Source organism: Gorilla gorilla, chromosome 5 (genome assembly GCF_029281585.2).
Source record: "Gorilla gorilla gorilla isolate KB3781 chromosome 5, NHGRI_mGorGor1-v2.1_pri, whole genome shotgun sequence".
In the NCBI taxonomy this organism is placed as follows: Eukaryota; Metazoa; Chordata; class Mammalia; order Primates; family Hominidae; genus Gorilla; species Gorilla gorilla.
The window spans coordinates 47,035,060-47,179,238 of NC_073229.2; the positions used below are offsets into that span (position 1 = coordinate 47,035,060).

A 144,179-nucleotide genomic window follows, 5' to 3' on the forward strand; every position below is an offset into this window, starting at 1 on the left:
AGAGGAGAAAAAAACAGCAAAATTAGCATCATTAGTCACAAGACTGTGTCATAGCAATGAGGCAGTGGATGTAGTTGGGAAAAACTTGAAATAGTTAGAGGTCCCATTAGTAGAAGAACTTCGAAAACACCCCCAGTTTTTCAGTCCAAAAGGGGAGTACCTCCCAGGGAGTGAGAATTTCTGTGGGGCAGGGGATAGAAAAAGGCACAGTCTAAGCACTGAAGGTGATGGAGAGAAGAGGTATAGTAAATACATGAAGAACAAAGGAAGCTTGTCATTTGTAAGTAATTAATAATAATAATAACAATAATAATAATCACCACCTTATCGACAGAAGAGGGAGCCCTTGCACTGAGGAATTGGAAAGGCTAACTAGGATACTCCTCCCACCCACGCCTACTAAGATTCTTCTGCTAATAATTGGTCCACAATATCATAAGTTCTCCAGTGTAAGTTCTCCATAAAATAACTCTAAAAATTGACAGAAATAAAGACATAGTTAAAACCACAATCACAATGAGAAGATTTAACAAGTTTCTCTCTATACTTGACAGAAGAATCAGCCAAAAAGTCAGTAAGGATATAAACATCTGAACAACATAATTTACAAATTTGATTAACATATAAAGAACACTGAACCCAACCGAAAAATAATTCACATTATTTTCAAGTATATCTTGTACATATTTACAAAATCAAGCATGAGTTGAGTATTACCAAAAGGCTTCAAAAGGTTTCAAAAGGTTGAGCTATTCAAAGAATGTCCCTTGACCACACTGGAATTAAAAAGACAATAAGAAAAATGCATCTAGAAACTCACCAATTGCTTCATATTATGTAATACACACAAATAATTCATACATTAAAAATTCAAATAAAATTAGAAAAAAATTGAAATGAACAATGATGAAGATGAGATATATCAAAACTTTTGGCATATAGCTAAAGAAATAAATAGAGGGAAATTGTCAGCCTTAAATGCATATGTTAGAAAAAAAGAAATATTGAAAAACCAATAACCTAAACTTTCATTTCAAACAGCTAAATGAATGAATGCATGAATGAATGAACAAATAATCCAACAACTCAAACCTAAACAAAGTAGAGGGAAATAGCTAAAATAATAACAAGAATAATTGAAATAGAAAACAAAAGTTCAATAAAGAAAAGTCAACAAAGTCAAAATTTAGTCATTTGAAAAGATTAATGAAAGTTATCAACTCAGTAAAATTGTTAAAAGAGAGAGAGAATACAAATTTTAAGGTAGTATCACTACAGGTACTATCAACGTCAAACATTGTAAAAGGTCGTTATGAACGACTTCATGCCCAAGAATTTGACAATTTAGATAAAATTTTAAAATTACTTAAACCAAAAGTAACTTACCAAAACTGACAGTAGAAGAAAGACAATTTGAATAGTTTGATATTTATATAGGAAAGTGTAGTTCTTATTCAAAATTTTTCCAGAAAGGAAACACCAAGTCCAGATTTTACTGGTGAATTCTACCAAATAATTAAGGAAGAAATAATAACTTACACAAATACTTTCAAAACAATGAAAAAGGAGCACTTCTATATTTCTTTTATAAGGTTAGCACAACTTTGATACCAACACTTTAAAAAGAACTCAACAGAGGCCGGGCGCGGTGGCTCACGCCTGTAATCCCAGCACTTTGGGAGGCCAAGGAGGGCGGATCACGAGGTCAGGAGATCTAGACCACCCTGGCTAACATGGTGAAACACCGTCTCTACTAAAAATACAAAAAATTAGCCTGGTGTGGTGGCAGGAGCCTGTAGTCCCAGCTACCCGGGAGGCTGAGGCAGGAGAATGGCGTGAACCCGGGAGGCGGAGCTTGCAGTGAGCTGAGGTCGCGCCACTGCACTCCAGCCTGGGCGACAGAGCGAGACTCCATCTCAAAAAAAAAAAAAAAAAAAAAAAACTTAACAGGAAGGAACTGCAGACTAACCTGTCTTGTGAATATAGATGCAAAAATCTTGAAAAAATGAATAAAAACAAGCAATATCTACATCGCAACCAAATAAAATTTATTTCAAGATGTAAGGGTAATTTAACATTAAAAAATAAATTAATACAATAGCCATATTAGAGAAAGAAAACAAGAAACACCACAGATGCAGTAAAACCATTTGATTATATTTAGCACCCACTCATGATTTAATAAAATAATCCTTAGCAAACTAGGGATACAAGGGAAATTAGTTTATTTGATAAAATTAATAAAAAATACCATAAGAAAAGATCATACCTAATGAAGAAACATGAAAAGTTTCAGATCAGGAATGAGACAAGGATTTCTCCTATCATCACTTTTTTGAACATTGTCCTAGAGGTTCTAGCCAGTGTCATAAAGCAAGAAAAAAATAAATAAAATACTTTAGAATTAGAAAGGAAAAAATAAAACTCATTTTCATAGATGATATGCCTGTATGGTTAGAAGATTTCTGAGATATGAGGACATTAAACAAGAATTAAATATATTTTATACGCTAACCACAATCAAATGAAAATAAAATGTCCAATGATATTTTCAATAGCATCAGAAACAATAAATGTATAGAAATAAAACTAAATAAAAATATATAAGATCTCTATCCTAAAAACTACAAAACATTATTCTGAGGAAATAAAGAATATCTAAATAAATAGAGGAATATGGTATATTCATGGGCTGAAAGATAAACTATAATGAAGATGTCTACTCTCCTAAAAGTAATCTAAAAAGTCAATGCAATCCCAACACAAGTCCCTGATTTTTAAAATATAAAATTGTCAAGCTGATTTTAAAAGTTACATAGAAATGCAAAGGAATGGGGAACCTGAAAATCCCCGGGGGCTGGGTTCTCACCGGCATCTGGAGACCTTCCTGAGCCCCCAGCAACAAAACCACAATGCAGTGCCACTGCACAATAACTAGAACAGTTAAAATAAAAAATGATGGAAAGCGCCAAGTGTCAACAAGGATGTAGAGCACCCTGAGCACTCATATACTCCTCCAGGGAGTTTAATCAGCATAGCGATTTTGGAAAACAATCTGGCAGTATCCTCAAGCTAAACATACGCATATATGAATAAGCCAGAAATTCCATTCCTAGGTATATAGCCAATAGAAGGTGCACATACCAAAATATATAAAAATGTTCATAGCAGCAATATTTTTTATCAAAAACTGACAAGTATATAAATGTCCATCAACAAAATGAAACATTGTGAAGGAGTCAAAATGAACTACAGCTATATTAAGTAATATGGATGAAGCTGTTTCTTCATGTGGGTGTGTTGGTTATACAGATATGTCATTTTATGAAAATTTATTGAGACTCAGGATTTGTCCACTTTTCTGTATGTGTGTTGTACTTTATATGTCATATAAACTTTTACAGAAAAAAAGAGAATAAGGGAGGAAACAATAATCTTGGATTTGGAAATGATTTTCTAAATATCATAGAAAAACCTGAAGCAATAAAAGAAAAGATTACCAAATTTGACTACATAGGCATCGAAAATGTCTGCATGACAAAAATCCTACAAATAAAAGATCAAAACGCATCCAGGAATAAAATCACAAAGCAAATTGTGGACCATGTGCTAACATTCTTAATATATAAATTATTTAATAAATCTAAAAGACGCAGACCAATTTTTTTTTAAAGAGAGAAACATACAGACAATTCATAGAAAAGGAAATATGAATAGATCTTAAAGATAGGAAAAGATGCTCAACCTCATTAAAAATAAGAAAAATGAACATTGAAATATGACATGCAGGCAAGCGCTACAGCAGGCTGCCGTGAGCACTGTAAAGAGCACCAACGCGCTGCACCTCGACTCCCACCCCACTTAGTCACAAGCACATGCCCATCTGCTCAAGGCATGTTCTGCCGCTGCCCAGCTCAGGTCTAAGCACCCAGCAAGTTTGAGATTTTTCGAAATAAAATAACTTAAAAACAGTGATTTTGACTTCCGGATAAGATGGTATATACAGGTTTCTCCCATCTCCCTTCCCATTAAGTACAACTACAAACCGTAGAAACAATACAAGAGGTAACCAAAAAAGAATTCTCAAATGTGGGAAGGTGAACTGCTTTGGGATTCCAGAACTGTAGGAACCACACAGCAGCAGGGCTGTCCCTTCACCCAACTAAAGAAGGCAATTAGTTTATTTGACAAAAAATGTTTGCCTCTTCCAACACGCCATCCCACAACAAAAGGCAGCCTAGGTAGGTTTTTTCCTGCCTCCTATCAAAAGGTAGTTCCTCCAACAACACAGCACTTGAGTAAGGGGGGCCCATCAGGAATTCTACTAACCCAGAGAAGTACTCTACTCAGCTCCTCTCTCCCTGCTGTCTGGCATTCTCTTCCCCTAAAGAGAGACAACAGGGCAGTCAGGTGGCATCTGCAGAAGGACCCCACCATAACAAGCATCCTGGCCCTCTGGCCCTGCAGGCCTGAGACTTCCTTCTGCCACCCACAGACACCAGAGTGAGAAAGGGGGAAAGAGGGCACCAGCAAGAAATATTCCAATTTGACAATCATCCAGCAAGTAGCGGTCTCTGTCCGGCACAAGGCAGGCAATCCCGCCACAAGCACCCCGACAGGGAAGCCTCTTTGCCCTCATAGTCTTGATATTCTCTCCACCGCGCAAGGACACCAGAAGGCTTAGCCTAAGGAAACCCCTTCTTCTGCCTTCTCAGGCAGTACCAGCAGAGAACAATGGAAACCCCAGTAGTACCAAATAAAACTAGAACACAAAAATAACAGCTAAAAGTCTCTTTAAAAATTGCCATTGGATGCACAGCCTACAAAATTAAGTCAGGACCTTTGTGCTAGGTCTAAACAGAGTGACTGTCTGCTAAAATTAAAGATTTAAACAGGACCTAAATTCCAGTTTATAGTTCTGTAATAGCCAAAATGTCCAGGATACAATATTTTAAAACTCTACCTGTTATAAATTATAGAACTGGAAAGTTCAGTAACAGAAATAAAATCTCACTGAATGGGCTCATTAGTTAAGTGGAGATGACCAAGGATGAAATCAATGAACATGAGGACAGATCAACAAAATGTAGCCTATCTAAACAATGGGAGAAAACAGACTGAGAAACAATGCAAAGAACCTCAGGGACCTATGGGACAATAACAACGGATTCAGCTTTCATATCATCAGAGCTCCAGAAGAAGAGGAGAAAGAAAATAATGGCAAAGGGTATTTAAATAAATAATAGTTTAAAACTTCCCAAATCTGTTGAAAACGTAAGCATATACAGGTTGAAGAAGCTGAATAAACCCCTTGCAGGATTAATCCAAAGAAATCCAAGCCAAGAAACATCATAATTTGATTAACATTACATATACTATTACACTATATAGCATGTGTATATATAAACACACAAACATAAATATATAGAGTAATATGCAGTTCAACTCCAAGGACAGTATGAAACAAAAAAAAAAATTCCAATATCTCTCATGAATATAGACAAAATATCCTCAATCAATTACTAGAAAATAGAATGCAACATGTAGAAAGAATTTACATAGGCCAAGTGGATTTATTTCAGGTGTACAAGACTACATAGACATTTGAAAATCAATAAATGTAATCTATCATATAAACAGAATAGAGAAGAAAAATTATATGATCGTATTAATTGAGGCAAAAAACAAATTTGATAAAATCCAACACCCATTTATGATAAAAACTCTCAGCAAGCTAGGAATAGAGAGAAATTGTGTCAACTCAATAAAGATCATCCATAAAAATCTTCCAGGTAAATGCTTTCCTTCTAAGATTAGGAATAAAGCGTGGCTGTCTGCTCTCACCACTTGTAGTAGGCAAGAAAAAGAAATAAATGGCACATATATTGAAAAGTAATAAATAAAAATGTACTTATTTTCAGATGTCATTATCTACGTAGAAAACTCCCTGGATTCCACATAAAAATTCCTATAGCTAATACATGAGTTCAGCAAGGTGACAGGATACAAGATTAACACAAAAAATTAAATATTTTTAATAAACTATGAATATGTGAAAACCAAAATTAAAACACAATTTAATTTATAATCTCTCAAAATATGGAAATATCTGGTTGTAAATCTTAAAAAAATGTGTTTAGGAGTTGTATGCTAAAAACTTCAAGCACAGATGAAAGAAATAACAAAAGATTTACATAAAGTTAGAGACATATTATATTCATGGATTGTAAGATTTAACATAGTAAAGATGTCAATCCTCTCCAAATTGATATACAGGTTTAACACAATTCTTATCAAAATCCCAGAAATATTTCTTAGTAGACATAGATAGGATTATTCTAAAATGTGTATGTAAAGGCAAAGGAAATTGAATAGCTAACACAATTTGGAAAAAGAAGAATAAAAGTGGAAAAATCAATTTACTCAATGTTAAAGCTTATTATTTAACTATAGTTATCAGGTTTTGTATGGTATTAACACAAGTGATAGTGAAACAGATCAATGGAACAGAATAGAGAACCCATAAATCAGCCCACACAAATATGTCCAACTGATTTTTTGTGAATGTGCAGAGTAACTCAATGGAAGCAAGACTGTCTTTTCAACAACTAGTTCTGAAATAATTGGACATCCATAATAGAAAAGAAAAAACAAACTAAATTCAAATTTCACCTCATATACAAAAATTAACACAAAATAGATCATGGACTTATATGTAAAATGTAAAGCTACATATCTTCTAGAAAAAATAGAAAACAGTATTCAGGGTCTAGAGCTAGGCAAGGAGTCCTTAGATTTTCCACCAAAAGCATGACACATTAAAGGAAAAATTTTAGTTTGACCTAACCAGAAAAAAAAAAAAAGCTCTGCCAAAAGACTCTATTAAGAAAATGGAAAGACAAGCTGAAGACTGAAAAAAAGAAATACTGTTTCAAATCACATATCTGACAGAACTCTCAAAACTTAATAGTATTCTTATAAGTCCAAAAACATGGGCAAAAACTAGGAAAAGACATACAAACATAAACAGAAAATGATACATAAATGGCAAATTAACACAGGAAAATGTGTTCAAAATCATTTTCATCAGCACAATGCAAATTAAAACCAGTAAAATGCTACAACACATCTATCAAAATAGATAAAATAAAAATAGTTACAACACCAAATGCTAGGGAGGATACAGAAAGACTGGATCATGAATATAAAACTGGTCAGCATATAAAATGGTACAACTTCTCTGGAGAGAGTATAGTCGTTTCTTACAAAATTAAACATACACTTACTATATGACCCAACAATTGCACTCTTTGGAATTCATGTCAGTACAATAAAAACATGTTCACACAAAAACTTGTATGTGAATGTTCATAGACTCTTTATTTATAATAGCCAAAAACTGGAAATACCCCAAATGTCCTGCAATGGAGAAATGCTTACACAAACTGTGGTATATCCATACCATGGAATGCTACTTAGCAATAAAAAGAAAACAGCAATTTGGTAAACTCTCCAGGAAATTATGCTTAATTTTTTAAAAAGTGAATTCCAAAAAATTATATACTGTATGATTCCATTTATATAACATTTTTGAAATAATATTTTAGAAATGGGGAAAAGATTGGTAGTTACAGCTGGAGAATGAAGTTGGAGAAGGAGCAGAAGAGAGGTGGGTGTGGTTATGAAAGGATACCAAGAAAGATCCTTGTGGTGGAGGAACTATTCTGTATTTTGACTATAATGGCAGATACAGGAACATGAGATAAAACTGTGTAGAATTAAACTCAGATACACAAAACAAATGAATACAAATAAAACTGGGGCTATCATTCAGATTCATGGGTTGTATCAGCATCAATATCCTGATTGTGAAACTGTGCTGCAATTTGTTACCATGGGGAGGAACCATGTAAAGGGAAAACAGCATCTTTGTGTATTTTTTCTTACAACTGCATATTGTAATCATACATAAGATTTTAATTAAATGGCAAATCATATTTGTACAAAGATCAAAATACTTAATAAATTATATGTGTTTGAGAATGGCTAAATAGGAATTTCTGATGATAATTTGTACTAGTTATATGCTGGGTAGTTTTTTCAATAGCTCTCAAAGTTGAAAATTGTGAATCACATACTTTGTATTATAATTTACCTGTAGATATTATTCAATGTGCGGAAATCATTACTATATACCATATTATTTATTTGAGTATTTTAAAAGCAAAAATTAGACAGAACCCTAACAGCCAAAGTAGGGGACGAGGTGAATTATTAACACCTATGAGAGAGAATAATATGCAGCTTTAAAATATATATATGTACATATATATACACACACAAAGAAAATAGCCAGGTGGATAGATACAGAAAGGTGCACAAATCATATATATGCAAATTTTTACATATGTACCTATATACATATAAATTATATATGTTATGAATGCCAAGGTGACTTGTTAAATGATATAATCAAGATGCAGTACAATGTGAGTAGTATGCTAAAATTTCTGTTTAACAATTTTTTCTATATGCACATGTACTTCTGAATGGACATAAAAGAAACTGATAACTGTTGTAGTCTCTAGGAAGAGAAACTGGCTGTCAAGGAAACAAAGGCAGAAGAAATACTCTTTTTAGTATATTTTGAATTTTGTACCATGTTCACATATTATGTACTCAAAAAACGAAATTATTTTATTTAAAAATAAGCATGGCAATACTATGCCCAAATATATAGTTGTGAAAAAGAGCAGTGAACTGAGCATCTAAACTATTTAGGCCCAGTAATATTATGTATAAATGGCAGTGTATATGACAAGTACAGTCTGTTTTATAGATGGCAAAGTGGAGACTGTGACTTACTTTGGACTAGAAAGTCGTTACTTCGGCATCTGTAAAACAGATTATACTTGTCATACGCACTTCTCTGTTTTATCAAATCAAAGGCACTATTCCATTTATTCTTTTTTTTTTTTTTTCAAGACTGTCTTGCTCTGTCACCCAGGCTGGAGTACAGTCGTGCAATCTTGGCTCACTGCAACCTCCGTCTCCTGGGTTCAAGCAATTCTCAGGCTTCAACCTCCCAGATAGCTGGGATTACAGGTACGCATCACCACATTTTTGTATTTTAGTAGAGACAAGGTTTTACCACGTTGACCAGCCTGGTTTCCAGCGCCTGATCTCAAGTGATCTGCCCACCTCGGCCTCCCAAAGTGTTAGGATCACAGGTGTAAGCCACCATGCCTGGCCACCATTTATTCTTATAGGTAGAATTTTGCATGTCTGTCTACTCATTGGAATATCAGATTATTAGAGGCGAAAAAAACTGAAAGTATCTTATTCTTCATATTCTTACAGTTCCTATACCATGTAGAAAAACAGAACAATGGTGTGGAAAAATAATCTATAGAATAAAATTCGTCACTTATTCTGGCTATCCATGTACTCTTACAAATGACTGTTATTCTAATATAATAATTAGTAAATATGAAATAAATTCCAAGAAAAAATGAACATAATATTGAAAGAAAGACAAATAGTAATATCTTTAAGTGACTTTGAACTAGTGACTTTGATATCATAACTACATGTCTTCCAAGTATAAAATTGATTCTGGCTATATAGCTTCTAAGAGGGAGATCTCTAGTCTAACCCCCACTCTGAGTTCTAGACTTATCTAATTTCATATTTGACTCTCCACTTGAATTCACACAAAAGCTTGTATTCATATATTCATAGAATCTTTATTCATAACAGCCCAAAACTGGAAGTAGCCCAAATGTCCTTCAATGGAGGGACGGTTGAATTCTTTACTGAATTACAAAAATCAACATGTCAAACAGAACGCATCCTCTTTCCAAGCATGCTCCTCTCACAGTGTTTCAACGTAGTGAACAGAATAAAAACCATCTAGTTGTTCAAACCAGAAATGTGAGAACCACACTGATTTCTCCTTCACTTCAATCCACTCTCTTTAAGTCAGTCATCAAGTCTCTGAAACATCCCTCAAATTCATGTCTCTTTATCCACACTGCCGCAATCCTGGCCCAAGTCATGATTGCCTTTAAACTTAACTACTTCAAAGCAACCCTACAGTTCTTTTCTTCCCCTACTCTCAAGCCATCTTCATAGTGTAACCAGAATGATTGTTTAAAGGCCTGTGTTATAGTATAAATTTCTATGTGAAACATTTCAGTACCTTCCAACTGGACAAGCTTACAACCCCTCCATGAATGTCTGTGGCTTATCTCTTCAGTCTCACCTTTTATATTGGATGTGATCCTACTGGATATCTTCCAATTCCTCAAATATATCAAGGTGTCCCTCGACAGGGACTTCATTCATGCTTGTCCTCCCTGGATCACTCTTTACTTCCCCTGTCCTTTTTTTTTTTTTTTTTTTTTTGAGACAGAGTCTCGCTCTATCGCCCAGGCTGGAGTGCAGTGGTGCGATCTCGGCTCACTGCAAGCTCCGCCTTCCCGGTTCACGCCATTCTCCTGCCTCAGCCTCCTGAGTAGCTGGGACTACAGGCGCCCACCACCACGCCCGGCTAATTTTTTGTGTTTTTAGTAGAGACGGGGTTTCACCATGTTAGCCAGGATGGTCTCGATCTCCTGACATTGTGATCTGCCCTCCTCGGCCTCCCAAAGTTCCGGGATTACAGGCGTGAGCCACCGTGACTGGCCTCCCGTCCTTTAATGTAAGAAAATATCTATTTATCCTTTGGGTTTCAGCCTATCTCAAATTAAGTTAGACCCTATTATGATACCCTTCTATAGGTTTCTGTACTTCCATTTGTCTGATAATCATTATTATCCTTCTTCAGCTACTTTCTCCTATCATTAAACTCTAGATTTATTACTCATTACTCACTAGTCATTAATAACTTCAACCCTTCATGATCTCAGTAATAAGCATCCTAGACTCCAACTACCACCAGGTAAATTCATAATTTACTCTCTCCAATACCACAAATCCTATCATCTTTATCCCCTAAATTACAGTTATTCTATTTCATGTTCTTTACTACTCTCATGTACTCACACTCCTCCTTACTCATCTTAAGTTCCATATGCATATTTATAGTCACTTTATAGTAGCATATATCCTTACATCCCTTGACCAATTGTGCTTCATGTCTTTACCTGGAAAAAGTCAAACCACTCTCCACTTACTCCGCATCTAAACATTTGCAGCTGAACACGATTGGAGGAAAATGCACCTATGCTCACTTGCCTAGATCTAAATTCATTAATACTCAACTGCACTGAAATCTTGGGAATGCCATTGACTCAGCCACCAGGCCCACCCACCTGATGACCCAAAGCACTAAGCCATCCTGCCCAGGACTCCAGGAACAAACCTACTTCCAGACCATGCCATATGACCTGCCCAGAATCTCTGGATAGGCTGATGCATGAAGGGCGTTCCCTGCCGAAACAGTCTGTAAAGACTGGAATATATGCCTATTTCTTCAGATGCACAGACACCAACGCATGACCACAAGGATCATGAGCAATAAAAAAAAACCCTGAAATCTTAGAGATGCCAATCAATTACATATTTCCCTTTCTCTTTACAGCCCATACCTCTAACTCTTCTCTCTCATCCTCTCTCTCGGAGAGTGACATTGTTTCTTTTATTTTGGAAAAGTAAAGGCAGTCAGAAGAGAGTATCTCCAAGTTTCATCCTAGTATCTACCCACAGTTTTGTAACTGTGTTCACATACTGTGCATCCACTGTGTTTCTAATGGTTTCATAATTGATACTCCTGAGGAAGACCACCTCTTCCACCTGTGTCCAAGAGCCCATTCTCTCTCATCTTCTAAGAACACTGCTCCAGTTATTTTCTCATCTCTGTCTTAAATCATGAAAATTTTCCTCTCCTCTACTACCTTTCTACCTCCATTCCATTTCTGTGTTCCCCTTTACAATTAAATTCTGTAAGCATTTGCCTATACCAGCTGTTTGCAATCCTCTTTCCATTCCCTCCTACACCTATACCAATTAAAATTTTACCCTCACTCTTCTACCAAAATTTCTTTTATAAACAACACCAATAAAAATTACATTAACAAATCAAAAAATGAAGTCTCATTTTACTTGATCTTTGAACACCATGTGGCAGGGTTAATCACTGTCTCCACCTTGAAATGGACATCACATGCTTATGTTTTTCTTCCTGTCTCACTAGCTTCTCCCTGTCTTATCTTTCTGTATTTTTTGGCTCATTTTCCCTCATCCCCCCACCCCATGTCTTAATGCTGAAGTACCTAGGACTCAGTCTTACATCTCTTTTTTTTCCTCTTCTCTACTTTATTTGGTAATCTCACCAGGTTAATGGCTTTTTATATAATCTATTCTCTGATAACTCTCAAATTTATATCAATGGTTAGAACCTCTTCCTTGAATTCATGAATTTCCAATTGTCTAATCAATATTTCACTGGAAGGTACACTAAGCATACAAAACTTAACCCTGGATGTTTTGCACAAATCTTATGCATTCTTCTCCACCTGGTAAATAATAACTCCATCCTCTCAGGTGTTCAAGCCCAAAACCATGATTCAAGCCTGACTCTACTCATTCTCTCACATTCCATTCCATTGACAAATTCTATTGGCTGTAGTTTCAAAATAAATGCAGAATCTAGTCTTTTTTTTTTTACTATCCCCCATGCTACTCTGTTAGTGTAAGCCACAGCAATATTAGTGCATCACCCATTTGGAATATTGGAATAATCTTATTTCTACTCCTGTCCAACTAACACTACTCTTGGAACAACATCCAAGATTATTCTCTTAACTGTAATTCTAATGCTGTAAGCTCCCTAGTGGTTCCCATAGTAATCAGATTAAAATTAAGTCAATATAGTGACCTACAAGATCCTGCATGATCTAACCCCTTTTTACTTTCTACATTTGCTTCTACTCTATCCCTTGATTACTCAGCCCCATTGATCTCTATGCTGTTCCTAGCACTCACTAATCACACTCTCATTTCAAGCTTTGTGCAGTAGGTCTCCACTTGATTAAAACACTGTTACATGTGGTAAATGGACATGGTTAATTTCCATATGCCTTTCATGTCTTTCCCTGAAGTGTGGCTTTATCTGATTGCCCTACATTAAATTCGTCCCCCAACACATACATATGTGAGCACACTTCCATCCTTTCCTGCTTTGTTGTTATCAATGGCACCTCTTTTAATCTGGTGGAATAGATCTTATTACATATCTTAAATTTAAACATAATCTCTAGAAAGGAACAAATATTACACATTTTAATCAATACTGCACTCTCAGCAGCTAAAACAGTGCCCAATACATTTTAGGTACTCTCTTTCTAGTTACTGGATTAACTAATGGATTGTTATTAACTCTTCAATGCTTGTCAACTATGAAAGCTACCCTCATGAGGTCAGATCTGTCTTTTTGTAAGCACTCTAATATAGAATCTATCCACAATATTTCTCTGAATGTGATACTAAGCTCAGAACAGATTCCTCCATTTTTATCAAAGGACATGGCAACACAGAACGTAAACATGTATATTTGTAGAAAAAGTAATGGTTTTTAGCCAATAGGTATAGGTTTTTCCACAATTCATTTTTGGCTTGACCTGCTCTCAATGGCATTAATAATTCTTATTGATTAATTAGCATCAGTAAGTAGTATTGAAAATTTAGTTATAAGATTGGTGAATTGACACAAAAACCTAGGAGCTGTATTCCATGGGTATAGATACAGAATAAGTGTTCAAAGTGAAATTATTGATAGTGGAGAGAAGAGAATTAATTTCAGGAATCATAAACATAGCTGAAGAACATTGTAACGGATGCATATAATTAAGGGTTTGGGATGTACACTTGTGAAACTACATGAGTAAATACTTTATACAACAGTTTCGAAATTATTTTTTCCTAAATAATTAACACCATCCCTCTTCTACTAAAAATAATAGCACTGCAAAGTTATATAATTATCTAACATTAAATACAATCTAATATATTATCTAACACTAATTGGAATCTGCTACTTTTATGAAAACTGATTGTGATCGATACTAAAAGATTACTCACCTATTTTTTTTTACTTCTCCCTCACTTCCTTTTCCCTTTATTTCCTCTCTTTGTAACACAAATATACACACACTACCACTATCTCCATTAAACAGTCATACACACTCAGACACTTAACTATAACATACACCTATACTTGATCATAAAGTCTGCTGCCCTGAAACCAAAAAAGTCCAAAAAAAGCATAAGTAAATAGATCAGGAAATTTGAAGCTTCCCTCATAAATGTTTTGTGTAATGAGCCCACCTGTTGCATCCTGTAATCTTCATAGCCTATATTCAAAGAGGTTCCTCCGTCACTCTAACCCACTCATTCCAGTGATCTCAACCTCTTTTCATCAAGAATTTTTTTCTACTATCATAATATCATTTTTCTATTTAGTCTAAGCCAATTTGCCCTGCACATTCCTTTGCACGTAGCTTAGTATAAATATAATTTTTGGGTCAAAAGAGTTATCCAAATATCATAGATCAGATGTATTTATTGTGTCCTTGAATAAAGTTATGAGAGAAAGTTCTGACTGCTCAAAACCTATTATAAACACCCTTACTGAAAACAACTTATATGGAATCTAAGCAAATCTCATCTCTTATTATGGACAGAGAATGAACAGGCTAAATCCTCTCAGTAAACCTTCCCAGTAGCATCTTGAGCATTAACACTTTGGGATTTTCTCTCCAAGGATTTATTCTCTTTATATTTCTCTTCCCCTGTGTATCAGTTTATTCCTTCTTTGATGTGCTTATGAGATCACTACATTGATTTAAGTAATAATAATAAATTTTTGGCAGAGCCCTTCATTAGTCATAAGAAAAAAAGAGTGATGATAATATAAAAGAAAGAGAAGACACAGCTCCTATCCTTGAGTAATCTAACATCTAATGAATCTGAAAAGTAATATCACTTAGAACAATATAATGAAAACTAAAAATGATTAATTATAAACTGAGATCTACAGATATTGAAATGGAAAGATTTAAGCAAATTATGATCAAACAGGGAAGACTAAACAGTGGAGATAAATTTGGTTAACATACTTTTAGGGATTAGTGTTTATATAGATTCTTGGCAGAGACAACTTTATGTATGGAGCCCATTGAAATAATTAAAAACATCTAACTAAAGTCATTATTTGTACTATTATGATCAATGTTCTTTCTTACTGTGAATAAAGAAATGGTAAATTTCCTGAGCCCTATGTTAATTCGTGAACAACCAACAAAATCAATTTTATGATTTACTAGAAATATCTCCAAAGTTTTCATTTCAACTATCACTGTTACTTTAGGGTAAGTGTCAAAGACAAGTCATGTTAACACACAGATTAGTTGTAGGATGAGACTCACTGAAATAGCTCTTAGGAAACTGGGTCTTAGACAATTTAGTTTTCAACAATTGGCCTATTCCCCTTCAAAGTCCCATACAATGGAGAGTTATGCTGCCAATATGGCCATGAAAGCTCCTTAGAGGAATAAAATGCAAAATAAATAAAACAAAAACTTAACATCCTAGAGAATGATTAAAAGCAAGCATATTTGTGAGTGGAATCAAAGATAGAAAAAAGGGATAGAGAACTAGGTGGGTTTTTTTTCCTGATATCTGTATCTTTGGTACAGTTCTTACTCATAACATAAATTGTTTTCCTGATTTCTTTGTATAATTTTCAAACACTGTCTTGTATCTCACTGAGCTGTTTTAGTATCACAATTCTGAATACTTTGTTTGGGATTGTTTACATTTCTTTTTTATTGGGATCTGTTGCTGGAGAATTATTGTGTCCTTATGTTGATATCTGCATATCTAGTGTAACAGTTACTTTTTTAAATTTTTTGAATTTGCTCTCATGGGGAGGACTTTTTCCAGAAGATATATCTAAGGTGTAGTTTGGGTAGGGTTCTCTGGTTTTGATTCTGGGTGTGTACAATAGTGCAGTCTCTGTATGATTTCTTCATCTGTAAACAGTGTCAGTGGTGTCTGTTATTTCTTTGGTGGCTTAGGATATGGTTGTTAGTGGAGGCTGTGCTGAAGTCTTGCTAAGAACTGAGATGCCAGTTGGGCCAGTCTTCGGCTTCCATTGGTAGAATCAGTGGGATGAGCATGTGTGTCCTTGGGCCCCAGGGCAGCATACACTGGCACCAATGTTAGCGGGTTTAGGCAAGCCAGTTCTTGTGCTTCCAAGTGGCTTGCTTGGCTTCTGGGAATGGCATCAGTAGTTCAGGTATGAAGTTGAATTCTTGAGCCCTTTGGCAGTGGATGTGGTGTGGGTGATGGCAGTAGCAGTGGTGGGACAGCCCTCTGGGACCCGTGTAGTCCATGCTGATATTGGCAATGGCTGTGACTGGTTGGGCAGGTCAGTTCCCAGATCCACAGGAGGCATGTGAGTGTGGATGTCAGCTGTGGTGCCAGGGGAAGGTTGAGTGGGGCTGACCTCAGATCCCAGGAGGGGTGCTGAGGCGCTACCAGTGATGGACTGGGCTAAGTGACCCTCGGGCCCCTGTACGGTGTGCTCAGGTTCTGTGGGTGGGTGAAGCCAGGCTGAGTAGACCTTCCCATGGGCTCCTTGGTGGTGTATGAGGCACTGGCTATGGTAGGCAGGGGCAGGGGGATCCCCAGGCCACAGATGGAATGCTCAGATAGGAGTGGTAGTGGCTGTTTTGTGGTCATGGACTGGGGAGGACTGGGTTGCTTTTCCTGGGAACAACCATAGGCAACAAACTGGGGAGGCATGGGCTTTGCTCATGCCTCTGCCCCACAGTAGTTCATCATGGTAGCAGTTGCAGGCAGTGAAATTTGTCCTCAGGGCAAGTAAAAATGTGTAGTTGTCCCTCTGGTCGGGGTAACGGGAGGTGGGATTACTGCCTAGGGCTCTTGCCTCGGTCTCAGAAGCAGAGTAAGATGCAGTGCGTTGGGATCTGTGCTGTCAAAATGGTGCCGTGCTGCAGTTAGTTAGGACTTACGGTTCGTGGGAGCCAGTGTGAGGTTCTTTCTTGGGTAGCGCCTTCACGTGGTCTCCAGGCAGCTCCTTATGTTAGTCTCAGGGGTTACGATGGTTGAGGGGATCTCCTGTGGCTAGAATTGTAGGTATCTGTGGTGAAATGTGGGCTGCTGGGAGTCTCTCCCTTTCCCTTTTCCCACATTGGAGAGCCGCTCGAGACTCATATACGATCTTGGTTGAACAGGCGGTCTCATTTCCTTCTCCTTTGCTTTTGGTGCTTCCTGGTCACTTCTCTGCTGACTTTCGGTGTTCTCTCTTAGATGATCTATTCAACGTGTGATTATTGACTGGTTATTTTGGTTACTTTACATGGAAGAGCCAAGTACCAGATGTATCAAGTCAGCCATGTTGGAGCCTCTCCAGCTCCATTCAAGGGGCCTGTTTTGAGTTGGCCCTAGGCCTTTCCCCTTAAGCAAAATTTCTATAACATTGAAATTACTTGGGGAAAAAAGCTGTCAAAAGACTTTGAGGGTGTTTTGTTTTGTTTTGTTTTGTTTTATGGCGTCTCACGCTGTCACCCAGGCTGGAATACAGTGGCACAATCTCTGCCTGCCAGGTTCAAGCGATTCTCCTGCCTCAGCCTCCTGAGTAGCTGGGATTACAGGCGTATACCCCCATGCCCAGCTAATTTATGTATTTTTAGTAGAGATGGAGTTTCACCATGCTGGCCAGGCTGGTCTGGAACTCCTGACCTCAAGTGATCCACCTGCCTCGGCCTCCCAAAGTGCCGGGATTACAGGTGTGAGCCACTGCACTCAGCCAACTTGGAGGTATTTTGGGGAAAAAAAAGAAGTAATGATTTTTCCTAACTTATGAGATATTAAGACCTACAATAACATCATATTACTTAAATTACAGCTTATTCAATGGAAAAAATAGTAAGTGGAGAAACAAACCATGTATTGAGGGGAACTTGGAATAGTATAAAGATGGCCTCACAAATCGATGAAGAAGGAATGGTTAGTCTGTCTACATAGAGACAACCAGAACCAAGACTAGCTGATTATCTCACAGGATATGTAAATATAACCTCTAGAAGACTAGAGTTCTAAATGACAAATATAAAACTCTAAATCTAATTAACAGAACCAGTTACATAATCTTTAAGTTTCAATGCAAGATAAAAAATGATAAAATTGAAGTGGGGGACATTTTGAAAAAATGGAAATTGCATTGCAGTGATCCCTAAAACTAAAGAGCCTTATTTTGAATCCTAGTTTCACAATCCATTGCAAGGAAAAGGAAAATTTGCTTAAATCCTTTGAGCCTCGGTTTTCTTGTAGTAAAAGAATAATTTTAATACTTTTACACTGGGTTTTTGTGAGAATTAAATGAGCTAATATATGTGAAGAACTCAGAACAATAACTTATACATAATGAGCATGCAATAAATGTTATTTATTTATAATATATTAGCAGTATATAAAATAAGGAATTATTTGTATGTGGAATGGCTCATACCTATAAACCCAACATTTTGGGGGGATGATATGGGTGGATTGCTTGAGACCAGTAATTAGAGGCTGCAGTGAGTTATGATTGCATCACTGCACTCCAGCCTGGATGACAGAGCAAGACTCTGACTCAAAACAAGAAAAAAAATTAAAGATTTTAAAAAAAAATTTAAAAATTAAAATAAGATATTATTGTGATAAATATATATAATAAGCTTTTGCCAAGCAACAAAAATGGAAACTCAATAGAAAGATGGAAAAAATACATCATAGTTACAACTGTTAGTAGAATCCTTGGATTGATGGAAGGTCACGCATAGATACCCTGGTGTAATTCAGACAGAATTTTCTTACCTAAAAAATAGCAAAAAGTAATGCTACACATTGGTAAGACCAAAATCCTTATCCCAAACAGAGAAAAATGCGAGCTTTTGGACCCCAAAATTAATTATTTAAAATAATTTAGTATTATTAGCAACAGTGAAGAGTAAGATGTAGAAGGTACAAAAGCAATACTATTTCTCTTTATGTCTCTTTCTTTGGTTTTCATAGAAACACAGTAGAATATTAAAGATAATCATCTTTCTGTACTGATCAATGGAATGTGGGTGACCATATTTATTAATTTTTATTGCCAATTTTCTTTCACTTTATATACCAAAATATTTTCCAAGGGAGCCCTCAAGAAGAGAAAGTGAATCTGAACCTCTACCATAGGAAATGAAAGGAAATTTGACTAGGAAAAAGTATTTTAAATAAACAAATAAATATTTTAAAAAACAGTATTGTGAAAGGTCAAATAAAATATTGGGTTACTATTTTAAAGAAAAAATCCAGCAAATATATTAAGCTATTGAAAACTGTCTTGTCCATGGTTATGAAACCAAGGAACAAACATATTAAGAAAAAAAGATAAGAAGAACGACAACAACAGAAAAATGGAATTCTACAGAGAAATTCCATATGGCTATCCCCTTATGCTGCAGGTGCAGAGAGACCTCCTGTTTATTCTCACGACAATCCTTCTCAGCACCCAGGGGACAGTTTCTCTCAGGTTTTTATGTCTAGAGATCTGCAGCTCATTGGAAGGCAGGCAGATTTTCAAAGAGGAATAGATTTTTGAAGATAATTTATGCTGCAATCCCAACATCAACCATCACTTCAAATATTTTTCTATTTATAATCACTGGGAGTGTAAATCTGAAAAGCTCTTTTACCTGTGATTCTGAACTCTCAATCCGGGTGAGAGAATAGAATAGGAGACAGGTTGGGAAGCTGCTCGTATTTTTTATCTGTTAATGAGTGACCTGACTGCTTGCGAGTATTAAAGTTAGATGCCCAGGATTTAGAGCTGGTTTCCTATTTTTATGATGGAGTCTTCATTGTAGTTGTAGATTATGAAAGCATTTTGTTTTCCGCACTTTTATTGCCATATCTCCTTCTCTATTCAACATGCCTGGTTCTCTAGATATTCGCTAAAGCAAATCTGAAATCCCTAAATATTGAAATTGCAGTGAAAGAAATATTTTCATACAGAGAAGTTGGCTAAACAACATTCTTTAAACGTTAGGAAAATGTAGTTTTATTATTTATTATTTTTTAAATTTTCTTTTTACCAAATAGATTTTTGATACAATTTTATTTTATGGGTCAGAGAACCAAAAATAATATTTTAGCTATCATTTGTACTTTTAAAAGACATGGTAAAAGTTTTGAAAAATATGCAACATACATGGCTATCAAAGAAAGCTACTTTAAATTGTTTGGAGGCAGTCCTTCATGGAGGTGTGGTAAAGGTTAGATAATCTCTCAAAATTTCCTCTAGCTGTAAAGCCAAATATCCTATGGGCTCCCTAGAGATGTTTCCTAGTTCATTATTTTTTTTAACTTTAGTCACACCAAATCATTTTCTTCTCTCATCAGCAATTTTTCAACCTTGAATTATTCCCCATTTATAGGAAACACTCTAATGTCTGCATCTTTCTTCTGATTTCCTACTGGTTCTTATTCTTTTCAAAGTGCCTGCCATTTCTATGGATTTCCCACACATTCTTGCTTCTTTTCTCCTAATATGCAAAAGTTAATCCACTACATTTGTACAAGAAAGGAACAAACAGGAAGCTATTTCACAAAATTATGTCTGCTTTTGTCAGTGCACCTATAGAAGATAATCCCAAGTACTTTGCAAATAATGTTAGAAAAAACCTTCAAAATATATTTCTGCCTTTCAGTAAACAGTATAAATTTAGTCAAATATTAAACCTCATTATAATTATCTTACTTATAATCCCTCATGTGTTTTAACAGTTACTGAAAAAATTCTATTATTTCAATTCTGCAAAAGAAAGAAAAATGAATACATTTCTTTCATAGAAAATGGAAATTTTATCTGACGGAAAGAAGGGGCAAATAGAGAAAACACATTTTACAAATGAAAAAGGCTAGAAATGTGTGGCAACTTTGGAGAGAACTGGTATGAAGCCAACAGACCTCTGGGTTGATGGAGCAGAACCTGACTGTCAGTGTCACATTGATGAAACTAGAAGAAAAGAGAGAAAATTCACTTGGATACAATGTTTCTTCACATCTAAAAAGTGAGTTTATTTCAGGCAAAATAAAAATAAGACTTAAGAAAACGCATCACAAGAGAAGACAGAATTTTCAGTGGTCTAAATTCTTAGATACTTTAGAAGAAGACACTATTGGGTAAAATGAAGGAAGAATTGTTGAGTCTATTGGAAGAGTTTTTCTTATTCAGAGATTCAGGGGTGTGAAAAAGGAAAAAGTCTCAGTGCAACTGGAAACTAAAGGAACAATAACATTTGTCATCAAGTAAGTAATTTGGGATTTACTTTGAAAAAATTTAAAGGCTTAGGTAGAAGAAACTAAGCACATTATCTGATATAGCAGTGATAAAACTTCAAATATACCTCAGGTTAATATTTGATTGATGTATTATTTTTTCCTATCCCAGTAGAGCTCCATGACATTGCCAGAGATGTGGGTTAGAAAGAGATCAGTAAGAGAACATCTCCAGCCTCATCTACGTTCTAAGATGAGAACAAAATAATTACTACTATTTTAAAGAGGTTTTTATATCTCTTTAAAGACTTTGTGATTATAATGAGTTCATTTTTATCTTCCTTTCTTAAGTCAAAAAATTTCAGGAGCCATTTTCCTGGGTCAAGAGATATCCAAGTGGTGGTGCACTTAAAAATTGCCCCCTATTAACGCTGACTTGGGATAGGAAAGGAAAGTTGTATCAGAATACGGATGTATTCTTCTCAACCAGAGAAGATGTAAGTTAGCAACATGTTCTAAATCCCCAGAAGAAAGAAATACGTTAATGATAAATTTAATTTTAAAAAGTGGTTAAGTCATAGTCCATAATATGCATGAATCCTTAATATTGAAGAGACCAACAACTAAGCTTCTATACAACTTCTGAGGTTTGGAAGAAGTACAACAGTACTCTCTTTCCAAGTATCTTTGGCTTGGTGAGAAAATTCTGAGCCGGAAGGATTCTGATTGCAATTAGTGTTCCATAGATTATTTTGTCTTTTGTCTGAAGTGATGCTGAATACAACCTCAGTCACCGAATTTCTCCTCTTCGGAGTGACAGACATTCAAGAACTGCAGCCTTTTCTCTTCGCGGTTTTCCTCACCATCTACTTCATCAGTGTGACTGGGAATGGAGCCGTTCTGATGATTGCCATCTCCGATCCTAGACTCCATTCCCCTATGTATTTCTTCCTGGGAAACCTGTCCTACCTGGATATCTGTTACTCTACGGTGACACTGCCAAAAATGCTGCAGAACTTTCTGTCTACACACAAAGCAATTTCTTTCTTGGGATGCATAAGCCAGCTTCATTTCTTCCACTTCCTGGGCAGCACGGAGGCCATGTTGTTGGTCGTGATGGCATTTGACCGCTCTGTGGCTATCTGCAAGCCACTTCGCTACACTGTCATCATGAACCCTCAGCTCTGTACCCAGATGGCCATCACAGTCTGGATCATTGGTTTTTTCCATGCCCTGCTGCACTCCGTGATGACTTCTCGCTTGAACTTCTGTGGTTCCAACCATATCCATCATTTTCTCTGTGATATTAAGCCATTGCTAAAGCTGGCCTGTGGGAACACTGAGCTTAATCAGTGGCTTCTCAGTACTGTCACGGGGACAATTGCCATGGGCCCCTTCTTTCTGACACTTCTCTCCTATTTCTACATTATCACTTATCTCTTCTTCAAGACCCGTTCTTGTAGCATGCTCTGTAAAGCACTGTCCACTTGTGCCTCCCACTTCATGGTAGTTATTCTTTTCTATGCACCTGTTCTCTTCACCTATATCCATCCTGCGTTAGAGAGCTTCATGGACCAGGACCGGATTGTTGCCATCACGTACACTGTGGTCACTCCTGTACTAAACCCACTGATCTATACTTTGAGGAACAAGGAAGTGAAGGGGGCCTTGGGTAGAGTGATCAGAAGGCTTTGATTTGAATAAACCAGAGAACTCTTCTGAGGCATAAATAACCAGCAATGAAAAAGTAGAGATGTGTAATTTTACTGCTTCTCAGATGGTTTATAAGTGTAAAATAGAGGCAACTGGATAAAAGAAAAAAAAGTCCAATCTAGTTGTAGTAAACAATACATTTCTAAGTAATATGAGGAATACTTGAAAATGCAAGACACTAGCCATGGAACCCTAATGCTGAAAATTTTTTGGAATATCAGTTGATATAATTGACTTATTATGTATTCTAACATGTACTTGTATGCAATTGCATGTAGAATTTTGCCTATATTGCCCATGTATTGTATAGATAGATGATATTTAGGACTGTTTGTCTGTAAGATCCTTTTAGTTTAACACATTTTAGTCTGATCAATAAAATTATTATGCTTTTTTATTTTAAGGATTGTCATGTAGGGCTATGTTTATTCAATTGGAAAAGTAAATGCTAACTTGCATATTATTTAAATAAATTTTAAAGAGGTATGTCATGATTTCTTTTCAGTTCGGTTGGTTGTTGTTCTTTTAATAGTGATTCAAAATGCAAAAGACATAGAAAGATGTCAAATGTTTCTCCCCCATCTCTGCCCTCCTGTCACTGACTTACTCTTCATATACAATCAACGTAATCAGTTGTTATCTGTCCTCACAGAGATCCTTTATGCTACACAGTCAAATACAAATATTTTCTTTAAAAAAGAATGGCAATGAACAATACATGTTATATGAACAAACAAATGTTGAGGGCAATGTGTATCTTGGAGATCTTTCCCTATTAGTACCTAGAGCTTCTTTATTTTTTTAACATGCATGGTATATGCCACTTTGTTCATGTATTATATTTGATAGATCAGTCTCCTATCATTGGACATCTATGTTATTTCCAATCATATGTTGCAGTGTATAATCTTGTGTACACGTCATTCTATATATGTGCAAGTCTATTTGTAGGACAAACTTCCAGACATGGAAACGTTAGGTCAAGAGATATCGTTATTGTAATTCAGATAGATACTGCCAAATTGCCCTCCCCAGAGGTTATAAAAAATTTCATCACCACTTGCAATGTAAAAGTGTTTAGATTTTACACTATACTGAATACGAATAATGCCAATGACTTATTTTGTAGATGCTTCCCTGAAAATATTCTGCTTTTACAGCCTGGTTATGTAAAAAATGACATCCTAAAGACACTTTCCATAACATGGAAGTCTGCATAATTCTGCCATTGTTATAGAAAGTTTTCAGACTATTTGAAGCCCAAGCAAGATGGCAACTGGGAGAAAGGAAATGCTAAGATTACAGCAATTCTTGTCATTGTTAGCTGGCATGCAGGCAACATGAAGTATTTTCCCCTACTTCAGCATAAAATACTTAAAACTTTCCTCTTACTACACCAACAGTTATTCATGTGAAAAATTAATCAATTGTGTTGTTTATTATTTTAATCAAAAAAAGCTCTACAGGTGTTAGATTTATGAAAGTCCTGCACAAAATAAAGGAAAGGTGCCCTAAAAGACCCACCGTTTAACTAAAGAAAATGAATCTCACACAGAGGACATGCTGCAGAGAGAATGAGCTACTGAAGCACACTAGAATGTTTCATTTCTTTTATGACACAAAAAGAATAGGAAAGAGTGGAAAAAGGGAACAAACTTTTACTAAAAGTTGACAATTTTATTTTTACATTTTATAATACAAATGAAAAATGCTTTTTACTTGGTCCAGAGAGGCTAATAAGTAATTAAATTGAATGACATTGCGACCACTAATTAAGAGATAAAACAACCAATTGTTCAGCTAAGAGTTCTGGTACCTATATCTTCAGAGATGTTTTAGAAGTCAACTGGCCAGACTTCAAGGATTACTATGAAATACCATTAAAAGTGGAGCTAGGTAAAACAAACAAACAAACAAACAAACAAAAAACACCTCAAGAATCACTTTGTATCTCATTAGAGTGTTATAACCACTCGTATCTCTCCACCCTTGGTCATGAAAGATGATGACTTTAAACACTCTATTATTTTGGTTTCGTTTTCCTTTATCTGTCCTTATTTTGACAGATTGTAATGCATGTAATATGATGTAATAAAGGCGAAATACAAAAAATTCATGAAAATTTATTTTTCTTTTCCTTTGGTACCAAACTCATACTAAGTGAAAACAATGAAATCATAATTGTGGAAGTATTTCTGGAGCTAATAGACAAGAATAGGTATGATGTTTCTTAGTTTCTAAGTACCTAGAAATGGATTCTGGCTCTGAAAAGATGTCGTATGCCAACATTTGTAACTATTTAGAGATACAAATAGACAAGACTGTGGAAGCTATGTTGAGCGGGTTGGCTGACTATTCAAAACCTCTGCCTTCACTTTTGCAAACCCAAATGATCTCACCTCTCTCTAGTACTTCTTCTATCTTCCAACTCAACCTTCTTTGGTCCTTCAGTTCCAGTTTTGTTGAAGAGAGAATGCCTGTGTGGAGAAGACACTATCCACCTGAGCTATCTCAGACTATCACTTCTGTTGTTCAGAGTTTATTGCATAATCCCATCTACATGGAAGCTGTGAACTGTAGGAAAACACGTGGGTTCTAGTTATCTACTGCTGCATAACAAATAGTAGCCTAAATCTAAATGGCTTAAATTCATTTATTTAATCAAATCCCAGGATTCTGTGGGTCAGAAATTGGGAAGGGCACAGCAGGAAAGGGTTGACTATGCTCAGTAATATCTGGATCTGCTCTCTCTCTCTTTCTCTCCAGTTTCTCAGTTGACTGTCATGTGCTTCTTTAACAGGGAAGCCTCGGGACAGACTTTTTCATGGGTGACAGCAAACCAAGACAAAAACTGTTAGTTGTCTCAAAGAGAAAAACCAAGAACAGCATTAACATAACTTCTATCATACTCTGTTGGCCAAAGAAATCGCAGGCCAACTGAGCTTCTGTAACCTTCAATGGAAAGAGTGTCAAAAATTGTGTGGACATCCTTAATCTACCACAGTCCCATATCTAACCACTAATAATTCATGTCGTTCCCATATGCAAGGTACACTTACTCCTCTTCCTAATAATCTTAAAATCTCATCCCTTTATAGCATCAGCTCAAAGTCTAGGTTTTAAAAATCCAAATAATGGCAAAGTGCAAATGGGGCATATTTAGTATGATTCCTCAAGAATGGTTCCTTTTGACCTGAAGACCTTTGAACTTGAAGAAGTCAGGTTATCTTCCCGTCATACACTCAGCACATAATGATAAAGTAGATATAAGATGACAGTAATAGAAAATCTTACTCCAAAAGAGAAAAAATGGGAGGCACATAACAGTTACATAGCAATTGTGAAACCCATTTGGGGACATTTTTCTCACTCCGTCCTCTAGAGTCTAAGATGATGCAATTGAAACTGATGATACCAATAAAATTCTCTCTCTTCTTCTTCTTCTCCTTTTTTTTTTTTTTTTTTTAACACGGATCTCACTCTGTCACCCAGACTGGAGTACAGTGGGACGGTGCAATCTCGGCTCACTGCAACCTCCATCTCCCAGGTTCAAGTGATTCTCTCAACTGAGCCTCCCAAGTAGTTGGGATTACAGGCATGTGCCACCATGCCCGGCTAAATTTTGTACTTTTAATAGAGACAGGGTTTCCACCGTGTTGCGCAGGCTGGTCTCAAACCCCTGATTTCATGTGATCCACCCACATAAGCCTCCCAAAGTGCTGGGATTACAGATCTGAGTCACTGTGCCTGGCCCACCAATAAAATTCTTTTTAAAATATTTTAGGTTCTTAGGATTCTTATTTGGGTTTAGTCAATTAGATAAGTACCACACTCATAAATCTCCTTAGGACAGCTCTGACTTGGGCTGACAATTAGTGTACTGTGAGACAACACCCTTGAGATTTCTGTCTGTCTGTCTTCATGCCAGTAGAATACTGTTTTATTTACTGTACCTTTGCAACATCTTGGGAAGTCAAGAAGAGTGATACCATCTGCTTTGCTATTCTTTCTGAAGATCACTTTGGCTATTTGAGGTCTTTCTTGAATAGTTTTTTCCATTTCTGTAAAAAATGCCTTTGGGATTTTGATAGTGATTGCATTGAATTCATAGACAAGTTATGGTAGTGTGGACATTTTACAATTTTAATTCTTCTAAGCCCTGAACATAGGTTATGTTTCTATTTATTTGAGTCTTCTTCAATTCCTTTCATCAATGTTTTTACAGTTTCCAGTGTACAAGTCATTCATTTCCTTGGTTGAGTTTATTGCTAAGCATTTTATTCTTTTTTATGCTATTTTAAATGAAATTATTTTGGTTCTTCCTTTTCTGATAGCTCAGAAAAGCTAGATTGTTAATGTATAGGAATGCAATTGATTTTGTATGTTAATTTTATATTCAATTTGAATGCCTTCCATTTAATTAAAATAGTATAGTACTGAGATAAAGACAGACATACAGGCCAATAGAACAGAATGGAGAGTCCAGAAATAAATGCACATATATATAGTAAACTGATCTTGGACAAGATTGCTGAGAACACACAATGGAGAAAGAATAGTCCCTTCAATAGATGGTGTAGAATAAACTACATAGAGAAGAATGAAATTGGACCCTATCTCATACTATATACAAAATCAACTCAAAATGGATTAAAGATTTAAATGTAAAACTCCTAGAAGAAAAAAAATAAGGAGATAACTTCTTGATGTTGGTCTTGACAATGATTTTTTAGATTTGACACAACAAAATAAAAAATAGACAAGCAGGACTATGTAAAGCTAAAAAGCTTCTTCACAACAAAGGAAATGATCAACAGAGTGAAAAGTCATCCTATGAAGTGGGAGAAAATATTTCAAACCATCTATCTGATAGGGGTTAATATCTAAAATACATAATAATCTTCTCAACTCAATAATACACACACACACACACACAACTTAAAATTGACAAAATAATTGAATAGGTATTTCTTTAAAGAAGGCATATAAATGGCCAACAAGTATATAAAAAGGTACTCAATATCACTAACCATCAGAAAAAGGCAACCATAGTCAGATATCACCTAACATATTGTAGGATGGTTATTATAAAAAAAAAGTGTTGGTGTGAATGTGGAGAAACTGGATCCCTTATATACTGAATATAGAAATTGCAGCCACTATGCAAAATGGTATGAAAATTCCTTTAAAAATTAAAAATAAATCTACAATCTGATCCAGCAATTTCTCTTCTGGGTGTATAGCCAAAAGAATTGAAATCAGGGCCTTGAAGAAATATGTGAAACACTCTGTTTATTTTGAAATTTTTTACAGTAGACAAAATACAAAAACAACCCAAGTATTCATTGGCAGATGAATGGATAAAGAAAATGAATATATACATGAATATTATTTAACCTTTAAAAGGAGGTGACCCTGCCAATTATTACAATATGGACAAACCTAGAGGATATCATGATAAGTAAACTAAGACAGTCTCAAAAGGACAAATGTTGCATGGCCATGCTTAAACGGTATCTAAAATGGTCAACCTCGTAGAAATACAAAATAGAATGGTGATTGTCAGGGAGTGTGTAGAGGGGGAGATGGGGAATTGTTTATCAGTGGGTATGGTATAAAGTTTCTGTTATGCAAGATAAATAAGATCTAGATATCTGCAGTACAACATATTACCTATAACTAAAAAATAGTATTTTGCACTTTAAAATATGTTAACAAGACTATAGATCTCATGATAAGTGCTTTTACAGAAACAAAAACAACACAAAAGAACACGAGGACATTTTTGGAGGTGATGAGTATGCTTATTACCCTGGTTGTGGTGATGATAGTATGTGTACATATGCCCAAACTCATCACGATGTATACATTAAACACATATAATTTTTTTATGTCAGTTGTACCTCAGTAAAGCTAAAATAAGATTTCTGGAAACATTTTTGCCTCTAGTTGGAAATGTTGACAAGGCATGTCCATAAGACTCATAGTGACCCCTTTGTCTAACATAGAGGGCTTAAGAGGCCTGTCTTAAGATTTTTAGAAACTATTCTAGGCTTCCCCATTATCTTTCTGAGGTTTCAACAAAAGGATTATAGTCACATCCTTGGGATCTTTACCTAAAAACCATACTTCACTAACAGCACCTTGGAATATGATCTTTGCCCTGAAGCCATTTCTTACTTTGAGAAACTTCTACCATCTAGACTATTTAGCACTAATATACAGTTTAATTTTTTGATCCTAGGAAGTCCTGGAATCTAGTTTTCCTCTAAATACTGATTGAAAATTGAATGCCTTGTTTTTTAGTTCATCTTACGTCTGCCCTATTTTGTAGTAGTCAGCTAAAAGAATCTGTTGGAACTTTCACTATTTTGATGGTTTTTATGTCAGTTTGACTGAGGATGTCCACAGTTTGTTTAATTAAGCAGTTTTCTGGATATGTCAGTGAGGATGTACTAACATTTGAATTGAGTAAAGCAGATTATCCTCCCTAATGTAGGTGGCCATCATCCAATCAATATTCTGTTGACTGTTTCTCAGAAGAACACTGACTACTACAATCATTCTTCCTAGTAACCACCTTAGCAAGATCAATGGGTTCAATAGATATCCTTTCTATCTTCTTTGTTACTGTGGATAGTACATGTCTACTGTACTACATATTACTATAGATAGTGGATGTCTCTCTTGACCGCCAGGCCAACAATTAGAGTTAAATCCCCATAAATTAATTAGGGTTGTGCTAGAGATGCTAAAATAGAAAAGAGATTAAACTGACAGGAGTGCAAATAGTAGTTACAATGTGCCAGCAGGAGTACCATGGGATTGAATTTTGAGTGTGCATGATCAAGGGACTAGAACACTAAACTGGATAAATGAGAATATATTAACTAGGGGACATTGAGTTCTTAGACATGGAATCTGGGGCTTAAGTAAATTTGCTGCTAGTGTGGCTCTTACAAGCACAGGGAAGGCATTGGCCCATGATGATCAAAGTTAAAATTACTGAGTTGCCCTGACAGATGGTATAGAAAGTAATAAAGAGACTCAGGAAAGTGGGGGTATTGGAAGAATATACTATATGTAGGTCAGAAAAGCCACCAGAATATTATGTTCCACAAGAGTACTCAGAGGAGACACACCATTCACAATTCAGAATGCTCTGGCAGAGGAGTTCTGGAATTACTAAGAAATTCAGTGGTGACTCTTTGTAGACCAGGGATAATGGTTACAGAAGTAATCAGAGAGTTCGAATTGCTGGAGAAAAGGGGCCTACAGCAATAAAAATATATGGTAGCATTGAACCACTGGAAGCTAGTAGTTGGCAATTGCTGTAATCATCAGTGAGTCAAAAAGGTAGCCAAGTAGTCTTGACCTACAGGAAGCTGTGGTGATGGTTAATAGAACATGTGTCCCTAAAGATGAAATTACAGGAGAGTTGATGAGGTTGCTGTTTAAAAACTACAATCAAAAGAAGGCAAGAGTAGAGGAACAGGACACTGAGGGTGGTCACTCTAATAAAATGGCCTAATTTCCTGCTCAGTTCACAGATGCAAGCTAATATTTAGGTGCATAACTTATTACCTGAACATTTAGTCATGTCCTCCAGAAAGAAGTGAACTTCAACATTGTGGTAAGCATTTACTGGAAAGACACCTATAGTTTTTCCCGAGAGGGAGCTAACATTATTTATGCAAATTACTGCACACTGGGAAAGGGGGAATACCCAAATATTTCAAGTACAGTTGTCTGAGTTGACACTGATACTCCAAGAGCCAAAGCATCACCATGGCCCAACTGTTACAATGAGCATACAGAAGCCAGATTACGAATGGAGTCATGTTAAAGTCTAGCTTACAGTACGTCACCCAGTACTGTAGGCACATCCAATAGTTGTTCCCACAGTCACTGGCTATACGATTAGGACTGATATACTTGGCAGTAAGAGAAGCCTCTACATCAGTCCTTGGCCAGTGGGAAATGTGCTATCGTACTGGAGAATGCCAACTGGAAGCTTTGAAACTGCCCCATCTGGCAAGGATATTAAACTAACAACAATATCACATCCTGGGAAGGATAGCCAAGATTAGTGCCCCCTTAAATATCTAAAGACTGAAAGATCACTTGCAAAAAACAGATAAATCCTGAATAATAGCTGCAGACTATCCCAAGCTCAACCAACTAGTAGTCTTGATCACAGCTGTCATGTCAGACATGGTATCATTGCTAGAACAAGTTAACAGGGCTTCAGGTAAATGGTTTTTGTCCATTGATATGGCAAATGCATTCTTGTTTCTTGGGAGCATCCCAAGAGTGACTGTTTCAGGAGATCTATTAAGAAGTTGTAAGGTTTCTTTTAACGTACCTTCGAAGTTCCAGAACATCATTTTTGTTGCATTCTATTGGTGAAGTCACTGTGCCAGCCCAGGTTCAAGAAAAACGAACCACACAGGGCATCAATGCTGAGAGGCATGGTTTATTTGGCATCCATGTGTCTAGACTAGCTACCACATTGACTTGAGACTCATTTTGATAGTCCCGTCTGAAGATTAATGTATTGGTTTTTACCTAGCAAAAACATATATGGTGCATTGTATGTGTCAGACACTATTCTAAGTACTTTATACACATTAGCTCATTTAATCATCATAACAACCTTTATTCTTATTTTACAGATGAAGAAATAGAGGAACAGAAATGTTAAGTCATTTGCCCAAAGTTTTTCCGACAGTGATTAGCAATGATGGATGTAAGCCCAAGCAGAATGGCTACAGTCATTTTCTTGAAAATTACACTGTGCTTTCTCAGCTGTTACATCTTTAAATACAGACCATTCTCTTTGTGCTCTTTTTCTGGACCTCCTTTCTAACAGATGTGCTGGGAAGTTCACAACGTATTTCCTGCAATCAGGCAAGAGAAAGAAATAAAGAGTATTCAATTAGGAAAAGAGGAAGTCAAATTGTCTCTGTTTGCAGATGACATGATCGTATATTTAGAAAACCCCATCATCTCAGCCCAAAATCTCCTTAAGCTGATAAGCAACTTCAGCAAAGTCTCAGGATACAAAATCAATTTGCAAAAATCGCAAGCATTCCTACACACCAACAACAGACAAACAGAGAGCCACATCATGAGTGAACGCTCATTCACAATTGCTACAAAGAGAATAAAATACCCAGGAATACAACTTACAAGTGATGTGAAGGACTTCTTCAAGGAGAACTGCAAACCAATGCTCAAGGAAATAAGAGAGGACACAAACAAACAGAAAAACATTCCATGTTCATGCATAGAAATAATCAATATCGTGAAAATAGCCATACTGCCCAAAGTAATTTATAGATTCAATGCTATCCCCATCAAGCTACCATTGACTTTCTTCACAGAATCAGAAAAAACGACTTTAAATTTCAAATGGAACCAAAAAAGAGCCTGCATAGCCAAGACAATCCTAAGCAGAAAGAACAAAGCTGGAAGCATCACACTACCTGACTTCAAACTATACTACAAGGCTACAGTAACCAAAACAGTGTGATACTGGTACCAAAACAGATATATAGACCAACGGAACAGAACAGAGGTCTCAGAAATAACACCACACATCTAGAACCAATTGATCTTTGACAAACCTGACAAAAACAGGCAATGGGGAAATGATTCCCTATTTAATAAATGGTGTTGGGAAAACTGGCTAGCCAGATGTAGAAAGCTGAAACATGATCCCTTCCTTACAGCTTATACAAAAATTAACTCAAGATGGATTAAAGACTTAAACATAAGACCTAAAACCATAAAAACCCTTGAAGAAAACCTAGGCAATACCATTCAGGTCATAGGCATGGGCAAAGACTTCATGACTAAAACACCAAAAGCAATGGCAACAAAAGCCAGAATAGACAAATGGGATCTAATTAAACTAAAGAACTTCTGCACAGCAAAATAAACTATCAGCAGAGTGAACAGGCAACCTACAGAATGAGAGAAAATTTTTGCAATCTATCCATCTGACAAAAGGCTAATATCTAGAATCTACAAAGAACTTAAACAAATTTACAAGAAAAAAACAACCCCATCAAAAAGTGAGCAAAGGATATGAACAGAAACTTCTCAAAAGAAGACATTTATGCAGCCAACAAACATATGAAAAAAAGCTCATTATCACTGGTCATTAGAGAAATGAAAATCAAAACCAAAATGAGATACCATCTCACGCCAGTTAGAATGGTGACCATTAAAAAGTCAGGAAACAACAGATGCTGGAGAGGACATGGAGAAATAGGAACACTTTTACACTGTTGGTGGGAGTGTAAATTAGTTCAACCATTGTGGAAAACAGTGTGGCGATTCCTCAAGGATCTAGAACTAGAAATATCATTTGACCCAGCAGTCCCATTACTGGGTATATACCCAAAGGATTATATATCATTCTACTATAAAGACACACACATGTATGTCTATTGCAGCACTGTTCACAATAGCATTGACTTGGAGCCTACCCAAATGCCCATCAATGATAGACTGGATAAAGAAAATATGGCACATATACACCATGGAATACTATGCAGCCATAAAAAGGGACGAGTTCATGTCCTTTGCAGGGACATGGATGACGCTGGAAAGCATCATTCTCAGCAAACTATCACAAGAACAGAAAACCAAACACCGCTTGTTCTCACTCATAGGTGGGAGTTGAACAATGAGAACACATGCACACAGGGAGGGGAACATCACACCCCGGGGCCTGTAGGGGAGGGGTAGCATTAGGAGAAATACCTAATGTAGATGACGGGTTGATGGGTGCAGCAAACCACCATGGCACACGTATACCTATGTAACAAACATGCACGTTCTACACAGGTACCCCAGAACTTAAAGTACAATTTAAAAAAAAAGGAAGTTAAAAAAAATTACTAAGAGTTTCAAGACAGTGACCACAAAGCATTAAATCAAACATAGGGCCCTTCTGAGTGCAGGGTCCTTTGTGACTGCATGGGTCGCAGGCCCATGAAGCTTCCTTTGTAATAAAAGAAAATTTAAAACAAATAATATGTACAATTACAAAGAGACAATACATAAAGAAGAAAATTGCTGATCATGACTTCATTAAAATAGCGAATTGCTAGTCAACTAAGAAAATTGTAGATAAAATTAAGATGAATAATATTTGAAAGAGCACAATACAGTGATCACTAGAAATAAGGAGCCTCAGTTTGAGTCCTGGTTTCACAATATATCACAAGAAGAAAAATTTACTTAAATCCTTTGAGCCTCAGTTTTCTTGTGATATAAGATAAATGACTGTATTACTTACTTCATTGGGTTTTTGTGAGAATTAAGAGAGCTAATAGATGTAAAGAACTTAGAACAATACCTTACACATAATAAGCATGCAATAAATAGTATTCATTTGTATTATATTCATAGCATATAAAATAACAAGAAGGTGAGGGCTGGCCAAGATGGCCAACGAGAAGCACCTATTGTGCGCCGCTGTCACAGAGCAAAATAGAAGAGGCAAGTAAATACAGTATCTTCAACTGAACTGGGTACATGCATTGGGATTCATCAAGAAAACAACCCAACCCACAGAGAACAGAGAAAAGCAAGGCAGGACAACCACCCACTTGGGAATGACATGTAGCCAGGGTAGCCTCCCCTGCCCAGAGAAGTGGTGAGTGAGTGAGCGACCTTGGGAACCCATACTTTTCCCACAGAACTTTGCAACCCTCAGGTCAGGAGATCCCTCATGAACTCACTCCACCAGGGCCTTCAGTCTGACATGCAAAGCTATGTAGAGTCTCGTCAGAGCATCCACTCAGGCACACTGGAAGCCACAGGAGCTTTAGATACCCAGGCTTCCCAGCAAAAGTAACTGCAACTCTGGCAAACTGGGAGGTTAGCCCCCCCCCCCCCCATATATACCCCTAGAAAATGGTCTAAGTCCATGGGGCTGAGCAAGGACTATCTGCAAGCCCCATTTCCATGGAACATCACAGGATAAGACCCAACAGCTTTGAACTCTAGGCTGCCATGGGTAGCAACATTATACCTCCCTGAGATGGAGATCTCAGAGGGAGGCTTGGGCTGCCTTCTTTGCTGTTTCATAGCCTTAACCATTGGTGCCTTCAGGCTCTGGGGAATCTGAGGTGACTAGGGACTGGAGTGGTACCCCAGCACAACACAGCAGCTCTACAAAGAGATGGCCAGACCACTTTTTCATGTGGGTCTCAGATCCCATTTCTGTTTACTGGGAGGAATCCCCTGACTGAGGTCTACAACCACTTCTGCTGGTGTTTTCCAGCCAGTAGCAATCCCAAACCTCCCTGGCAGAGCTCCCAGAGGAGGGGTAGGCCTCCATCTTTACTGTTTTGCAGGCTTAGCCATTGTCACTTTTGGGCTTTGGAGAGCTGGAAGCAACTGGGGGCTGGAGTAGACCCCAAAGACAGCATAGCTGCTCTATGAAAAAGTGGCCAGACTGCTTTTTAATGCACCTCCTGATCCTGTTTTTCCTCACTGAGTGGGAACTTCTGGGATCCCCAGCCAACTCTGCCAGTGTGTTTGGGCTGGTAACAGGTCCATTCCTTCCTGGAGCAGAGCTCCCAGAGGGAGGGGCAGGTCGCCATCTTTGCTGTTTGGCAAACTTCACTGTTGATACCATCAGGTACTGGAAAATCTGAAGTGACTAGGGACTGGAGCAGATCCCCAGAATATGGTAGCAGCTCTATGGAAAAGTGGTCAGACTGTATGTTATGTGGGTCCCCAATCCTGTATCTTCTCCTGGGGCAGATCCTCCCAGCCTAGTCTCCAGTCACCCTTACACTGGGACTATTGAGCCAGTAGCAGTTCTGCAATGCCCTGGGACAAAGCTCCCAATGGGAGGGGTGGGTTGTCATCTTTGCTTTCTCACAGTCTTCATCCTTGTGTCCCCAGGCCCTGGAGAGTCTGTGGGACCAAGGGCTGGTTGGGACCCATAACACAGAGCATCCACGTCATAGAAAAGTGGCTGAACTGTTCTCCATGCAGATCCTGATCCTCACTTCTCCTCACTGGGCAAGGCCACCTGACCCGGGACTCCAGCACAATCACCCAGCTGCCACCTGACCACTTCAATCAGAGGCAGTTCTGCAGTTAAAGAAACACTCATACACAGAGATGAGAAAAAAAAAAAGAACTCTGGCAACTCAAATGGTCAGAGTGTCTTATGTCCTCCAAATGATCACTCTAGTTCTTCAACAAGAATTCTTAAGCAGGCTGAGATGGCTGAAATAACAAATAGAATTCAGAATATGGATAGAAATGAAGATAACTGAGATTCAGGAGAATGGCAAAACCCAATCCCAGGAAGCTAAGAATCACAATAAAATGATACAGGAGGTGACAGACAAAACAGCCAGTATAAAAACAACCTAACTGACCTGACAGAGCTGAAAAACTCACCAAAAGAATTTTTCAATGCAATCACAAATATTAATAGCAGAGTAGACAAAGCTGAGGAAAGAATCAGAATTTGAAGACAGTCTCTCTGAAATAAGAGAGTCAGACAAAAATAAAGAATAAAAGGAAAAGGAATGAACAAAACCTCTGTGAAATATGAGATTATGTAAAGAGGCCAAATCTACAAATCACTGGTATCCCTGCAAGAGAGGGGGAGAAAGCAAACAACTTGGAAAACATATTTCAAGATATCAACCATGAAAACTTCCCCAGTCTTGCTAGAGAGGCCAATAGCCAAATGCAGGAAATACAGAAAACCTCTGCAAGATTCTAGACAAGAAGATCATCCCCAACACACAAAATCATCTTATTTTCCAAGGACAAAATGAAAGAAAGAATGTAAAAGGCAGCTTGAGAGAAAGGGCAGGTCACCTACAAAGGGAACTGTATGAGGCTAACAGTGGACCTCTCAGCAGAAATGTTGAAAGCCAGAAGAGATTGCAGGTCTATATTCGATATTCTTAAAGAAAAATTTCTTTAACCAAGAATTTTATATCCAGCCAAACTAAGCTTTCTCTGTGAAGGAGAAATAAGATCTTTTCAGACAAGTAAACATTGAGGGATTGTATTACTAGACCCACCTTACAAGAGATCTTGAAAGGAGTACTAAATATGAAAAGAAAACACCTTTGCCAGCCAATACAAAAACACATTTAAGTACACAGACCCGTGACACTATAAAGCAACCAAACAAACAAGTAGGCATAATAATCAGCTAACAACAAAAAGACAGGATTAAATCTACCTATATCAATACAAACATTGAAAGTAAACAGGCTAAATGTCCCAATTAAAAGGCACAGAGTGGCAAGCTGGGTAAAGAAGCAAAATCCAATTGTATGCTGTCTTCAGGAAACCCATCTCATATGCAATGACACCCATAGGCTCAAAATAAAGGGATGGAAAAAATCTGCCAAGTAAACGAAAATCAGAAATAAGAAGAGGTTGCAATTCTAATTTCAGAGAAAAACAGACTTTAAACTAACAAAAATGAAAAAAGACAAGGAAGGGCATTATCTAATGATAAAGGATTCAATTCAACAAGAAGATCTAGATATCCTAAATATATATGCACCCACAGCAGGAGAATCCAGATTCATAAAGCAAGTTCTTAGAGACCTACAAAGAGACTTAGATGCCCACACAATGGGAGTCTCCAGTAGGGTATTTCAACACTCCCCTGACAGTACTAGACAGATCATCAAGGCAGAAAATTAACAAAGATTTAAACAAAGATTGAACTCAACATTGGATCAAATAGATCTGATAGACCTCAGAACTCTCCACCCCAAAACAACAGAATGTGCATTCTTCTCATCAACACAGGCATGTACTCTAAAATAGACCCCACAATTGGACATAAAACAATCCTCAGCAAATGCAAAAGAACTGAAATCATACCAAACACATTGGTGGACAACAGCTCAATAAAAATAGAAATCAAGACTAAAAAAACATTCAATCTATGCAATTACATGGAAATTAAACAACTTACTCTTTAATGAATTTGAGGTAAGTACTGAAATTAATGCAGAGATCAAAATGTTCTTTGAAACTATTGAGAATGAAGATACAACATACCAGAATCTCTGGCGCACAGCTAAGGCAGCATTAAGGGGGAAGTTTGCGGCACTAAATGCCCACATCAAAAAGATACGAAGATCTCAAATTAACAACCTAACATCACAAGTAAAAGAACTAGAGACAGAAGACAAAACCAACCCAAAAGCTAGCAGAAGACAAGAAATAACCAAAATTAGAGCTGATCTGAAAGAAATTGAGATGAGAAAAACCATACAAAAGATAAACGAATCCAGGAGTTTGTTTTTTGGGAAAATTAATAAGATGAATAGACTCCTAGCTAGATCAATAGAAAAGGAAAGAGAGATGATCCAAATAAACACAATCAGAAATGACAAATGGGATGCTACCATTGACCCCACAACAATACAAATAATCATCAGAGACATGATGAATCATGAACACATATGCACATGAACTAGAAAACCTCTACGAGATGGATAAATTTCTGTACACATACATCCTCCCAAGTCTGAACCAAGAAGAAACTGATTCTGTGAAGAAACCAATAACGAGCTCTGAAATTGAATCAGTAATAAATAGCCTACCAAACAAAGGAGGAGTGACTCCTCCCCAACTCATTCTATGAGGCCAGCATCATCCTGATACAAAAACCTGGAAGAAACACATACATGAAAGGAAAACTTCAGGCCAATATTCTTAATGAACATAGATGCAAAAATTCTCAACAAAATGCTAGCAAACTGAATTCAGCAGCACATCAAAAAGCTAATACAAAATGATTAAGTAGGCGTTATCCCTGGGATACAAGGTTGGTTCAACATATGCAAAGTAATAAATGTGATTCATCACATAAACAGAACTAAAAACAAAACTCACATGATTATCTCAATAGATAATGGAAAAGGCTTCCAATTAAGTTCAACATTGCTTCATATTAAAAATTCTCAATGAACTAGGTATTAAGGAAAATACCTCAAAATAGTAGGAGCCATTTATGACAAATCCAAAGCCAACATCATACTGATTCGACAAAAGCTGGAAGCATTCCTCTTGAAAACCAGCACAAGACAAGGATGTCCTCTCTCAGCACTCCTATTCAACATAGCATTGGAAGTCCTGGCTAGAGCAATTAGGCAAGAGAAAAAAATAATGGGCATTATAGGAAGAGAGTAAGCAAAACTATTCCTGTTTGCAGATGACATGATTCTATATCTAGAAAACCCCATAGTCTTGGCCAAAAAGCTCCTTCAGCTGATACACTATTTCAGCAAAGTTTCTGGATACAAAATCAATGTACAAAAGTCACTAGCATTCCTATACAGCAACAACAGTCAAGCTGAGAGACAAATCAGGAACACAATCCCATTCACAATTGCCAAAGAAAGAATATAATACCAAGAAATGCAGCTAACAAGGCAGGTGAAAGGTCTCTACAATAAGAACTACAAAACACTACTCAGAGAAATCAGACATAACACAAACAAATGGAAACAGATTTCTTGTTCATGGATAGTAAGAATCATATTGTTTAAATGGCCATACTGCCCAAAGCAATTTACAGATGCAATGCTATTTCTATCAAGCTACCAAAGACATTCTTGGTAGTTTCTAAACTACCAAATTTAGAATACTAGAATAAACAAGTTTATTCTAGAAAAAAACTTTAAAATTCATGTGAAACCAAAAAAGAATCTGAATAGCCAAGCAATTCTAAGCAAAAAGAACAAATTTGGAGGCATCATGTTACCCTACTTCAAACTATACTACAGAGCAACAGTAGCCAAAACAGGTTTCCTGAAAAATACCAGGGTATTCTTTCAGGAAAGTCCCAAAAATGGGAAAGTAAATCCATATCTCTGTCCTAGGAAATAAAAAGAAATTTGACTAAGAAAACATATTAAGCCATTGAGACCTGTGTTGGCCATAGTTCTAAAACTAAGGAACAAACTTAGTAAGGGAAAAAAAAAAAAAAAAACGAGAATGAAAAAAACAAATGAAACTTCACACAGGAATTCCCCAAGGCCACTGATTCATATTACAGGTGTGGAAAGGCATCCTGCTAATTCTTACAATCTTTCTCAACACCAGGGGACACTCTCCCTTTGGATTTCTATGTCTAGAGACCTGTGGCTCATTAAAAGGCAGGCTGATTTTTCAGAAAGAGAGAAAGAGGTTTTTAAAGATGAGTTTATGCTGCAATCCCAACATGAACTATTACTTCAAATATGTTTTAACTTTTATAATCACTGGGAATATAAACATGAATAGCTTCCTTAACTGTGAATCAGAACAATCAGTCAGGTAAGAGAATGAACTAGGAGACAGGCTGTGAAGTTACACATAATCTCAATATGCTAATGAATGATCTATCTACTTGCTAGTATTAAACACCCAGTATCTAGATCTCATTTTCTATCTAATGGTGGACTCCTCATTGTGTTTGTGAGATATGAAGGCCCTTGACTTACCATGTTTTTATTGCCATACCTTGTTCTCAATTCAACATATCTAGTTCTCTAGACATTATCCAAAGCAAACATGTGATCTCTAAATGGTGAAATTTCAGTGAAGGAAACGATTTACTACAGATCACTCTGATTGCTAATTTTCTCAGAAGCTGGGAATATACGTTTTACCATATGGATTTTTGGGACAATTTTGTTTTCTGCGTCCAAGAACCAAAAATTATATTTGAAATATAATTTGTATTTTAAACAGGAGTGGTAATTTTTAAATATACAAAATATACATGGTCATTCAAGAAAGTTATTATGAATTATTTGAAGGCAGTCCTTCATGGAGGTATAGTAAAAGTTAGATTGTTTTTCAAAATTTCTTCCCAGCTATGAAGCCAAAAAACCCATGGGCTCTCTAGAAGTGTTCCCTTGTTCATTATTTTTTTTTACTCTAGTCACATCAAATTATATTCTTCTCTCCTCAGTGGTTTCTAAAACCTTGAATGATACTCCTTTTATAGGAAGCACTCCAATGTCAGCATCTCTTTTCAATTTCTTTACAGTTCTACTAGCTCTCTCAGTGCCTCTCACTTCTGTAAGTTCCCCACACATCCTGACTTCTTCCCTCCCAATATAAAAGAGCTAATCCATTACAGCCTAATGAAAAGAACAAAGAAGAAGCTACTTCACAATATTATGTCTGCTTTTATTAGTAAACCTAATGAAGATAATACCAGTACTTTGCAAATTATGGAGAAAAAATTTTTCTAGAAAATGTAATGGATCTAGAAGAGAAGAAGGTGAATTTCACTTGAGGTAGAATATTCCTTAATATCCGATGAGTGAGTTTATTTCCGGCAAAATAAAAACAGAACTTAAGAAAATAGATCACAAGAGGAGACAATTTCAAGAAGGCTGAATATGTATTTTGAGGAGAGGTTAGTATTGGTGAAAAAAGAAGAGAAACTACTGAATCTATCAGAGGAAAAACTATTCTTATCCAGGGATTCACAGATTTCCTAGGAAAGAAAGAGTCTAAGATCAACTGGTGAATAAAAGCACAATAACATTTGCAATGAAAAAACTAATTTGGGATTCTATTTCAAAAAAAGTATAAAGGGTCAGATTATAGGAAGAAACTGAGCTCATCATCAGATATAATAGTGATGAAATTTTAAATATTCAGGCTAATATGTGATTAATGTGGTCATGTTTCTTACCCGAGTAGGTCACTACGACATTTCAGGGATGTGGGTCAGGAAGAGATCAGTAAGAGAATATCTCTAATTCATTTACATTCTAAAATGAGGAAATGCAATTACTACTACTCTTTCAAGATTTAAAAAAAAATCGTGGTTTTGATGCATTGAAACTTGTCTTTTTATTTAACATCCTACTGGTGGTTTCTTACTAGGCCAAGAGATAGCCGTGTGGTATGCTTAAAAACTGCCCCCTGTGAGCGCTGCTTGGGAAGATGAAAGGAAAGCTGTGACCGAATGAAGATATTCACAGGCCCAGAGAGGTGGCTAATGCCTGTAATCGCAGCACTTTGGGAGGCCGAGGCAGGCAGATAACTTGAGGTCAGGAATTCAAGACCAGCCTGGCATACACGGTGAAACCCCATCTCTATTAAAAATACAAAAGTTACCCAGGTGTGGTGGTGGACTCCTGTAATCCCAGTTACTTGGGAAGCTGAGGCGAGAGACTCTCTTGAACCCGGGAGGCGGAGGTTGCAGTGAGCCAAGATCACACCACTGCACTCCAGCCTGGGAGAAAGAGTGAGAATCTCAAAAAAAAAAAAAAGAATGAAAATATTCACAGCCAGGGAAGACTGTAGGCTAGCAACGTTTTCTGATTCCTGGGAGAAAGAAATACATTAATGAAAAACATAATAAAAAAAAGTTGTGTCAGAGATCATAACAGATATATATATATATCTTTAATATTTAGCCATCTAAAAGCCAAAAATGTAAAACTTGTGAGGTTGAATCATGCAAAACAACAATACTTTCCCTCCAGATATTCTCGGCTTGGTGAGAAAATTCTGAGCTGGAAGGATTCTGATTGCGATTAGTGTTCCATACATTATTTTGTCTTTTGTCTGAAGCAATGCTGAATACAACCTCAGTCACTGAATTTCTCCTTTTAGGAGTGACAGACATTCAAGAACTGCAGCCTTTTGTCTTCGTTGTTTTCCTTACCATCTACTTCATCAGTGTGGCTGGGAATGGAGCCATTCTGATGATTGTCATCTCTGATCCTAGACTCCATTCCCCTATGTATTTCTTCCTGGGAAACCTGTCCTGCCTGGACATCTGCTACTCCAGCGTAACACTGCCAAAAATGCTGCAGAACTTCCTCTCTGCACACAAAGCAATTTCTTTCTTGGGATGCATAAGCCAGCTCCATTTCTTCCACTTCCTGGGCAGCACAGAGGCCATGTTGTTGGCCGTGATGGCATTTGACCGCTTTGTGGCTATTTGCAAGCCACTTCGCTATACTGTCATTATGAACCCTCAGCTCTGTACCCAGATGGCCATCACAATCTGGATGACTGGTTTTTTCCATGCCCTGCTGCACTCCCTAATGACCTCTCGCTTGAAATTCTGTGGTTCTAACCGTATCTATCACTTCTTCTGTGATGTGAAGCCATTGCTAAAGCTGGCCTGTGGGAACACTGAGCTTAATCAGTGGCTGCTCAGTACTGTCACAGGGACAATTGCCATGGGCCCCTTCTTTCTCACATTTCTCTCCTATTTCTACATTATCACCCATCTCTTCTTCAAGACTCATTCTTTTAGCATGCTCCACAAAGCACTGTCCACTTGTGCCTCCCACTTCATGGTAGTTATTCTTTTGTATGCACCTGTTCTCTTCACCTATATTCATCACGCCTCAGGGACCTCCATGGACCAGGACAGGATCACTGCCATCATGTATACTGTGGTCACTCCAGTACTAAACCCACTGATCTACACTTTGAGGAACAAGGAAGTGAAGGGGGCCTTTAATAGAGCAATCAAAAGGTGGCTTTGGCCTAAAGAAATCTTGAAGAACTCTTTTGAAGCATAAATAAACAATTAAAAAGTTGAGTTTGTAATTACATTGTTTCTTAAATTATTTAGAAATGTACAACAGAGGGAACTGGATAAAACAAAAATATATGGAAAAATATGCTGTAGTTGTATTTAACAATGCTTTCCTGGATTGTATAAGGGACATTTGAATGAATGGGATACTAGCCATGGAACTCTACTGCTGACTATGTTTTGAAGATATCAGTTGATAAAATTGATGTTAGGTTTTTTATATGTTCTTATGATGAAATTGGGTATAGAAATATGCCTGTTTTTCCCATGTATCAAATATATGGATAATATTTGGGTCTATCTATCTATCTGGTCCCTCTAGGTTAATGCATTATAATATTATAAATAAAATTATTATGCTTTGATATTTTGAGGATTTTACTTTAGGGCCATGGTTACTCAACTGGAAAACAATGTGCTAACTGACATATGAGTTAAGGAGAATTTTTAAGGGGTGGGTCTTGATTTCCTATTCTTCAAACAAGGAGACAAATAAGTAATTAAAGCAAATGACATTGTAATCACTAAATAACAACAACAACAAAAACCCTGACAGTTCATCTAAATAGTTTTGGTACCTCTGTCTCCAGATATCTTTTATTAGTCAACTGTCCAAACCCTCAATGATTACTTAAAATATTAAAAATCGGAGATAATTTAACAAAGCTCTTAAGACTCTTTCAATCTCGTTAGGATGTTATTGTTCCCTCAGCCTTTAATTGCGGAAGATGATGACTTTATCAAAATTTTATTTTCTTTTTCTTACTTGGCACCAAACTCATACTAAGCAAAGGCATAGAAGTCATAATTATTGAAGTATTTCTAGACATGAACTACTATGTTCCTCACTTTTTAAGTTCCTATAAATGGCTTCTGTCCCTGAAAAAGTGGTGGATTCTATAATTTATAAATTTTTAAAGAATAGACAGAAAATACTATGAAAAGGCATTTTAAGCTGGTGGACTGACCCTTCAAGGTCCCTGCATTCACTTTTGTAAATCTAAACAATTTTATTCTGACTTCTCTCCATGCTTCTTTTGTCTTCTAACTTCACCTTCTTTGGTCCCTCAATTCCAGTTTAGTTTATAATAAAACAAAACGACAATGTGTGTGTGGAGATGGCAACTCCTAATCTCAACTGTCCCACACTATCAGTAATATATTTGATGCATATTTTTATACAATATGTTTTTTCTGTCATTTCTGGTGGTGAGAATCTGCCACATAATTCAAACTTCAGAGAGTTTGTGAACTGTAGAAGAGCACATGGGGTTCTGGTTAACTATTAGTGCATAACACATTAGGACCCCAAAATTCAATCGCTTAAAACACTTAAGTTACATGCTTCGTTGGGTAAGAAATTTGGAAAAACACAGCAGAGAACGGTTGACTCTGATCCATAATGTCTCTGACCTTTGCTGGAATGACTTCAGTCTGGTCATGGAATAGCTGAGAGCTGAGTAAGTCTCTCTCTCTCTATTTCTTTTTCTCCTCCCTTAATTGCTCCTTGTGACTATCATATGCTTCTTCAACAGGGAAGCCTCAGACAGACTTTTTCATGTTCCAGTAGACCACGGCAAAAGCTGCCAGCCTGGGGCTGAGATTGACCAGTAATAAAATGTCTCCTATTCAAAAAAGCCCAGGATCTGATGGCTTTATTGATGTATACTACCAAACATTTATAGGATAATTAATGCCAATCTTCTTAAACTCACTCAAAAATATGAAAAGGAAGAAATACTTTCAAACTCACTTTATGAGGTCAGCATTACCCTAATACCAAAGCCAGACAATGCAACTATAAGGAAATGCAGTTACAGGCCAATATCCCTGATGAACATAGATGCAAAAATCCTCAATGAAAACTAGCAAAATGAATTCAACAGCACATTAAAATGATCATACACCATGACTAAGTGGGATTCATCCTTAGGATGCAAGAATGGGTTAACATACACAAATTAATAAATATGATATGCCACATTAACATACTGAGAGATAAAAACCATAAGATAATAGGTGCAGAAGAAGCATTTGATAAAATCCAGTATTCTTTCATAACTAAAAGAAACTTTCAACAAATTAGGTATAGAAGAAACATAGCTTAATGTAATAAAGATAATGTATATCAAGTCCACTGCTATTCTCATTATCAGTGTTGGAAAGCTAAAAGCTTTTCTTCCAATATCAGGAGCAAGTCAAGGAGGCCCACTTTCACAATTTCTCTTCAATATAATTCTGACATTCCTAGCTATAGCAATTACACAAAAGAAATAAACAAAAGGCATCCAAACTAAAAAGGAAGAAGTAAAATTTTCTGTTTGCAGATGACATGATCTTACATCTAGAAAACCCTAATGACTACACCAAAAACTGTGAGAACTAATAAATTTAGTTAAGTTCACAGGATACAAAATTAACTTACAAAAGCCAGTTGCATTTTTACAACAATTATCTATCTGAATAGGAAATCAAGAAAACAATTCTATTTACAATAATATCAAAGGTAAATAAAATACTTAGGGATAAATCTAACCAAGAAGGTGAAAGATCTGTGCCTTGAAAACTATAAGGCATGGATGACAGAAATTGAAGAAGATACAAATAAATGGAAAGATATTCTTTATTCATGGATTGGAAGAATTCATATTGTCAAAATGCTCATACTTTCCTAAGCAAACTATAGATTCTTTACAATCCCTATCAATATTCTAATGGAATTTTTTACAGAAATAGCAAAAGTACTAAAATTCTTATGGAACCACAAAAGACTCCAAATAGCCAAGGCTATCTTGAGCAAAAAGAACAAAGCTGGAGGCACAACTACCTGAACTCAAAATATACTACAAAGCTATAGTAATCAAAACAGTATGATACTGGCATAAAAACAGATACATAGAACAATGGAACAGAATAGAGAGCCCAGAAATAAATCTATGTACTTATGGTCAGTTGGTCTTTGGCAAAGGTGCCAAGAACATACAATGGGAAAAGAATAGTTTCTCCAATAAATTGTGTTGGAAAAACTTAATATCCACCTAAAGAAGAATGAAATTAAACCATTGTCTCAAACAATATGCAAAAAAATCAATTTAATTGGATTAAAAACTGAAAGGTAAGACCTGAAACTGTAAAACTACTAGAAGAAAACAAGGAAAAACTTCTCAATGGTGGTCTGGGCAATGATTTTAAAATATCATACGTAAAGCACAGGAAACAAAATAAAAAATAAATAGGATTCTACCAAACTAAATAGTTCCTATTTAACAAAAGAAAGCATCAACAGAATGAAGAGACAACCTATGAAATGGGAAAACAATATTTCATAAAGAGTTAATATCCAAAATATACATTTTTTAAAAACTCAATAGCAAGAAAACAAATAGCCTAGTTTAAAAATGAGGAAAGAATCTAAATAGACATTTTTTCAATGAAATAGATATTTCCACATAAATGGCCAAGTGTATTTTTTAATGTTCAACATCATTAAATCAAAGGAAATACAAACTACAACCACGAGATATCACTTCACATCTGTTAGAATGGCTTTTATCAAAAAGACAAAAGATAACAAGTATTAATGAGCATATAAAAAGAGAACCTTTGTACATTGTTTTTGGGAATTTACATTTGTACAGCCATTATGGGGAACATATAGAGATTCCTCAAAAAACATAAAGGTAGAAATACCATACGATTCAGTAATCCCACTTCTGGGTATATGTCTAAAGGAAATAAAATCAGTATTTCAAAACCAAACATTGTATGTTCTCACTGATATGTGGGAGCTAAGCTATAAGGATGCAAATACATAAGAATGATACAGTGGACTTAGGGGACTTGGGGTGTAGAGTTGGGGGGGTGAAGGATAAAAGACTACAAATACGGTGCAGTGCATACTGCTTGGGTGATGAGTGCACCAAAATCTCACAAATCACCACTAAAGAACTTACTCATGTAACCAAATACTACCTGTACCCCAATAACCTATGGAAAAATAAAAAAAAATTAGTATTTCAAAGACATATCTGCACTCTTGTGTTCATTGCAGCATGATTCTCAATAGCCAAGATATAGAATAAGCCCAAAGGTCCATCAAAACAGAGAAGTGGATTTAAAAATGTGACCTATATAATGTGCATATAGTGTGGTGATTATAGTTAAAAATACTGTATTATATACTTGAAATTTTCTAAACTAGAAGATCATAAATGTTCTCACCACACACATACAAAAGGTTGTAACTATGTGAGGTGATGGATGTGTTAATTGGCTTAATTGTGGTAATCGTTTCACAATGTATACATATCTCAAAACATCACAGTAAACATCATAAATATATACAACTTCATGTGTCAGTCATACCTTAATAAAGCTAAGAGGAAGAAAACGACCACCAAACCCTCTAGGCATGGGAATATATCAATAGGAACTTTAAAAACTGAAAAGCGAAGAAAACGAAGACTTATTAAAGCAGAGAAGAATATTCAAGGATTCTGGAAAAACTCCAAAATATGTAATACATACAATGGGAATATCAGAAGGAGTAGAAAAGTAGATAGGAACAGAAGAAATATTTGAAGCAATAACTGAAAATTTCCCCAAATTAATATGAGACATCAAACTTCAAATCTAGGAGGCTCAAGGAATACCAAGAAGCATAAATGCCAGAAAAACTATGGCTAGGAAAATCATTTTTAAACTATGGAAAATTAAACAAAAATCAGAAAGTCAAAGATTTTTTTTTTAATCATGAAGAAGCCAGAGGATAAAAAATACCATACCTTTAGGGAAGAAAAGATGACATCTGAGTTCTCAGAAGCCACAAAAGTTAGAAGAAAATAGAGTGAAATATTTAAAATTTTTGATAGAAGAAAAACCAATCTAGAATTCTGCACTACGTGAAATTATCCTTCAAAAGTGAATGAGAAATAAAGCTTCTCAGAGGAACAAAAATTGAGGGAATTTATTGCCAATAGACTTGCCTGGTAAAAAGTGATAAAATAGATTTTTTAGAGAGTAATAAAATTATGCAAGTGAGACATTTGGATCCACCTTTCAGAACAGAAGAGCATTGAAGAAGAAATAAGTGAAAGTAAAATAAAAGAAAAAATATCTAATTACGTATGCTTATGTACGTGTGTGTGTGTGTGTGTGTGTGTGTGTGTGTGTATGCTTTCATATGCTTAGGATGGTTTCATAACTTTGCTCTTGTGAAAAGTGCTGCAATTAACATACACATGCAGGTGTCTTGTTTGTACCATGATTTGTTTTCCTTTGGGTAGATATCTAGTATTGGGATTGCTGAATCAAAGGGTAGTTCTAATTTTAGCCCTTTAAGAAATCTTCATACCGTTTTCCATAGAGGTTGTACTAATTTATATTCTCATCAACAGTATATAAGCATTCCCTTTTCTCTGCATTCTCACCAACATCTCTTGTTTTTGACTTTTTAATAATAGTTACTATTACTGGTATGAGATGATATCTCAGTGTGGTTTTAATTTGCACTTCTCTGATGACTAGCAATGTTGAGCTTTTTTTATATGTTTGTAGGTTTTGTAGGCTGATTGTGTGTCTTCTTTTAAATGTAAGACCTGAAACTATAAAAATTTTAGAAGAAAACCTAGGAAAAACTCTTCTGAACATTGGCCTAGGCAAAGAATTTGTGACTAAGACCTCAAAAGCAAATGCAACAAAAATAAAAATAGACAAACAGAACTTAATTAAACTAAAAGGCTTCTGCACAGTGAAAGGAATAATCAACAGAGTAAACAAACAACCTACAGAATGGGAAAACATATTTGCAAATTATGCACGTAATAGGGGACTGGTATCCAGAACTTACAAGGAACTTAAACAACTCAACAAGAAAAACAAATAAATAACCCCATTAAAAAGTGGACAAAGGAAATTTTTGTATTTAGTATATGCTTGAAATGTTTGTATTTTAAAATGTCAAAAGAAATAAAAATTAGTACCTAACATTATCCTTTCACACTGTGCCAAGAGTAGACATTCATTATAGTGCTTTTACATCTGTGAACATCCCCACTACATTGTGATCATTTCCTAGATTCCTTAACAGCTGGTAACAACCATGGAAATTAGGTCCTACCAATCAGCAAGACTATGCACGTGGAACTCAGTCTTCTCTGCATGAAACAGAGGAATCTGGTCCTTCTGGAGCATCAGTGATGGATCTAGAAGTACTCTAGGGTTGAGTAATGATGGCAGTGATATTTACGCCAACAAGAGGCCCTCTGTGTTTCTGCATCTCATTCCTGGCAGAATAATTCAGAGTCTGACTCTCTTTACCTACAGGATAGTGTGTGAGCTATCAAATATTATATAAGAAAAAACAGCAGCTTAAATTAGCCAGGGTAGCTTATGTTGTTTGCAACAGAAACCACACCAAGAAAATTCACTTCTCTCAATTACTCACTCCTAATTTTAGTTACATATGCACACAGACACACAGAATAGAGCCTGATATGGTTTGGTTTTGTGTCCCCACCCAAATCTCATCTCAATTGTAATCTCCCATGTCAAGGGAGGGACCTGGAGGGAAGTGATTTCATCATGGGGGAAGTTTCCCCCATGCTGTTCTCATGACATATACACTAAGTAAGCAGAGCTCTGGTCTACATAACCCTGGGAACCAACCACATCCTCTCTGTACTACTTACCTCCAGACTTCTTTTACTTGAGAGAAAAATTAACTTTTACTTACATGACAATTTTCACTTTTAAAACTTTGTATTGACAGTTTCTAATAGCTAAATGTGATTCCTGGCTGACTCTGATATATAATGTACTAGAGAGCCATTTATTAAAATGGTGAATTTTGGAATTGAAAAAGGAACATAAAAACATTTGGAATAAAAGTTAATCATCACCTTTCCGTGATGGATGATTAAAGTATTAGGGAAAATGTTAATTAGAAACTGAGTAATTGATAGATCTGACTGATACCACCTCAACTCACTGGTCAATAAAATAAATAGCATCTCTAATAGTGGGACAACTAAATATCATGTGTCTCAGGATATGATGCAATAAAAATAACATAGCAACTTAAGTCAATGGCATGACAAAAAAGTGGGGTCTGCTATGTTATAAAGGGACTGGAAAGACAATAACAAAATACATTGTGTGAACCTTGTTTAGATCCTAATTTTAAGAAATTACTTAAAGATCAATGGAGAAATTTGAACATGTCTTGTGTATTAGATGATATAAAGGAAATACTGATAATTGTGCTAAGTATCATAATGGTATTGTGGGCATGGTTTTTTAAAATGTCTTTATCAGTCACAGATTATACTAAATACATATGTGGAATATGTACATACATAACTTACACAACATAATAGTTACACAACATCTGGAATTTGCCCTAAAATTTTCCATGAAAACAAACAAACAAGGAGCTGTAGCTAATTAAAATAAGATTAGCAAAATGTTGATGTTGAAGCTGGATGGTGGCTACATGGAGTACATGGGGGTTCACTGTGCTCTTCTCTTTTATGTACGTTTGAAATGTTCTACAAGAAAAGAAGTTTAAAAGCAAAAGGAATTCAGCTTTAGATTTTTAAAAACACATATCCTTAGATGTTGCAATTTAGGTGCTAAAAGTTTATTACAGGAAAATCCAGATGTAAACAATGTACAGTAAAAGGATAGAATACAACTAAAAATTCCCAAAATAGAATAACAAATCATGTTTAGCCATACGATGAAGCCCAGAAGAATAAAGAAATAGATGCTTGTTAATAGAAAAAGTTGTTCGTGACACAGTGTTCAGTGGAAAACCAGATTACAAACTCCATGATCCAACTTGTATGTATAAATATAAATACACATAGAAAGAAATTTTAAAATGTCATACAACAATAATATAAAAAACAATATTTCTAGGTTTATTTTGGTATTGCTGTATTATTTTTAAATATTTATGACATTTAATAAAGAACTAATCAAAGTTTAAATAATTTTGATTATTTGACATGGATGGAATTGGAGGCTACTATCCTTCGCAAACTAACACAGGAACAGAAAATCAAATACCGTATGTCTTCACTCATAAGTGGGAGCTAAATTATGAAAACATATGGATACATAGAGGGGAACAACACACTGAATCCTACTTGAGGGTGGAGGTTGGGAGGAGGGAGAAGATCAGGAAAAATGATTAATGAGTACTAGGCTTAATACCTGGGTGATGAAATAATCTGTACAGCAAACCCCCATGACACAAGTTTACCTATGTAACAAACCTGCACATGTACCCTTGAACTTAAAATAAAAGTTTAAAAAATTGTTGCCGTATCATTTTCATTTTTAGTATAACTGCAGAAGAGTTCAAAGAGAATGGTCGAATAAGACAAAGTTACTCCTCTCCAACCCATCCTGGAAGAGTTCCCAATGGAGGTGTCCGAAGTCCAAAATAACATCTTCATTACTCTCCTTCAATCAAGTGTTTCAGTTTGTTTGATATAGAGAATCTTCCGAAGTGCCCGATGCACCTCCTTGTTCCTCATGGTATAGATCACAGGATTGAAGAGAGGGGTGACCACAGTGTAGAGCAGGGAGAAGACCTTGGAGAGGAGCTGGGAATGGACAGCAGAGGGTGCAACATAAAAGATCATGAGCGTTCCATAGAATGTGGTCACTACAGCTAGGTGGGAGGAGCATGTGGAGAAAGCCCTTCTCCTGCTTGCCCCAGCAGGAACTCTCAGCACTGCCACCACAATTCTGGCATAAGATGTCAGAATCAGTCCAAAAGGAATAGTGAGGCAGAACACAGACAGAATGAGAGTTGTCACCTGAGCCACTCTGAGATCCGAGCAAGCCAGGCCCACGAAAACCATAAAGTCACAGTAAAACTGGTCAATGTGGTTGGGGCCACAGAACCTCAGCTGGGCCACCAGGGCCACAACCAGTCCATCTACCATAAATCCAGAGAGCCAGGTTGTGACCACCAGCCCCATGTACCGTCTGGGCCCCATCAGAAGTGGGTAGTGGAGTGGGTAGCAAATTGCCAGGTAGCGGTCATATGCCATGATAGCCAGCAGTAAGCATTCAGCTGTGGCTAGAGAGCCGAAGATAAAGAACTGGAGCAAGCAACCAGCCACAGAGATGGTTGCTTCTTGCAGGAAGCCCTCCAGCATTTTTGGCATCACTGCGGAGGTGTAGAGAATATCCAGGAAGGACAGATTCGCCAAGAAAATATACATGGGTTTGTGGAGCCTCTGGGAGCTAACCACTGCTACAATAATCAGCATATTCCCTATGATGATGAAGACATAGACAGCAGTGAATACAATAAAAAACAAGAAATGCAGCTCAGGGATGTCATAGAAGCCAAGGAGGACAAATTCAGTAATAGTGTCGTTTCCTGTGGAGACAATTTCCATGTCGATCGTCCAAGTTTCTGCTTGGCAATAATTGGGGGAGAAATTTTAGCATGTCTCTGCATCTTCTATACCAAGCCTAAGGTTATTAGAGCTAAAACAAAACAAAACAAAAAAGACAAAAATGAGTCTCTAAAACAAGACTCGCTCACGCAAGTCTTCAACTATCCCCCTTCTTAGTTGTCATTCCTTCCCCAACTCTCATCCTTCCCTGCCTTCCTTAATTGTGCATATTCTTTAACGCTCAAAAGAGTTTATCCAAACTCATAATTTTAGTCTTTCAAAGACCTTTACCCCATTAATTCAATCTACTACCTCTTTCGCATAATCAACTCTATCATTCTTATCTGTATAGTCAGCCATAGCCTCCTTCTTGTGCACCAGTATAATATTCTCCAAATGTGTGATATACAGACATGGCGCACAACTGCAAACTCTTCTGTCTTTCTCAATCACAACCAATTCCTCTATGAGTGGTCTGAGAATTCTGTCTAATTCCCATGTTCACTATTTCATTCTTCTCATTATCTCAACTGCCCCTTTCATTCCCCATCTCCTAATCAGTGATACCTTACCAACTGTTCCTTGGATAATTCTTATATATTCTTCACTTATTGCCTTCCTTAAATAGTAGTTTCATCAAGTCATTCAGGAGTTGGTAGTGAAAATGTGGTAAATGGTAACAGGGAAGGAAGTAGGTGCCATGGGAGCAGAGAAGGACCAAACCCAGCCTGGGGTTGTGGGGCAGAAGGTGTGGGATCAAGGTCGGGGAAGGCTTTCTGAAGATAGAAGCAAGTAGGCTAAGTTTTGAGGGCCAATTAAGAGTTGGCCAGGAGGCCGGGCACGGTGGCTCACGCCTGTAATCCCAGCACTTTGGGAGGCTGAGGCGGGTGGATCACGAGGTCAGGAGATCGAGACCATCCTGACTAACACAGTGAAACTCCGTCTCTACTAAAAATACAAAAAAAATTAGCCGGGCGTGGTGGCGGGCGCCTGTAGTCCCAGCTACTCGGGATGCGGAGGCAGGAGAATGGCGTGAACTCAGGAGGCGGAGCTTGCAGTAAGCCGATATCGCGCCACTGCACCCCAGCCTGGGCAATAGAACGAAACTCCGTCTCAAAAAAAAAAAAAAAAAAACAGTTGGCCAGGCAAAAGACAGGAAACCAGACCAGGCAGGGCATCCCTGGCAGGAAAGCATATGCAAAAGCAAAGAGTTGTAATTGAGCATGACACTTCTAAATATCTGAAAATGGCTCTGTCATACCTGCTGGAAGGTTTTCATATGCTATTCAAAGCAATGTGTGTTTATTAACTGAAGACAATGAGAGAGAATACAGGGAATGATTAGAAACAGTTGAGAAAGGTAGAGAAAAAAAGCAGATATCATATAAATAAATATAAATACATAATATTAACAGTGTTACTTTCTAGAATATGGGATTAATAAACATACATTATATTTATTATCACAAAAAATGTAAGTTATCTTTAATACAAACAGTCTAGAACATCAGTTTCCTAAGAGGTGAAAAACTGGATGCCTCAGGGACCACGGTGCTGGGAGCCTTCATGGCACACTGTTTTGCAGTTTTGCCTAAGACCAAATCCGCCTTTTGAATGGAATCCCATTTTCCATACCTCTGCTCATTGCTAACGTTAAATCCTCGAAGACCCAGCTTAAGAACTTATCTCTACCAAGAATCCCCCTTGACTGATAGAGCCCTTTATTTCTCTCCCAATCATGTACTAAGGATCTGGTGTATAGAAGATATTACATCTGTTTCTGAGGATAGTGGGCCAAACAAAACTGGTCCATACTCTTAAGGAGCTTACACTCTTGTGTGACAGATGGTCATATCAACAGAAAATTGCAATACGCCAAAAGACAGTTAATGAATTCAACCTGAAAGAAATAGTACTAGGAGGAAGTGATGCTGAACTGATGAGTGATTGCAGTGGGAAATGGAAAGAATGGAGGTGAGGGCATTTTAGATAAAAGGAAAACCATGAGTACACATTGAGGCAAGAAACAACATTGGATGTGAGGAGGAGAAAGAGGTAGCAGGGGGTAAGTAGCCAAGGGTAGCTCAAACAATCCCCTCGATTCTGAAGGAGAATTAGGATTGGGGTGAAGAATAGGGGAAGACAGGGAGAGAAAGGGGCCAGGATCAGAGTCTGGGGACCCTTGCTTGTCACAAGAAGGAACTAGAGCTTCATTCTATAGGCAGCAAGGCACAGCTGAAGGCTTTTAAACAGTACAGTGGCATGTTTCAACCTAAATTTAAATAGTATTATGGAAGCTAGATCCAAGGTAACAAGAGTGAAAGAAGGGATGGCCCCACTCATCTGATACCTGATGTGCAAATACATGCTGCCTTGAGTTGATCATTAATTATCTTATGGTATGCACTTTCTCTTTTCCAAAAGACTAAAAGTTCATTTAGCACAGGATTTAAATTTTTATAACTGCTACTGTACCGAAGTCTTACAAAAAGATAAAATCTCAATGAATACTTAATGTTTAACACCATGTCTTCCTTAACCTAAACCCATATGAATTGATCAGAGAAGAATTCTGTTCTTCATAGACTACAAAATTCCACAGGTTCTGTTATTGCCCTCCAACTCCTGTCTCTAAAGCTATTCTCTTACCCTTTGATCCCATCTGCATTTCCTTGTGAGTGAATCTGGCACTCCCTATGTGGGCCATCTTTAACTCTAGATTATTTTATCTGGTCCAAACTCATTCTGAGGCTTGGAGTCTTTCTATAGGATTCCTGCCAGGAGAGAGGTGAGCATGTAAATCAGGCAAGAATACCTCTAATAATAAATAGCTCATGACCACTACCTCCCCTGGAAATCAAGACTATCATTGGAGCTGGAGGCTATTATTTTAAGTGAAATATCTCAGAAACAGAAAGTCAAATATTGCATATTCTCATTTATAAGTGGAAGCTAAATAATGTGTGCACATGAACACAGAATTCAGAATAATAGACATTGGAGACTTGGAAAGGTGAGGTGGGAAGGGGTGAGGGATGAGAAATTACCTAATGGGTATAATGCACACTATCTGTGTGATGGTTACACTAAAAGCCCAGACTCAATCGCTACACAATATATTCATGTAACAAAACTGCACTTGTACCCCTAAATCTGTAAAAGTAGATATGAAAAGAAAAGAAATGGGAAAAACACAGAAACAGTGGGATATATGAGAGGCTGTTATTCCCTTAAAGACAGAGGGGAATCAGGGAATAGAGGAAGTTGATGAATTTAGAGTTGAAAACTCCAAGGAATAGAGCTGAATTTGGAATTGGAAAACTCAAAAAACTGCAGGAAGAGTTTGAAATCAACATGAATTTCACCATACTAACTGGTAGAGAAGTGAGAATAGTGCAAAATGCCTGTTTGTTGCCTAACGAACAATCAGTCACACACTCAATTCTAAGTAAAAACCATAACCCTCATTCAACCCAGACTCTGAGATAGCATAAAGTCCTTAATTAAAACTAGCAATTCAAAGAATATTCCAGGAAAAAATATTTTAAAAAATATATACAAAACTGTACATTTTAATTCATCTTTAGGTATTAGAAAAAAATTTATTCTCATATTTTGAAATGTCTGCTAAACAAACATGTTTGTAAGCAGAAAACCAAAAAGTTAATTCAGTTTGATTTTTTTAATCTGTTAATTCTCCTCAAGTCTCTTCAGTAATTACTCCATAATAAAACATTAAAATATACTTAAAAGGTTTTAAAAGAAAACAGTATAATTTTAAGCATATCCCAGTTTTGTCAAGCCATGGGATAGCAGGAGGAAAACTTTCCACCATGAAAACATTAGTATGAGGGTGTCTCGCTTCTTCCTACTCTGTAATATATCAACTGAAGCTTGGGGAGCATGAATATCTACTGTTCCTCATCTCCAAAAGAGAAGAGAGAATTAAAAAAATAAGTCAGTATGCACCCAGAAAGATTAGAAATCAACTTTTAAAGGCATCCAATGGAGAAAAGAGCAGCACTGGTATTCTAGAGAAATACTGCGGGACTTCTTGAAATGATTTTTAATAAAAGACTTTTTGACTCTCTGGGTTAATTGAAAGTTGCTAGTGATTACAGGATAAACAGCTATAAAAACCAGCCATTTAACTTTTTTAAAGAATCTGTGAACTAAGCTGTAAAGAATTATACAAAAATAAACGTACCCGAAATAGCGACCCTGTTCTCTAAAGACAGGACTGTGAGGAGGAGATGATCTGCTAAGATTTGCTGAAGACTTCAGAATGTTGGAATTTCCTACCTTCAGCTCCCTCCCTGCTTGAGCTCAACCTGAAGTAACGTAGAACATTGATGACAAATGTCACCCTTGTTACCCTCCACTCCTGAGCCATTTTCTCTTCTACCCTCCATCCCCTTTTCTAGCTCTCAGGCTATTCTGTCCTTTCATCGCAGTCCTTTCCCTCTATCACATGGGAGGGCAGGCAATTGCCACAAAGGGAGAGGCCCCTGAGAACCAATTACAGATTTACTGGAGAGCAGCCTGAAATGAGCAAGACATAGCAGGCCCCTGAGGAAATTGTATTTTTTCAAAGGCGGTTTCCTGAACTGTTGGCTTGACCATAAACAGAGCAGAAACCAAAAGAGCCAAATGGAGCCCACCTTTCCATCCCCTTGGGGACAAATGCTCTCCATTTCACCCAACATCTAAAGCCCCAATTCCTAGTCTCCATAACTCACCAGAAAATTCTGATTTCTCTGCAGCATCCCTAAATTCCCCATTACCAACAGTGGTCCTCCCAGGAGCCTGCCCTCAACTTTCATTCTCCAATCTACAGCCTCCAAATTGCCCTCTTACCATCCCAGGCAATTGTTTCAATAGGTACCACCCTTAGTAGGGGTGTTTTATATAGATCATCAAAATCTTGCCAATGCTGAGCCTGATTTAAGGAGAAGGAAGGTGGCATGATGTTACAAAATGACGTTCAAATGGTTATGTAGCGTTTCAATATCCTTCCTGACCAAATTACTGCCCAACAACTTTGTCTGCCACTACTCCCTTTTTTGAAGCTTCCACAGAAATCAGGCTGATATATTTATTTCTCATCCCTAAGAGTGTGTTGAAGGCACTTCTGTGTCATTTATCAAACTCAGACCCTAACTTCAGCTCCACTTTCTCCCTGACCAACCGAGAACACTTTTTCTCTGAACTACTTTGTCTACTGTCTGTAGTTCACAGTAAATGCCACCCTATTTTTTCTTGGCAGCAGGAGGGGTTCTCTTAATCGTTTATTTTTTTCATCAAACAGCAGCATATGCTAAAAGGTAAGTATATGTGTCTTGAAAAGAAAACTTTTGGAAAAATGTAGCATTTTTTAGTTAGCCTACATTATTATGATTTTTAATTGACAAATTAAAATTGTATATATTTATGATGTATAACATGATGTTTTGACATATGTATACATTACGGAATGACAAAATCAAGCTAATTTACATGAACCATTACCTCACATACTTATCATGTTTTTGTGATGAGAACACTCAGATCTACTCTTTTAGCAATTTTCACATATACAATTCATTAATTATAGTCACCCTTTCATATAATAGATCTCTTGAATTATCTCTCTTGTCTAACTGTAATTTTTGTAAACTTTGGCCAATATCTTCTCAATTTTCTCCCTTTCTTCCAGCCCCTGGTAACCACCACTCTATTCTCTGTTTCTATGAGTTTGACTTTGTAGATTTCATGTAGAAGGGAGACCATGAGGTATTTGTCTTTCTGTGCCTGACTTATTTCACTTAACATAAGGTCCTCCAGATTCATCCATGTTGTTGCAAACAACAGAATTTCCTTCTTCTTTAAGGCTGAATAGTATTCCACTATGCATATATACCACATTTTCTCTATCCATTCATCTGCTGATGGATGCTTAGGTTTATTCCACATCTTGGCTATTGTGAATAATACTACAATGAACATGAAAGTGTAGATCTCTCTTCTTATTTCCTTTGAATATATACACAGACAAGGGATTGCTGGGTCATACAACGGTTCTATTTTTATTTTTTCAGAATTTTTCAGAAACCTCCACAGTGTATTTAATGACTGTACTAATTTACGCTTCCACCAAAAGTGTATGAGTTCTCCTTTTCCACATTTTCATCAACATTTATCTCTTATCTTTTCTGTAGTACGTATTCTAACAAGTGTGAGGTGATATCTTATTGTGAATTTAATTTGTATTTCCCTGATGACTAGTGATGTTGAGCATTTTTTCTTGTACCTGTTTGTCATTTGTATGTCTTCTTTTGAGAAATGTCTATTCAGGTGCTTAGCTCATTTTAAAATTGAGTTATTTGTTTCCTTGTTATTGATTTGTTTAAGTTCCTTATATAGCTTGAATTTTAGCCACTTACATGTATCATTTACAAATATTTTCTCTCAACCTGTGGGTTGTCTTTTCACTCTATTGTTTCCTTTGCTGCGGAGAAATGTTTTAATTTGATGCAATCCCATTTGTTTACTTTTGGTTTTGCTGTCTGTGATTTGAGGATCATATACAAGAAATCTTGCCCATACCAATGTCATGGGACTTTTCTCCTATATTTTCTTCTAATAGTTTTACAGTTTGCAGTCATATGTTTAAGTCATTAATCCATTTTGAGTTAATTCTCATATATTGAGTGTCATAAGGATCCAATTTCATTCTTCTGCATGTGGATATTCAGTTTTTCCAACATCATTTATTAAAAAGACTTTTCTTCCACTATTTCATGTTCTGTTTATATGATCATATGGTTTTATCCTTAATTCTGTTAATGTTATGTATCACATTTATTGATTTGTGTGTTGAACCATCCTTGCATCTCAGAGCTAAATCTCACTTGATCGTGGTGAAAGATCCTTTCAGTATACTGTTAAATTTGGTTTGATAGAGAAACACAACTTCAGAGATAATTCAAGTTTAAGATGGGAAAGTCTGACTAGTCTTAATTTTTAGAGATATTTTAGCAAACTTTTTGTCAAAATACATTTTATGGACTTTTTAAGGTCATCAGTTCAGACCACAGTCTCATGGATAAAGACAAGGATCTGTGGGGAGTAGATGTTTGTATTGTTAATTACCCTGGTGAGAGGTTAGTCCTGGGGTATAAATGGAGTCTCCAAAAGTAGGTGCTATATTAGCATGAAAAATACATTTCTACCTTCCTTTGTGTCCTGGGGTCAATTTGGCCTAAACTGCAAGATGTGAAAAGATTATAAGTAGTTCCAAATGAAATGAAATATACCCTTGGCCACATAAATTACCTAGTGGAATTCAAGTGTGTGTGGATCAGTATAACAGCATATAATTCTCTGCACTACATTTACTTTCCACTAAGTTAGAACTACAGTAAATTATTCTATAAGCTACAACTTGATATATGTTGTACTAGGAGAATTCTAAGAGGGCCTGTGGCCTTGCTTAGAAAAAGCAGGTACAGGGGACAGTGGTTGCTGTTCCCACAGCCAGGGTGGAGAAAGCAATGTCAACCACTGCAAAGGATGACAAAATAAAAAGAGTCAGTCAGCTCTCACAGAGCAGCAGCTTGAAGGCACAGAAAAGACACAAGAGAGGAAGGACCAGAGGAGACATTCCTGAACGCATCTTGCAAACTCTCAGAAGTGACTATGGGATGCTTCAGGGGGGCTAACTTCAAGCTCAAGTTTGACAACCATTTATGTTGTTTGGCTTTGGTCACATGTATATCCTATTTTGTATCAGTAATTCCAGTTGGAAAAGAAACCAAACATTTCCATGAGTCTCCCATGTTACTAAAATATTTCATAAGCTCGAGCTCAGTGATGTTTTCTGATTATTTGTTCCTTAGCCTCCAGCCTAGGCATCCAAGGCAATCTGAATCCATAGAAACTTTAATAACAGTACATCGTGGACCTAACCCAAAATATTGTTCGATCTCTTATCTTTGAAAACTTCTTGAGGATTAACAATATATTTTAATACAAAAGAGATAGTATTCAACCCAGCAGGATTTTACAAAAACAAATTATAGCTCTTTGTGGTTTTTGTTAGAGATTTACATAGTCTTACCATTTAGATTTCTTCTTCACTAGACTACGAATTAGAAGTAAATATTATCCAGGGCAGATGGTGTATCCTATTCATCTTTGTATCCCAAGAATATTTTAGCTGTGTCATAAATGATTAGTGAATAAGTAGCAATGCATGAATGCATGAATGAAAAAATAAAAATGGTCACTTGATTCATAATCCCTGGCCTTCTAAAAATATATTAACACAATGTCCGGTTGAAAAGAAAGTTCCGTTTTTTATTAAAAGGAAGATGTGCTCCCTCTCCCCTCTCCCCTCTCCCCTCTCCCCTCTCCCCTCTCCCCTCTCCCCTCTCCCCTCTCCCCTCTCCCCTCTCCCCTCTCCCCTCTCCCCTCTTTCCACGGTCTCCCTCTGATGCCGAGCCGAAGCTGGACGGTACTGCTGCCATCTCAGCTCACTGCAACCTCCCTGCCTGATTCTCCTGCCTCAGCCTGCCGAGTGCCTGCGATTGCAGGCGCGCGCCGCCCCGCCTGACTGGTTTTCGTATTTTTTTGGTGGAGACGGGGTTTCGCTGCGTTGGCCGGGCTGGTCTCCAGCTCCTGACCGCGAGTGATCTGCCAGCCTCGGCCTCCCGAGGTGCCGGGATTGCAGACAGAGTCTGGTTAACTCAGTGCTCAATGGTGCCCAGACTGGAGTGCAGTGGCGTGATCTCGGCCCGCTACAACCACCTCCCAGCCGCCTGCCTTGGCCTCCCAAAGTGCCGAGATTGCAGCCTCTGCCCGGCTGCCGCCCCATCTGGGAAGTGAGGAGCGTCTCCGCCTGGCCGCCCATCGTCCGGGATGTGAGGAGCCCCTCTGCCTGGCTGCCCAGTCTGGAAAGTGAGGAGCCCCTCTGCCTGGCTGCCCAGTCTGGAAAGTGAGGAGCCTCTCTGCCCGGCCGCCATCCCATCTAGGAAACAAGGAGCGCCTCTTCCCGGCCGCCATCACATCTGGGAAGTGAGGAGCGGCTCTGCCCGGCCGCCCATCATCTGAGATGTGGGGAGCACCTCTGCCCTGCCGCCCTGTCCAGGATGTGAGGAGCGTCTCTGCCCGGCCGCCCCGTCTGAGAAGTGAAGAGACCCTCTGCCTGGCAACCGCCCTGTCTGAGAAGTGAGGAGCCCCTCCGCCCGGCAGCCGCCCCGCCCGAGAAGTGAGGAGCCCCTCCGCCCGGCAGCCACCCCGTCTGGGAAGTGAGGAGCATCTCCGCCCGGCAGCCACCTCGTCCGGGAGGGAGGTGGGGGGGTCAGCCCCCCGCCCGGCCAGCCGCCCCGTCCGGGAGGGAGGTGGGGGGGCCAGCCCGCCGCCCGGCCAGCCGCCCCGTCCGGGAGGGAGGTGGGGGGGTTAGCCCACCGCCCAGCCTGCCGCCCTGTCCAGGAGGGAGGTGGGGGTTCGGACCCCCGCCTGGCCGGCCACCCGGTCCGAGAGGTGAGGGGCGCCTCTGCCCGGCCACCCCTACTGGGAAGTGAGGAGCCCCTCTGATCGGCCAGCCGCTCCGTCCGGGAGGGAGGTGGGGGGGTCAGCCCCCCACCCCGCCAGCCGCCCCGTCCGGGAGGGAGGTGGGGGGGTTAGCCCCCCACCTGGCCAGCCGCCCCGTCCGGGAGGGAGGTGGAGGGTTAGCCCCCCACCTGGCCAGCCGCCCCGTCCGGGAGGTGAGGGGCGCCTCTGCCCGGCAGCCCCTACTGGGAAGTGAGGAGCCCCTCTGCCCGGCCAGCCGCTCCGTCCGGGAGGGAGGTGGGGGGGTCAGCCCCCCGCCCGGCCAGCCGCCCCGTCCGGGAGGGAGGTGGGGGGGTCAGCCCCCCGCCCGGCCAGCCGCCCCGTCCGGCCAGCCGCCCCGTCCAGGAGGGAGGTGGGAGGGTTAGCCCACCGCCCAGCCTGCCGCCCTGTCCAGGAGGGAGGTGGGGGTTAGCCCCCCACCTGGCCAGCCGCCCCGTCCGGGAGGTGAGGGGCACCTCTGCCCGGCCGCCCCTACTGGGAAGTGAGGAGCCCCCCGCCCGGCCAGCCGCCCCGTCCGGGAGGGAGGTGGGGGGGTCAGCCCCCCGCCCGGCCAGCCGCCCCGTCCGGGAGGGAGGTGGGGGGTTAGCCCCCCGCCTGGCCAGCCGCCCCGTCCGGGAGGTGAGGGGCGCCTCTGCCCGGCCGCCCCTACTGGGAAGTGAGGAGCCCCTCTGCCCGGCCAGCCGCTCCGTCCGGGAGGGAGGTGGGGGTGGTCAGCCCCCTGCCCGGCCAGCCGCCCCGTCCGGGAGGTGAGGGGCACCTCTGCCCGGCCGCCCCTACTGGGAAGTGAGGAGCCCCTCTGCCCGGCCACCACCCCGTCTTGGAGGTGTACCCAACAGCTCATTGAGAACGGGTCATGATGACAATGGCGGTTTTGTGGAATGGAAAGGGGGGAAAGGTGGGGAAAAGATTGAGAAATTGGATGGTTGCCGTGTCTGTGTGGAAAGAGGTACACGGGAGACTTTTCATTTTGTTCTGTACTAAGAAAAAATTCTTCTGCCTTGGGATCCTGTTGATCTGTGACCCTACCCCCAACCCTGTGCTCTCTGAAACATGTGCTGTATCCACTCAGGGTTGAATGGATTAAGGGCGGTGCAAGATGTGCTTTGTTAAACAGATGCTTGAAGGCAGCATGCTCGTTAAGAGCCATCACCACTCCCTAATCTCAAGTACCCAGGGACACAAACACTGCGGAAGGCCGCAGGGTCCTCTGCCTAGGAAAACCAGAGAACTTTGTTCACTTGCTTATCTGCCGACCTTCCCTCCACTATTGTCCTGTAACCCTGCCAAATCCCCCTCTGCGAGAAACACCCAAGAATGATCAATAAAAATAAATAAATAAATTAAAAAAAAAAAAAAAAAAAAAGAAAAGAAAGTTCCAAAGTTTCCACCAGTAGACATGACTAGCAATAGAGTTGACCTTCATTATTTGTGGATTCAGTATTTGCAAAGTCACCTGCTCCCTAACATCTATTTTTAACCCCTAGCTCAATACTCACAGCACCTTCGCAGTCGTTCATGGACAAGTGCATGAACACAGTGACAAAAAGTTTGAGACACACTGTATGCATCCCCACCTGATGCTGAACAAGGAAACGCTCTGTCCTCTTGTTTCAGCTATTATACTGTAAACAAGTGTCCTTTTCATGATTTCCTGATTTGCTGAATGCCATATTTTTCACATTTTTTGTTTGTTTTTTGGTGATTTCATAATTCAAAATAGCCCCAAATGTAGCGCTGAAGTGCTGTCCCATGCTCCTGAGCACAAAAAGGTTGCAATGGATCTTACGGAGAAAATGCATTTGCTAGATAAGCTCTGTTCAGGCATGTGTTATAGGGCTGTTGGCTGTGGGTTCAACGTTAATGATCAACGATATATATTATATAAGATGTGTTTAAACAGAAACACACTTACAATAAGGTTATTGATCAGGTGACAAAAATGTGACCAAAAACTCATAGGAATCTAACCCTGCATCTCCCCTAAAGCAAGGAAGGATTTAGTATTTGCTCCTACAGCGTTCAAGGCAACTTTATAGAATGCAACTGCAGTGAATAATAAGAATCAGCTATGTCTGCATTTTAACGATGAGAAATATGAGTCTCATTAAAATGAAGTGAATTGTACAAAGTTATAGAATAGGTTAGTCATAGAGCCAGGATTAAAACCTTGGCCTAGTTCAGTGCTCTGTCAGCTGTATCTTCAGTTCTGAAAATGCAATAAGAAAAGATAAAATACGGAATTCAGTCGGCCAGTGGCCCGCAATCCTCTTCTCTCGATTGCTCGTTCCTCGCTCAAGATGGCGCTGCTCGCGAAGCGTTCTTGGCGTTGGGCGGCTGCAGCGGCTGCTTTCGAAAAGCGCCAGCACAATGAGATACCATCTCACACCAGTTAGAATGCCGATCATTAAAAAGTCAGGAAACGACAGGTGCTGGAGAGGATGTGGAGAAATAGGAACACTTTTACGCTGTTGGTGGGACTGTAAACTAGTTCAACCATTGTGGAAGTCAGTGTGGCGATTCCTCAGGGATCTGGAACTAGAAATACCATTTGACCCAGCAATCCCATTACTGGGTATATACCCAAAGGATTATAAATCATGCTGCTATAAAGACACATGCACATGTATGTTTATTGTGGCACTATTCACAATAGCAAAGACTTGGAACCAACCCAAATGTCCAACAATGATAGACTGGATTAAGAAAATGTGACACATACACACCATGGAATACTATGCAGCCATTCTGCATCTTTCTAATGACAAGAATATTCTCCAGCATAACCACAATACTATTATTACACCCAAGGGAATTAACATTGAACCAATAATATAAAACCCATATTCAACTTTCCCACTTGTTCCAAATCTCTTTTATAGTTGTTTTTATTTTGTTTTGTTGATGATGTAGGATCCAGTCAAAAATCATGAATGACATTTTATTCCCATGCCTTTTGGTCTTCTTCAATCTGGAACGATGTCATCTCCCATCTTTGCTTTGTCTTTAAAGACATCGATATTTTTTAAGAGTTTGTGTCAGTTGTCTATAGAATATGCCACAATATGGATTTGTCTGACTGTTTTCTTATACTCCAATTAAACATTTTTAGCAATAATACTACATAGGTTACACTAAGAGTGGGCAAATAGCAATCCAAATTATTCTACTCCATTCTGTTCCCTGTAACATTAATGGCATCATCTTCAGCCATAACAGGGCTACACTCTGGGAGTAGATGACTGATGAGCTGAGAGAAAACAGATTCCTGAGGAATTCTGGATCAGAGCAGCCATATTTCCCTGAACTACAAATCTTTAGACATTTAAGTGAGAGAGAAATTTTCATTCTCTTCGAGCCATTGGCATTTCCATTACTTTCAGCCAAATCTAATAAATAAATGAAAGGATAAAATATAAAGGAGTCAGAAGAAAACTAAGTATGAAATCCAGTATATGTAAACCCTGAACTTCTAGTTATATAAATTAATAAGTAAATTTATTACTTAAACCCGTTGGAGCTGGGGCTTGTTATAATGGTTGGTATGTCTTGAAAACATTCTATCTGACACACAGCTTTTATCACATCTATGAAAATTTATAAAAACACAGAAGAAACAAATCAAATAATAGATACCAACGATAAAAATGCAAAGAAAGGTTTGTATAATAAATGAAAAAGAAATCAAAGCAAGAAAAATTAGTGACAATTGTATAAGAAAATGACATTTAGCAGCTCAATTAGGTCAAAACATGTTTATTTCTCTTTTATATTATTAGTTACCTGTAGAATCAATAAAACCTGCAAGGGACCCTATAAATAGTTATCAAATAAATTGATTACTGGATTATATCAATATAAATAAGAAGGGTAAAATTGCATTATTACTTTTTGCAGATGTACTAGAACATCTACAGTGATGGGAAAAAATCATGAGAAAAAAGAAGAAAATTAAAATGGTTGAACCAGAGATATGGGAGAACTAAGAGAAACCAATAGGTCTGGATATATTCTTTGAAATGTTCTTAACAGGTCATTCTGTATTTCTTGCAATCTAAGAAACAGATTCAAAATAACAGATTAATTGGTTTTGTGAAGCATTCTCCCCATTGGAAAGCCAAGAATGCTTGGAGACTCAGATCCTCAGAGAGCTTAAAGAGAGACAACAAACCTAAGAGAGGCTTCCTCAAGAGGAATCCACTATGTAGATAAAAAAGAAGATAAGCAAGTCACAAATGCCATCTGCCTTCACTGGTTATTTCTCCAAATAGAAAATAGAAAGACACTTTGGAGATAATATCTTCTGGAAAACACTGAAAGAGCCCCCAGAGGAGAATGAACCAAGGGCTCTTCAACTACAAAAGGATATCAGTGTGTGGACTTGTATTTCTAATACACAACCTTGAATATGGCTGGAATATTGAATTTATGTATATATTCAAGTGTATCTTTGGGTGTTTATAGTTTTATGTTCAGTGTATTTTGACTTTTACTGTTATCTGTAATAATGCCAATAGAATACATGATTTGCAACTTTAGATAAATCTGGCATCTGGGAATATTAGGCTATTCTTCTGTGCCTGTATTTTGAAATATAATTTGACAGTGTGTGAATTTGTGGAGTTTATGTGTGTAGTTTGGGGATTTTCATGTTTACAATGTAAGAGGACTAAGTTTGAAAGTCTGTAAGATGCAGAAATAAGCAATTAAGGAAGTTCTTGTCATCTTTTGCCTGAGCATGTTTTAAAACTAGAGAAATGCTCACCCCTGTAAATAGTTGAACTGTTTAATGCTATAGGAGCTTAAAAAGAGAGGATCTTTCTCATTTTTTTTCTCCTCCTTGAACACTGTGAAATTTATGGTAAAATGATAGAAAAAGAAGAAAGACTAAGTGAATCTGGTAACTAAAGAAAGAGCTGGAAAAAAGAAAACTAGAGGGCAAGAGGTGATAAGAGAGGTCACCTCTTATCAGACAGGAGACAAGTTGATGGAGAAAAAGATCTGCTATGAGGGAAAATTCTGTCTCCAGCCCTGCAGGAAGAATTGGAAAATCAGAAAAGAGTGAAAAGGGAGCTAGACTGACTTAATCTTCAGCCCAGGTAAAACTGGAAAGACAGTTTAACATGTTCTTTAGAATGATAGGCACTATCAGGAAGAGATGAAGTCAGGGATTCAGGCTCAGAGAGACAAATACTCATCCAGGATCCCAAGAGTGAGCAAGGGTGGAATATGGACTCCAGGCAAGGCTGCCTAATTTCAAAGTCCATGATATTCTAATAGAAAGGGAGATCTAGTGCTGCGATCAGATGCAGAGAGAGGTCATCTTTGCCCATTTCACGATTCCATAGTTGTGATTTTTCCTTGCCATTTCTTTTGTCTTCCAGTCAAAGGTATGCAGGCAGGATGAGTGCAAACACCTCCATGGTGACTGAGTTTCTTCTTCTCAGCTTCTCCCACCTGGCCAACCTCCAGGGCTTGCTCTTCTCTGTCTTTCTCACTATCTACCTGCTGACCGTGGCAGGCAATTTCCTCATTGTGGTGCTGGTCTCCACTGATGCTGCCCTCCAGTCCCCTATGCACTTCTTCCTGCGCACCCTCTCGGCCTTGGAGATTGGCTATACGTCTGTCACGGTCCCCCTGCTACTTCACCACCTCCTTACTGGCCAGCGCCACATCTCTCGCTCTGGATGTGCTCTCCAGATGTTCTTCTTCCTCTTCTTTGGCGCCACGGAGTGCTGCCTCCTGGCAGCCATGGCCTATGACCGCTATGCAGCCATCTGTGAACCCCTCCGCTACTCACTGCTGCTGAGCCACCGGGTGTGTCTACAGCTAGCTGGGTCGGCGTGGGCCTGTGGGGTGCTGGTGGGGCTGGGCCATACCTCTTTCATCTTCTTTTTGCCCTCTGCAGCCCCAAATGCCATCGTGCAGTTCTTCTGTGAGATCCAGCCTGTCCTGTAGCTGGTATATGGAGACACCTCGCTTAATGAACTGCAGATTATCATGGCAGCAGCCCTCCTCATCCTCTGTCCCTTTGGCCTCATCCTGGGCTCCTACGGGCGTATCCTCGTTACCATCTTCCGGATCCCATCTGTTGCGGGCCTCCGCAAGGCCTTCTCCACCTGCTCCTCCCACCTGATCGTGGTCTCCCTCTTCTATGGCACCGCCATCTTTATCTATATTCGCCCTAAGGCCAGCTACGATCCGGCCACTGACCCTCTGGTGTCCCTCTTCTATGCTATGGTCACCCCCATCCTCAACCCCATCATCTACAGCCTGCGGAACACAGAGGTCAAAGCTGCCCTAAAGAGAACCATCCAGAAAACGGTGCCTATGGAGATTTGAAAAGGGGGCGATAGTGACTTCTGTGCAGTGCTCTGAGTCAGTCCCAAATACCTAAGGATCAAAGGGTCTCCCTTAAGGTCTTTCTTCACACTAGGAGAGGGCCAGCCTGTCAGAAAGACAAACTTATCTTTGAAAAGCTACCGTAGTCAAATGCTCTCCTCAGACCCTCACAACACATACATATTCTATTCTGCTTTCTGTTGCAAGAAACAAGAAACCGAGGATGGAGGATCAATTTCAGAAGCAGAGCAAGTTGACAACCAGGGATAAAGTTACAAAATATTATCCTTATCAGACTAGCAAGGTAATAAAATTTTCAGCCACAACAATGATCCTTAAAGTCATTTGACATTTGTACGTCCTAGGTAAGGCATTTGTTTCTTGGGTGATACTACTGTTTAGTACCTTAGCAAACATAATTATACCTAATTAAATCTACTACCAGCTAAAGACAGATTCCTCAAGAAGTAAGGAGTGGCCACAAAAGTTTCAATGAAGGTAAGTTCTTATGGAAATTCACATGCCACAGAGGTTAAGAGAACAGATTTTGATGTCAGACAGACTAAAAGTGAAGTCTTATTTTTTCCAGCTAGTTAGCTAAGTGATCACAGGTGAATGATATAATCTCTCTGAGCCTTAATTTTTTTAACTTTTATTTTAGATTCAAGGGTACATGTGCAGGTTTGTTATATAGGTAAATTTCACCTCACAGTGATTATTTAGTCACCCAGGTAATAAGCATAGTACCTGATAAGCAGTTTATTGATCCTCACCCTTCTTCTATTCTCCACCCTTAATTATGTCTTGGTATCTGTTGTTCCTTTCTTTGTGTTCATGTGTACTCAGTGTTTAGCTCCCACTTTTAAGTGAGAACATATGGTATTTGGTTTTCTGTTCCTGTGTTAGTTTGCTTAGAATAATGACCCCCAGTTCCATCCATGTTGCTGCAAAGGACATAATCTGTTTGTTTTTTGTTTTGTTCTGTTTTGTTTTTATGTGAGCCTTAATTTTCTTATCTATAAAGCTGTGGTAACAACAGAGTCTAATTCATTGGGTTTTTGTGAGGATTTGTAGACTTGCAAACAATCAAGCTTAATATCTGGCACAAAATAGTATCTTGATAGATGTTTTTGTTGGCAAGTCAGACAGGTCAGCGCAAAGGCTAATGTTTGGCTCACATGGGGTGACTTTGCTGGGAAGAGAAGGGTATTTTTGAAATATCAGTGGCATTGGAACCCACAAGAGACCCAGAGGAAGGTGGAAGAAGAGGCTCTATACATCACTGTTAACAGAAATTGCTACCCAGCACAGATATGAGCCAAAAACTACCAAGACATGGAAGAGCAAATATAAGGGCTATGACATGCAGGAGAGTCAGTGAACTGCAGAACAAATAAATGGAATAAGCTGAGAGGGTGAATCAAAAACAGCCATCTCCAAGAGGCAAGTATTTATTAATAATTAAAAGTGCAATCTACATACTTTGTATCATTCCAACACTTTATTCAAATGCACCAGTATTTATTGCAAACTTTCTATGTGCCTATTGCTCTTTGGCACTGTGGAGAATATCAAGTATGTACAGGGTGGTGATTCTGTCCAGAGAGCACTTGCTGTCCTGTTAAGAAAGCACTGATTCTCATGAAACTATCAGAGAACAGTTTGCAAAGTAAGAAAACACTCAAAATGTAAAGCGAAAAGACAAAGGTGTTACTCCCTGTCCCCACCCCCCAAAAGGGGTTGTGTGGCCTTCCTCAAACTCATTTTATCAATGTGGAAAACCTCACAACTACTGCTCTTCAATTGAACAAAACTTCAATAGCGAGGAACAGCATTTAAGAAGGGTTGCCTAAAGGATTGTTAAAACAGCTTTTCCTCTGATAATTTAAAATCTAAATCTTATCCCCAGGCTAAAGCAGATGAGCACAGAGCTACACATTTAAAATGCTGAAATATTTCCACTTCCTACACATCTCCATCAACTCATCTTTCCTAGAACTGGTCTTGCTAAACAGTGTTTTGGCATTAAGCCATTGGTTTACGTTGAGAAAGATTACAAGAAGAAACATTATGAAACTCTCGGAGGGATCATTTTTCTCATATCTCAGTGATAGGAATCACTGTATTTTTCCTGTCATATAAGCAATAACTTTTCCTCACAGTTTTATGGAAGTACAATTGGCATATGAGAAATTGTACATGTTTAAGTGTGCAATTTGATAAGTTTTGACCCATGTATGCACCATGACATTATAGGCGCAATCACGAAATGAACATATCCAGCCCCCATGCTCCCTCACACTCCATTGTAATCTCTCTCTTTCACCCCTCCCTGCACTCCTCATTCCCAAGCAACCTCTGATCTGCTTCCCAGCACTATATTTTTCTTTTTTCAGAGTTTTATATAAAAGAAATTATAAAATATGTACTCTTTTTAGTCTGACTTATATTTGGAGATTTGGCCATGTTGTGGTGTGTACAGCAGTCATTCCTTTTCATTTCTGAGTGATACTCCATTGTATAGATATGACATAATTTGTTCATCCATTCACCTGCTGAAGGAAATTTGGGTTGTTTTCACAATTTGTTTATTCATTCACCTGCTAAAGGAAGTTCAGGTTGTTTCCAGTTTTTGGTTCATAGAATGAAGGTTCCATGAACTTTTGTGTACAAAGTCTTTGTATGCTTTCATTTCTCTGGGGTAAATACATAGATGTGAAATGGCTGCATCACATGGGAAGTGTATGTTTAATTTTTTAAGAAATTAAGTAATCACTTTTCCTCTTAACATGACAGCTAGCAAGTTTCCACCTGAATTTGTAACTCATCTCCAGGAAATGTGCAATTCCTCACAATATATTTTTGAGATATCTAGTTTCTGGTCTCACCTGCTGTTGTTGTTGTTGTTGTTCTATTCTACCTTTTTCTTTGTCCAGTCTCTCTCATCCTTATTTTCTGCACATTTATGTAACCCAGCACATTAGTCTTTCTGGAGCAAGACTTAGAGCCATCAATCAGTAATAAAAAAAAAAATAGACGGGAAAGTATTGAATGGAAAATCCCTGATGATATGGTTTGGCTCTATGTCCCCACCCAAATCTCATCTTGTAGCTCCCATAATTCCCATGTGTTGTGGGAGGGACCTGGTGAGAGATGATTGAATTATGGGGGTGGGTGTTTCCTGTGCTGTTCTTGTGATAGTGAATGGGTCTCACATGATCTGATGGTTTTAGAAATGGGAGCTGCCCTACACAAGCTCTCATTTTTCCTGCTACTATCCATGTAAGATGTGACTTGCTCCTCCTTGCCTTCCACCATGATTGTGAGGCCTCCCCAGCCATTTGGAACTGTAAGTCCAATAAACCTCTTTGTTTTGTAAATTGCCCAGCCTTGGGTAAGTCTTTATCAGCAGTGTGAAAACAGACTAATATACCTTGGTAAAGATTGAAGACATGGGTTGTGATCTCTACTCCGTTACTAAAACTTTACATGACCTATAGCAAACTCTTTGCATCATCTTTTTGGTTTTCAATTTCATCATCAATAAACATAAAAGCTAAATCAAATGAGCTCTGGATTGAGTTCCAGATCCACTATTCTGTGCTTATTTGTCCCAAGGACTATATGCTTCTTATAGCTGATACTCTCACAAAGAACCAGAAGGAAGATTGCAGCAAATGCTCTTTCTCCACCATAGCTACCAAGGGACCTTGAACTACATTAATCCTGGGCAATATAAGCACAGTCATTGGTTTTCAAGACAAACACCACTCAAAAGCTAGGGAGAGTCCATCAGTGATCCCCATATTGAGTCTTCCCCCACTGTATTCTACCTTCCTGAACCTCACATCTCCCTTACTCACACCTGCCGTTGCCCCTGAGCAAGCCTTGACCTGCTTCTTGAAATCCCACTGCTCTGTCCCTAATATTTCCTCCTACCAACCTTTCTCCCCTGACACTCCCTTCCTCAACTTCCCTAATCCCATGGGACCCACTCACTATAGTGCACCCCAGCTCCTGATGGTATCTGCTACCAGAAGTATCCTCATTCTTTCTTTCTTATTTTTGACAGGATTTTACTCTTGTTGCCCAGGCTAGAGTGCAGTGGCACGATCTCAGCTCACTGCAACCTCTGCCTTCTGGTTTCAAGCAATTCTCCTGCCTCAGCCTCCTGAGTAGCTGGGATTACAGGAGCCTACCACCATGCCCAGCTAATTTATGTATTTTTAGTAGAGACAGGGTTTCACCATGTTGGCCAGGCTGGTCTCGAACTTCTGACCTCATGATCCACCTGCCTTGGCCTCCCAAAGAGCTGGGATTACAGGCATGAGCCACTGTGCCTGGCCAGTATCCTCATTCTTTAGTTTTGCAGAACTGAAGTAAGAAGTGACTGTGGTATCAGGGAGGGAGGGTAGAAGTCAGATGGAAGGGAAGGGAGAAGGAGAGAAAGAAGAAACAGAGGCAGGCTGAAGAACTGAGCAGAGAAAAGAGAAAGAACAAAAAAGACCTCAGAGGAAGACTCACCTGCTCACAAGGAAAGCCATCTCTATGCATCCCAGGCCAGTCTCTTCACAGGGCTTGGAGCAACCTCCCAACCAGAGCTCACTCCCACAGTCTATGCTCACTGCTTCCCTGCATCAGCTCCTCCTGTGGCAGCATGGTCCCCCTGCCTTTCTGCTCCCCGCTGAGCTCTCTGGGATTCACAAATCAGTGCCCTAGGGAGGGCTTGGAGAGCCTAGCAGGTGGGGATCTTACACAGGGGCCAGGAAAGGCATGTAGGACTCAGGAGGAGACACTGAACAAAGGCTCTGGCTCAATCCTGGAAATGGGAGTGTGTGCTTGTCCATTGCCAGCCTCTCTGCCTCTCTAGGTTGTGTGCCCTCACTGGCCTTAACTCTTTCCAGTCAGAGAAGACTAGGAAAGAGTTGGAAGAGGAAATGTTGTAGAAGAAAGAAGAGAACTCAGGTACATCAGGGCCACCAAGAAACAGGGGCTCTGGATCTCCCAGGGACATAAGGAGAAGGATTAGGAGCTGACCAGGCTTGCTACACAAAAGATTCCAGGGTTGATCCTCTGAGAGTTGAGAAAAACAGAAGGTGGGATCTCAGTGCAAACTTCAAGCTTCAAAGATGCCACCCATCATCTATTCAACTTTTTTTTTCTTTTGGCTAACCCTGTACACTTCTTTCAAGTCTGCGAATAATTATCAAGTTCCCACAGTGTGCCTTATTCTACATAGTCCTGGCAATCTGGTCAACTTCCTTTGTATTTCTCCTCTGCTCAGCTTTTCAGTGGATCCTCTTCATTCTCCTTCACTCTCACTGCAGCCCAGACCCACTTCCTCCCTTCCCTGAGCTTCCCTTGCCTATCTCCCTCCTCATCACCCAATCCCATTTCCTGCAAGAAGAGGCAATATTATTAATCTGTCTCATCTACCATAACCACCACCTGGTTTGTGCAATAGCATTTTCTGGATTTTTCCTCTCCTGGCAGCCAGGACTGACAATGTCACCTGCCAGGAGCCTGGAAAGCCAAGCCACAACCTTCTTAGCCAATTAGAGGCACTGCAGAGAAGCAGCAGGGGTCAGGGTACTTGCACCCAAGAAAGATGGATGTATTTATTCACCATATGTGTATAGATATAGTTAGAGAAACAAGCCTCAAGGCACAGCGATTGACTGAGGTTAGACATTCGGACACTTGAGAGAATGAGGAGGTGGAAGAACAGAAGTTAAAAGTCATCTCTCTCCCATTTGCTTCAACCTCAGCATTCCTGAAAAAAACACGGTTGATAATATACCAGTCAGTGACCAAGCCCTAATGAAATGACTGACTTACCAGTACTGACTTCTCAAGAGGCTGATTTAGAGCCAAAGTGACTGCTGAGTTCTTCTGAATAAGCAGCACACCTGGTCTGCATAATAAGATCCATTTTGCAATCACCCTCTTCAGAAAGCCAAATAATAGGTCAAAACGTGGTTTAGAACCCAAGCAGCAAAAAGAACACAGTTGAGGACTCTGTCGACCATAGGCACCTTGATGGACCTAAACAAATTACTCAACTTTTCACAAGAATATTTTACCTAATAACTGGAACTTATCATCCAGAACAATGTTTTCTGCCTCTTTGTTTTTCAGTTCATGATATTCCTGTGGACTGGCTTTACTCCTAATTTCCGACCCCAATAATATCCTGGTCTAGTTCTTGGTATCTAGACCTTATTCCCCATTTGCATAAAAGAATACAAATGATAAACATAGAAACCCTAACCATCCTTGACTCCAAGGGTAAAAATACTGCCCTAGGCAATCATGATGCCTCTTATTTACTGCCTTTCAAATGGAAACTTTCTGAAGCAGCCATTGGGAAATAGTTCATTTTTGCAATGGACCACAGATACCTATACACATTGGGCTTATCATTTTGATCTTTATTCAGCTCCTAAAAATAGTCAATTTGAAAAATGGGGTTTGCATTGACAGTTTTATATTATTGATGCCAATTTGGAATTTTATACTTGATAATATTTATTTGTTGAATGAATTTGAATGAGTGGTAGAAGACTCTTCTGGCTGGAGCACTTTTAAGTCTTGCACTAGCATGGGTCTGGAAATGAACTGAAGGAGGACTAGAGATAAGCACAGGGGTGCGCCCCAATTGTGAATGAGAATGCAGGCCATATACTCTTTGGAGAATCACCATTATGGGCACTCTGGCAGTGTAAATGAGGCCATTGTAGAGTTATTCTTCTGTATTATCCAAAGAGAGGACCTAAAACAAATTAGTGAAATAAATACTGTAGGATTTCTGCTAGATGATGAGGCTTTTAATTCTTCCTGTTTCTGGGATGGCCTGGCTGGGCCTCCTTAGGAACTCAGCTCATTCCCCATTCCTCCTTGACATTGGATATGCATTCTTCGCATTCCTTGGCTTTTTCTCTGGTGTTCTATAGAAAGTAAATGAGTCACAGTTCCTTCAGTTCTTTCTTTTAGCCAGTCTATAGCAATCTACTGGTCATCAAAAAAGATCCAAAAGTGATCAACATGACCCTTTCTTTTTTTTTTTTTTTTTTTTTGAGACAGAGTCTAGCTCTGTCACCATGCTGGAGTGCAATGGTGTGATCAGCTTACTGCAACCTCCGCCTCCCAGGTTCAAGCGATTCTCCTGCCTCAGCCTCCCAAGTAGTTGGAACTACAGGTGTGCGCCACCACACCCAGCTAATTTTTGTATTTTTAGTAAAGATGGGGTTTCACCAAGTTGGCCAGGATGGTCCCGATCTCTTGACCTCATGATCTGCCCACCTCGGCCTCCCAAAGTGCTGGGATTACAGGCGTGAGCCACCACACCCAGCCACACGACCCTTTCTAAGGAAGCGAAGATGGCACATGGAGACCAAGTACAGAAATGACTACTGGGGGTCTTGGATGGCCCTCCAATGCTGTTGTCTCTCCAGTTCCTCTTGGATAATTCTGGTGTCCATGAGTTATTATGTTGCCACATTTGGATGCCCCATAAAGGTCACTTGAGAAAATCATGAAATCTGGGAAAGGAAGGGCAAGTCATAGAATCCTGCCACTATAGAATAATGTCTGACAACCAAATGATACATTCTGTTTAAGTAGGCACCAAACTGTTGGCAAAAGCCCCATTTTCGAGTTGGTCAGTTCTGGCAATTTTCTGTGTCCATTCTGCATGCCACTCAACTCCTCTAATGAATTCTTATTCCTTTTCAAGCCTTCTGTATTCCTTCTTATCATACTGGACACTTTGACCTCTGGTGTCCTAGAACTCCTGCTTCCCATGACTTCCATCTCCAGTTCCAATAAATACCTTCTTTTTAAAAATTTCCTGATATTACCCAGTAACTCTCGTCCCTATTTCCCTTTGAAGTACTCATGTTTTTTATGATCCCTTCCCCCAACACTTTTCTTGCCTTCAATGTATTTTTAATGACTGGTGACCTCTTACCTCTCCTTCTTTTACTTTAACCTCTAACTTCTCCTAATCAATATGCCTTAAAACTCTTTCAGTGAAGGCAAAACGATGAAAAAAGTAGAAATATCAGTGGTTTCCAGAGGTTACAGCAGGAGTATGGGGTCAGAGAAGGAATGATGAATAGAAAGCACAGAGAACTTTGGGGCAGTCACACTACTCTGTATGTACTAGGATTCACTTGTCCAAACACATAGAATATATAGTACTAAGAGTGAGTCCTGAAGTAAACAATGGATGTTGGGTGATAATGATATGTCAGTGTAAGTTTATCAGTTATAACAAATTACCACTCTAATATGGGATGTTGTTAGTAGGAGAGTCCACCTAGGGAGGAAGGGCAGGAGGTATACAGAAAACCTCTCTACTTTCTGTTCAGTTTTACTATTTAAAGAAAAGGAAAGAAGAAGAAAACTTCAAATACCTCCCTATAATCCTATACTAAATGATACTCTAGCAATCTTGCCCTCTCTTAATTACCAGAAGTTTCTAATCTCTACATATGTTAAGTACTCAAAAAATATTTCAAAAAATCAAATATCAAAAATAAATTACTCAAGCTACGTCTCACAAAAAGTGTCTTTCTTTCCCAGTTATGATTTTTCTTCCTTCTTCTGATATCCTCACAACTGAACATTTCCTTCAAATACACCCACCCACCCATAAATGACCAATCTTTCTCTTTTTTTTTTGTTGTTTTGGAGATGGAGTCTCGCTCTGACTCCCAGGCTGGAGTTCAGTGGCATGAGCTCGGCTCAATGCAACCTCCACCTCCTAGGTTTAAGCAATTCTCCTGCCTCAGCCTCCAGAGTAGCTGGGACTACAGGCATGCACCACCACATCCAGCCAATTTTTGTATCTTTAGTAGAGATGGGGTTTTTCCATGTTGGCCAGGCTGGTCTTGAACTCCTGACCTCAGGTGATCTGCCTGCCTCAGCCTCCCAAAGTGCTAGTATTACAAGCGTGAGTCACCGTGCCCAGCCCAAATGACCATCTTTCTTACCACTCATCCACAAAGCTCACAAAATGAGAAGCTGCTCAAAACACTGAGATGCCCCTCTAGGCTGGTAACAGCGTGACTTAGAATAAGTCCTCCAACTTTGTAGCTTTCTCACCCAAAAATGGGCCTGTGGCAGCACAGTTTTATGAGTAACTAAGATATGGGATGTTGAAAGACCCTAGAAAAGCAAAAAAAAACACAACAATGGTCATTGTTAAAACAGGGGACTACATTTGTCCTTGGTTCCACCACTGTCCCACAGCCCCAGCTGGTAGTTTGGCTTCTCCCATGCAGCCTCCCTCTTTGGCCCAACCATAGTATCAAAACTCTCAACAGCTATCCCAGACCTGCTGGGTCATCCCTCACAACAGAAACTCAGTGTTTGGGTAGAGTGGAGAGGCTTGTAGTGATCTTAACTTTCCTGAGAATGCTCAGCCTAATTATGTCCTGGGTATAGAATCCAACCTCATCCTTGAAAAACTGAAAGCTGTCCACTGCAATAATCCTAAAATATTTTATTGGAATCTTAAAAGCAGACATATGTTCATTACAACATCCACTGCTCTGTTAAGTACTCCATCTGGCATAGCACAGAATATGGCAACAATGTCCAAGCTGAGAGACAAATCAACAATGCAATTCCATTCACAATAGCCACACACACACACACAATACCTAGGAAAGCAGCTAGACAGAGAGATGAAAGACCTCTACAACAAGCAAGCATTACAAAACACTGCTGAAGGAAATCAGAGACAACACAAAAAAAAATGGAAAAAATATTCCATGTTCATGAATAGGAAGAATCCGTATTATCCAAATGGTTATATGGCCCAAAGTAACTTACAGATTCAATGCTATTCCTATTAAACTACCCATGACATTTTTCACATAACTAAAAACAACTATTCTAAAATTCATACGTAACCAAAAAAGAGCACAAATAGCCAAAGCAATCCTAAGTAAAAAGAACAAAGCTGAGGACATCACATTATCCAACTTCAAGCTATACTACAAGGTTACAGTAACCAAAATAGCATGGTACTGTTACAAACACAGATACATAGACCAATGGAACAGACCAGAGAACCCAGAAATAATGCCGCACACCTACAACCATCTTATCTTCAACAAAGTCAACAAAAATAAGCACTCACTATTCAATAAATGGTGCTGGGCTAACTGGCTAGCCATATTAGGAAGATTGAAACTGGACCCTTTCCTTTCACCATATGCAAAAGTCAACTCGAAGTAAATTAAAGATTTAAAAGTAAAACCTAAAACTATAAAAACCTTGGGAGAAAATCCAGGAAATACCATTCTGTACATACAAATGGGTGAAGATTTCATGATAAAGTCACCAAAAGTAATGGAAACAAAAACAGAAATAGACAAGTGGAACTTAATTAAACTAAAGAGCTTCTGCACAGCCAAAGAAACCATCAAGACAGTAAATAAACAGCCTACAGTATGGGAGAAAATATTTGCAAACTATGCATCTGACAAAGGTCTAATATCCAGAGATTATAAGGAACTTAAAGAGAAAAAAAAATTTTTTTAAAGGGCAAAGGACATGAACAGACACGTCTCAAAAGAAGACATACATGTAGCCAAGAAGCACATGAAAAAAATGCCCAATATCACTATTCATTAGAGAAATGCAAGTGAAAACCACAGTGAGATACCATCTCACATCAGTCAGAATGACTCAAAAAATAACAGATGCTGGAAGCATCGTGGAGAAAAAAGGAATGCTTATACACTGCTGCTGAGAATGTATGTTAGCTCAGCCACTGTTGAAAGTGGTTTGGAGATTTCTCAGAGAACTTAAAACTGAACTGCCATTTGACCCAGCAATCTCATTACTGGAAATATACACGAAGGAATATAAATTATTCTACCATAAAGAGTCATGTATGTGTATGTGTTCACAATAGCAAAGACATGGAATCAACCTAAATACCTATCAACAGTGAACTGGAGAAGAAAAATGCATGGTACTTATATACCATGGAATACTATACACCCATTAAAAATGAAATCATGGCCTTTGCAGCAACATGGATCCTGAAGGAGACCATTATCCTAAACAAATTAAAGCAGGATTGGAAAACCAAATACTGCATGTTCTCACTTATAAGTGGGAGCAAAACATTGAATACACATGACCACAAAGAAAGTAACAATAGACACCAGGGCCTACTTGAGTCGGAAGAATGGCAGGATGGTGAGGGTCAAAAAACTACCTATTGGTTACTGCGCTCACTACCTAGGTGACAAAATCATTTGTACACCAAACCCCAATGACACGCAATTTACCCGTGCAACAGACCTGCACCTGTGCCCTTTGAAACTAAAATAAAAATTAGGGGAAAAAAAAGGAGAAGAGAGATAAAAGGGCAAACAAAAAAATTGTTCAAAAAATGTCGGCAAAATTTTTTCAAATTAGATAAAAATAGCAATCCACATTATCAATACCACATCTACATACATCATAAACTGAGAAAAACAAAGATTTAAAAAGAAAAATCTGAAAACCCGCTGAAGCGGTAGAGACATATTGCATAATAAGGAATAACAATAAAAATGACTGCCAACATCTCAACAGAAACAAAGGGAGTCAGAAAGCTATGAATTATCTTTAAAATGTGAAGAGAAAAAAAATCTGCCAACTTAGAATTACCCAGTGGGGGAAAATAATCTTTCTTAAATGAAGGCAAAATAAAGCCATCTGAAATTAAAAAGAAGCTGAGAAAATTTGTTGCCAGAAGATACTCACTGAAAGAATAAAAAAGGATAAAGGAAGTTTTTCAGGCTATAGAGAAATTATAATATTTGGAGTTTCAAATCTATGAGAAGGAATGAAATACTTTCAAGATTGGAAACATAAGAGTGTATATAAAAGTTATCTTCTTCCTTTTCTTAAATTCATTAAAAGTCTAAAAATAATGATAATATATTACAAGGGTTGTAACATATGTAAAGTAAAACACGGCAATAGCTGCACAAAGAATGGGAGGAATTATAACTAATTTTATTATTATCAGATGTTTATATTCTATGTTAAAGGGTATTGTATTAAGTCAGAATAGACTGTTATAAGTTCAGGATCCATATGGTATCCCCAAGAAAAAAACTTGCACTTTACATATAAAGACAGCTTAATCATAAATACACTTATAGATTAAAAATAAAATTATAATATAAATTATAAAATTAATAAATATAAATTAATATATATACATTAAAAAGAAAATTCACCAGATATGGTGAATTAAAGAGGACAGCAAATCCTTCCTTCCTCCACCTCACAAATAAATTATAAAACCAGAAAAATTGTCAAAAACAATCATTTCAGGTGTCTGGAAATAAACCAAGGCAAATAATAAATTGAGAACCACTTTTTCATAAAGCAGTGCTAGAAGCTTAGGTAAGAATCATAGGTAACTGTGCCTGTCTTATGAAAAGTGCTCCAGTACTACTCCAACTCAGTTGATGGTAGTTTTGCCAGTCAGGAATGGCCATGAAAATCAACAATTACACTATTAAAGAGGGTTGAGATGATTTGGAACAAAGATAAAAACTCATGCCCAGGGTTTATGTCAGTAAAACTAACAAACTCAATCGTGTTTAAGGCTCAGGTATCCAGAGGTTACAGTTTTAATGAGGCGAACAGTGAACCTATCAGAAATGTAATGAGAAGATGCTGGGAATTAGATAGCTATAGAAGAATTAGATAAGATCTCTACACATTCCTGACTGACTGGGAAACTACAGGCATGTACAGAAGAAACATGAGAGAAACCAACACGAAGTAAAATCCAAGACAAACTTAAAAGCTGTCTGAATTTGAATATGGTCCCAACACAAACACAGATGCATTAGCAGAGAATGGAAGCCTTTTGAACTCAAAATATTTGACCAAAACCTTCACCCAATCATTGACTGAACACTAAGCTGTGCAAGAACAGGGGAAACTTCTGGGATCCAAGATTTTAAAATATGAATTTTTAAAAGCTAAGTTGAGACCATGGAAGCCATAAATGGTGGAAGATACACAGTCCACAGATTATGTCCAATAAAGTTAACAAAATAATTCTTAGAAAAAAATAAGAATATAAACTTGTCAATATAGTATCTAAAATGAGACATGCAAAGAAACAGGAAAGTATAATCAAGTCTTAGAGAAGAATGCAGTTAATGGAAACTGACTGTAAGTGGGACTGCTGTTGAATTTAGCAAACAGAGATTCAAAACATCTAATATAAATAGTTAAATTAAAACCATTTTTAAAGAATTAATGGACAATATAGTCTTTCATTGGGTAGGGAAGATCCACTGTCAATATAGATGGGTATCATCCAATCAGCTGGGGCTCAGATGGAAAAAAAAGGCATGAAAGGATGCTCTTTATCATTGGTTGTTAAGAACATGAAATTAAACACAATACTTACAAGTCTACTAGAATGACTATAATAAGAAACTGATGGTATAAGATGTTGACAAAGATGTGAAATACTGATTAAGTGTTGGCAAGAATATGTCAAAATTGACAGAGCCACTTTGGAAAACAATTTGGCAGGTTTTTTATTAAAAAAAATTTACCATACAACCCAATAATTCCACTGTCAGGTACTATCCAAGACAATTTAAATCATATGCCTTCAATGAGTCTTCATAAGAACATTATTAGTAACAGCCAAAAAGTAGAAACAATCCAAATGTCATCAACTGGTGGGATCAGTGGAACTGAATAGAAAGTGCAGAAATAGAGCCAAACACATAAGATCTATTGATTTTACACAAAGACACCAAGATAATTCAATACAGGAAATGATATTCTTTGCAACAAATGGTACTGGAGGAACTAGATATAGGTATAAAAACTGTACCATTATGATTTGTTTAAAAAAGCAGCCATATTCATAATATTTTATTATATGTATGAAAATGAATTATGACTCCTATATCACAACATACAAAAAAATTAACATGGGTCATATAAATAAACATATAAGCTAGAAATTAAAAGCTTCTAAAGAAGAACATAAAAGAAAATATTTATGACCTTAGAATAGGTAAAGATTTCTTAGGATTCAAAAAGCACTTAACTGCGAAAAGATAATTGATGAATTTTGAGTTAATCAAACTTAAAAGCTTCTTCTCCTTTGAAGACGCCATTCAGAATGAAACATCAAACCACAGACTGAAAAAATAGCACAATGCATTTATTTGACAAAGGACTTTTATGCAGAATATATGAAGAACTCATATACTTTTATCATAAAAGGAAACACTATAAAATATGGACAAATGACTTGAACAGACACCTCACAAAAGAATATATAAATGACCAATGAAAAGATGCTCAATGACTTAGTTGTTGGATAATTGTAAATTTAAAAACTACTGTGAGATTAATAAGTCTAGAGATCTAATGTATAGCCTGAGGACTACGGTTGATAACATTGTATTATATACTGGAAATTTCTAAGAGAATAGATTTTAAGTACTCTTACCACAAGAAAAGTAACTGTGAGTTGATAGATATGTTAATTGGCTTGACCATAGTAATCATTTAACTATGTATATCAAAACATCATTTGGGAGGCCGAGGCGGGTGGATTGCCTGAGCTCAGGAGTTCGAGACCAGCCTGGGCAACATGCTGAAACCCCCTCTCTACTAAAACACAAAAAAGTAGCCGGGTGTGGCAGCATGCGCCTGTAATCCCAGCTACTTGGGAGGCTGGGGCAGGAGTATCGCTTGAACTCAGGAGGCGGAGGTTTCAGTGAGCCGAGATCGTGCCATTGCACTCCAGCCTAGGAGACAGAATGAGAATTGTCTCAAAAAAAAAAAAGGAAATCCTGTATATCCTAAGCATATACATATACAACAAAAAATTTTAAAAATTAGCCTGGCGTGGTGGCTTACACATGTAACTCAGCAATTTGGGAGGCCTAAGCGGGTGGATCACCTGAAATCAGGAGTCCGAGATCAGCCTGGTCAATGTGGTGAAACACCGTCTCTACTAAATATACAATAATTAGCTGGGCATGGTGGTACATGTCTATAATCCCAGCTACTCAGGAGGCTGAGGCAGGAGAATCACTTGAACCCGGGAGGCGGAGGTTCCAGTGAGCCGAGATCACACCACTGTACTCCAGCCTGGGCGACAGAGTGAAACTCAGTCTAAAAAAAAAAGCTGGGCACGGTGGCTCACGCCTGTAATCTCAGCACTTTGGGAGGCCGAGGTGGGCGGATCACGAGGTCAGGAGATCGAGACCATGGTGAAACCCCGTCTCTACTAAAAATACAAAAAATTAGCTGGGTGTGGTGGCGGGCGCCTGTAGTCCCAGCTATTTGGGAGGTTGAGGCAGGAGAATGGCGTGAACCCAGAAGGCAGAGTTTGCAGTGAGCTGAGATCGTGCCACTGCACTCCAGCCTGGGCAACAGAGCAAGACTCCGTCTCAAAAAAAAAAAAAATTAAATTAAAAAGCTATAAAAGCTATAATGAGATATCACCTGATATCCACTAGAATGTCTATCACATGACCCTGAAATTCCACTAATAGGTTTTGACCAAAGAGAAATGAAAATACACATCCACAAAAGACTTGTACATGAAAGTTTATAGCAGATTGATTCACAACAGCAAAAACTGGAAACCACCCCACACTGGTTCTCTATTACAGCATAAAAAGTTATCCCAAAACTTAATGGCTTCAAACAACAAATATTTATTATCTCACAGTTTCTATGGGCCAGCAATTCAGAAGCAGCTAAATAGTAGCTGGTGATTCTAGCTTAGGATCTTTCTTTTAACTTTTTAAAAACTTTTTGTGAGTACATAGTAGATGTATCTATTTTAGGACCTTTCTTGACACTGTAGTCAAGATGTCAGCTGATTGTATTTCTAAGAAGATTTGGATGAAGCTGAAGGATTCACTTACAAGATGTCCCGGTCACATGTTGCACGTTTTTAGTAGGGAGCCTTAGTTTCTCCCCATATGTGTGTTTCCATTCACTGCTAGGACGACTTCCTCCAAAGTAAACAATCCACAAAGAAGAAGTCACAATGTTACTGTGACATAGTCTTTGATGTCACATCCCATCATTTCTACCAGATTCTATTTGTTAAAACTGAGTCACTCAGTACAGCTCCCATGCAAAGGCAAGGGAAGTAGGCTCTACTTTGTGAAGGGGATATAAGAAAATTGGGGGCCATATTTTAAAACAACCACAAACCTGAATGTTCATCAGCAAGTGAATGGATGAAAAAATTGTGATATATTTAGGCAAGAGAATACTACTCACTGATATTTTTAAAAAAGAATTGGACTATTGATACACAAAACAACAGGGATGATTCTCCAAACTGTGGTACAGAGTATAACACACCAAACACAAAAGAGTATGTGCTGAATGAATCTTTTATGTGAAGTTCTGGAAAAAGCAAAACAAAATGGTAGAAATCAAAGCAGTGGTTGCCTAGAGCATGGGGAGAATTATTGTAAATGGGCATGATGAAATTTCTGGAGTGATGGAAATGTTCTATATCTTCAGTAGGGTAATGGTTGTCTGGATGTATACATTTGTTCACATTCAGTGAATTGTCCATTAAAATATGTGCACTTCATTATGTAAATTATACATTAATTTTAAAAAGAGAAAGGAAATAAACCAAAGTCAGGGGGGATTGAATGAGCACATTCGAGGCTTGAGAGGAAGGCTGGAAATATGGGACACTCAGAAGGTGTGGATCGGGAGAGAATAGTGCCCTTCTACTCCCCAGTGACACGGAGAAGCAGTGGTGACCTTTTTATATGCCAAAGGGAACTCAGTTGCTGGCACACTTCCTTTGAATCTTCACATTCCTTCTTAACCATTAGTAGCTGTGGCCAATTAGCTGTCTATAGGTTATGGGGCCCCTAGTCTTGGCAGAATTAATGAGCTACTTCTCTCTATGGGATAGGAGTCTTGGGATTCCTCCCCCCATCATCTCACTATGCCTTTTTTTCTGCCTTTAATGTCACTAAAAGAGAGGTTAACTTACTGGATTGAGGAAAAGAAGTCGTTAGCAAGAGTTCCATAGTAAAGCGCTAACTCTAGCTCATGTGTCTGGCAGAGCAATGGTGGAATGTGGTTAGTGCATAGCTTCTTCAGCCAGCCCACCTGGGTTAAAATTTGGTCTTTGGCGCTTACTAGCTATACTTTCCAGAACAAGATATTCAACCTCTACATGTCTTCAATTATTGATCTGTAAGGGAAGGTAATAATAGTACCCACCTTTTGAAGTTATAAGGAGCCGTAAATATGAAGCGCTTTTTTGAGTGCCCATGGAAGTAAGCACCAGCAATCAATACTCTTAACTGAAATCCAAGTTCCAATAAACATCAAGACTGTAACATTCCTCTTTAGTTTGCTTTTAGTTCTCATTGTGAGATCACAAGTGGAGGCTCCAACCAGTCCAGAAGTTCCTTTCTATGGGGAAGCTGTGGCAGCAAGGCCGTGAAGAGAGTCTGACTTAACTGCAAGTAAGTCACAAGTTTATTCCCCTACAGCCCATCAATTTCCACATGTTCTTAAGACAGTTCTGAATCAAACAGGGTCTACAATCCTGGCACTGACACTCATTGGCAGGGTAACCCTGGGCAAGTTACTTAACCTCTTTGAGACTGTTTGTTCTTCTGCAGAGATATTAACTGTCTAGCAGGGTTCTTTTAAGAAGCAGATATTCCAGGAAATTATTTAGCACAGTGTTAGTATATAGGACATCAACAGATAGTAACTGTCAAAACTATAAGTGGTTATTATTATTGAACTGTAGGGCAGAATTTGTCTCATAACTTTGTAGCAGTTAGTACATGACTGGCTCTTTGAGGACCAAAAAAGAATAAATTAATGTGCTTCTGTGTGGAGTTAATGGGATGTAGGGAAAGTAGTGCTTGCCTATTATTGGTGTCAGAGAAAAGGACCAGAAGAAACAGGGTAAGGAAAAGGCATGTTATTAAAGATAGAAAATAGGAGAGTGCAGAGGGTCAAAGGAAGATATAAACTGAAGAGATTAAGAAAAAACATACAGTGAGACAAGTTGCCAAGAGAGTAAGAATGTAAGAAATGCTGCAGTTTATGGATGAACAAAACTCTGGACAATTGCTGAGACACAAAAGAGATGAGGCTGCAAAGTTTAAAAGGGAACGATATATTTAAAATAATCAGAATAGTGTTTACTTCTTCAGTGGGAGACAAGGAGATGTGATCAGGGAGGAGAACACAGAAGACTTCCAAGATACCAGTAATATTTGATCTGTTCTTAAATCAGGAGGAGATTCAGGTACACCATGTGTTTATTATTCCATAAAATCCATAGATGTGTTTTATATACTTTTTGTTTATATGATTTTTAAAAAATTAAGGGAACAAATCTTATCCTCAAGGAGAGACGTAATGATGGAGGAAGGAATATAGAAGGAGACAAAAAGGAGGGAGTCTTGATGAAAAGGGAGATGGGAGGCAGCTTTTAACACCAGACAGGGTCCTGTGATGCAGAGGTGATTGTGCCATCCCATAAAGTCCCAGGGCACTGTCTGCCAATGAGACCACCAACTTGATTGCCCTAAATGGCCACATCCCCTAAACGGCCCTCCTGCCATTGTCTGTGCTCAGAAAACCCTCAGTTTCTGCCTCTTACCTGCCAGGGTGGTGCCGCATCCTACCCCCATCATTGAGCTTGCCTCATGTGTCTCAGCACAGTCTTTTACAGCAAACATGCATGTCACCTCCTCCTAAAGGCTTTCCGTGGCCCACCCACCCAGATGCCTCCTTTATTGTGCAGACTCTTTCCTAACCCACACCTCATCTTAATTTATTTGCCTTCAATTCTGGGCGGCGGTGTTGGGGAGAGTCTCAATTTTCCCATATATTTCCCAGTGTTTATTGAATACATGAGGCCATACTCTTCTAGTCTCTCCGCTTCTCATGCTAGGAACTGAACCGACCAGCCTATACTTTAAAGCTTGTTATTTCACTGACTAAGGAAAGGCTACTTAAGAGGGCAAGCTCAGACATACATAATCTGGAGTGGATCTTCCATGGGAAAACACGTATATAACAGAAATTATTGGCAAAATTATAAGTATGGTCTACAGAGTAAGTAATAATATTTTATTATTTATTTAGTTAGTTTTGAGACAGAGTTTCTCTCTCGTTGCCCAGGCTGGAGTGTAATGGCACGATCTCAGCTCACTGCAACTTCCACCTCCCAGGTTGAAACGATTCTCCTGCTTCAGCCTCCTGAGTAGCTGGGATTACAGACACCCACCACCACACCCCACTAATTTTTTTTTTTTTTTGTATTTTTTGTAGAGACGAGGTTTCACCATGTTGACCAGGCTGATCTCAAACATCTGACCTCAGGTGATCCGCCCGCCTTGGCCTCCCAAAGTGCTGGGATTATAGGCGTGAGCCACCACACCCGGCCAATAATACTTTATCAATGTTGGCTTTCCTGTATTTAGTAACTGAGCTGTTTTTACACTAAAAAAAATTTCTATCTTAGAAACATGAAGAAGTGAAGAGGCATTATATATACAACTCACTGTTCAGTAGCTCAGGGTAAATATAATTGCATATGTAAAGATAAAGACGTAATGATAAAAATGTCAAGTGTTAGCACTTTACTAATATAGATAAAGAACATTCAGAAATTCTTTAAATTACTCTTAAAATTTGGGGGTATGAATTTTTATAAAAATAATGTTTTAAATCTTAAATAGTGAATAGAATTAAGAAAGTAACAAATTCTAATTCCTTCCTTTTTTTCTTTAAATTCTTCTAGATCCTGAATAATTTCTACTTAAATGTCCCAATATCAACTCTCTATTTTGCCATTGACATAATCTTATTTGAGAGGCAAAAAATTTTAAAAATTATATCATCTTTTTAATTTCTAAGCCCCAGAACAAGACAATTGGCAGCATTTTTTTCATGTCATTTTGCTACATTCTACATAATGTTAAGTTGAGGTTAGGGATTTTCATTTGTAGAGGAAGCTCTTACATTTAGTTTAATGACTCATAATTTTTTTAATGGAGAAGGAACAAAATACCTCATTGATTTTTCTATGAGTGGAGTTAATACACACAGCGGAGAAATCTCTTTGTTAATTCTACACTCTGCCTCTGATTGACACCTCTGCAAACAAAGATAAAGTAGATAAAACATGAATAATTCCAGGAAACTTATGCCCCAGAATACAGAATAATTTTGCATACATATGAATAGTAGGGCAATTCTATCAAATGATTCTTTTCTAATTCTTTATGGATGTACATAATGAAATATTCAGAACTACCACAACATTTAGAATAAGATAGAGCCTAACAATTTATTGTTGAATTAATGAAGATCAGTTAATTAATCCATGTTTTACATCAGCTTTCTTTGCCCTCAACCAAGAAGTCAGAGGCACCAATGTGAGGTTCCACCTGCTTTCCAGCACATTCTTGGTTTCCTCACTTCTGCTAGACAACGTTTGATCAGAAGGAACAGGGAACGAGAAGGAGCTGCTGGATGATGATAAGCCTGGGAAAGGGAGGCTGGGCGAGCAGAGACAGAAAAGAAACACCCACCTACTGTGACATCACAAACACCCAGGCTGAGTTTTGATAAGACAGGTTGAATCACACTGGGGTGACAGCCTCATCCCTCCAGGTACAAACAAGAACAGGCCATGGTTAACCAAAGCTCTCCCATGGGCTTCCTCCTTCTGGGCTTCTCTGAACACCCAGCACTGGAAAGGACTCTCTTTGTGGTTGTCTTCACTTCCTACCTCTTGACCCTGGTGGGCAACACACTCATCATCCTGCTGTCTGTACTGTACCCCAGGCTCCACTCTCCAATGTACTTTTTCCTCTCTGACCTCTCCTTCTTGGACCTCTGCTTTACCACGAGTTGTGTCCCCCAGATGCTGGTCAACCTCTGGGGCCCAAAGAAGACCATCAGCTTCCTGGGATGCTGTGTCCAGCTCTTCATCTTCCTGTCCCTGGGGATCACTGAGTGCATCCTCCTGACAGTGATGGCCTTTGACCGGTACGTGGCTGTCTGCCAGCCCCTCCACTATGCCACCATCATCCACCCCCGCCTGTGCTGGCAGCTGGCATCTGTGGCCTGGGTTATGAGTCTGGTCCAATCAATAGTCCAGACACCACCCACCCTCCACTTGCCCTTCTGTCCCCACCAGCAGATAGATGACTTTTTATGTGAGGTCTCATCTCTGATTCAACTCTCCTGTGGAGATACCCCCTACAATGAAATCCAGTTGGCTGTGTCCAGTGTCATCGTGGTTGTGCCCCTCAGCCTCATCCTTGCCTCTTATGGAGCCATTGCCCAGGCAGTGCTGAGGATTAACTCTGCCACAGCATGGAGAAAGGCCTTTGGGACTTGCTCCTCCCATCTCACTGTGGTCACCCTCTTCTACAGCTCAGTCATTGCTGTCTACCTCCAGCCCAAAAATCCGTATGCCCAAGGGAGGGGCAAGTTCTTTGGTCTCTTCTATGCAGTGGGCACTCCTTCACTTAACCCTCTCATATACACCCTGAGGAACAAGGAGATAAAGCGAGCACTCAGGAGGTTACTACGGAAGGAAAGAGACTCCAGGGAAAGCTGGAGAGCTGCTTAATATACTTTCGAAAGTAAGAAGAGTTTCTTCAAGATTTATGAACATGTTAAGTTTTCCAGACTACTACCCTTCCCACATACACCTGAGCCACTGTGGTGGGTCACAGTGTGGCTATGTTATCTATGAGAGGGAGAATGAGAAAGAGAGGGACAGAGAGATAAAAGAAATTGGGTGAGAGGAGATAGGTAGCTCCATAAGGCACACAAATTCAAATATTGTCATTCCTATCACTGTCCATTCTTAATATTTCTATCCTCCATTCTGTTCTTTTTACTATCATCACTTCTATAGATTTCCTAACTCCACCATGCCTATTTCTGGTTATATAATTGCTCTCCAATTGTCATGTCAGTGTAGGGGAACTACTCCATCATAGCATTCTGGACATCTTGCATGTATCTACGTAGGTCATGTAAGCAAAGGCTTGAAAAACAGCTAATCTGAGATTTAGAAGGATGCTTTTTGATCCTCCTGGAATATGAGAGGATGGGAGGCCCTTTAGAACCTGCCTCAATGCCATCTCTCACTCTCCTTCTTATATCCCTGGGAGTATGTCATGTGACAAGTCTTTACTGTCTCCCAGGTTTTGGATGGAGCATGGGGTTTTCTGTCCCACACCCTTTAGGATATAGCTGAAGAATATAATGAGGAATAGCTGGATTCTAGAACTGACTCCTCACCAGTGGTATATTCCACAACAGTGTCACAGTCGTCTGGCCCCTTTTGTTTCCGTGTCATCCTTTTTGGTGTGTAGGACAAGGAGCCAGGGAATTGGCACGTTTGGCTTTTACTTCTTTTTTATATGTAAATAATAAGCCATCTAAGTGTAAAAGTGGCTCATATCTTCTCCAGCCAAATCAGCTAGGCCATGGCCCTTGCTTCTCATGAGTGTGCTTGACAGTCATCACCGTCACTCTGTCTTCATTTCTGGTTCTTACCGTGTTAGCTTAGTTCATTCAAGCTACTATCACAAGCTACACATAAATTGGGTGGTTTATAAATAACAAACATTTCTTTCTTACAGTTCTGGAGGCTGGAAACTCCAAGATTAATGCAGATTTCATACCTATTGAGGGCCTGCTTTCTGATTATAGAAGGTGACTTCTTGCTGTGCCCACACATGGTGAAAGGGGCTACCAACTCTCTGGAGTCTCTTTTATGAGGGCACTAATTCCAATCATGAAGCCTCTTCCCTCATGACCTAATCACTGCCCAAAGGCCGCATGTTCTAATGCCATCATCTTGGTGGTTTAGGATTTCAACATATGAATTTTGGAAGGATATAAGCATTCAACCCCCTGCACATGTCTTCTTTCCTTCTTCCTCAAGGTTCTTTCTGTCCAGTTGCTCCTTCTTCTATTGACCCTTTTTTGCCTTCTCTTTCTCCTTCACTGCCTCAAGTTACAGCCAGAGGAAAGGAGGAACTAAAACTTAGCAAGTCTATAATCACATGCAAATACACACAATGGATTGTTACAACCAAAATGCAGGCTCTGTTGTTTTCAATTTAGCAGCCTTTCAAATGTATATGGTTCTGGCCACATTAAAGTTGCAAATAACAACTTTTTTGAGACTGAAATAAAGGTGAAATATTGGAAGGAAAAGTTTAATGTTTTATTTGTAGTATTTTTTTCCATTTTCCACTAAAGAGTCCAGAAAAAAAAAAGCAAACATAATATAACCTTTGAGTTATAACAGAATATTTCAACAAGGACTTTGTTGCTATCAAGTAACCATATAGTATAGGTTACACAGAACTCCTATCTTCTGGATTAAGACTCCGTCTTCAAAGTATTTGGGCACCCTGGTTACTGAACATGAGCCAGAAGAAAATGAACTGCTTTTCCTTAAGCATCTCTCTACCCCTGGGTCACCTCCAGTGGAGTGGTATGTCAAGAAATGTAATTTGTCCTTTCTGATGCCATAATCTACCATATTTTTTTAAATTAAGTCATGCCAGGAGGAGGTTTCTCTGCTCCTCATCACATGTTTCCACCAGAAACATGGGCAGCTCTGCATCTTGGGCTTCACCACCTTTAGGGTGAGGTGGATGGTCTTCTTCTTGGAAATTTCATAAGACGATAGCGTTTTCTTGGGCTTTGGGGTCTTAAAGCCCAGCAGAAAAACCAAGCCTTGCATGGGAACCTTGGTCTTAGACCAGAGCTGTTCACCTACCTTCTTCACTCCATTTTAGCAGCCAATGTCATTAATTCCCATTCCTCACAATTGACACTCATTTGGGCAATTCTGTATAAAGTTGAAATATTCTTCAGAAACGAAGATGAAGTAAAGATATTCTCAGTGAAAGTAGGTATCACCAACTCATCTGATTTAAAAGAAATGCTTTTAAGCATGGATTGCACTGCTTCAGGCAGAGAGGAAATAAAACCAGAGGGAAAATCAGAATATCATGAATGAAAAAGGAACAACAGAAAGGGTAATTATCTGGGTAAATGCAATCATATATTATTCTCTTTTTGAATTATTTAAAATATGTATCTCTGTTGGAACTAAAAAGTACAACACTGATGGGGATTCATACAGATGTAATACATATGACAATTACTGAATAAACTAATAATAATAAATGGATCTATTCATTCTAAGACCATGAAAGGTTAAATATTTATATCATAATCCCTAAAGCAACAATTCCAATAAAATAAAAAACCATACTGTTGTTATAGGCGTTTGAACCAGAGTGACTCCATCTTGAGTAGTGGCTGGGTAAAGTAAGGCTGAAACCTGCTGGGCTGCATTCCCAAAAGGTTAGGCATTCTCAGTCAGAGGATGAGATAGGAGGTTGGCATAAGATATAGGTCACAAAGATCCTGCTGATAAAACAGGATGCTGTAAGGAAGCCGGCCAAAACCAAGATGGCAATGAAAGTGACCTCTGGTCCTCCTCACTGTTCATTATACTCTAATTATAATGCATTAGCATACTGAATGACACTCCCATCAATGCCGTGACAGTTTACAAATGCCATGGTAATGTCCAGAAGTAACCCTATATAATCTAAAGAGGGGAGGAACTTTCAGTTCTGAGAATTGCCCACCGTTTTCCCAGAAAACTTATGAATAATCCACCCCGTGTTTAGTATATAATCAAGAAATAACCGTAAGTATACTCAGTTGAGCAGCCCATGCCGCTGCTCTGTCTATGGAGTGGCCATACTTTATTCCTTTACTTTCCTAATAAACTTGCTTTCATTTTATGGACTCACCCCAAATTCTTTCTTACGTGAGATCCAAGAATCCTCTCTTGGGGTCTGGATTGGGGGCCCTTTCCGGTAACACAGTGACATCAACAAAAATAACAGAGTAATGACTTCCAAAAATGACCTACTGCCTAAGAGTAAAATGAACTATGGAAGAATTGTCAGAATTAACATTGTTTAGAACTCTAGAAATTAACCAAAGGCTTGCTGCAATCTGGGGAGTGTTTGTTCAAGAATAATAGCTGAATCTTGATAAGAACAGTGAGCTCTGTGATGTTTTAACTGGTTCCTCTCCTGTTCCTTCCTCCTCAGCTCTTAAAAACCAACGGTCCACAATCATGGTGAAAACCAGCAGACATGAAATCACTGGAGGGGACACAATAGGGTTACAGATCTTTTAATCCCTTATTTCCAGAGGATTGTTATTATTTTACCTGTCTGGTTGTTCCCTAGAACTCACAATGCTATCCTTATTTGACTTGACTCAGAGCTACCCCAGAGAGAACAATGTATTTCCTGGGGAAATAAGTAAAAAGAATCATAGGCCGTTGTTGAACATCATGGTTGCTTATGGTCATAAATAACAGTTGGAACAAACAATAGCCTAACCAAGAACTTAAAAAGGAAATGTCAGGGAATGAGATGTCCATAAAGGGGATTGAAAAGCCTTAATATACTCCAGAAAGTCCAGAGGGCCACATGCATGCATAGATGTGGGCATGACAAGTGCTGCATAAATGCTTTGAACAGACCTGAGCAGGCTCTAAGCTCTAACCATGAATAAATTTGAGGCACTGCACAGACAGGAAATGAAGGCTAGGACACAGTGTAAACTGCTTGGTTGGGCTTTGAAGACCTGTCTCTACCTGCACACAGAGCCTCTCTACATATACTGGGAGACATTACTTCCAGGAACCTATGGAAATCTTTGCCCAGTCTTTACCTGGCCACTAAGCTAACCAAGCAGAGACTTCAGTGGCCACATTGAACAACAACGACAACAAAAAAAAAAAAAAAAAAAAAAAAAAACAGACTTGACAGATAGTTTTTAAAAACCTGATCAAAAACAACCACTAGTAATAATAAAATCTGGGAACAGAAAAAATATGACTTCCAGAGTTGCCACATTATACTGTTTAAAATGCTAAGTTAAAAAAAAAAGAACTAAATAATACAACATGCAAAGAAACAATGAAGTAAGGCCCATACACAGGAAAATAAGCAGTTAGTAGAAACTGTCTCTGGGACCAGGCTGTGAAGGAGGTGTCTGCCTTAGTGCAGCCAAAACAGCCAGGTAACCTTTGCTTTGGGAATGAAGTAATGGCTCTGATTCTGAGATGAGAGCTCACACCAGCCCTTAATTTAATCTTTACTTGAGGTGAAATTCAATGGATTATTAGAATGGGCCCTAATCCAGTAGGACTCGTGTCCTTATAAGAAGACGAGATTAGGATACAAACACCACGACGGACAACCATGTGAGGACACAGGGAGAAGATATCCATCTAGGAGCCAGGGAAAGAGTCCTCAGAAGAAACCTATCCTGCCCACTCCTTGATCTCAGACTTCCAGCCTCCTAGAACCGAGAGAGAATAAACTTCTGTAGTTTAAGCCACTCAGTTTGTGGTCTCGGTCTTGGGAGTCCAAGCTGATGATCACAGTTGTGATGAGAACTTTACAAATTGAATCATGGGAAGTCTTGCAACAGTGAGATCTACGACCTGGTAGATCCTATAATCCTATAATCTGAGATGCTGATTCTACAACTCTGAGCTGCTAACGCTTTGCTTCTGGGTCACAGAAGCTTCTGGAAATAAACTTGTCCCACAAACTGATAAATGCCTGTGATTTTTCTAGAAATATGCCACAGGCAACCCTGGCATCTGCAGTCACATGTCAGTATATCAGTGGGGTTTCAGGAGACGTTTAGGGATCGGCTCCAAGTGAACCTAGTGTTTCAAATTTCCCTCCTTGCTGGGATGATGGAGTCCCCTTCAATCAAGGCTCTGTTGAAACGAAAGGGTCTGTTCCCAGTTCCACTCTTCCCACCCACAGTTCTGGACTGTTAATGGTTGTCCTTTTTTTGTTTTCTTCCCATTGATTCTTTTACCATCTTCCTCCTCTTACTGATTTTGCATGAAGCGGGGTTTTGATGGAGGTAAGGTAGCTGATAAGAAATGAGGTAGTGAGAAAACTAGTGAGGGGTCTTCTGGCTGTCCCCAGACAGTCCTCTTGTGGTCCCCAACCCAGCCTGCAGGTTCTGGGCTGGCCACCTCATGGCCTCTGTGCTGTGTGTCTAGAGCTGGGCTCTAAGGGAAGGGCCCTGTGAGACTCGGCAGAACAGGGTGACTGGTCCAACAAACATCCCTCCTTTCCTCTGGCTTCACAGCTCAGGATTAGATCTAGATGGCGTGTCCAGTAGGTGCCAGACCACCTCATTATATCCTGTGAGATGGGCCCAGAGAGCCTTGAGGTGGGTAAGCTTGAAGCTGGGCACCCAGAGCCTGAGACTGACTGTCCCTCCCTCCCTGTGTCCTGCAGGAGGGGCCCTGTCGCAACAAGAGCCCCAGGGCCTGGCCTGAGGGTGTGGATGTGGGGAGAAGAGGGTCTGTGGGCCCAGGAGGGGGCATTTGTAGGGGACATTGAGCACTGCTGCTCAGAAGACATGAATGACAGGGTGGGAAGTGTCTTCCGTGTCTGTCCAGGGCACAGCACCCCTGTGATTCCCAAGGGCTGCCAGGGGCCCATTCATCAGAGCTCTTTATAGATCCTACATATGAGTCCTTCATCAGATGTGAGATTTGCAACCACTTCCTCCAGCCTGGGACTTGCCTTTTCATTCTCCCCACAGGGTCTTTCAAAGTGCACACATCTTATATTTTGATGAAATCCAATTGATCAATTTTTTCTTTTATGCATCATACTTTTCGTATTCATCCAAGAAAATTTTCCTAACCATAAGTTACACTGATATTCTCTTTTCTTTTCTTACATACAGCTTACAGCTTTAGGTCTTACATTATAGTTTATGATAAATTCTGAATTAATTTTTATGTATGATGCCATGTATGGATTGAAGTTCTGTTCATATGTGCATATGTATATCCAATAATTCTAAGGACCGTTTGTTGCTAAGATTGTCCTTTCTCCACTGAATTTACTTTACACCTTTTTCAAAATCAATTGAAGATATATGTTAGGGTCTATTCTGGACCCTCTTCTGTTCTGTTGACCTATTTGTCCATCCTGTTGCCAATATCACACCATCTGGATTTTTGAACCTTTATAATAAGCCTTGAAGTTGGGTATTATAAACTGTCTCACTTGCTTCTTCTTTTTTCAAAGTTTTTTTTTTTTTTTTTTTTTTACTATTCTAGGTCTACTGCATCGCCACACACAGAATCACTTTCTCACAAACATACATACGTGTGCACCAGAAATATAAATATATGCACATCAAGACCAAGTGAAATTTATCCCAGGGATACAAGGCAGGTTTAACATGAAAAATGAGCTAATATAATTTACCACATTAACAGATTAAAATGCAAAAACATTATTTCAGTACATTGAGAAAAAGCATTAGACAAAATCCAATAGGCTCATAAAAAACTTCAGTCAATTAGGAATAGAAACAAAGTATCTCAAAATGATAAAAGGCATCTACCAAAAAAAAATCCTGTGGTTGATATTTAGTGGGTATTACCCTTAATAATGAAAGACTGGATGCTTTCACCCCAGATGAGGAACAAGCCAAGAATGTTGGCTCTCACCACTTATTTCAGCATCTTAAGAAGATACCATCAGGGCAAAGGACTCCTTCCTTAAATAGACACAGATTTCCATGTGGAGTCATTATTCTCTTGCTGGATGTATGTCTTTTAACACTTCTCAGTCTGCATATCTCCTGGTGATGATTTCTTTCATCTTTTTTGTGTCTCCAAAAACCTCTTTATTTTGCCGTCTCTTTGGGAAATATTTTGACTGTGTAAAAAATTTTAGGCTGACAAATTTATTTCTTTTAATATTTTAAAGAATTTTCTCCACCGTCATACAACTTGCAACTTTCCAACAAGAAATCTGCTTCATTCTTATCTTTGATTTTCTGTACGTATATGTCTTATTCTTCTCTGGCTGTTTGTAGGAGGATTCAGTTTCCTGGGCATAGATATGCATGGGAAAGATGCAGTAACTACATCAAGTATGGTGTTGCCCAAGGGTGGATAAATAGGCCAACAGAACAGAGCAGAAGGCCCAGAGACAGACCCACATAAGTCTAAACATGATTGATAACCAAAAATCAGAGCAATAGTGAAGGACTATATTTGTTATAAATGTGCTGGGACCATTGGATAACAACCAGCTAAGTGGGCCAAGCGGCCTTTTGGCTTAGGCTGAAGCAGGATAATAATGTTACCTATTAATAGAGTTGTTAAAATTACCTGGCTTCATGCTTTCACAGTGATTACAGCAATATTGAGATATAGGAAATCATCAGTGAACATATTTGCTCTAGTTGCTATTGCTACTATTCATCTTCCTGTCCCGTGCAGTGTCTTATGGTTACCATGATTCAAGTGCCTCCTGGTGAGGCCGAAACTCCACAAGACACTCTGGTCAGTCCTGAGGTACAGTTTCTTCCAGGTGGCAGAGGCTCAGTCCTGGTCACCCGCTGATCCCTTCTCAGGATGTGCCACACAGTTCTGCCCTACTGCAGGGTGAATGCTGGGTTGCCTCTCTCTTTAAAAATTCCAAACAAGGGAACTGGTGTGAGAGGGTGGGTGCCTCCACTCCCTCAGCCCTTATTTCCAGGTGGGGATCACCCCAGAGGAGTAATTCTTGAGATGTGGTCCCCAACACCTTTTTAGGGGAAGGGAGGCCAATGTAATCTTCAGGTAATACTTGAAGTATTGAAGTGAGTCTGTGTTTCTCACACTCATGCACTCCTGAGTGAAAGCAGAGTTTTCCAGAGACCATATGAGGTGAGATGAAGCCACCAACTGGAAAACTCCACCAATGCAGAAGCAGCTGTGAATGTCCAGCTTGCTGCTGGACGACAGGCCTCTAAGAGGTCTGCAAAATACAAAACCATCTTGCTCTTCTCAATAACATACCTTTTTAAAGAAAACATAGTTATTTTTTCTAAAATTTATACATGTTTACATGGAATAGGCATATAATTGATGTTCTAAAGGAGTTAATAAGTAAACATTTGTAAAGTTCTGAGTTATAATTACTAATACTGTAAATATTGAAAGATACAACCCTGATCCACAAAAGTTCTTTGAGTTCCTCAATACTATTTAAGACTGAGAATCTCAGGTCTATTTGAAGCTCTGGGCTCTCTCTCTTTCCCCCCACTTTTTCTCTCCCAGGGGAGAAGGAAGGAATCTGATGAGTGAGTTTGGAAGAATAACCTGGAGTGAGTGCTCCCTTCACCAGTGGGTGGTGAGTTCCCCAGAAGGACTGCTTTCCTCCAAAGAGAGATAGGCAGGAAGAGGGAGGAGGGATGGGATCCTCTGGAGTAGGTACCATTTAAGGGGCACTTTTGAAAGTCAATTTTTTGGACATCCAAGCCACTTTCTCCAGTTCAATTTTAGGAGCAATAGAAGCAATACATTGTTCTCCATCTGACACTGTCCTCATTCCTTCATTCATTTTCATCAGTAGTTCTGAATTCCAGAGGGAAGGAAGGGGATTACTTACTAAACTGTAATAGTCCATACCTAGCCTTGATATTTTTGTTTTTCTGAGTGAGTGAGAGAATTCAGGAAACTGAGGACTGTCTGTGTTGCCAGGAGCTCATCAGCTGCAAGGATAATAGAGACGTTTCCACAAAAAACTAAAGAACCATAAGCCAGATGCTCACCTCCAAGGGAGCCCAGGGTAAAGGCACATAAAATGCCCAAATTGTATCCCCTCCCTGAACATAGCAGCAGCCCAACTCTGTGAGATCAACCTGCCTCTTACTTCCAGGCATCCAGACTTCACGGGCTAAAGTCCTAACCCTGAATGTGACAATATTTGGAGATAGGGCCTTTAAAGAGATAATTAAGGTTAAGGAGCTCATAAGACTGAGGTCCTAATCCTAAAGAATTAAAATCCTCATAAGAATAGAAAGTGTCACCAGGGATGTGGGCACACAGAAAAAGGCCATGTCATGACACAGGGAGAAGGCAGCCATCTCAAGTCAAAGAGGGAGGCCTCAGGGGAAGCCCACCCTGCTGACATATTGATCTTGAACTTCCGAGCTCCAGGACTCTGAGAAAATAAATAACTGCTGTTTGTAGCCTAATCTATGGCATTTTGTTAGAACAAACCACGCTGACTAAAGACAGACAGCCTGGATCAGCCCTCCTGTGCTCTAGGGCCAGGGTTTCTGCCATTCACTTATCAAAAAACAACATCAAATTATGTAAATCAAACTCTGTTTCAAATTCTAGTGTGACATGAAACAAACTAATAGGAGATATGAACATGTCCCTATCAATTTTGTCATTTACACTAGGCAGAAATCAATATGATCCAAGTAACAACATTTAAAGAATTACTGTAATCTAAACATCTCAGAATTGCTTTAGAATGTATCACGTTGCATATCTAAAATAAGAGAATGTACATTGCTTACCAGTATCATTGGCACATTTACAAACCTGAGCAAGTTTTAGGCAACAGAGAAAACAGTGTGAATTTCACATAACAGTCATAGTATTATACAAGTGGCATTTTCCAAGTGAGTAAAAAAGTGACAAATCAATTACAAGAACAGTGGGAACAATCTCCAAAGACATGCTTGTCGAATTCTAGTTAGAATATGTTTGGGAAGCCTCAAGAAGGCAGAGACAATGAAAACATGTGGAAACATGCAAGGTGGAAAGGTGGACTAGTGAACGATTGATAACACCAGCTGATGGGGGGGTAAAGTCAGACTTGCAGGGCATTTTGCTACTCGCTGGGAATATGCTAGGGTACGAGGAAGGTGTGGCCTCTGGCCTCTGCCCTACTGGGGCTTCAAGTGCAAATGAGGCAGGAGTACAATATACTGATAATAACACACAACACGCAATACATAGAAAATAATTATAGACAATTATCCTCACATTAAAAGAAACAAACCTTTTAGAGAAGAGTCAAAAAGGGGTGGATATTTAAGTGGGGTGGTCTGAGCAAACATCTTTAAGGAGTGAAGGGTGACAAAGAGTAAAACGTACAGATAGTGTTGAGGGAGTGCTCTAAGCAGGGAAGGGAGAAAGGGACCTTGCAAGATTGGGAGTGAGTTTGGTGCAAACAAGGGAGAGAGTGAATCCTGTGTGAGGATGTCATGCAACAAGGTCAAATGCTGCACCTGAGGACAACTCAGGGGGTGGACACCATCCTGAAATCTAAGAGTTATGCTGGCTGGGGGGCAATTGAACAAATGAAGCAGGGTGATGTGCTGCTGTGATGGCTATAGAGCATTGATGGGATGGAGCTGGGGCTGCTCAGGGGCTCTTATTAAGGTTCTGACCATGGTGGGTGCCAGGCAACACCCTGGTCAGGGTGGGGAAGAATGCATGACATTCTACAGGGTGGGATTGGAGGAACAGCTGATGTGGTAGGCTTCCTGTGAAGAAGCAGAGACACTAGATTGTGTGATGAGTCTGGGAAAAACACAGAGAGTAGCCTGTGCATGGAACCTGGAGTGAGCAGGGTGGAACAGCTTGGAGAAACCAAGCTGTAGGCTGGACTGCCAGCATTAGGTCTCTCCATGGTAAGCAATGCCAGAAACAACTTGTTACGGCGCTCTTACTGAATCACTTTCCTGGCTTTCGTAGGAAGGGATGGATGGAAACTTAAGGCTATAAATGGTGGAGGAACATCAGGATCATGAAATCAGTCTCTGCCCAGGGGTCCCCAGGAAGGATGCACTGGGGTGGTAGAAGCCAGAACTCTGAGCAAGGTGACTGAATAAGGATGAAGGATGCTTGTCACTCTCAGAAATATGGAGCTTGCAAAAGCCAGGAAGGTCTGCTTCGCTCCTGACCTGCCTTTCTAGAGGGTTTCCATGGGAACTGAGAATAATGGGCTATCAACAGAAGCAAAGTAGTTTTGTCTTGAACTCAGTCAGAAATCTGGTTACTCTGAAAATACACAAAGGTAATAAATAATCTCAAGAGCGTTCGCCCTGCACCTTGGAGGATCCAGCATGTTTTCCAGACATGATCTCTTTTACAGCCTTGTGCATAGGCAGTCCCTGCCTTTGTCGAGGAGATGAGCCCCCTAGAAGAGCAGTTTGTTTCCAGCTGTGAGGCTGAAATCTGCCCTGGGATTGGGGGCCTGAAACGCCTAATTTTATCCATGCCTCCATCTCACTCAACAAAGCCCTCTGAAAAACAGCCTTTAGGGACTCCCTGTGCCTCTTCCTGTAGAGGTACTCAGCCAAGAATTAGATGACTAGGTGAGGCATGCTGACCACAATGGACAGCAGCAACAGGAGGTCAAAGGCAAGGGTAAGAAACTTTTCTGGCAGGTACACAAGGACAACTAAGGGCAGGACCCAAAGGAAGAAGCTGATGATCACAAAGCGGATAACGTGGTAGGTCCTGATGGGGGAACGCCACTGGGGACAGCACAGGCCCCAGATGATCAGGATCAGCTTGGACATGCCCATTACAAAGCAAATAAGTACATGACATGTCATAAAGCCTCATGAAATTGGTCACTTGCCAAGCACTTCTCCCAGTACTCACAGACCTGGCTAACTGCATACAAAGGAAGGGCCAGGGCCCACCTCACCATGGCAGAGGTGTGCTCTGGGCGATGGCAGCACCAGGTGGGACAGATGGCACAGAGAAAGCTCTCAATACTCATGGCCACCAGGAGACAGAGACCCACTGTGTCAGAGAAATAGGAGACAGGCTCCAGAAACACGGCCACCTGCAACGCCGCCCAGTGATACAGCATGAGGATTTTCTCCAGCAGGATCACAGTGACACAGCAGAGGTTGACCATATCAACAGTGGCCAGGTTAAGGATGTAGGTCACATAGGGGCTGCTCCAGACCTGTGAGTAGAGAAGCCAGCAGATCACATCATTGCCTACCAGTCCACAGAGGGCCACCAGCACTGTCAGGGGGAAGACCACCTGCCTGTCTACCAAACACTCGCCTCCTGTATGGCTCATGTTCACATGTCCTGAGGTCTCAGTCTCATTGTCCCAATCCAGCTTTCCAGAGAGGGCTGCGAGAAGCTAGGCTATGGTGGGCTGCCTTTGCTGCCTGGGCACATCCTGCAAAAACAAAGGCTGATAACCTACCAGGTCTGGAGAGGAGAGTCAGGGTTGCCCTCTGTCCTCAGAGGTTCCTGCTGAGCCTCATGAGATTGGCAGGGATTCTGCAGAGCAGAGTGGAGGAAAGGAGCAAGCTTCCTGTGGGAGACCCATCCCTTCCCTCCCAGATTCTCCATTGCAGGATGCCCTCTCATGCATACCCTTACCCCTCTCTCCACCGCATTCAGTTATCCCTGATGCTTCATGCTGTGCCCAAGGCCCAGTGTGTATCCCATGCACCCAGATTATATATAAGGCTGCATAAAAAAATACATTTGTTTACATTAGCCCATAGGGATGGTTCTCCAACTTTCCCACTGGTGCAGGCTGTTTTTGTGACATAGTTTTGGTGGGGGCACTGAGTGACTACTTTACCTTGAGGTTCTGAGACTCCTTGAGTCCTGGATGGGGAGGTTGCTGGTCAGTACTCAAGGGAAGGGCTCCCGACCTTGCTCCTGCTCACCTCTTCTCTGTTAGCTCTCAGGCCTCCTCCCTGGACCTTTGCACATGCTGTTCTGCTGCTTGGAAGAGCCTCTGTGCCTCAGTGAGCTCGGTCTCCTCCTTCCAGTCTCTGCCTCAGGGTCACCTTCCAGGTGATCTTCTGCTGATCAGCCTTTAAACATTGCACTCTTGACCTGCTGGCAGTCTGTGATATTCACTTACTTGCTTTTGTGGGAATCATGCCCTGGAATGGAAGTTCCATGAGAATTTACTTTGTCTTTAAAATTCTGTTCACTGCCTTTTCTCCAGCCCCTGGAACAGGGTTTGACACTGAGGAGCTACTTGGGGAGGGTGCCTACAGAGGACTTAAGTTGCTCTGTTACACGTAGGTGAGAGCAGGGGACCCTGCACACCAGAAGCTGCTTCATGGGGTCGCGAGGGAGGCATGTACTTGAGCCATGGGCTCTGTCCACTTCAGGAGCAGGCACTCCGCTTCAGGCGGCCAATCACAGGTCTTTGTGTGAAGAATTGTGCAGGGAGGGCAAAGGTACCACTTTGCCTTAGAATTTCCTAGTTTTTATTCCTGAAAATTCCTTGTCCTGAATATCCCCATAGCCCTGGGAAAACCAAGCTGGTTGGTCACCTAACTAAAAATGAAACGGGAGAGGATCAATACCTCTTCTGGGAACCCACAGCTGAGTCAAACCTAGTAACCTGGGAGTTCAGGCCAAGGGTATGAGAGCTGATCTTATGTGGGCAAATCACAGCTATCTTTGATAAGCAGTGGATCCTTTTCTGCCTCAGTATTCCCAGCTATCTAAGGGTTGCTGTTATTAGCTGAATTGTGACCTTCTAAATTCATATGTTAAGGTCCTAACCCCTAATACTTCAGAATGTGACTGTGTCTGCAGACAGAATCTTTGAAGAGGTAATTATGTTAAAATGGGTCTTTAGGTTGGGCCCTAATCCAATAGGATTGGTGTCCTCATAAGATGAGGAGATTAGGATTAGTTAAGCACACAGGGACAACCATGTAAGCATGCAGGGAAAAGACAGCCATCTACAAGCCAAGGAGAGAGGTCTCAGAAAGAACCGACAGTGCCGACCCCTCAATCTCAGAATTCCAACCCCCAGGACTGTGACAGAATAGACTTTTATCATTTAAGTCACTCAGTCTGTGGTCTCGGTCATGGGAGTCCAAGCTGATGATCACAGTAGTGAAGAGAACTTTATACATGGAATCATGGGAAGTCTCAGAATGGTGAGACGAACCTGGTCCTATAACCCTGAGCTACTGAAGCTTTGTTTATGGATCACAGAGGCTTCTAAAACAAAGATTGTTCCACAAATTGATGAAAGCCTAAGATATGCCAGGAAATATCTCACACGTGACCCTGTGATCTGCAGTCACATATTGGTGCATCAGTGGGGTTTCAGGAGAGTGCTAGGGACCAGCTCCAAGTGAGCCCAGTGTTTGAATCTTCCCTCCTTGCCGGGATGATGGAGTTCCCCTTCAGTCAGCAGCTCTGTTGAAATGGAAGGGTCTGGCCCCAGTCTCGCCCCTCCCTGTGCCTGTTGCCTAGACTTTCTTATCTGAGGCCAGGAGAGGAAAGCAGATCCAGCTTATATCTAATCTGGTCATAAGACGAGGCTTGGGGCTTAGTAACATTGGTGTCCATGGAAACATCAGGCTGATGTGCGGTTCTGTGCCCAGGCCAGGGTGTCAGAACTCGTGATGGTGACAGAAGAGAAACTGCAAACAGGACTCCATGGCCCACCCCAGGCCACCAGGGCACCAAGCAGGAGCAGCTGGGCTTTGGTCTCCAACAAGGAGAGGAGATTTACAGATAAAATAGTTTCATGGGAAGAAGTGACTTCCCCTCCAGCCGAAAGAAAAGATCCGCTATGGAGATGGCATGTGGCCTCAGGGGCAGAGTCATGCTTCCCATTCCTGGGCTCATTGAAACCCAGCTCATGCCCAGAGACGACCACTGAGCCCAGTGACTGAGCAGTACATTCTTCATTGTCACCTAGGAGGAGGAGGCAGCCCTCCTGGGGTGGAGAGGCCTTGGCATCTGGTGTGGCCCCAGCACTGGGCATAGAGACATCCTGGTACTTGGAAATGTCATTTGTGGTCTTGGGAATGTCATTTCCAAGTTGGGTCATGAGCCAGGCTCCCCAAGGAGTAGATACAACAGGCTGGATCCTGGGATTCAGGGAGCCAGCGCTGTTGGAAGTGCTCAGTTTGGTGCAGCCAAAATAGCCAAGTAGCCTTTGCATTGGGATTGAAGTATTTGCTCTGGTTCTGAGGCGAGAGCCCACCCTCCCCACTTAATTTTTATCTGAGGTGAAATTCACATAACATAAATTAACCAATTTAGAGTGCACAGTTCTGCCTCACTTTGCCTCTTCACAATATTGTGCAACCACCAACTCTATCTAGTTCCAAAACATTTTCATGCCCCATAAGGATGCCCTTAGCAGTTACATCCCTTTCTCCCTCCCAGCTCTTGGCAACCACCATCTGCTTTCTGTCTCTGTGCATTCACCCATTCTGGACACATCCTATTAGTGGAATCAAACCCTCCGTGACATTTTGTGTCTGTTTCTTTCACCCAGCCTCATGTTTTCATGGCTTGTTCATGGTGCAGCATGTGCCGGAACTTCATTTTCTGTGTTAGATGAGAATTAAATACGAATATAGAAGCTGGGAAATCGGAAAATCTGAAAGGTTACACCCAGAAGTCATAGACCACACCTCAGTAACACAGTGGCTCAAATCCTACTTCTAACAGAAAAACACACCCTCTGCCCATCTACACAGCCAGGGCACCTGTGAACCAGGGACCAGAACACAGAAGTAGCTCACCCACTGGGGCTACCCTGGGAACTGCAAGGCCTCCTTTTTCCAGGAAACTGGTTTCTATCCTGTCAATCTTCAAATGCACCTTCCTCGGTAAAAAAAAAATCACAAGGTTTTAAATTTAAAAAAAAAAATGAGTCTTTGAGTTAAAATGCTTTGAAAATGAAAAAAAAAGGTAGAGAGGCCTTTTTTCTCATACCTGGGAGGACTTGGACGGACTTGGTATCACAGAGGCCAACCTCCTGAGAGATCAAAGTTCTGCCCTCATGTCAGGAAGCTCTCTAAGCATATCTGCTTTGAACTGGGTCTTGACAAGAAGTTATCAAGTTCTCTGTGTCCCTTAGGTCTTCCTGTACCAGGGCCACTTGCATATCAGAGCCCAGGCCTTTAACTGAAGCATCTTTATCTCAACATCTCACGATATCCCCCAATCCTGTCTGACTCTATTACTCTGTCCTTAAGAACTGTCCCCTGAAACAAAGAAGAATCTTTAAGAGAAGTCAGTCTCTCCACTTTAATGCATCTCCCAGACTGAGGTCCAGCCCAGCGCAACCCATCCTAGAAAGCAGAAGAGGAAAGTCAGGTCAGCATTTTCCCAGTGAACTCAGGAATTCCAGTAGCTCAAACGTGCTCCTTGGATTTTGTCATGAATTGAATTGCATGTTTTGTAAGGTAAAATTAATGTAAGAATTTTACTTTGCTGTCTTCTCAAAGATCAATTTGCTCTTTCTTGATTTTCTCTAGTGCATGTTTGTTTTTGTTGGAAAATTAGTCATGAATGATCCATAAACATAATGTAAAGAAGTCTTGGGAATGTTTTTGTGCTGTGCCACTTACCAAGCAGGTTCTGACACGACATATCGGCAAATTCTTACTGAAAGCCAGATCAAGCTCACACTCCATGTATCCTCGTGCTATTCCCCTCCGTTCACCTACAGCTGTTTGTGAAGGAGCCAGCTGATCATTTCATGTAGACTTTTGTTCACATGTGGCTCAACTTGAGAAAAATGAGATGGATGCAAGGCTCCTTTCGTCGGTTTCTCTAGCAATTCATGAATTTCTAGCTTGAAGTTGCTTCTTATCCCTGCAGGAAATAATCTTTTGTTATATTCCCTCTTAAAACCTTGTGGTTAAATGTGATTCACATAGTGGGGCAGATGGTTTCTGTATGGTTCTATAGTGACTAGGAGGGAGAGATATATAAGAATGAAATACACTATGATCAAAGGGTGACAAGATGTTAAAATACACCCCTCCTTGTCGTTCGGTGCTGACCGGCTCTTTACCTCACTGCAGAGATAGAATCTGAGAAGACCTCAAGGTCACATAGGGAATGTGACTTTATGGGACAGTACTGATCCTCCCTACAAGGGAGCCATTAAGAGTCTAGAGCAGCTGTTACCTTTGGTCCTATCTCCTCTATATTTCATGTAGTTTTTATACTCAAGAGATTGTGGATCTTGAATTTTTTTATTATATGTACCCAAATTATTTTTTCATTATTATTATTTTTTTAATTATACTTTAAGTTCTGGGATACATGTGCAGAACTTGCAGGTTTGTTACATAGGTATACATGTACCATGGTGGTTTGCTGCACCCATCAACCCATCGTCTGCATTAGGTATTTCTCCTAATGCTCTCCCTCCCCTAGCCCCCCACCCCCAACAGGCACCAGTGTGTGATATTCCCCTCTCTGTGTCCATGTGTTCTCATTTTTCAATTCCCACCTATGAGTGAAAACATGCCGTGTTTGGTTTTCTGTCCTTGCGATAGTTTGCTGAGAATGATGGTTTCCAGCTTCATCCATGTCCCTGCAAAGGACATGAACTCGTCCTTTTTATGGCTGCATAGTATTTCATGGTGTATATGTGCCACATTTTCTTAATCCAGTCTATCACTGATGGACATTTGGGTTGGTTCCAAGTCTTTGCTATTGTGAATAGTGCTGCAATAAACATACATGTACATGTGTCTTTATAGTAGCATGATTTATAATCCTTTGGGTATATACCCAGTAATGGGATCACTGGGTCAAATGGTATTTCTAGTTCTAGATCCTTAAGGAAACACCACAGTCTTCCACAATGGTTGAACTAATTTACACTCCCACCAACAGTGTAAAAGCCTTCCTGTTTCTCCACATCCTCTTCAGCATCTGTTGTTTCCTGACTTTTTAATGACTACCATTTTAACTGGCATGAGATGGTATCTCATTGTGGTTTTGATTTGCATTTCTCTAATGACCAGTGATGATAAGCCCTTTTGATATGTTTGTTTGCCACATAAATGTCTTCTTTTAAGAAGTGTCTGTTCATATCCTTCACCCACTTTTTGATGGGGTTGTTTGTTTTTTTCTTGTAAATTTGTTTAAGTTCTTTGTAGATTCTGGATATTAGCCCATTGTTAGATGGATAAATTGCAAAAATTTTCTCTCATTCTGTAGGTTGCCTGTTCACGCTGATGATAGTTTCTTTTGCTGTGCAGAAGCTCTTTAGTTTAATTTAATTAATTTGTCAATTTTGTCAAATTTTGTCAATTTTAATTAGTGTAATTTGTCAACTGAACTAAAATTTGTCAATTTTAATTAGTTTAATTTGTCTGTTTTGGCTTTTGTTTCCATTGCTTTTTGTGTTTTAGTGATGAAATCTTTGCCCATGCCTATGTTCTGAATGATATTGCCTAGTTCTAGGGTTTTTATGGTTTTAGGTCTTATGTTTAAATCTGTAATCCATCTTGAGTTAATTTTTGTATAAGCTGTATAACAGGGGTCCAGTTTCTGTTTTCTGCATATGGCTAACCATTTTCGCCAACACTATTTATTAAATAGGGAATCCTTTCCCCATTGCTTTTTTCTGTCAGGTTTTTCAAAGATCAGATGCTTGTAGATGTGTGGTGCTATTTCTGAGGTCTCTGTTCTGTTTCATTGGTCTATATATCTGTTTTGGTACCAGTACCATGCTGTTTTGGTTACTGTAGCCTTGTAGTATATTTTGAAGTCAGGTATCGTGATGCCTCCAGCTTTGTTCTTTTTGCTTAGAATTGTCTTGGCTACACGGGCTCTTTCTTGGCTCCATATGAAATTTAAAGTAGTTTTTGCTAATTCTGTGAAGAGAGTCAATGGTAGCTTGATGGGGATAGCATTAAATCTATAAATTACTTTGGGCAGTATGGCTTTTTTCACGATATTGATTCTTCCTATCCACAAGCATGGAATGTTTTCCCATTTGTTTGTGTCCTCTTTTGTTTCCTTGAGAAGCAGTTTGTTGTTCTCCTTGAAGAGGTCCTTCACATCCCTTGTATGTTTTTTTTAAGAAACAGAATCTCACTTTGTTGCCCAGACTGGCATGGAGTGAAATGATCTCGACTCACTGTCTGAAATTCTTGGGCTCAAGAGCATCCTCTGTTCCCACTCTCTCATGATACATAATACTGGTGATTATCAGGCTCAAGTCCTGCCTATAGTCATGTATCTGAAACACAATTGGGATTCTATCCAGGGACTCTTGTCCACAGGACACCCCTAATAATATTGGCCTCCCCCATATAGTGTATCTCTTATGCTTTTCTACCTTTGAGAACCAGCACTATTTGCTTCTATCACAGTAAAAGCCACACTCAGATAATTTTATAAACATAAATCTAGGCCCTGGTTTAACAACAATGGGCATCAATGTATGAGGCAAGCTTATCTAGTACTGGGATTCCAGTTTGCTGTGTAGCATTCCCATAGAAGGCTGTCTTTGCCTTTTCATTCAAGGATAAGAAAATATTTCCAGTTAGAAATGTTTTTTGGCTGCCAAATAGAGAAGCTCAATTAAACTAATTTTAGCAGTCAGTGATGTATAATATTGAAGCACAAGACACCTGTAGATAGGGCTGCTGCAAGATGTTCAAGTCAGTGGCACAATGTCTTGAAAAAATTAGAATTATCCACTTTTACTTCTGGCATCTTCAGAATATTGTCCTCATTCCTCACTGGGCATGTTTTCCAAGTGCTTAGGATATGACTTCATACTCAGAATATGATATAAAAAATGCAAGAAAAAAGAACTTCCTTTCCTTCCATCTCTTTTTATATCTGTGAAAACTCTTCTTAGAGTCATACCACATAGAATGTCCTGCTATATCTCATTGGAATGCCCTCACCATAACCAACACTTAGGCCTTTTTCACCTACCCCCAAATTATATACACCTCCCTCCCTTGTCCAAGTTAAAATTAAAATATTTGCATCTATGTGAAATGCATTCATTATTTTGTCAAGAAATGTACCTAGTATCATCTTGTTACTGCCTCTAGCTGCCTCTGGCACCCATGTGATAGGCATTTAATTCCATTCATTCAGTGAGTGTCCTTTCCAGCTAGACATTCTTGGGTAAAAGAACAGACAGAATCACACTTGTTGTCAGGAAAGTAAGCTCCATCACCCTCAAGCTCACGGTTCTCTGTTCTTCTCATTGGAAGGATTCACCTAATCTATTTAGTGAATTGTCCATAGACACTGGAACTTCCCTCTGGGAGATTTTCCTTATTTGGTTTATTCCGTGGCCACACCTGGGTGTTTGAGGTGAAACACCTTTCTAATGTTTGTTCATATTTCACAATCCCATTTCTTTTGGCAAAAGGTCAGGGTTCAGGTTTGGGCCTTTGGGTCTGAACATATGATGTTATTGGCCATGTTATTTTCACTTATTAGTTTGATTTTATTTGTTTTATTTTTTCCTTTTATTTTAAGAGGTGGGGAGTAGTAATTTCATTAAAAACTTTTGTCTTACAAATTCCCTGGAAACAATCTCATGAAAATATTTATCAATGTAATTTGTGTGTGTGTGTGAGAGAGAAGATTCCTGTTCCTAGCTATGGGCACCAGTTCCTGCTAAGTCCTACTTAATGGCTTTGCCTTGGAGAAGTACATAACAGCTACAGGTGTGAAAGTGCCCAGTCACCCAATCCCTCCCAGATGCATCTCTGCAGTGGGGACAGTGGGATTTTCTGCCTTGGGAGCAGGTAAAACCAGTATTGTTGCAATAAACACCCTGTCACGGATATCACTTGGTAACACTATTTTGTCTCTGTAAAATGGAGCAATAAAACTTTAAACGTTGATTATAAGTGTATGTGTGTTTATAATTTTAAGGTACAGTACTCAATTTTTCCCCAACAAAAGCAATAACTTAAACTCACCACTTTGGTTGCAGAAGACATTAAATCCTCTATATTCTTCTGTGTGTCCAGCCATTAAAGCTTATTAATAACAGGGGTAGAAAATCATATCTCATTATGCAGTGCTCCTGATGACTAACAAAGTTGAATAATTTAACCGTTTAACAAAAAAGATTAAAGTGGGCTCATACTTCACACTATCCTCCAGTAAAAAAAAATCAAATTGATCAAATATTTACATGTTTACAAATGAAATAATTTAATAGTATTATAAGACAGCATAGATTCATTTTATATTATCTCATGTAGGTAAGACTTCTTTAATCATAACTCAATACATAAGCCATAAAAGACTGACAAATTCAAATTTATAAAAATAGTGTGCTTGACAATAACATTTTTTTAAAATCATAACCGAAGTGAAGTGACCAATGAAAATGTTGGAAATTGTATTTGCAGCTCAGACAACTGAAAAAGGACTAATCTGCTTGTAGGTGGAGAGCTAACAGAAGTGGAGAGACAAAGACCTGTCCGCGAGAAGTCTCATGCCCCTTCCTTCACTCTGACACCTCCTTAACATGCTCCTGAAATGTCAGCATCATGAGACATGAGCTACACAATGATGCAATATGGGAATTAAGAGGTAACCATATATTTTAATATCAGACTTGAATGAATCTTCTTTGTTTTGAGTAACATGTACACATAATTGAATAAGCACATATAGAAATCATTTTAAAAAGTTATTTGATAAATTACACCTTAAAAGGAGATTATACATTATTTTAAACACCATGGTGGACAAAACTGACCATGTCTTCAGCCACAGAGTAAATCTCAAAGAAATACAAATAATAACATTAATAATAACATTTTGTTGGTTATATTATTTGACCACAATAAAATAATATATACAATAACTAGAATTTAAAGCATATATATATATATAAAGCAATATTATAGAATGGCAATTCTAGTCCTTGAAGGATTGTCTAAAATCATAGATATAAAATTAATAAGGCTTAAATAAAGGGTATGTACTTAAAGGGAATGCAATTTTTATTCAAATTACAAAGAGGTATTATTAAAACAACTTATTATATACAAAGCACTGGGACATTAAACTGAATCATGAAGTAATGACTTCAAGCTCACAAAACTTCTCATCTTCTAGGGGAAGCTTAAAATAAGACCAAAATGGTGGAACCATTACAAATTACAATAATGTTGTAAGAAATAAGAGATCAATAAGACCAGCCAGAGAATGTGGTCATAGAAATGCTCTTAAAGTTGACCTTTTTAACTAGAGATAAAACATGGAAAAGGCAAAGACAAGGAAAATTGTGAGTGACATAATTCCTCACAGAGGAAAGAAAATTTACAAAAAGGATGTGTTCCATTTAACAAAAGAAAGCCAATATGAGAGTTTTGTAAGCAATGTAAGCAAGATGAAGAATTAAATGGTATTAAGTTGGAGAGAGGATGAGGTAAATTCGTTTTCTTCAAAGTCAAAGGTTTGGGTGTAAATTCTAACCTAGTGAGGAGGGATTATATTATCCAACATAATGTTTTTGTACATTTATTCAACACACTGCAACATATTCATCATCCTTACTAAATAATTGTTACACATGTTGTAAATAAAATCCAAGGAGTCCTGTATATTCATAAGGTTAATTAATCCTCACACCAACCATGCATATTAAATACCAACTTTATCCTCCTCTTGCATAAGATGAAACAGAGTTACAGAGAGTTATTTGCCCACAATAACATGCTTTGAATGGGAGAGCCAAAGTTTGGACAAAGGCAATCTGGGTCCAAAACCCTGACTCTTAACTCTTATGTGATGATGCCTCTTGGTAATTCCGACAAGCTCAAGCTCTATCTAAGGAGGAGATAGACAAAGGGAGGAAAATCTGTGGCTGGATTTGGAGGATGCTCCAGGATAATGATTGAGAATAATGCATGGTCTTTTGTATGGTCTTTATTTGGGATTCCACAGGTACCAGGAAAGTCTCACTGGGTCCCATTCCCCTCATCGTTGGAACTGGAGCGCATTCAAACTGGGCTTACTGCCTAGGAAGGAAGTTAATGTCTCTTCCAACCACAAACAGCAAGGGGTTGTTTTGAAAGTCCATGAAAGCTGAACTTGATTAGAATAAAGCATTGATTTGATGCAGCAGCCTTATGAGGCAGAACAGGCTGGGTTACTATGTGTACAAGTCCCCAGCTCAGATGTGGGAAATTATGTTTCCACATCGACCCTGTGCTCCGTGGGAAGAAGGGTCTCCACATGCTGAGTAGAGTCTGGTTGCTCCATTGGGTCGATGCCAGCTGCCTTTTTGTTCCTCCCCACCTCTGGCTTATCTGCTAACGCCCGTTGGAGAATCACTCTGAGAGGTTCCTTCAGCCTTTTCTTTCTGAGGCTCCCCACAAAGAAATAAATGATAGGGTTGGCGCTGCTGTTTATAATGAGGAACGAGGAAATTAAATAGGAGGTGGTGACAAACATTTTGAAATCTGTTATGAGGGGTGCCACGCTCAGGGGTAGGGCCCAGAGCAGGAACATGGTGGCCGAGATCTGCACCACCGCATAGACCCTGGTGGCCTTTCGCTGCTGGGAGCAGCACAGGAATCTAATGAGTAGAGTCAGACTGGACACACACATCACAAGTGAAAGGGCAGCATGGAAGAGCCCAGAAAGCTTTAGAAATATGACACATGCCTTTACATGTTTCCAGTAAGTTAGGAAAAGTGATTTTACTATGTTGATGCAAAAAGGCAGGCCCCAGATGAGGGTGCAGACAACATTAGATGTGTATTTTGGGCGGTGGCATCTGTACCAGAGGGGGAAGAGGACACACACACACCGCTCTGTGCTGATGGCCACCAGGAGACAGAGACACACCTCAAAGGAGAAGGGAGACAATATGGCCAGGAAATCAGGGATAAAAAACACGACTCCATGATAAGTTAGCAGAGTCACCTGTAAGAACCCCACTGCCGAGCAGCAAAGATAGATCACGTCAGCAGCGACCAGGTGGAGGATGTATACCATGTAGGGATTCGTGGCCCCACAGCAAAGCAGCCAGAAGACAGTGCCATTCAATGAGACCCCACAGAGGGAGACCAGCACAGCTGTGGGGGCAATGATCTTCAAGGGCAGGGCCTGCTGTCCCACTGCCATGCTCATTTGCATATGTATGGTTTCATTCGTCTCATTTTGAAGAAAGACGCCACAGAGCTGAGATACCAGGTTTGGGTTCTGTGCCTCCTGGTCACCACTGTGGAGACAAAGGCTACATGAGAGAGATATCTGTGACTCAGCAAACGCTGTCCATCCAGCCCTCTGGCTGAACCAGCAAACTTTTCCCCCACACCATGGGGTGCTGGGACCTGAGTGGGCCACAACATCACAGTCAGGAGCCGTGGTCCATCTAGTGGTGTCCTCTGGCCTCAGACCCCTTGCCTCTACATTTTCCTAGGCTGGAATAGAACACCCATTGTTGGGTGTCCTTTTTAGGAACAGCTGAACAGTAACTACATATCAGAGTGGATGGGAGTATCTGCTCTGCAAATAGCTCTCCATGAATTTGTGATCTGTTCTCCCTCCCCCAACACATCTCCTGTTGTACAGGATACCCCAGGCCTATCCACATAGACCCAATATCTTGTTGTGGGGCACTAATGAGGCACTAAGAATTGGGAATGGAGATTTGTGTCTGGTCCAGGTTCTACTCATGAGACATTAGTGTCTCATCTCTTTTTTTTTTTTTTTTTTTTTTTTTTTGAGATGGAGTCTCATTCTGTCACCCAGGCTGGAGTGCAGTGGCGCGATCTCAGCTCACTGGAACCTCCACCTTCCAGATTCAAGCGATTCTCCTGCCTCAGCCTCCTGACTAGGTGGAACTACAGGCACCCACCACCATGCCCGGCTAATTTTTTTGTATTTTTAGTAGAGATGGGGTTTCACCATATTGGCCAGGCTGGTCTTAAACTCCTGACCTTGTGATCCACCTGCCTTGACCTCCCAAAGTGCTGGGATTACAAGCATGAGCCACGGCACCTGGCCATGTCTCATCTCTTTCAAACCCAGTCCTGGGCATCCTTGGGTAGCCATACAGGATGCAGCAGTGCCACAGTATGGCGCTTCCCTGGGCTCAGACAGGTACAAGGGAGCACTGAGATTTCCAAGGCAGGCATTTCACAGCAGTTGGCACCAAAGAAGTCCTTTCTATGGCTGGCAGGACTTGATCTGGAAAATAAGGAAATCTGCGTTTCTCCAGGGGCGTGAGTCTCAGGCAGTGTCTGTGTGGGCATCATCGACTGCTATGCTCCAAATGTCAGCTGAGGAGAAGGAAATGAACAGACTTAGGGTGCAACAAATACAAAAGAGGCCTAAGAATATTAATATAAATATTAATATAGAGAATAGCATTTTAATACTATGTAAATATATTAATATAGAGAGACTAGCATATTAATACTATGTAAATATTTATATATTAATAAATTATATTAATATAACATTGCTATATTAACATGTTATTAATATTGATGTTAATATATTCACATTATATATTTATGTTAATATATTAATTATATTAATATAAAATATTCTCAATTATGCTATCAAGGATATTAATAATTAATATTGACATTAGTTTATTAATATTTATGTATTTATTTATTGCTGTTGTCCCAGGTTTATTGAAAATAAAATCCAGTGACTGCTGTATATTACAGCATTGGAGAAAGAGTCAAACAGCTCCACGAGGCATTTTGAAATTCATCCCAACTGTAGGCCAAGTGACCTGCAGGTTGGACAGGCTGCCAAAGTCCAAAAGCTTCAGCATTTCCTTAGTGTCAGGATCTACTTCGATGATCTCCTGATCCAGGGCTGAGACCTTGGGGACATAATTGTCCCTCCTTTCTTTCCTCCTCCTGTAGCTTGACGGAGATACCTCTCACTGGACCTCTCTGAATCTGCTTCGTCAGATGCGTGACACAGCCTGCTCTCCTGTTGTGGAGCTTCTTGCTGAGGATAATGGGGATCTCCTCACACACACTTGTTTGTGTGGAAGTCATTGCCCAGGCACACGTAGTACTTTTCTACGATGACCTAGGCCACCTTCGTCACAGTCTTGATGCCAACACGACCCATGTTGGTGGGTCTTTGGTCATTAATATTAATTGATATTAACATTATTCAGTTTATTAATAATGTATCATTAATAATATTTATACAATATTAGTAAAATAGTTTATCAGTACATTTTAATGTTGATATGCTTTCAATATTAAGATATTAATGTATTATTGATTACATGTGAATATATTAGCATATTAACAGTATATATTAATATATTTAGTATATTATATTAATATTATTTATATGATATGAATATGCTATTAGTGGCATATTAATAACAATATATTAATAATATAATGTGATTAATAGTTGTATGTGATTATTAATTATATTATTTATGATTATATTATGATTAACAATTAGTACTATTATATCTTGTTTCTAATGAATAATTATTGTTAATATTCAAAAAACTAACAATAATTGTTATTTTTATAGAACCTGGAATTGTGGAGCAGACTTCGCAAGGCTTCTCTGGCCTCTGCCTCCAGCTCTGGGATCTGTGAAACACACGGGGGTCTCTTCTAGACCTCCCTTTCTGAAGCTCCTCCAAAGACCATTTCATCATCTCTACTCAACAGTCTCCTCAGGAAATTGCCTCTTCAGTAGGCAAATGTCACTTGCCACAAGCTTATCTTTGGCATGAGGATAAGACAGTGCTAAGGTAGAACTGTCTGTACCTTCTTTGGGTTTACATTGTGATAACTGCAATGAGAAAAATAAATTGGGCTGAGTGGATAGAAAATGATAAGGGTAATGGATGTTTCCTAGTGCGATATATGAGGGGAGTTTCTTAGTAGGACATGGAGATCTGAATGACCTACTGGAGCAACCGGGTGACAGCCAGAAGGAAAGAGCCACAGGCAGGCTCAGCAAGTTCACCACCCTGGGGCAAGTGGCTTCATCTGCTTTGTTAATCTTTGATGCTCCTGTCCAGAGAGGGCCTCTTAAGCAACTTGAGTGCAATAACTATTTTTCTATTATTGAGTTAGTAAACCCCAAGAAGGTCCCTGAAACTCTAGAGAGTTAAAGACTCATAAGCCATTTTCAAGATTGGAGAATATTCTGATCTCAGCCATCAGTGGACAGAAAGGGGCAGCCAGGCCCCTTCAGAGCAGCACTGAGCTACTGTCCCTGGAGTGGTGGGGCCTGACCACAGCTTCCTCTTTCAACCATGGAATCCTTATCACTATTTTGCAGAACACCAAAGATGTAGCCTCAGATGTGAATCTACTCACATGCTGGAAGTTTGTCCATGATGTTGAGATCTCGTTTAAGTGGAAGATACTGGATGAGTGCAGATACAGACTGTGAGCAGGAGAGCTCTCCTCTGTCTCTTTTCAAGACTCTGACACAGAGGCCAAGAGCCTAGCATGCAAAACACCTCAGACAATGCATCCAGGGTAGGGGAGAACTGATATGAACCATTCACCCTTAGCCAAAAACCTGCTCACCTTGGGCAGGTGTGGTACCTCAAGGCTGACCACAGACTAGAGGAGATCTCATGTGTCTTCCTTAGAGAGTTTCCTGTCCACCTTCCTGTCTCAGGAAAATGGATGGAATCATTTCATTGGAGGATGCCAACATCCCTGTCCAGGGCCCACTGCCTGAGCCTTGGACATTTCTGCTGAGCTGGCTAGGCCTCTGAGAATCAGCCCTGATGACCCTTGATGCCCCACTATGGAGTCCAGAACACTGAAGAACTTAGGATGCTTGAGAGGTGAAACGCTCTGGGCCCAAAGAGATCAGACCATCCTTTCCTGAGATCCTGAACACTGGTAATGACTTCTCATACTTTAAGACAGCTTCATAGATGAAGTTGCCAGAGAAGCTGAGCTCACTAAAGCAGGATGTATCTGTAACAAGAAAAAAATCCTTAAATGAGTTGCTATAGCTGATCCATGGGAATGCCCAAAAAGATGTTACAGATTTCACTAGGGCTTAATCTTAGTCCTGCAGCACCAAGGACACACTCTTCCTCCTACTAACCTGGCAAGAGCCAGTTCAGGGGAGAACGGGAGGAAATAACCCAAATGTCCGTTAACAGAGAGTGCCAACAGCTTCCAAAATGTGTCTCCGGTCAAGGACAGGCCAAGATGACTCATCAAAGAAATGCAAATCAAAACCACAACTAGATAGCACCTTACGCATGTTAGGATGGCCATTCTGGGAAAACAAAAGATAACAAGTGCTAATGAGGATGTGGAGAAAGGGATCCCTCACACACTGTTGGTGAAAATGCAAAATGGCGCAGCTGCTGTGAAAAGCAGTATGGAAATTCCTCAAAAAATTAACAGTAGAACTGCACCATATGGTCCAGAAATCCCACTTCTGAGTATTTATCCAAAAGAATTGAAATCAGGTTTTCAAAGAAATATTAGCACTCTTATGTTCGCTGCAATACTATTCACAATAGCCAAAATGTGGAAACAACCTAAAAATCCATCAAAAAATGAATGGATAAAGAAAATGTGATATAAACATAAGACAGAACAGTATTCAGCCTTTAAAAAGGAAGAAATTTGGCCAGGTGTGGTGGCTCACGCCTATAATCCCAGCACTTTGGGAGGCCAAGGTGAATGGATCACGAGGTCAGGAGTTCAAGAGCAACTTGACCAACATGGTGAAACCCCGTCTCTACTAAAAATACAAAAATTAACTGGGCATGGTGGCAGGTGCCTGTAATCCCAGCTACTTGGGAGGCTGAAGCAGAGAATTGCATGAACCTGGGAAGTGGAGGTTGTAGTGAGCCGAGATTACACCACTGCACTCCAGCCTGGGCAGGGGAGGGAGACTCCATCTCAAAAAAAAAAAAAAACGGAAGAAATTCTGTCCTATATGACAACATAGTTGAACCTGTAGATCATTATGGTAAGTGAGATTAGCCAGTCATAGAAGAATAAATCCTGCATGCACTTAAATAGGGTATCTAAAATAGTCAAATTCATAGAAACAAAGAGTGGGATGGTTGTTCCCTGGGCTGTAGGACAGGAAGTAGGGAGCTAGTAGTCAGTGGGCATAAAGTTTCAGTTTAACAAAATAGATAAGCACTAGAGCTCTACTGCACAAAAGTAGTAGTTGCCTATAGTTAACAACAGTGTACTGGAGTGTTTTTGCAACTGAAGCTGCTTCATCTTTTTGAGCCTCTGGTATTTCCTCTGCAAAATTAGAATACTGATAATACCTACTTGTGGGTTTGAAAATTAAATGGGTGGATAGCATGTAAGTGCATGGAACAGTGATGAGCATATAGTGAGAGATGAATGAATAAATACTGTCCTGTTGGGACAGATGAATATCAATAAGCAAATGCAGTAAATTGGATCATTTCAGACGGTGCTTACTACTCTGAAGGAAAAAAAAAGTGGCAGTGGGATGGACTATCTTAAGGAAAACGGGAAAGACAGTGAGCCACTTAGGTTGGTCCTTTCTGAGTTGACAATATTTTCTGGCTTTTTCAGGAAGCCAGTCGTGGGAATATCTAGAGGAATAGTGCCGCAGATAGTGGGAACAGGAAGTACAAAGGCGCATAGGAAGAACAGTCATATGGTTGAAGAAAAGAAAGAAGGCCAGTGTGGCTGAAGTTTAGGGAGGGAAAGAGAGAGTGAGAGAAATAAGTTTTTAGAGAGGTAGGCAGGTGTGGAATCATATAGGCCAAGATAAGAAGTTTGAATTTTAAGTGCAATGTCCAGCTGTTGGAAAGTTTTAAGCTCAGATAATAATATTATCTGGATTTATTTATTTCTTTAGAGACAAGGTCTCACTCTCTCACCCCCAGGCTGGAGTGCAGTGATGCAATCACTGCTGACTGCAGCTTCCACCTCTCCAGCCCAATCGATGCCTCCACCTCAGCCTCCTGAGTGGCTGGGACCACAGGCGTGTGCTGCCACATCTGGCTAGGTTTCTTTTTTAATTTTCTAATTTTTTTCTTTTTGTAGAGATGGGAGTCTCCCTTTGTTGCCCTGTGCTGGTCTCAAATTCCTGAGCTCAAGAGATCCCCTCCACCCCGACCCCACAAATTGCTGGGATTACAGGGATGAGTCGCCATGCCCAGCCAAGGATTTGCATTTTAAAGATCACTACTGTGCACTTAAAATTATTAGGATAATAGATCTCGTGTCAAGAATTCTTACCACAATAAAGCAAAATTCACACACAAAAAAAGAATAAGCAAGGATGGATTCCAGTCCCCAGTCCTCAAATGAAGGGTTGCACTGTCCTGATAATGTTCTTTCCCTTGGGGAAAACACGTCTAAAATCCTTGCAAAAACTCCTCCGAATTAGAGAGATGAGAAAGAGAGTCAGATGAAGAGAGAACACAGTTCTCATCTTACCTGTGACATTTTTCCTGGGGGCAGGGGTAAGTCAGGGGGCAGTGAGGCTGACACAGACACAGAAGGACAGGTGACACCTCTGTGGACCAGTGGTCTGGAATTGTCTTCCTGTCCTCTGAATATGAGCTCTCTCTCGGGCTTCCAGAAGTTACTGGACCTTGAGCAAGTTTGATCAAGGTTCCCATATGCTCCTTGTTTTTCTTCTGGCCAATGAGTGGCTTCTATCTGTGGGGACAGATAGCTGAGCATCCCGAGGTTTATCACATGGTCAGCTGCTCCACTGTGGCTTTATGTGCCCAGGCAGGTCCTTCCTGTCTCCATAGGGCTCCTTTCTCTTACTCTGGTCAGAGCTCCGCATAGCCCTGGCAGCCCCTGACTCCCTCCTCCTAGGGACAGGGAATAGGGCCTTGCAAGGAGTAGACCCAGTTCCAGGTTGGATATGTTGAGTGTTTCTAGTGAGCTGAACTTCATGGCATTGCTCTTGATAAACACAAGATCAAGATCAAATTCAGAGAACCCCTCAGGCAAAAGCTTTCACCATGCTTCACTCCCAAAGAAAGCACCCCTTGAGGGGTGTTCCAATACAATTTGTGCAGAGAGAAGCCAGTAATGTGGCCCTTTCTTCACCTCAGTAAGAAAAGCTTGGCCCTAGCCCTCACAGTTTGAAAAGAGTGTCCTCCTATTACAGGCATGGGTATGTATTGGGACTTCTGTGTCCACATTTCACCTGCATTCTCACCTCTCAGGGACCACAGCAGGTCTGAGAGATTCTGCCTGTCTTTCTGACACACATCGGGTCAACCCTGTGCACTGACTGATGTCCTAGGACTCAGATTCGGGGTTGCCATGAGCTCACTGTCATTTTACCTTCTCGGTACTTTTCCCTTGCTCTGATCTCATCTGCCACATTCACTTTAAGAATGCACATTTCTAGATTATTGATTTTCCAACTGAGTTGTCCCGAGGGCTGATGTTCTGTAAACAGTTATTTCATTTTCTCTGTTCAAAGATGGTTTGTACCCACCATCCTCATGTAACAGTTTCTTGGTCACTTACCATGTGAATATGCAGTCTCTGGGCATGGAGTCCCCTGGACTCTCAATATCTTGTGTCCTGTTTTGCCGCCTGATCCTAGTTAGGACAGGCACTGAAAATCAACACCAATGACGTATTGTTACCCTGAGAGAAAATGTCTTGCTTAAGTGTAGAATAACATTTTCTGTTGTCTCTTGTCACCCCTCCTAGCCTTTTCCCCACAATCCCACAGTCATGTTGATGCATGCTGAAGGATGTTATGCCCCACTCTGCTCCTCCCACACTGACCGGCTTTTCTCACCCATCAGCTGTGAAGTACAAGAGGCTCCTGGACTTCAAGGTGCTCTGCAAGCTCCTCACCTGTATCTGCCTCCCAGTTTCCGCAGTGCCCTTTCACGGCCTTTCTCCTGGACATACGAAGTGTGCCTCTCAGAGGAGTTTTACTTAGTGGAATTATCTGTCTCTTAAAGTGTAATCTGTATCTTTTGAATGAAAAAAAAAAGACCTACATTTGTTCTCTCTGGTATGCAGACACCAGACTCTTTTGTGACCCCTGAAATCAGTTTCTCTATTTCTGATGAACTCTGGAGGTTTTGTCACTGCTACTGCACTGCTTTCCTTGATTCCAGGAATTCGTCCTTTGTCCTCTGTGGAAGTTTTAGTTCAGGTCTCATTTTTTTCCCTTAAGCACAAGACCCCTCCCTTAATGTAACACCACACGTTCTCCAGCGCAGGCCATCTGTTCTATTGAAGCGATTCCAACAGCTTCTGCAATTAACTTGTCAAGAGAAGGAAGAAAAGAAAGAAGTGAAATGGTCAGGTATCCCTTGAAGATTCTGATGGTCACACAGAGGGAAAGAGCCTTGTGTGTGGGACCTTGAGTGTCAGGCCACCTCTTCTCCAAGATGGGCAGGGTTTGGTCCATCTTCCCAAATGGAGCTAAAGATCCATGCTGGAAATTTCCCTGCTCTAGAACAGACAGCTTGGAGTGATGAGTCATGATGAAGACCTTTCTATTGATTCTTCATTGCTGGGGTTTCCAACCTACAGGGATGAGGACTGATGCATCTGCGAATGAGCATGCCATTCCCTGGCAGACACCTGAGTTCATTGCTTGCTAAGAACTTTGTTCTACATCACTTCTTCTGAAATAGAAGGGCCTGCTGGCTTGTCAGCAAATAAGCAAAGTTTGGCTTGCTGTTTGGAGAAGCCTAATTTTATCAGTGTCAGCTCAACATTTAAATTTGAAAAAGGAAATTCAGCATAAGCAAGGTTCACATTCAGGTGTATGCTTGAATTCTAGGTGTTCATCTCATTCATGAACTCAATCAGTAGCCAGAGTTTCCAGGATGCCTAGGGATTGCCCCCAAGGATCAGTGCTGGTTTGCGGCTACAATACCAGAGTTTGACTCTGATGCCACACTCTGAGGGCAGTCCTCACCTATTGTGATAAAACCCTTCAGGTCCTGTGGCGTAGCCATGGCCCATCCTGGACATGTTTAACTTCACCCACCAGGCACCCATCTCACTAAGAAGACTTTGATGTTCATGAGAAATGAATTTCTGCTGCCTACAGGAAGGAGATAGGACTTCTCTGAACTGTTGAGGCTCCTGCTACCTCCAGAGCAGGCAACAAAGATTAGACCCTGCCAGGAGGGAAGCACACCAGATAAGGATGGAGAATTATCTTGATAAGGGGCATGAAAAAAATTACTGGATGACAAAAAAAAATACATCACCAAAGATCAATAAAACATTTGTAGAACACCCCATGGAGATGTGATCTGCCCACTGTACGGATCAGAAGAGCTTCCTTTTTTCTTCTGCGTCAGAAACTATCTGCTTGCTGGTCAATGTCCAGAGGATGATGTGAAGATGGGAAAGGACATTTTCCTTGGACATCATTTCTGAAGTTACATCTCTGTGTGTGCTTTCGTTGGTGATGCCATTTCCCTTTGCTTTCTCTTCTTTTCTTGGGAAGACTTCTCTGTCTACATTTATATATTTATTTGGCTGACTTTCCCTGAATTTGCTGCCTGACTGAGTAATTTATTTCAAAATAACTACATGGCAAGCTGTTTTATGCTGTTTAACTAAATCCATTGATTGAAGCATTTTCTGACACCTGGCCGTCCACATGGAGATTTCTCTTTTCCAGTCTTCCTAGTCTGGAAAAGACGTCACCATCCACAGGAAGTGTTTGTCATTGTACCCAATCTGGTCTCAGTAGCACCATTTACATACCAATAGTGTAAATCTCTGTGTTTCTTATAGACACATGATATGGTTTGGATTTGTGTCCCCGCCCAAATCTCATATCGAATTGGAGGAGAAGCCTGGTGGGAGGTAACTGGATCATGGAGGCAGATTTCCTCCTTGCTGTTCTCATGACAGTGAGTGAGTTCTCATGAGATCTGATGGTTGAAAATTGTGTGACCTTCCCCCTTCACTCTCTCTCTTTCTCCTGCCACCATGTGAAGAAGGTGCTTGCTTCCCCTTGGTGTTCTGCCATAATTGTAAGTTTCCTGAGGCCTCCCAGTTATTCTTCCTGTTAAACCTGTGGACCTATAAGTCAGTTAAACCTTTTTTCTTCATAAATTAGCCAGTTTCAGGTAGTTCTTTATAGCAGTGTGGTAATGGACATAATGGACTAACACTATCTTGTTCTCTGGTATCTTTATTAAAAAGCATTTTCAGTGTCTGCTCATGCTCTCTTCTCTAACAATAATGTGCTTTCTGTGTTTATTCCTGTGACATGCAGCAGCCAGCACTGCCAGCCCCCTTGGCTCTGCATGTCCCCACTGAGGTCCTGTTCCAGTGTCTGCAAGTCCCTCCTGATATTAACATATAACCACTGGCAATTATCTCAACATTTCTATTTTCTAAATAATTTTCATTTTAAAATCCTCCAGTAGCAAAAGTTGTTTAAGACAAAAACAAGTAGTTAATTTCCAGTTAGCAAAGCTTTCTCTTTGTATTAAGTATGCTTTAATCACATATTCAAAAACATGTGGTTTCTATTTTAATAACTTCTAAAAAATAATTTGGATTTTGTTTTGGGTGGATTATATTGTATGAAATCCCTTGTCTTTTCATATTTTGACCATTGTATTTTAATGTTTTGTAGCATGTCTTAGAATGAATGCAGGCGTTCCTTTGGAGCATATATCCAACGAAAAGGAGTGAAATTACTGGGTCAGCAACTTCTTTTTTTTTTTTAATATTTGATTAAATGAAATGTTTTACATCTCTCTGTTCTTCTTGCTCTTCTGTACATTATCATTCTTGTGGCTTTTTAAATTCAACTTTTAATTTTTAGATAATTGTAGATTCACATATAGATGCAAGAAATCATGCAAACAGATCCCATACCCAGTTTTCCAGTGGTAACATCATGCAAAATTATATTATAATATTTTTAATGTGGGTGTTTATCACTGTAAACTTCTCTCTTAGAACTATTTTGCTGCATCCCATAAGTTTAGGGATGTTGTATTTCCATATGTGTTTGTCTCAAGACAGTTTTTAAATTTGCCTTTTGGTTTCTTCTTTGACATACTGATTGTTCAACATGATATTATTTAATTTTCAAAAATTTGTAAATTTTCCAATTTTCTTCCTGTTACTAACTTTTAATTTATTACCATGGTCGTCAGAAAACAGACTTGATATGATTTTAATCTTCTTAAATTTGTTAAGATTTGTTTTGTGGCTTAATATATGATCTATCTTAGAGAATGTTCTGTGTATGCTTGAGAAGAATGGTCATTCTGCTGCTGTTGAATGAAATGTCCCATAAATGTCTCTTAGGACCTTTTGGTCTATCGTGTTGTTCAAATCCAAAGTTTCCTTTTTGATTTTCTGTCTGGACAATCTATCCGTTGTTGAAAGTGGGGTATAAAAGTTTCCTGCTAATGTTGTGTTGCTGTCTGTTTCTCCCTTCATTGTGTTCATATTTTCGTTACATATTTAGGTGCTCTGAACTTGGGTGCACATACACTTACAATTGTTATATTTTCTTGATAAATTGACTCCTTCGATCATTACAAAATTATCTTCTTTGAATCTTGTGGCAGTTTTTAACTGAAAGTCTATTTTATCTGATGTGTGTATAGCCACCCCTGTTCTCTACTAGCTACCATCTGCATGGAACATCTTTTTCCATCCCTTCACTTTTAGCCTATGTGTGTCCTTAAAGATATATTGAATCCCTCAGATGCAACACATAGTTGGATCTTGGTTTTCTTTTTCTATTCATTCAGTCACTCTATGTCTTTTGATGGAGAATTGAATTCATTTATATTTAAAATGATTATTGACAGATGAGGACCTACTACTGCCATTTGTTCAGGGGTTTCTGACTATTTTGTAGATATTTTGTTCTTTCTTCCTGTTGCTGTATTCCTTTGTAATTTAATGATTTTTTTGTGTGGTAATATGCTTTGATTTTACTCTTTTTGTCTTTTGTGTATCTACTACAGGTTTTTGTTTGTTGTTGCCATAAGACTTACATAAAACATCTTACAGTTTTTAGTCTATGTGAAGCTGCTAATAACTTAACTTCAACTGCATACAAAAACCCTACACTTTAACTTCTTCTCTCTACACATTTTTATGTTATTCATGTCACAATTTACATCTTTTCCTACTCTGTATCCACCAACAAATTATTATGGCTATAATTGTTTTATTTTTTAATTTTATACTAGAATTAAAAGTGACTTATGCCATCAGAGTATGAGAGAAGTCTGAATTGTACTATGTTCTTATTTTTACAGTGAGTTTTATATTTTTGAAATGAGAAAAGTTCCCTTGTTCCCTTCACGGGGCACGTGACGGGGGTGTGGCTCGCTCCTTCAGTGCCCCACTGCTCAAACCTCTAGGGGAGCATACAGATGGGCAGATTGTGGGGCTCCGACCCCACGGTGGCATCTAGGGGTGGATGTTTACAGCTCCTGAAGCCCTAGGAGGAGAAACTTCTCATCTGCTAAATGGGGCTCCCTTGCAGCTCTGAAGTTCTGAGATCTTAATGTGTGCACTGTGTCTTCAGTGCACACAATACCACCCAACACAAATTCAATGCAATTGATTCCCCAGCAGTTGAACTCAATCACAATGCCACTGGTCTTGTTCTAAAAATTAGAGAACTGCTGCAGGAAGGGCCCTATAAATTTTGTCATCATAACTGCCTGAGCCAGAGATGTGGAGTGTTCCCTGCCAATCAGGGCAGAGCAGGTTGACATGGGCCAATGAAGCCCAGAGGTCCTGGAGGAGATGAAAGTCACACAGGCCCCCTCAGAGATATCTGCCAACGTCAGTTTTGGGGTCTCTTCTGAAGGACGCTGTCTGTGAGATTGGGAAAGGTACCCAGCAGCCTTGTTTCTGTGGCCCAATACTTTTTCCACTAGACTCCTTCACGTGCCTAATTTGGGACATGGTTTCTGAGCTGCAGGTGTTGCCACCTCCAGCCCAGAACATCCTGCAAGCTCAGAGGCAGTTGGATAAAGGGCCACAGGAGCAGGAGCCTCCTCTCTCTGGGCAACTTCAGACTGTTTCCCCACTGTGCTGTCCTAGAAGGGGCTGATGCGGTGAACAGAGCCCTTGGGGCAGGTGGGGCCTGGGCTCAGCTGCAGAGACTAGGGGACGGGCTGGACCACATTCTCTTTCTGCCATATGCAGCTGCCTTACACTACAAGAGGGGGAAGAAGGGAGCTGAGGAGGTAAAAAGAGAAAAGACCCAGAGCCAGCGGGCTTTGTCACATCGGCTGTGACAGTTAAACCTGGCATTACTCGTAATTGCTTACATTTACTACACATTCATACAGAGGCCATGCTGTGGCTAGGCGTCTCTGGGCTAAGAATGTCTTATTCATTTAGAACTAGTACCTCGGACTCTGATTACGGGCCTTGCTGCGTGTAAGGAACAGCACTGCTTTAGCATGAAGCCTAGCCTACTGTCAGTGCTCAGAGAGCTCTGACACCAACAGTTGGTTTTCCTACAAAGAATCACGTAATATTTGGGTTATAGAAGCAGGGCAGTGCTAACTGGATGTCCTGAAAGGAATGGACCTGGCATAAGAAGGGATGGAGAGCAGAATTTGAAAAGCATCCAATCCTGAAATTGGGCTGGAGGGAGCATGTCCCAAGCCTGTTAGGGACTGCAGGAAATTCATGACCAGTATGAAGGTGGAGCTGGGCACCTGCAGGCAGGCTGGTCTGCTCTCTCTGCCTGTGACCCTCCTCAGGGCAGGCTATGCTGTCAACAGGTGTTGTGCAATGCCAAGAACCCATGAGAATTCTCACTACCCCAGGGTTTTGAGGCACCCCTGTTCCCAGGTTCCTTCCTAGAACCCTGGTCACCTTGGGATGACTGGGGGATTCTAGTTGACTACCCAAGGAAATCTGAAGCTTGGGAAGTTTGCAATGTTAAGTCTCGGTCCAGAGTCGGACCTGGCTCCGCGCCTGTCTGGCAGCAGCAACAGCAATCCCTATCCGGGTCCAGAGCCCTGCCCAGTGGATACCGTGTGGTGTTTCCACAAAGTTGCATCTTTGAGCACCTCACAGAGAATCTGGAGCCTCTCAACCAGGACAACATGAGAAAAAAATCTGAAGAAAAAGGCCCAGGTGCTTGGGGTAAGAACAGCCAAGCAAAGGGCAGAGGCTGAGTGGGTGCCGGGAGGACACTTTGTCACTTTGGAGACAGAGCCTTTGGCTTAAGGAGTTCCAGGCTGCTCTAGAGGTGTCGGGGGAGGCCTCTGGGACCACCTAGTCATTTTCCGCAAGAAAGCAAGAGACTTCCCAGTTTTGTGCTCATGGGGAGCATTCACCTGAGATATAAAACTCTGGCTGCTTAACTCATTTTAAGGGAATAATAACATATTTGCATACACTTTATTTGGAGGCAAAAGAAAAAAAATAGTCTGTTGAATAAATTATTCTAGATTTTACTTCCCAGGGATTTTTTTTTCTTTCTAAAAATTATAGACACTTCATCTCCTATTCTCCCTTCTTGAGAAATTAACCATTTGAAATCAGATATGTGCCCTTAGTCTGCCTTCCAATATCTCTCATATGATCTGTGATTTTTAAGGAAATGCAACTCCATTGCATGACCAAAGGGAGGAGGAGGGAATGGAAAGAAGGAGCTGGGCAACACAAGCACCAGGGGGAAGGGCCTGGGTCCCAGGGCCAGCACCTCCCTACTTGTGGGAGCCTCAGCTGTTCCTTCAATCCCCAGGCCACACCTAACTTTGGGTTGAAAAGTGCTTTCTGGGCTGACTCCGCTGTTAGAACAGGTAGGACGTTGCTTGGTAAATGTTGCAAGAATGTGAACTCTTGTGGTAGAAATATTCTGAGGCTGGTTCAGAGGCTGCCTGGGACCCCGTCACAGCTCTGGGGTCCCTCTCCCGCAAGGAGCCATGCCCCGAACAGAGGTACCTGTGTCCACTCATCCTGCAGAGTGGGAGCCAGTTCCTGCCCCACCTGCTGTCTCCTAAGTGCTTCTTTGTGCCCAGGAGGGAGAGGGAGCAAAGGGCATGGGAACCTCCTGGGCTGTGACCAGTCATCACCTGGGATCCCACTGCCACTGTTCAGAGCTAAAGACAGAAACACCCAGCATTTCACTGCACGCTGATCTCAGCCAGCACTGGGAAGGGCTGGGAGCATGTCCTGCGTGCCCAGTTTCCCATGCCCCTGAGACACTTTTCCTGCTTCTGCACTATCTCCTTGGGTTGCACAGAGAGTTCCAGCACTCCGCTTCCCTGGGGAAACTGACAAGGACTGGCCCTTGATTGACTCACCCAGTGAATTGGTTTCCTGGGGCCATGGTAACAAACTACCACAAACCAGATGGCTTTAAAAACAAAACAAAACAAAACAGAAACTCATGCTCTCCCAATTCTGGAGGCCAGAGGCCAGAGTCTGAAATCCAGGTCTGGGCAGGGCCAGGCTTTCTCTCCCAGCTCTGGTGGATCCTGGCAGTCCTTGGCCCTCCTTGGTTGCAGCTGCATCCCTCCCACCTCTGCCTCCATTTTTGTGTGGCACTCTCTCTGCCAGCATCTGCCTGTTTCTCTTGTCTTGTACCTACACCAGTCATACTGGATTAAAGGCCCTCCCTGCTCCACTCTGATCTCATCTTAACTGACATCCCAATGACATCTACAAATACCCTATTTCCAAAGAAGATCACATTCCCAGGTATCAGGGGTTAGGACTTGAACATATCTTTCTGAGGTCACACCAGTTGACCCTTCTTCCCTAACAGACCATCCGGATCCTCTGTGGCTTTGCTGTTATGAGCATGGGGATCCTTTTGGCATGTACTTCCTTTCCCTGTCACTTTGGCCCAGTGGTTCTCACCTTGGTGAGGTCTGGATACCCATTCGTAGGAGCCAAGTGTGTGAGTAGGATGGGTGCTCATGGAGGGTGGTCTCTGGGATGGAGCAGGGCACAGACAACTGATACACTACCTAGCAATGTCTCTGTGGAGAGCAAAGATGCAGGAATGGAACTTGTTTTGAGGGCAATCAGCCAGGAGTGAGAGAAGGCCTGGCAGGAGAAGGGGTTTTGCCAATGGGAACAGAATTGATCATCTGGCTCAAATATCAGTTCCTCCAAAATCCTCATAGTGCCATCCTCGAGGGCCCTGGGAGCCCTGCAGCTTCTCTCTGGGGTGACAATAGCATGTATAGCCTCAACAGGGACACTATAAGAATAAAAGAGTGTGCTATTACTATTTATGCCATGATCACAGGAATACCCAGGACTGTCCCTGACACACTGGACATAGGGTCACCCTACTTCTCCCTAAGTTCAGGTGACACAAGGAGTAGGAGTGAGGAGGGCAGACAGCAAGTGAGAAATGGGGTGGACAGGGCACAGAGTGGGGTGGCCAGGCTGGTGCATTTGTGGCCCTGTCTATGGGGCCAGCAGGACCAGTGGGGTCAGTAGAGCATATACTGAGCTTGAAGAGGTGGCATGGAGCACTTAGAAGCTCTATCTGCTGCTTGTCATCTCTTGGAATGTGGAAGGCCTTCTGCAGAGTTATGCTCCAGACATAGCCTCAGAGTCCTGAATATCCCCCAGGCTCCTGGAATCAAGGAGTGTCTTAGACGGCTTGAGCTGCTTTAACAAAAATACCATAAGCTGGGTGGCTTATAAACAGCAAGCATCTATTACTCACAGTTCTGGAGGCTGGAAGTCCAAGATCGTGACACCGACAGATTTGGTGTCTGGTGAAGGCTGTTGCCTGTTCATAGATAGAGCGTTCTCGCTGTGTCCTCATGTGGTGGAAGGGCAGAGGAATCTCTCTGGGTTCCTTTTATAAAGGAAGTAATCCCATTGATGAGGGCTTCACCCTTATGACCTACTCACCTCCCAAAGACCCCACCTCCAGATACCATCGCATTGGAGGTTAGGTATTTAGCACATGAAATCTGGGGGCAACAGACATTCAGGCCACAGCAAGAAGCTTCAGGAGAAAGCTTTTAGTCTTGTGAAATGTGAATGAGGCTTTCCCACAGCCTAGACCTGTCTTCATGCCCCAGCCCCAGCCTCTTGCATTCACGGTGGCTTTTGAGCATCCTCTGACCACTGAGTCACAAACCTCCCTGTTCCCTCTCTATCTGGCTATTTTCTTGCTAGGACCAGAAAAACTTTTTTTTTATAGTCTTGCCACCATGCCACGTAGTTTTCGTACATTGCAGCTATTTCAAATTACTGCATTACCACAGAACACTTTTTCTGTAATAACCCAGAATCCATAGTTTTTTTCTAGCTGTTAACCTGGCCTCAAAATCTTCCCTTTACTTGGGCCCCCTTTTTCTTCTGTCCTTAACTCTGACTCTGGAAGAGCCCATGGAACTCACAGTTCAAAGCCCGCGTGGCTTTTCTCTCCCCACCACAACATCTTCATCTAAATAGAGTCTTGTAACATTTACCTGCCCTTTCTCCCTTGAAAATCACAGTTCCCTGGTCCCTATGGGGGAGCCTGGGCCTTAAGCCCCTTTGTCTTTGCCCTAGAAGAACTTCCTCTCCAGCTGAGTCAGGTTCTCATGAGATTCTAGGGGTGGCTTGGCCTCCTATATCCACTTCCCCCAACATTGGCCTGTAGCCACATATGGCCTGGACTTTGGGCCAGCTTCCAGCATGCCCAATAATGTCAGCCCTGTGGGGAAGTTCCTGGAGGTGTACAAGGACGTGACAATTCAGCGGTAGGGACATCGGGGTGCTTGCTCATGTGGAAACTGACTTTACCATTTTCCTCTTTTCTGAGTAGTTTATCATTTCTGGATTGCTGTCTGTCATTTTGGGAAGAAAATCAAACAAGCATCTGGTGAGTATAGGAACAACAGTGCCTCACTTACTAAAAAGAGACTTTAGCGGAACCTCATCCAGTTGGATCTTTCCAAGGTTCAGATAAAGGAACTGAACCCCAGGTTGCTGACAAGTGTCCTTTGGTCAGTGGCCCTGTGGAAGTACACAGGGCCCACTGATCTGGGGGACACCTTTCATGATCCTCATTTTGAAGAGAGTCCTGTACCCTCTCCAGGCTCTGGGTGGCTTTATGGGAAAATTCTGCCTCATCATGACACCCTTTGGTGTTCACTGACCACCGGGGTTCAGGTCCTTGGTGAGCACAGGGGAAAGAGGACAGTGAGAGCATGGGCTGTTTGTTGTGCACCACAGCCTGGGTGAAAAAAGCATCAATCAAAAGAGATGAGCCTTGCTGGTGGGGGCCAGGAAGGGTGCAGAGTGAAAAGGGGGTGTTCAGTGATGGGTGCACATCTGATTGATAAACTTTTGCAGAATCATTTCCAGGCCTGTCTTAGGAGGCTAAGAGGCATGGGTTGGGGGACAGAGATGGGTGTGGTGGAGATTCTGGTGACCTGGGATTTGGGGGTCTCCCTGTCCTGACACAGAATCTGCCAAGAAACTGGCAGCCAAGCCTCAAGGTGGCAGTGCCAGGTTTGGACACTGTCATTCTCTCAGACCTCCCTCGAAGGATCAGATGCCGTTCTTCATCCCCACCGTCAGCCTCCCCTGAGCCCTCCAGGAAAGCAGCCTGTGTGGGTCCCCTAAACAAGGGCAGGAGCACCAGCCCTACAGAGCAAGCAGCAGCTGGGTGAGGCAGATGGCGGCACAAGATGGGGACCACGGTGTTCCAGGGCCACTTAGGCTCCTATGAAATTCACCCGCCACCATCCTCAGGGACCTCTTCTTTGAAAAAAAGGGACTTTCTCTTTTTTTTTTTTTTTTTTTTTTGAGACGGAGTCTCGCTCTGTCGCCCAGGCTGGAGTGCAGTGGCGCGATCTCGGCTCACTGCAAGCTCCGCCTCCTGGGTTCACGCCATTCTCCTGCCTCAGCCTCCCGAGTAGCTGGGTCTACAGGCGCCCGCCACCACGCCCGGCTAATTTTTAGTATTTTTAGTAGAGACGGGGTTTCACCGTGTTAGCCAGGATGGTCTCGATCTCCTGACCTCGTGATCCACCCGCCTCGGCCTCCCAAAGTGCTGGGATTACAGGCGTGAGCCACCGCGCCCGGCCTGGGACTTTCTCAGAACATTCTGACAACACGAGTTGTGAATCCCTGGTGCTGTATGGAGAAATGGCCCACCACCTTTTTCCATCTCTTCCCCCATCACTGCCCAGCTCTGAGATTGAGCCCCTGGGAAGAGGGCCCGGATCTTTGCCAGAGGCTGCTGGGCATACCTGAACACACGTGCCATGGGCTGTTTGTGACGGGCTGGAACACCTAGCCCAGGTGTCCCGGAAGCCACCACAGACATCAGCCTATTCCTCCCCGGTATTGGTCTTTGAAAAGTGAGTCTGGACACCGTAAAACTGGAATCCAGGTTTCCTGCTTTCGAGGGGAGGTAGCCCCGCACGGCGCAGCTGTGATTCTCAGCCCTCCTCTAGGCCGTACCCTAGCCGGGATCTGAACATCCACCCTCGGCCCCAGGTGCTGTTGCCCCCACACTGAGCCTTCGCACCCCATGCTCCCTGGCCCTCCTACCAGGGCACCCTTTTCACAAAGTGGAGTGGATGAAAAGAACAGGAAAGAGCACCAACCCTGCTGCTGTCCCCATATGACAGAGGCTGCTGTGGGGGCATCTGTTGTACTTGGGTGAGCAGGCCCCTTGGCCTCGAGCTCTGCCATGCAGGGGTGCTGCAGACAGAGCCAGGTGATAGGAAAGAGCATGTCTGGGAACCCACCTGATGACAGCCTCAGCTCAGGATGAGGCAGGAGGCCTCTGGCTAGGCTTAGGGGAGATGGCCGGAGGAACCTCCTCAGGGTGCCAGTGGACTGGGTAAAGCCAGCAGGGGGCTTGGAGGTCAGGGAAGCTGTGATTTATCAAGCACTGTGGGCATTGCAATATTTTCTCTGTTCGGTTCAGTCCAATGGGACATCAGTTCTATACATATCTTCCTCTTCCTCTAGCCCTGCTCAGTCCTGGGTGGAGAAGCTACCAGAACCACATCTCCTGTCTGTCCCACCATAAGTCTCTGCTTCATTCACGCTTTCATGTGTCGTGCATCAAGCAAGCATTTGCCTGTAGGCTTGGGGAGCTCTGAGAGGGGTTGAGAGTGAACAAAATTAATCAAATCGTATAACAGAAGAGAAAGTCCCATCCTGCCGAGGGTCCTGGATGTGAGAACCTGCTGCTGGCCTGGTGGGATCGTGGTGCCCCAGGAGCATGAACTGCTCAGGAGCAGACCCTGACCAGATCCGCTGCAGGCCTGGAACAGCCTGATCAGCAGCATCCTAAGCCCCGTGGCTGCCACAGTGGGCCTCATTGTCCTTCCCTATCACCTAGCCGGGGTGTTCCCAGCTGCCAGACAGTGCCAACTGGTGGTGCCTGCCCATCAGTGCCCCAAGACAGCCACTACTTTTCGAAGAATGAGACCACCAGCTGCTTTGTGGCCAGCTCCAGCTTACTGGTGAGTATTTTTAGGTAGAATGTTCCAGACTAGTGAAGTCTTTGAGATTTTCTGCTTCTTGTTCACTGCTTCCTTCTGATGTGGACCATGCGGAAAGAGGCAGAACACAGGAACCCACACATGGGAGAATAGCAGGCATTTGACTGGACTGTGCCAAAAGAGTTGTTCAAGTACAATATCAAGCAAGACTGTAGTTGCAAAAAGACATAACCAACAACTTGGTTTCAATTTGAGTACCTTAATAAACAAACTGATTTAACTGTCATAGTCTTAAGGGATGGGTTTTTCCAAGCAAGAACTCTAGGGTCAGGGTAGTGAATTGCTCAAGAAAGGCCAAGAGCTCAGGGAGACATAGGAACCTCATAAACAGGGTGGCCACAGGCTGGCAGTGCCCAGGTTCAGCCAGGCAAGAGCCACAGGTCAAGGGAGGCTGCAAGAGGCTAAATCCTAATTCCACCACATGCCCAAAAATGGATGGGATGGCCAAAAATGACCCCAAAAAATCAGGAAACAAATACGGAATGGGCTTTTTAATTGTTGTTTGCAATCAGAACTTTATGAAAATGACGGAATGTGGTTTCGCATTCTCTGTTGCATTAGAGCCAGTCTGAGCATCAGTATTTGCTCTAAAATGTGTTTAGTCAATAAAGTCAAGAGAACATGTGTGTGGAACACTGAGAAAAGAAGGCAGAGGAAGTTTGCATTCCTGCAGCCATAGAGGGGGATATTCTAGGGGTGGAGAGGCAGCAGGCAGGGGGAATGTGTGCACAGCCTGGCTGTTGTCCCATCCCCTTATCGCTGGCTTCAGGCCATCCTCCCATAGATGGAGCAGCTATAATGGGAGTGGAGTGTTGAGGGGCAGGGGAGGCATCTGCTGAGCGGCTGGATGGGGTTTGTGTAGTGGGTTAGGATGAGCTCCTCAGAAACCAGCCTGAGCTCTCTGGCTCAGGAGCTTCTCAGGAAGAGCTGAGAAGCGGCAACCCCTGCCTGAGGGGTCCTTGTGTTCATTTCCCATGGCCGCAATAACAGAGGACCACAAACTGGTGACTGAAAACAACAGAAGTGAATTCCTTCACAGTTCTGAAAGCAAAGTCCAAGATCGAGGAGTCGGCAGGGCCGCTCTTTCTCTGAAGGCTCTAGGAAAACTCTTTCTTGTCTCTTCCAGCTTTGGGGAACTCCAGGCATTCTTTGGCTTCTGGATACGTCATTCTAACCTCTGTCTCCATCCTCATGAGGCCTTCCCCTCTGTTTGTCTCTGTGTCCTGTTCTCTTCTTATAAGAACACCAGTTATTGCATTTAGGGTCCACCCTAAATCCAGGATGATCTCACCTTGAGATCCTTAACTAATTGCACCTACACAGACCATATTTCCAGATAAGGTCATATTCTCAGGTTCTATGTAGACATGAATTTGAGGGGGGACACTAACCCACTATAGTCACAGTCTGTACAAATAAATTCTAGATTCTGCCCACCTGTGGCCTTAACTGTTCTACTTGGAAGTCATTGTTCCATGGAAGGTGACCCAGGGAAGCAGAATTGTTCTCCTCCTCAGGCAGATAGCTCCTGGGGACTGGCGTGAGAATTAGCAACTGTGCCAGCACATCACTTTGATTGGTCAAGGTGCCCCTTGCTGCCTCCCAGCCAAGCCAAGCAGGCCCACCCCAGGGAGCATAGGTGGGTAGCAGGTGCTGGCGCTCAGTTTACAAAGGAAGGCCTTCTGCCTCACCACGTCTGTGGACCTGCAAACCGCCCTAAGGGGTGAGTGGGAAGTCCCCATCTTACAGAAGACGAAATTGAAACCCAGACAGGCGGAGACTCTCCCTGGAGGCCAGGTGAATGAAGAGTCAGGAGGCTCAGCTCAACCTTGGGTGTCACCTGCCACCTGTACTGCTGTCCCTGGAGTGGCCCAGGATACTAGGATATGACACTGTCTCCCAGATCATGAGCAGGTTGAGTCAGGTACGAGGGAAGAGGAGCCAGCAGATGACACTGTCTAAACCCATCTGGTCATCTCAGGAAGGCAGAAGGGTTGGCCAGTCCAGCACAGACCTCGTGCATCCTGCATTTCAGAGGATCCTGTCTGTGATGCTCCTCTTCACGGCATTGGAGCTCAGTGTCGCTATCCCTTCTTCTGTCCTCTTGTGAAAAAAGACCTGTTCAGATGTCCTCAGGGTGAACCTGCTGTGCCGTGGGCTCTGGGGCCTGGGTGGTGGCACAGGGCATAGTCCTGGGGCCAATGGCAGGTGGTACTAAGGTCGACCCATGAATCTTGACCTTAGTCGAAGTCGACAGGTTTTGTTGAGTGAAGCAGCAGCCGGCAGAACAGGATGAGAGCAAGTGCCCAGGGTGGAGGAATCACAATAGGAAGCGATGGGACCAAAGAGAGCACATCACACATCTGCTCATTTAGCAAAGCAGGAAACAGGCTAAGGTGCAGAAGCCCTCTGGTCCCTGGAACCCTCAAGTTTTTATATTTGTGTATCCCTTGTCTTTTGTTTCAAGATATTTTTTAATTTCTCTGGTTTGATTTTTTGGAGATAAAAGGCCTTCCACTCAGCGTACAAGGCCTGTTCACTTGCTTTGTCCTCTCCAGAATGTGTGTTTCCTGACCCAAAGTGACACAGTGATCACCAGCATGCCCCAGGCAGCATTTGCTGACACTGTCCTGGAGATGAACAAGGAGTGCACTCTTAGTGTGGGGGCAGAGAGAGAGAGCACATTGTATGCAGGAGTCAGCTGAATGATCTCACAGATCCCACCTGCTGGGCTCTTCCATTTTATCAGAATTATTCCGCCTGTTCACGTGCAGAGAGAACTCTTGGGGCAGATTTTAAGACCTTAGAGAGTAACTTGTTTACAAATAAAATATCTCTTTGATGACGTATTTGGATTCCATGTCATTTTGCCACATTTCTCTTAATTTACTGGACACCAACAATGAGATAAAAGTTAAGATTTTAGGAAATGTAGAAAATTTCTAAATAAGAATCAAAAAAGAAAATAAAACAACAAAATGAAGAGCTGCCTGGGAGAGATGAACCCATGGTCCCCATCTTCACGCTAAGATGCAAAAGAGCAGAGCTTCCAGCTTCCAACTGGAGCTCCCACACAAAATACTGGGGAAATCTTCCTCCTTCCAACAATGGTCTTCCTATTGATCCTGAGACCTTGCTGGCAACCAGCCGTGTCTTTGCCCCTCTTTCTGTGCTCTCGTGACTCATCCCAGCTTCTCTCTCTGTGCCCCTTTCTTGTTCCCCTCTGCCCATTTCTCTTTTTATCTGAATCCCCAGATGCCCCTGCACAATCTGAGTGTGCAGAGTGGCCCAGCCCTCCCTAGGAAGGGAAAGCACTGGCCCCTTGCTTGGAGAGAAGGCAGAGACTGCTCTCCCACAAGACTGTAGTGCCCTAAAACCCCCTGATCAGCTCACACCTTGTTTCCTGGTGGCCAGGCCAATGATGAGGTTCACCACAGCCTACCTCAGCCAGGGACCTTATGACTTAATAGGGGAAGAGCCACAGAATATAGCCACATATATGGGCAGAAGTCCTGAGATATCCATGGGGCTGGATACTAAAGGGTCTCCATTTCCAAGTAGAACCTAAGGTTAGATGAGAGAGGTTTATTATCAATGCAGGAGGATCCTCACAGGATACAGGATTTAACAGCCTAACAGGGATTCCAGAAGATAGTTCAAATCAGATTCAAGGTAAGCTCCTGTAAGTATGGAAAAAGTGACAACTCCCCACGAAAGACAGAGGTGAGAAGGCTCAGAGAAGTGGATATGCTGGGGTGGATACACTCTGTAAATCCAGAAAAATCTACCTGCTGCCTATTTTTCAATTGTTCAGTTTGCCTGTTAAATCATCTGGGCCTGGTCATGCTAAATTTTTTTAACTACCAATTTTGATTTACTTAATGATTGTAAATCTGGTTTATCCATTTCTTCTGTTTTTTAATTCACTCTGCATTGATATTTATACTACAACTCTCCAAACACTATTTCACAAATCAAGCTTCTATAGCAAAAGTAGGAAAACGTTTTAAGAAATTTTATTTTATCTTGTCAATGACCAAAAACACACAAGACTGGCATCCTCACCCAATTTCTCTAGACTTTGTTTCTGGGATCATCAGCTATCACGTTGTATTAGTCCGTTCTCACGCTGCTATAAGACAGCCTAAGACTGGGTAATTTATAAAGGAAAGAGGTTTAATTGACTCCCAGGTCTGCAGGGCTGGAGTGGCCCCAGAAAACTTACAATGCCAGCAGAAGGGGAAGCAAGCACCTCCTTCTTTACATGGTGTCAGCAAGGAGAAGTGCAGAGTGAAAGGGGACAGGGGGAAGCCCCTTTTAAAAAACCATCAGATCTGATAACAATTCACTATCACAAGAACAGCATGGAGGTAACCTCCCCCGTGGTTCAATTACTTCCCACCAGGTCCCTCCCACAACATGTGGGGATTATGGGAACAACAATTCAGGATGAGATTTGGGTGGGACACAGCCAAACCATATCACATGTCTTCAATTTCTGCCTCCTAAAAATGACATCTTTGCCAGGTGTGGTGGTGCACACCTGTAATCTCAGCAGTTTAGAAGGCTGAGGCAGGTGAATCACTTGAGGTCAGGAGTTTGAGACCAGCCTGACCAACATGGTGAAACCCCATCTCTACTAAAAACACAAAAAACTTAGCCTGGTGTGGTGGTGTGCACCTGTAGTCCCAGCTACTCAGGAGGCTGAGGCAGGAGAATTGCTTGAACCCAGGAGGTAGAGGTTGCAGTGAGCTGATATCACATCACTGCACTCCAGCCTGGGTGACACAGCGAGACTCCATCTCAAAAAACAAAACAAAACAAAAAAATGACATGCTCAACCTTGGTCTTTCCTCAACTGTCAACTCTGAGTGCTAAGAACCTAAAAAATGTCTCTGCTTTACTGCACAGCAAGGTCTTTGTTGTGAGTTGGGTTGTGTCCTCTCAAAATTTGTATATTGAAGTTCTAACCCCCAGTATCTCAGAATGTGACTTTCTTTGGAAATAGTGTCTTTATAGAATTAAAATGAGATCATTAGGGTGGGCCCTAAGAGGATATTAGGGCACGGACACTCACAGAGGGACAACTGTGTGAAGACACAGGGAGAAGACGGTTATCTACAAGCCAACAAGAGAGGCCTCAGAAGAAATCAACACTGCGGACACCTTAATGTCAGAATTTTGGCCTCCAGGACTATGAGAAAATAAATTTTTCTTGTTGAAGCTTCCCAGTCTGTGATACTTCGCTATTGCAGCTCTAGCAAACTAATACACCCTTCAAACTCACCAGGGCCAAATTGAACCCACCATTCTCCTCTAAAAATTTCTTTTGCCTTCACCATTTTGTTTAAGGTCCTCACTCTTCCCATCACTCAAACTCTGAAAGTTCTTTTCCCATAGTGAAAAGGCCTAATGAAGATGTTTCCCCATGGATTCTTTCCTTTTAGTTCTGTCTTGTGGACTGCAGCTGACTCAGCCCTGAGGGTGCCCTTGATGCCCCCGCTCAATTAGCATCTCTACCATTTCACCATTGCTTGCATGAGACAGTCGAAGGGTCATGAAAGCTTCTGTGATCTGGAAGACGTATTCTATAACAGTAGCCTTTCACAGCAGAAGCCAGACTTGCAATATTGCAAAGATCATGGGATTTGGAAGCAGAAAACCTGAGTTTCTATTTGGACTCTGCCACTTACGAAGTGTAGAACTTTTGGAAAAACCTTGGAAAGTCTTCTTATCTCCATTATGGATCAAGAGTGTGACCTTGGTTCACCCTCTGAGCATTCTTTCCTTAATTTTTTTTCTTATAAATAATAGCTTCCACCTTCCACCCTGCAGAGCAATTGTAAACTTCATAACACATGCGAAGCGCTTGACTCAAAAAACAGGAAGCACTAAGGACTGTTAATTTAACTGGCATCTCATTACTTTTATAAGAAAGCCTAGCATAAAGAAAAGGTGTGTCCACTGTTATGGGTTGAATTGTGTCCTCCCAAGAAAGATACATTGAAGCTCTACTCCCCAAACCTCAGAATGTGCCCTTATTTGGAAATAGCAGCATTGCAGATGTCATTAGTTAAGACAAAGTTATGCTAGAGTAGAGCAGGCCCTAATCCAATACGGCGGGTGTCTTTATGAAAAGATAGCATGTGAAGACACAAACATACAAAGAGAAGACAGCCATGTGGTGACAAGAGGAGAGACTGGAGTGATGCTCCTGCAAGCCAAGATTGCTGGCAAACCACCAGAAGTTAGGAAGAGGCAAGGTAGGATTCCCTTACAGGTTTCAGAGGGAGGTGGCCAGCTGACACTTTATAGACTGCTAACCTCCAGAGTTATGAGACAATAAGTTCCTGTTGTTTGAAGCCGCCCAGTTTGTGGTACATTGTTGCAGCAGCCCTAGGAAACTGATACATCCACACAATGCAATGTCCTTCAGCCATAAAAAGGAATGAAACACTGACATTGGCTATCATGTGGATGAAATGTGAAAACAGCATGTTCAGTGAAAGAAGCCAGGCACAGAAGACCACATATTATATAATTCCATGTATGTAAAGTGTCCAGAATAGGTGAATCCATACAGACTAAACACAGATTAATGGTTGCCAGGGGCTGCAGGAGGGGAGAATAGGAACTGACGGCTAGTGAGTATAAGCTTTCTCTTAAGGGTGATATAAGTGATCTGGAATTAGATAGCAATGATAGTTCCAAATCTTGTGAATATATTTAAAATTAAATTGTGTAACTTAAAATGGTGAATTTTATGTGGAATAATAGCAATAAAATTCAATAGAATAAAACAAAATAACGACATGAAGCCCAACACCTCACTGCAACATGCAAAACCCTTCCCTTATACTCTGGTGGATCCCATTTCTCGCCATTGTTCAGTGCTCTCTATGCCCCACCATGCTGTCCTACTCTCTTCATCCTCTGCCTTCTCCCATGTTGTCTGCCTACCTATAGTCCCTCTTTCCCCATGCCCTGTTTTGTTCCTGTGCTGCCCCTTTCTCACCCTGTACTCTTTCACTTTGAAGTCACTGCCCCAGAACCTTCTCTTTCACTCCACGATTGGGTTGTGTTGACCCACTTGCCACATCATATGTTTCTGAGGGCAGAAATGTTGGCCCATAATTACAGTTGTCTGGTTATGTCTCTGTCTCCCTCGCTAACATGCAAGCCCTACAGAAGCAGGAGCTGTGTCCAGCATGTTCACCAGGGTATCTTCCAAGTGTATCACATGATACTAGGTGCTCCGTAGACACCTGCTCAATGTCATACAGGTTCTTGGTCTTCTCTTCCAAATAAGGTAGAATAGTTATTTTTCATTTTACAGGTGAGAACATTCAAGTTGAAAGAAATGAAGAGAATATTTGATGTCCCGCAATACAGGGGAAAGCCGTTACTGCATCCCAGGAATGTTTGACCGTAAAGCCCTTCCTTGCCCACTAGGCCAGGTATGTCCCATCGTAGAGCCCCTCACCCCACTTGCAGGTTACCCTTCCAAAGTGCTGTTCCAAAAAAGCTCACCGAGACAGGGTGATATTGGAGAAGTGATAGACACATAGATCTATGGAAGACATTGGGAAGCTTGGGAATAAACCCACACAATTATGGCTAATTATTGACAAAGGAACAGCAGCAATTCAACAGAGAAAGGAAGATCTTTTCAACAGTGTTAAAACAATTGGACAGTCTTTTTTTGTTTTTTGGTTTTTGGTTTTGTTTTTGTTTTTAAGACGGAGTCTTGCTCTGTCATCCAGGCTGGAGTGCAGTGGCAATCTCAGTTCACTGCAACCTCCACCTCCTGGGTTCAAGCAATTCTCTGCCTCAGCGTCCCAAGTAGCTGGGATTACAGGCGCCTGCCACCAGGCCCGGCTAATTTTTTGGATTTTTAGTAGAGATGGGGTTTCACCATCTTGGCCAGTCTGGTCTTGAACTCCTGACCTCGTGATCCACCAGCCTCAGCCTCCCAAAGTGCTGGGATTACAGGCGTGAGCCACGGCACTCAGTCAACAACTGGACAGTCTTATCCAGAATAATGAATCTTGATCTAAACCTCCTAATTTACATGTAACAAATTGCATTAGTTACAGTATTAACTCAAAATGGATCATAGATCTAAGCATAAAATATAAAAATATATAATGCTTAGACTAAAACATAGGAGAAAAAATTTTTCCAATCTAGTTAGGCAAAGAGTTCATAGATGTGACACTGAAAGCAAAGTACAGCAAAAGGCAAAAAAAATTCAATAAGTTGTACTTCATCAAAATTATAACTTTTGTTCTGTAAAATACATTGTTAAGTGAATGAAAAGATGAGCTGTAGATTTGGAGAAAATATTTTTAAAAATCACACGTCTGACAAGGACTCATATTCAGAACACTTAAGAACGCTCAAGCCAACCCAATTAAAACAATCAATCCAATTCAAAAACAAGAAAACAAAACCAGTTTCAGAAATGAGACAAAGACTCAGACACAAACTTCAGCAACGAGGGCACGCAGCAGGCAGAGCAGCCCAGACAAGGTACTCAATACTATGACTCACTAGGGGACTACAAATCAAAACCACAGTGAGATCCTGTTACACACCCATTAGAATGTCTAAAATAAAAACCACAGACACTAGTAGTGCCGGCGAGGATGTGGAGCAACAGGACTCTAACACATCGCTGCCAGGAAAGCAAAATGGCACAGCTGCACTGGAAAGCAATTTGTTTCTTGTAAGATTACACATATACTTACCACGGGAACCAGCAATCTCAGCCCTGGCATTTCTCCTAAAGACATAAAAGCTTATGTCCACACAGACACCCGTACACAAACTGTTATAAAAGCTCCAGTCATAATAGGCAAAACCCAGAAGCAAACTAAATGTCCTTTAACAGGTGAACGTGTAAACAAACTATGGTACATCCATACAATGGAGTACTGTTCAGCAAAAAAAAAAAAATACTACACTGTATACACACACAGGTACACACACATATATCTCCTAATGTTAGCAGAATTTTTTTAATGTGTA

At 40.4% G+C, this 144,179-nt stretch overlaps 6 protein-coding genes, 1 long non-coding RNA gene and 1 pseudogene across 15 annotated transcripts; 5 read left to right on the forward strand and 3 right to left on the reverse strand.

Annotated features, from left to right (window-relative positions):
• The first annotated feature begins 21,178 nt into the window (after nucleotides 1-21,178).
• Nucleotides 21,179-23,413, forward strand: OR12D2 (olfactory receptor family 12 subfamily D member 2). Its single transcript, XM_004043526.4, has 2 exons — nucleotides 21,179-21,363; nucleotides 22,103-23,413. Coding segments are annotated over exons 1-2 (927 nt in total). The 5' UTR covers nucleotides 21,179-21,362; the 3' UTR covers nucleotides 23,029-23,413.
• An 8,268-nt stretch (nucleotides 23,414-31,681) lies between these two features.
• Nucleotides 31,682-86,361, reverse strand: OR11A1 (olfactory receptor family 11 subfamily A member 1). Of its 8 annotated transcripts, XM_031011802.3 has the most exons (6): nucleotides 86,260-86,361; nucleotides 84,924-85,013; nucleotides 57,257-57,380; nucleotides 55,699-55,823; nucleotides 54,311-54,358; nucleotides 50,912-53,140 (listed from the first exon to the last, which is right to left on the reverse strand). In XM_031011802.3, exon 6 carries the CDS (start codon nucleotides 53,047-53,049, stop codon nucleotides 52,102-52,104), a length of 948 nt encoding a protein of 315 aa, XP_030867662.1. In that variant the 5' UTR covers nucleotides 53,050-53,140; nucleotides 54,311-54,358; nucleotides 55,699-55,823; nucleotides 57,257-57,380; nucleotides 84,924-85,013; nucleotides 86,260-86,361; the 3' UTR covers nucleotides 50,912-52,101. The 8 variants fall into 8 exon arrangements, 3 of the variants coding, with proteins under 3 accessions (XP_030867662.1, XP_055245842.1, XP_030867663.1); XR_004070645.3 differs by lacking the exons at nucleotides 50,912-53,140; nucleotides 54,311-54,358; nucleotides 55,699-55,823; nucleotides 57,257-57,380 and adding exons at nucleotides 31,682-31,946; nucleotides 83,085-83,178; XR_008680540.2 differs by lacking the exons at nucleotides 50,912-53,140; nucleotides 54,311-54,358; nucleotides 55,699-55,823; nucleotides 57,257-57,380 and adding an exon at nucleotides 31,682-31,946.
• On the forward strand, nucleotides 40,303-44,296 carry LOC109027173 (olfactory receptor 12D1). Its single transcript, XM_019028786.3, has 2 exons — nucleotides 40,303-40,386; nucleotides 42,649-44,296. Exon 2 carries the CDS (start codon nucleotides 42,651-42,653, stop codon nucleotides 43,611-43,613), a length of 963 nt encoding a protein of 320 aa, XP_018884331.3. The 5' UTR covers nucleotides 40,303-40,386; nucleotides 42,649-42,650; the 3' UTR covers nucleotides 43,614-44,296.
• OR10C1 (olfactory receptor family 10 subfamily C member 1) lies at nucleotides 68,041-68,979 on the forward strand. The gene is given in 1 exon segment (XM_019030270.2): nucleotides 68,041-68,979. A coding segment is annotated over 1 exon segment (939 nt).
• On the forward strand, nucleotides 85,242-91,032 carry LOC101133656 (olfactory receptor 2H1). 2 transcript variants are annotated; one of them, XM_055389865.2, is made up of 5 exons: nucleotides 85,242-85,384; nucleotides 86,392-86,507; nucleotides 87,213-87,307; nucleotides 88,339-88,389; nucleotides 88,811-91,032. In XM_055389865.2, the coding sequence occupies exon 5, from the start codon at nucleotides 89,705-89,707 to the stop codon at nucleotides 90,650-90,652; it is 948 nt and encodes a 315-aa protein (XP_055245840.1). In that variant the 5' UTR covers nucleotides 85,242-85,384; nucleotides 86,392-86,507; nucleotides 87,213-87,307; nucleotides 88,339-88,389; nucleotides 88,811-89,704; the 3' UTR covers nucleotides 90,653-91,032. The 2 variants fall into 2 exon arrangements, with proteins under 2 accessions (XP_055245840.1, XP_063563516.1); XM_063707446.1 differs by lacking the exon at nucleotides 85,242-85,384 and having other exon boundaries at nucleotides 86,381-86,507.
• A 22,795-nt stretch (nucleotides 91,033-113,827) lies between these two features.
• Nucleotides 113,828-115,088, reverse strand: LOC101137107 (mas-related G-protein coupled receptor MRG). The gene has a single exon (XM_031012501.2). It carries the CDS (start codon nucleotides 114,848-114,850, stop codon nucleotides 113,897-113,899), a length of 954 nt encoding a protein of 317 aa, XP_030868361.1. The 5' UTR covers nucleotides 114,851-115,088; the 3' UTR covers nucleotides 113,828-113,896.
• A 1,323-nt stretch (nucleotides 115,089-116,411) lies between these two features.
• Nucleotides 116,412-116,815, reverse strand: LOC134758662 (small ribosomal subunit protein eS17-like; annotated as a pseudogene).
• A 7,774-nt stretch (nucleotides 116,816-124,589) lies between these two features.
• LOC129534115 (uncharacterized) lies at nucleotides 124,590-138,004 on the forward strand. The gene is made up of 5 exons (XR_008680542.2): nucleotides 124,590-124,688; nucleotides 125,300-125,367; nucleotides 132,449-132,505; nucleotides 134,611-135,110; nucleotides 137,708-138,004. It is a non-coding gene; the product is annotated as an uncharacterized lncRNA (long non-coding RNA).
• Nucleotides 138,005-144,179: the final 6,175 nt, after the last annotated feature.

Excerpts from the sequence above, each read along its gene's own strand:
- LOC109027173 (XM_019028786.3), top strand. The coding sequence starts at position 42,651 with ATGCTGAATACAACCTCAGTCACTGAATTTCTCCTTTTAGGAGTGACA.
- LOC101137107 (XM_031012501.2), bottom strand. The coding sequence starts at position 114,850 with ATGCAAATGAGCATGGCAGTGGGACAGCAGGCCCTGCCCTTGAAGATC.
- OR11A1 (XM_031011802.3), bottom strand. The coding sequence starts at position 53,049 with ATGGAAATTGTCTCCACAGGAAACGACACTATTACTGAATTTGTCCTC.
- LOC101133656 (XM_055389865.2), top strand. The coding sequence starts at position 89,705 with ATGGTTAACCAAAGCTCTCCCATGGGCTTCCTCCTTCTGGGCTTCTCT.